This window comes from Oryza brachyantha, chromosome 1, assembly GCF_000231095.2.
Source record: "Oryza brachyantha chromosome 1, ObraRS2, whole genome shotgun sequence".
NCBI classification, from domain to species: domain Eukaryota; kingdom Viridiplantae; phylum Streptophyta; class Magnoliopsida; order Poales; family Poaceae; genus Oryza; species Oryza brachyantha.
This window is the reverse complement of record NC_023163.2, coordinates 25,000,137-25,107,101: the sequence shown is the minus strand read 5'-3', so window position 1 is coordinate 25,107,101 and position 106,965 is coordinate 25,000,137. Positions and strand designations below refer to the sequence as shown.

At 40.1% G+C, this 106,965-nt stretch overlaps 11 protein-coding genes and 1 long non-coding RNA gene across 19 annotated transcripts in view; 6 read left to right on the top strand and 6 right to left on the bottom strand.

Annotated features, from left to right (window-relative positions):
• The first annotated feature begins 22,104 nt into the window (after positions 1-22,104).
• LOC102707087 (cytokinin dehydrogenase 5) lies at positions 22,105-26,453 on the top strand. The gene is made up of 5 exons (XM_040526710.1): positions 22,105-22,842; positions 22,940-23,067; positions 23,989-24,258; positions 24,719-24,984; positions 25,733-26,453. The coding sequence occupies exons 1-5, from the start codon at positions 22,209-22,211 to the stop codon at positions 26,061-26,063; spliced, it is 1,629 nt and encodes a 542-aa protein (XP_040382644.1). The 5' UTR covers positions 22,105-22,208; the 3' UTR covers positions 26,064-26,453.
• A 2,521-nt stretch (positions 26,454-28,974) lies between these two features.
• Positions 28,975-29,902, bottom strand: LOC107304931. Of its 2 annotated transcripts, none has more exons than XR_001550981.2 (3): positions 29,595-29,902; positions 29,398-29,483; positions 28,975-29,259 (listed from the first exon to the last, which is right to left on the bottom strand). It is a non-coding gene; the product is annotated as an uncharacterized LOC107304931 (long non-coding RNA). The 2 variants fall into 2 exon arrangements; XR_001550984.2 differs by having other exon boundaries at positions 29,398-29,478; positions 29,595-29,901.
• A 5,140-nt stretch (positions 29,903-35,042) lies between these two features.
• Positions 35,043-43,758, top strand: LOC102717748 (TNF receptor-associated factor homolog 1b-like). Of its 2 annotated transcripts, XM_006644731.3 has the most exons (14): positions 35,043-35,142; positions 35,615-35,845; positions 36,186-36,306; positions 36,475-36,563; positions 36,638-36,706; positions 36,780-36,909; positions 37,454-37,612; positions 37,730-38,099; positions 38,885-38,991; positions 40,203-40,353; positions 40,444-40,647; positions 40,732-40,859; positions 40,923-41,112; positions 41,752-43,758. In XM_006644731.3, exons 2-14 carry the CDS (start codon positions 35,653-35,655, stop codon positions 43,603-43,605), a joined length of 3,765 nt encoding a protein of 1,254 aa, XP_006644794.1. In that variant the 5' UTR covers positions 35,043-35,142; positions 35,615-35,652; the 3' UTR covers positions 43,606-43,758. The 2 variants fall into 2 exon arrangements, with proteins under 2 accessions (XP_006644794.1, XP_006644793.1); XM_006644730.3 differs by having other exon boundaries at positions 36,195-36,306; positions 40,444-40,859.
• A 130-nt stretch (positions 43,759-43,888) lies between these two features.
• LOC102717474 (myosin-binding protein 1-like) lies at positions 43,889-48,565 on the bottom strand. Of its 3 annotated transcripts, none has more exons than XR_001551390.2 (7): positions 48,375-48,565; positions 46,526-47,575; positions 46,276-46,443; positions 46,100-46,186; positions 45,808-45,972; positions 44,276-45,733; positions 43,889-44,183 (listed from the first exon to the last, which is right to left on the bottom strand). XR_001551390.2 is itself a non-coding variant. In XM_015842346.2 (6 exons), exons 2-6 carry the CDS (start codon positions 47,487-47,489, stop codon positions 44,442-44,444), a joined length of 2,676 nt encoding a protein of 891 aa, XP_015697832.1. In that variant the 5' UTR covers positions 47,490-47,575; positions 48,375-48,565; the 3' UTR covers positions 43,911-44,441. The 3 variants fall into 3 exon arrangements, 1 of the variants encoding a protein (XP_015697832.1); XR_001551391.2 differs by having other exon boundaries at positions 43,889-44,180; XM_015842346.2 differs by having other exon boundaries at positions 43,911-45,733.
• A 5,819-nt stretch (positions 48,566-54,384) lies between these two features.
• LOC102716826 lies at positions 54,385-60,137 on the top strand. Its single transcript, XM_006644726.3, has 7 exons — positions 54,385-54,713; positions 55,450-55,821; positions 56,225-56,356; positions 56,424-58,383; positions 59,136-59,251; positions 59,376-59,467; positions 59,615-60,137. The coding sequence occupies exons 2-7, from the start codon at positions 55,482-55,484 to the stop codon at positions 59,720-59,722; spliced, it is 2,748 nt and encodes a 915-aa protein (XP_006644789.1). The 5' UTR covers positions 54,385-54,713; positions 55,450-55,481; the 3' UTR covers positions 59,723-60,137.
• A 517-nt stretch (positions 60,138-60,654) lies between these two features.
• On the top strand, positions 60,655-64,498 carry LOC102706808 (calmodulin calcium-dependent NAD kinase). Its single transcript, XM_040527834.1, has 8 exons — positions 60,655-60,959; positions 62,404-62,627; positions 62,724-62,782; positions 62,917-63,147; positions 63,251-63,380; positions 63,504-63,814; positions 63,907-64,048; positions 64,125-64,498. Exons 1-8 carry the CDS (start codon positions 60,863-60,865, stop codon positions 64,368-64,370), a joined length of 1,440 nt encoding a protein of 479 aa, XP_040383768.1. The 5' UTR covers positions 60,655-60,862; the 3' UTR covers positions 64,371-64,498.
• Positions 64,499-68,193: 3,695 nt separating this feature from the next.
• Positions 68,194-70,540, bottom strand: LOC102706528 (transcription factor BHLH148-like). The gene is made up of 3 exons (XM_040520099.1): positions 70,050-70,540; positions 69,662-69,955; positions 68,194-68,500 (listed from the first exon to the last, which is right to left on the bottom strand). Exons 1-3 carry the CDS (start codon positions 70,521-70,523, stop codon positions 68,360-68,362), a joined length of 909 nt encoding a protein of 302 aa, XP_040376033.1. The 5' UTR covers positions 70,524-70,540; the 3' UTR covers positions 68,194-68,359.
• Positions 70,541-74,171: 3,631 nt separating this feature from the next.
• LOC102716545 (photosystem II reaction center W protein, chloroplastic) lies at positions 74,172-74,860 on the top strand. The gene is made up of 2 exons (XM_006644725.3): positions 74,172-74,333; positions 74,422-74,860. The coding sequence occupies exons 1-2, from the start codon at positions 74,261-74,263 to the stop codon at positions 74,733-74,735; spliced, it is 387 nt and encodes a 128-aa protein (XP_006644788.1). The 5' UTR covers positions 74,172-74,260; the 3' UTR covers positions 74,736-74,860.
• A 109-nt stretch (positions 74,861-74,969) lies between these two features.
• Positions 74,970-83,954, bottom strand: LOC102706250 (alpha-mannosidase I MNS4). 3 transcript variants are annotated; one of them, XM_015834592.2, is made up of 17 exons: positions 83,725-83,954; positions 82,513-82,632; positions 82,323-82,415; positions 81,316-81,402; positions 80,673-80,763; positions 80,413-80,468; positions 79,949-80,021; positions 79,271-79,380; positions 78,845-78,895; positions 78,383-78,471; positions 77,975-78,056; positions 77,773-77,886; positions 77,457-77,536; positions 76,939-77,074; positions 76,523-76,593; positions 76,202-76,436; positions 74,970-75,793 (listed from the first exon to the last, which is right to left on the bottom strand). In XM_015834592.2, exons 1-17 carry the CDS (start codon positions 83,884-83,886, stop codon positions 75,407-75,409), a joined length of 2,037 nt encoding a protein of 678 aa, XP_015690078.2. In that variant the 5' UTR covers positions 83,887-83,954; the 3' UTR covers positions 74,970-75,406. The 3 variants fall into 3 exon arrangements, with proteins under 3 accessions (XP_015690078.2, XP_040379024.1, XP_040379031.1); XM_040523090.1 differs by having other exon boundaries at positions 75,044-75,793; positions 82,346-82,415; positions 83,725-83,904; XM_040523097.1 differs by lacking the exons at positions 82,323-82,415; positions 82,513-82,632; positions 83,725-83,954 and adding an exon at positions 81,814-81,907 and having other exon boundaries at positions 75,044-75,793.
• A 2,410-nt stretch (positions 83,955-86,364) lies between these two features.
• LOC107303807 lies at positions 86,365-89,132 on the bottom strand. Its single transcript, XM_015834586.2, has 4 exons — positions 89,111-89,132; positions 88,957-89,034; positions 88,648-88,857; positions 86,365-88,309 (listed from the first exon to the last, which is right to left on the bottom strand). The coding sequence occupies exons 1-4, from the start codon at positions 89,130-89,132 to the stop codon at positions 86,493-86,495; spliced, it is 2,127 nt and encodes a 708-aa protein (XP_015690072.1). The 3' UTR covers positions 86,365-86,492.
• Positions 89,133-100,269: 11,137 nt separating this feature from the next.
• Positions 100,270-105,534, top strand: LOC102716265. Of its 2 annotated transcripts, XM_040522414.1 has the most exons (16): positions 100,270-100,431; positions 100,572-100,649; positions 100,764-100,850; positions 100,934-101,101; positions 101,192-101,260; positions 101,369-101,495; positions 101,809-101,881; positions 101,993-102,109; positions 102,500-102,619; positions 103,131-103,149; positions 103,440-103,515; positions 103,771-104,087; positions 104,380-104,495; positions 104,578-104,671; positions 104,999-105,102; positions 105,223-105,534. In XM_040522414.1, exons 1-15 carry the CDS (start codon positions 100,297-100,299, stop codon positions 105,053-105,055), a joined length of 1,653 nt encoding a protein of 550 aa, XP_040378348.1. In that variant the 5' UTR covers positions 100,270-100,296; the 3' UTR covers positions 105,056-105,102; positions 105,223-105,534. The 2 variants fall into 2 exon arrangements, with proteins under 2 accessions (XP_040378348.1, XP_040378346.1); XM_040522412.1 differs by having other exon boundaries at positions 104,999-105,534.
• Positions 105,535-105,665: 131 nt separating this feature from the next.
• The window catches only part of LOC102705974 (dymeclin), a 6,118-nt gene continuing 4,818 nt past the window's right edge, over positions 105,666-106,965 (bottom strand). The window contains exons 15-18 of the mRNA XM_006646315.3: positions 106,922-106,965; positions 106,708-106,799; positions 106,210-106,264; positions 105,666-106,000 (exon numbers count right to left, since the gene is read on the bottom strand). The exon at positions 106,922-106,965 is cut by the window's right edge and continues 76 nt beyond it. Coding sequence (XP_006646378.3) covers positions 105,971-106,000; positions 106,210-106,264; positions 106,708-106,799; positions 106,922-106,965 — 221 coding nt within the window. The 3' untranslated portion in view covers positions 105,666-105,970. The remainder of the gene's footprint in view (positions 106,001-106,209; positions 106,265-106,707; positions 106,800-106,921) is intronic.

Genomic DNA, 106,965 nt, shown 5'->3' with positions numbered 1-106,965 from the left:
CTAGCCTGATTAGCGGTTGATTACTGAATTAAAATTTAGAGGTAAATGTAGTTCTACGTAAAAATATAATTAAAAAAATAATATTCAAATTAACAATTAAAAAATAATTATTATCAAGATATATAAAGTAATAGAAAAAGTAGCCACCACGTTCGCTCTCACGGACTACAAAATACCATGTTAATCAAAGGAAAATAAGAGAAAAAAATAAAAGCATTTTTTGGATCGGACAAGGAGATTGTTTAGATAAAAAAACGTGGATTTTGCCGTCCATTAGTCCTAAGAATATACTCCATCTGCAAACCGACGTTTCGGAGTTCGACTCCCGTATCCATTTTTTGTTGTAGCGGGATTAGCTGCAGATAGCTAGCCTGATTAGCGGCTGATTACTGAATTAAAATTTAGAGGTAAATGTAGTTCTATGTAAAAATATAATTAAAAAATAATATTCAAATTAACAATTAAAAATCAAGATATATAAAGTAACAGAAAAAAGAGTCACCACGTTCGCTCTCACGGGCTAGAAAATCCAACGTTAATCAAAGGAAAATAAGAGAAAAAATAAAAGCACTTTTTGGATCGGGCAAGGAGATTTTTTAGATAAAAAACATGGATTTTGCCGTCCGTTAGTCCTGATAATATACTCCATCTGCAAACCGGCGTTTCGGAGTTCGACTCCCCTATCTATTTTTTGTTGCAGCGGGATTAGCTGCAGATAGCTAGCCTGATTAGCGGCTGATTACTGAATTAAAATTTAGAGGTAAATGTAGTTCTATGTAAAAATATAATTAAAAAAATAATATTCAAATTAACAATTAAAAAATAATTATTATCAAGATATATAAAGTAACAGAAAAAGGAGTCCCCACGTTCGCTCTCACGGGCTAGAAAATCCGACGTTAATCAAAGAAAAATAAGAGAAAAAAATAAAAGCATTTTTGGGATCGGGCAAGGAGATTTTTTAGATAAAAAAACATGGATTTTGCCGTCCGTTAGTCCTGATAATATACTCCATCTGCAAACCGACGTTTCAGAGTTCGACTCCCGTATCTATTTTTTGTTCCAGCGGGATTAGCTGCAGATAGCTAGCCTGATTAGCGGCTGATTACTGAATTAAAATTTAGAGGTAAATGTAGTTCTATGTAAAAATATAATTAAAAAATAATATTCAAATTAACAATTAAAAAATAATTATTATCAAGATAAGTGACTCTATATAGATAATATTTATAATAATGCTAACCACGCAATATGCGCGGGCCACCGTGCTAGTTTAATATTATTATCAAGATAATGCTAGCCACGCAATAATTATTATCAAGATATTTATTATTAAGAGTATTATCAGTAGATACTCTATCTCATCTTAAAAATTGAATATGTGAGAAAAAAGTTGTTTTAGCAAATATTTCGTCTCATTCTTTAAAATAAAACATCCACCATATTAGAAATTCACATCATATCTTTACATCCAATCTTAATAGAAGAAAGTAGGTATAACATGAGAGAATGTATATATAAAATACTAATAAAAATATATACAGATGGTGTAATATGGATGTTCTGTTGGAGCGACAACTGATATGAAGAGAACCTAACGTAGCTATCTCATACATCAAGGACAAAATGGTACCCTCACTCTTTCATTTCTAGTTATACTTATAAGCCAAAATTTAAATTTTTCACCTCAAATTTTAGGTTAATTTTTTAAAAAAATCATAATAGTTTATTTTCTAGACTTTAGTTTTAGATCGTTAGGAACACATGTATAAAAAATTTATTTATAAATTATTTTTCATTTACAATATATCATTTGACTATTTTAAAAAACAAACAATCACATTGAAATGTTATTTTTCTCTATCTACATTCATTATAGTGGGCAATTGTCTTGTTGTACGAGGTAACCATATTTTAGAACGAAATGGAGCGTTACGAACTGACCACCGGCGCAGTGGGCGGTGCGGCGCCCGGCGAGCGATCGGGAGCGGCCAGCGGCCGGCAGGTCGCGTCGCGCGCGGAGGAGCTGCCACCTTAAAGCGAGCCGCTTCTGGCCAGAAACGAGATCTCCCCTGTTGCCATATCTCCCCCCATTGTGTGACCTGCGAAAAGACGGGGGCTCGACCGCTCGAGTGACCCGCGTCCACTAGAATTTAAAACTACGCGAGGGCGAAGGGGGAAACGCTAGCTTTTGGCCTTTTCTGCTGCGGACAAGAGCCATGGGAAATGCCACGTTGCCATGGCATATTGGTTGAGGATCGAGCCTCCGTCTAGGGGTGGATAACGAGTCAGCTCGGCTCAGTCTAGTTCTTTATCGTAACGAGCTAAAAAATCTAGCTCAGCTCGACTCGTTACAAAGCTTGAGCTGACTCATTAGGCTCATAGCCATGCATGAAAAGTTAACCAAAACAATTTTTTAATAGATTGTATAAGTAAATTTTGAGTTCAAACATGAAAATCATATGAAATTGTATCTAAATATTAAAGTTTGAATCAAGAAATCGCACGATAAACCTATGAAGTACTAAACACATGCATTCTGGGGTGAAATCAATGAACCCCGGCGAATCGTGTATCTTTGGTCTAGATCGTTAGGCTCGCGAGCAGCTCACGAGCCAGCTCGGGCTAACTAGTTATCTCTAACGAGCTAAAATACTAGTTCGGCTCGTTAGAAAAATAGAACGAGCCGAGCCGAGTTTGTCATGAGTTGAGCGAGCTAACGAGCCATGAGCTTTCTGTCTACCCTGCTCGGCCCGGTATCGAGTAGGAAGATCGATGGGATTAACCGTGACTGAGACCGCGTGTCTAGTGGTACGGGTTAACCCTGCCTCTCGTGTGTTGTGGGCATGTGCTTTTTTAACCGTAAAAAGAACAGGTTGGATGCTTTGCTTAAGAAACGTCAGAAAAACCCGCAAAAAAATAACTAATAAAATAAGCAAAGTGCTAGGTGCACTAAACTGGAAATTTGGCCAGCAGATAATGTATTCATCGGCAACTACTTCTCGGTGGCCCGATTTCGATCCACATGAATAATTGCATTTTTCTTTAGATAATATAGTCACATGAATCTCTCTCACACCCCCACACACACACACACACATATATATATATATATATATATATATATATATATATATATATATATATATATATATAACTCTCCGTTACTTTCTAGGGTCATAAATATTTATGTTATTGTATTTATGTCTACCATAACATTTGGTCAAACTTTTTATGTTGAAAGAGGTTTATAACATATCTTATAGACACCACGTTCGCTCTATTGGCTTCACAAATCCCACGTTAACCGAAAAGGAAGAAGAATATAATCCGATTAGAAATACAAATTTATAATTAAGATCAAATAAAAGTAAACAAGGAGTCATGTATAAATACAATGTTGAAAAATATGAAATTCAGATTATTTTCTTAAAAAAATAATGTTGAGGTCATAATCCATGTATAAATACAATTTAATAAAAATATAAAATTTTGGATTTCAAATAAAAAATAGATAGCATTGAGAGAAAAGTTTCACTTAGAAATACAAATTAGAAATATAATAAATTGATGTTAAATTAATTATTAAGAAAGAGAACAGGTATGAGTGCAATTTAGAAATATTTAAATCTATATAAAAATAAATAATATTGAGAGAAGAGTCCGTCTATTTTCTTATATTGAATAAATGCTAGTCTAGGAGCCCCACATTAATCGCACGAGATAAAAATAGCTCAAAATTCAGACGTTGATTCATAGTTCTTACAATTCACACCTATACCAAAGAAAAGAAAACAGATTGATTTTCTAATCCACATAAAAATATATTAACAGATAAGGATGGATTCTCAAACCTGTATCAATTGTGACAACGGAATTTCTAGCTGTGGTCCTAACCATGAGCAACAATAATGAAATAAAATGTAAAAGAAACTGATAATAGAAAAGTATCGGTAACGATGGATATTGTCTTATTTGAATCAAATTGTAAAATCTTACGAATAAACGATACAATATGTCATCTTTGTTAGGTCTAATAATATCACTAGAGATAGCAAGAATATGCCACTAATAACTTAAATATAAAGATGGAGGAAAGGGGAGAAACAAAAATACCATAAATTTTCGTATATTTGATTTATTATATTATTAAGAAAATAGTAAAGGATCCTAATGATTGTTTTATGTGCATATATATTACTATATTATATTAATTAGAATATTAGACATATAAGTTTAATTGGAGCTTAAGATTATGTCACCGTTTTACATATTTTTCTGCAATAAAATTTAATACATAGTATCAACAAACTATGATCTTGTGTCATTTTAATCCTAGAGGTCAATAAATATTTGTAACCGGAATTAGTGGTAGATTTTCTTAAACAAACGTCGTCGTTGTCAAGCATCTAGATGCTTCTAGCATAATGTGTACAGTTCTCAATCTCCTGGTGATCTCGTTGAAACCAAACCGACGAGCGGCCCGGCCCCCTCAAGCTCCATGCACACATGCAGCACAGCACTAGCCATATTCCCAGACATGGTGGCACTGTGGCAGCGGCCGGCAAGATGGATAGACATATATATCCTGCAGCTCAGCTCAATCCCTATCTGAAAGACTGAAACTGTACTACTACTTGTGATACGATCTACTACCCTGACGGATAAGGCTTCATCTTGAGAGCCTCCTGCAGCTTAGCTTAAAGTAAGTTCAATTGTATATCAGCTTAGCTTAGAATAAGTTCAATTGTATATCCGACTAGTAACTTCAATTTATTTATAATTAATCTAATAGCTAATTCATATAATAGTTACCTACAAACGTTAATATATGGTCCCACATGTCATACACACGTTATGTCTTAGAGCTTGTACTGTAGTTGGTTACAAATTAATAGTTCGCTTCTCCTATCTCTCTCCTCTTATGTCTTTAAAATATACTTATAGCTGACTTATAACCTGCTATTGTACCTGCTTTTAGCTAGCTATCGCTGCCGGCCGGTATAGCCACCTCTAAGGGCAAGCAGCAAGCAAGCGTGCCTGCTTGCTGATATGGTTCGTATTTGAGGCTGGATCTCGATCTCTCCAACTGGGTCGGCCATCGATCGAGTCGATCAACTCATACCTCTCGCGAGCATATATGGCCTCAGTTCGTTCAGTTTGTGGATCAAATCATGTGTCTTTTGAGATCGAAAGGATCAAGCAAGGGACCCCCAACAACGGCCGTTCCAGTGGATCGCACAGCCCCTGCTGGGTGGCTCGCACATGCACGCATGTAGACGTGTAGTTAGTGCATCAGGTAGATGAGTAGCTGAGACACACGTAGCACAAGTACATAGACTCTCTCTATCGTTATGTTACTCTGGCGTTTGGGTTTATATATCAGTAACTATAATAGCATTATTATTATTACAGAAAATATGAATCATGCATCGACTGCTGATCATCCATCTCCGGTCTCCCATCTCTGCATTGTAATGGCCATCCTGCAGACCTGCACTGTGGACGACAGTGGGACACCATCAGGCTCTATCTACATCTTTGTAATCTCTCGTAAGCTCGGCACAGCAGCAAGTACGTGCGTGTGCAGGATCGAGCAGAGCTGATCAGATCAGATCGATCTCTGCAAAGGCAAACAGGGATGCAGATGGCACTAGCGCTATAGCCCATAGCTTTGCTGAACGTGGAATGCTGGTAGACGAGGGTGCTGTAGAGGGAGGCCCAAATCTTGGACGGACAGCTCTTTTCGGGATTTGGTTCTTTGCAGCAATAGATTATGTAATGCTTTGCTTGCTTGCTAGTGGCCTGCATGGATAGATCGATCGATGGCCCCCCTGGGGCGCCACCATGCATCACCGGATAGATCGCAACAGATCGTAACGGATCGATGCAATGCAATGCATCCACTGTCAGCAGCTAATATATAGCTAGGGCTAGCTACCATGCTATAGCTCTTGGGTTCAAGCAACAATATCTCAGTACACTGCTACTGTACCATATAAAAGTAAGTACCACGTCTACACACATGCATATGCTTTTTTTTATCTGTGAAACGGGTGGTTAATGTCATCTTTAATGTAAGTTTTATGAACACGATTATCTAGAATGACATGTTATCTAAAAAATCTAAAATTAGGATAAAACACCTCTCTCTCAATGCATAGTTTTATCTATTGTTGTTTCTTGACATAAGCTGTCTAGGTAACTGTCCATGCAAGGTTTTATCTTCCTGAAACTCATTTTATCTTTCTATTTATTAATATGTTGTCACATTATCAAAAATATCTATATGACACTCTATTTATTACCTATAAAATTCTCATTGAGACTATCCTAACTATATTAATTTGGCGGTGTAATGGCGGCGTGCAGCGAGGGCGGCAAAGGTTCGCCGTTGGTGGGAGGAGGTGGCGCCTCCCTTTCAGCCTCGAGAACCGTTGACCGGAGTTGACCTCCGGTAGCCCGATCAGCAGCCTAGCCTAAACCACGTGCGGCGCGACCACGCGAGGTGGATCCGGCCAGACGCGTGGAGCTTTGACCGACGACCTGGTCGTGACAGCGAGTTATCCCTAAACTAAGCTAAACCACATTCTTTCCGTGATTCATTAGTGCTAGTTAGAGAGATTATTCTGCGTGTGCTTTTTTGGTTTTTGTGGGGATAGGACGCAGTTTGGCCGCTCCAGATAACCTTAGTGGAGCTTTTGACCAGACATACATAAGCGTGCGTGATTCCGACATGGATAAGATTTTGGCCAGGTTAATCTGAATTTGGATTGTAGCTGCTTGTTTAATTAACTTGTAGCTGCCCAGGTGATTGGACAGTAGTGTTTAGTTACAGCTAATTAATTATTAGCATGTTTATAAACATACATGTGACCGAATACAAATTAGTTAAACACGTTATTCGGCATCACCATTATCGGAAAAAGTATTTGGCGGAACAGCATATCCTATGGGTAACGCATATTATGATACTACTCCCTCCGTTTTATAATGTGAGATCCCTCCGTTTTATAATGTGAGATGTTACTTATAATGTTTAACTATTATCTTATTTAAAAAATTATAAAAATATCATTTATTTTGCTTGTGACTTATCTTATTATCAAAGGAACTTTAAGCATGACTTGTCATTTTTTTATATTTGTACTAAATTTTTAAATAAGACGAATGATTAGACGTTACAATCAAAAAAGTCAAACATCCTAACGTAAACGGAGATGTAAACGGAGGTAGCAATATATAGACACGCTAGACCCGGGACCAACGGGGACATGAAGTCATGTAATTAATTACAATCCCCTGTGAGTTGAAGTCAGGCATATGGATCCCTAAGCAATACACACATCCATAGTTCCATATGTAACCCATGAATTGACCACATTCTAATAATAACAAGTTAAATATTTAAAATATTTGAATTTTCTAGGCAAGATCCAATTAAAAACAGGGTTGTGTCCCACACAACTATGCGCATGGATAAATAAAAGTAAATTAGATTTGGTAGATAATACTTATTTTTTATTTCATTAATATAGTTGTACGTACTTCACACACGATAAATTTTATTAGTAAAATGTGTATTAGATATGTAATTTTATAATATGTTTTTGAGTAGATTTTACTTTTGGTCACCTTTTATTACCTAAGTTTACTCTGGACCATATTTAAACATATATTTTTGTTACTTTAGACAAGTAAACTGCCAAAAAAATTATGATTTGGACCACCTAAATGTATGTTCTCAGTTCTCACCATGTTTAGTTATCTTCTGATAATATAGGAATTGCATATAGATATAGAGTTCGTGGGTATATTTGTGGCAATATGTTTAAGCATGTTGTTGTGCATTAAAAATATTACTTGTAGTGGTCCAAATTGCAATAATGTCAAATTTATCTAGTCTAAAATAAAAAAATATAGGTTTAAGGGTGATACAAAGTGAAACTTGGGTAATAAAAGTTGGCTAAAAGTATAAGTTATTCTATATTTTCAAATATATAATTGTACTTTATATAATGGTTTCTTAAAGGTACTATTGAATTACATGTAGAACTCTTAATTAGCTTATATTTCAATAGTGATTGTATTTTGCATACAACCAACCCACGCTTGTAATATATTATATCACACAACCGAACTATCAATATCTATCATTGATCTTCAATTAGCATGACAATTTCTAGCCTCTAGACAAATTGACTTCTTATTGAGTGGTATTAGAATATAACAAACATAAAGGAATTTTTATGACTCTCGATAAATACCTCGAGATACAATTTGTTGTAAAAATTTGATACATCTAGGTAAGGGTCACTAAAAATTTGTTCTCGATGTACCACTTCTCAACGATGATAAAATTGCTCAGTACAAAGACACATTGACAAATATAGATAGTAAATGAACATACATGGGTAAAAAATTACATTTTGGGAGTTCCCGTGATAATATCCTCCAACTAGCGTTGTTGTTTTTGTTGTAATAAGATTTTAATTAAAAACATTATTAACTAACTATTATAATTATTCCTTTGTACATGTCATTGCTTAGTTGCTTCGTACATTTATTACTGATATATGATCTGTTGGCCTAACACTACCTTTTATTTCCATACAAAATAGAAAGTTGATGGTCGTGATTAACGTGTGGACCCTCTGGCACACACTATCATTTTTTCTTTTAAAAAAGAAGTTGGCAGTGAGGTGGTAGCTTACACTCATCGTCACTGTTCTTTTTTTTTAAGAAGTATAGATTATTCTCACAGTTCATTGGTTTTAAAAAAACATATTTACAAATAAAAAATAATTTATGAATTAAACTTTTATATGTGAATTTTTAGTGATCTAAAATAAATACCATAAATAAACTATAATAAAAAACCCAAAATTCAATTTGAGAAACGATGTTTCTTTGCACGTGCTTCTTGCATGATCCTACCTACTATACGCTAATAGTTGCATCGTGCGCGCTGTTGCTCGGTTTGGTCCATACCAATCTGCCGTTGCCAACCTTAGTGCTGGCATCACGTGACTTGGCCGGCCGGACGGCGGATGCATGATCGATGGGATCTCAGTGTCTGACTACTTGACTAGCTATTTTATCTCAGTTCCAGGGTATGCATGCTTGCTCTTGTATAGATTTGGCGGCGATACAATTTGTAGTTGTTAATTAGATTTTCGATCCATGAGAATCCATCCATCCATACAATGATACAAGTGCAAGCCTGCAGCATATCTGGTTTCTATCCAATTAGCTTTCTCCGTGAGTTGTGACCTGTGAGGCACATGATCGATGAAAAAAATAACCAATAACGGTGGCTTTAGCATCAATCGAAGTTATATAGGTTGTTTCGCTTTTTTAAAAACAGACAATTTATCTATAAATAAAAAATAATGTATAAATAAAATTGTATATATAATGCATGACCACAATAATGCAGGAGCAACCACACAAAGATCGAGAACTTGGACAATATTAAACCAAAACAAATTAGAAGGAGGATATTTGCATTAAATTGATTTATAGAAGAGGGTTATTATCTCAAACTAAGGATAACATTTCGAGAAGGTTTTGCAATTTTTCACCCCAAAATAAAGTTTTAAAATACAAATAATTTTGGCTTGTTATAAACCGTTGCAAAAGCGGAATGATCAGAGCCTTAATTGCTGTTTAGTGATGCTGATCTATTGATATGTTAGAGAGATAAAGATAATGCCTGAGATTGATCATATGGTTTTACTTGTGCTGAAGTTAATTAGTAAACGTTGTGGCTATGTTCATCTGCTCCTATCTCTCGTGGATTGGGACAATTTAAGAGGTAGAGCCATTTTATTATGTTTTGTTTGGTTCTGTGTTTCATATTCTTGCTACTTTATTATTTAATAAATATTTAGACATGTTTAAAAAAGAAATTAAAAAAATCGATAAAATCGTACCATTACTTTAATTGTGCGCACTACTTGTTCCTTGCTACTAACGCTTATACGTACACCCCTTCGAGTGCATACATATTCAAACTATACATGTGCGCGCGCATATTCATAGGTGCATATTCAGTGAAAGAGTCATCAACACCTTCAAGCCTGTACAACTAAAAGAGTTTATCGGTAATCAACAATTTTTTTGAGACATCGACGATTTCTTACAGTGGAGTTGCCAATGGCGAGACCGCTATCTGATCTGTCTGAGAACTAGCTAGCTCCACCATTGACGACAGGCAGCACATCTCTCTAGCTACTTTCTTGTAGAGTAATTAACTTGTAAGAATACAGGTTGTGGTTGGTATAACTACGCAAAACCAAGGGCAATTAAGCTATATGGATAGCTGCATCGATCACGCCGTGTTAGGTCACGCATGCAATATATGAACGATCGAGCCAAAATCACTTTTTTTTTTCATGACGTATCTTTTCAAAAATCTCGACGAAAGTGACCGAAAGTCCGAACTGTAGCTTGACGTGTATTTTTTTAGTACTCACACATATATTATATACTAGTTAATTACAATATAATTACACCATAGCTATACTATAGTTATATTTATTAAGTTCTTCCATCAGTAACTTACAAAAAAAAATAGATACTCCTCAGTTGTTAATTTGTATGGCTTGTTGCTCCAAAAATTTTATGCGCGTTTTTAAAGGAATTATGATAATATTACTTTAAGTGGTATAATTTAATTGATACATGACGTAACATAGACAGAGCATATGAAACACTTGAGCGAAACATTGGTTGGATACTTGGATAGGCTGAAGTGGGTTAAATGGGCAGCCTCCATCCGTAAATATAGGCTGAAATTACCTCAAATAATTGGACTAGGGCGAGGAACATAGTAAAAAGTATCCCATCTTTTCGTTTATTTTTATGTTTATAAGCTAAATTTTAAATCTTAAATTTAGAGTTGATTTTGAGATTTTTCACTAAAGCTTATTTTTCAACTTTAATTGTTAGATCACTGTGAATGCATATATAATTTTTTTTATTCACAGATTATTTTTCATTTATAAATATTTTATTTTCACTAAACAACCAAACAAACACCCCCAAATCATAACGAATATACAGATACGCAGTGCTTGCGTGTTCTATACGTCAATTTGACGATAGTCTTGTGCGCGCAGTGTATGCTACTGGGAGAAATCAAAGCATGGAATTCCCGTGTTGCACGCTGGCCCTCAAACTGTTTAAGAAGTGTGTTTTCATAAGACTCAACGCAATAACATAGAGTCAACAACTCAACATGCTGGTGTCAAAATGACGTACGACATTGTTGGTGGCAGCTGGGTTTGTCTTCTTCGGAAGGCCAGTGTTAAAAGATAGGCAGCTGGGTTCATCCTCTTCAGGGTTTGAGATAATTAAAAGATAAAAGATAAATATTTGATAGATATTTAATAGTATAGACAATAAAATTAATTGCTATAAAACTAAAAATCTACTCTATAAAGTAATATAATAAACTTCTTTTTTTCGTATAAAAAGAATTTATGTAAAAATAAACAGTTGAATAGTTCAGAAAATATGTGCGTATAAAATAAATCGACGAACGCAGTCAAGTTGTGGATATATACACGACGGCTCAGATCAGGTAATCTCATTTGGTCATGGAAGAAACGAAACACATCGATCCATGCGCAGCGCATACATGCATGCGTGCGTGAGTACAAGCAAACACATGGGACACCCGATGCCTATGCTATGCTATGCAACTTACGCATAAGATTTTCCATGCGCAACGGGGGCAGTCGATCGTATCCGGCATTTGGCCGTTGGGTCCACTTCACAGGGTCGATCGATCTGCGTATGGAAAAAAAAATATTCCTTCCATCTTTTTCAGAAAATAAATAACGATAAAGTTATTCCGAATCCTTATGTGTATTTTTGTATTCCGTACATATTTGTGATGTCCAGCTTGAACGAAAAGAAGCATGGACTGACAGGCATATGCATCACCATGCACTACACGAGCTGAGCATACCGCGCATGTGCGGCAACAGACGAGAGGCACGCACGGCACACACGTATGCAAAGAAACGGTACAATCCTAATTTGGATCGGTGTACGCGATTCATGTGGCAACCAACAGCTCCATCATTTACTTTTCAGCTACTATATATAAACTAGCAAAAATTAGATTTTGAAACTTAGACTTGAATTTAAGTTTTTTATCTAGTTTGTTTTAAGAAGTTGTTTCTAAATCATTGGGAACGATACATATGAGTTTTATGTCTTTTTGACCAATTAAGTAGCGGTAGACGAAATAACGAGCTAGGCTCATTTACAACTTTCTGAGATCAAGACAAAGATATCCACCCCTATAATTCCACTTATGTTTATATTTATATACCAAAATTTAATTTTCTAAAGTTAAATTTAGAGTTGATTTTTGAGTTTTTTTATTATAGTTTATTTCTCAGCCTTTGCTTTTACCTCACCAAGAACATATGTATAAAATTTTTATTCACAAATTATTCTTAGTTTACAAATATGTCGTTTGTCTTTTTCTCCGATAAAAAACTAACAAATCACCCCATCATTTATAAACATATACAATATTAACTTTGTCTCAAAATAACATCAAATTTAATAATATAAATTTAACCGTGGATTCATATAATAGTTTGCTATATATTCACACGGCAATAGTTGACTATATATTCACGACAATATTAGTATATGGCTAGCTTAGGGGTGATTGTTTGGTTTTTTTTGCATATTTACAAACGGCATATAGAAAGGCTAAACGGTATATTTATAAATAAAAATTTTATATATATGTATTCATAGTGATCTGAAAACCAATGTTAATAAACAAAATTTTGGTGAAAACCCTAAAATCAACTTCAAAATTTATGTTGAAAATTCAAATTTCGACTTATAACAATAACCTCCGTCACATTTTTTTTTACAATCCGTGTTGCCGATGTTACCGATCTGTGGCCCGCTCTTTCCTCTTTTCCTCTCTCTTCTTCGTATAAGAATTTGAGAGGTTTCATATTCTGTTCTAATGAGTTACTACCTCCGTTTCATAATATAAGATGTTTGATTTTTTTTAGTTACAACGTTTGACCATTCGTCTTATTCAAAAATTTAGTACAAATATAAAAAATGATAAGTCATGCTTAAAGTTCTTTTGATAATAAAGTAAGTCACAAGCAAAATAAATGATATTTTCATAATTTTTTAAATAAGATGAATGATCAAATATTACAATAAAAAATATTAAATATCTTACATTGTATATAAAACGGAGGGAGTAATAAGGAATGGTGGAGCCAGAACCAGCAAACCCAAACCAGACACGGGTGACATCAGAAAAGATGTTCGTGACTGTTAGCTACGTGGTCATCATGCAGCAGGACATCGATCTGGTCATCATGCAATACATCTCACGATTCGTTCGCAATTTCGCGTCCATCCATCCATCCATGTGCAGCGCAGGGGGTGACGCGAGTACGATGCGAGCGATCACGGTCGGTACGCAAAAGAACTCCTCCGAATTAAAATCAGCGGTTGGCGTCACCATATCTCCTCTGGAAATTAAAAAATTTGACTGTTGCAGGGGGAGCTGCCGTTTCCCCGGCCGTTTTCTTCCTTGTACGCGCACGCACGTACGCGTGACGCACTTTGGCGGAGCCATTCGGCAAGCTAGAGATTATCTCGATCGGGCCGTGACGGCGGCGCCGGCCGCTCCTCATCTCCGTGCAGGCCTACCAAGACAAACCCGTGCCGCGTCACGTCTTTTATCCGCGTATCTCACGGCCCCACTAAAACGTACGTCGCGTTTTGCTCTCAAGTCTCAACAAAATTAACAAGAATATACTCCCACTAAATCGTAGGTTGCGCTTTTAATTCTGGCACAAGGTTGTTGCAGCGACATATGCGCATTTACGCAGGCAGTACGTACCGACCATGTGTACCCACACTAAGTGCATGTTTGGTTCCTCTTAACTTTTTTTAAGTTTCAATGTTTAGATACTAATTAGATATATTAAATATAGATTATTAATAAAACTCATCTTACACTCTGAACTATTTCGCGAGACGAATCTATTGAGCCTAATTAGCCCATGATTAGTGAATGTGATGCTACAGTAAACATTTGCTAATCGTGAATTAATTAGGCTTAAAAAATTTATCTAATGAAATATTCTTTATTTATACAATTAATTTTATTATCAGTCTATATTTAATACTCCTAATTAACGTCCAAACATTCAACACGACAAGAAACTATAAAAATAAAAATGTCCGTGAATCCAAACAGCCGGTAATCGGATCGGTCCAAACGCGCCGGCCTATGCACGACGCGTGCCTACAGCCTCGTTGGCCGCGCCGTGGAGTGGTACCGCTGCGCTGGGCTCGATCGATCGATCGGTCGATGGACCGGCCGGCTCCCTTTCGCTGTCCCCCCGGCCGGAAGACAACCGGACCCCGAGACACCGCTCCTCAGCCTCAGCCGTCGGCCGGCCGGTTCCACCGAGGTGGACGTACGTCTTCTCGATCGATCGGCTCTCCTACTAGATATCGTCGTACGTCGCGCCATCGTTGATTCGTTGTAGTAATCAAAGATGTAAATGGGCGGTACGTGCTGCATTGATTGCTTGGCGTGACGATCTCTCCAATCGGAGCGATCGGTCGATGCAGCGGATAGTGGATAGTCGACGATGACCTTATTCTTTCCGCCTTGAGAGCGAGAGAGTGGTAGATGACGAGCTGATCGATGACAATTGACAGTGCATGGTAGTCACATTGATCACGGTATAATCAGGCATCGATCAATCAACGTCTTTTTAACATTGATTGACAAAGTTTGCTTGCCACACGGTTGTTAATTAACGACACGAATGAAGTCCCTGAACTGTTATTAATCGCGGACGACGTGTACCGAGCTAGAAAGCTAGCCAGGGCCGGCCGGGGCGCGCGAGGTGGCCGGCCGCGGGCAGGTACGTCGAATGCGCGCAGCGCAACGCCGGCCGCTTGCAGAAGCGAGACCGACCGACCGATCGACGACAAACGTGCGACTGCGAGCGATTCCACACGGGATCGGATCGCGCAGGGGATCGCGATCGGCTGATGGCGATGGGAATCGAACGCCTGCGGCCACGGGAACGTACGTGCACAGTGAATTTGCTACTCCCTCTGTTCCAAAACAGAAAAAAAACAACACGCTGACGCCATTCCGCCGTGGACTCATGGCCACGGGATGAGTTATGAAAATCATCGGGTGCATACTTAGGACGAGAGTATTTGCACCGGTGCCGGCGGCTCCTCCGCGAGTCGGCTTCTCCGTGCTCTTTCGCCGTCAGCGCTCTGCTCCATGCTCGTGTCGTCGGCGCTGCTCTCTCTCTCTCTCACGTCCACGTCTCCTCCGTTCTGCCTGGATCGCTTAGTATCAGACAATACTAATTGATATCATCTGATTTATAATTTACTTCGTTTAAACGTGATTTTGATTTTATTCTGCCGATAGAACGTGTCATAGCCGGTGGAATTCGAGCGAGGCGCGCACACATGGACCACCGTTTTGCCGGGTGGTCGTCGATCGGTGGGTCCGTCGGTCGGTTGATCAGTCGAGCGCTAGCTAGCGGCTGCTGGATCGAAGGGAATAATCTTAGGTCAGCTTCAGATCGAGACGTAGGTAAGCACGCATGCATGGGGTGTCCGTTTGCTGCTGCTGGCCCTGTTGTCTCGGTCGAATGGTCGACCGATCGATCGAGATGGTCCTATGGCTTGCAATAAGTACGTCGCCATTAGTACTTGTCCATTTTAAAGTATGAGGTATATTTTTATTTGAAAAATATAATTTAATATAATTTTACTCTATTAATATGTTATTTGTGCAAAAAAATAATATGAGAAATGCTTCGAATTCAGATATAAAAATATTAAATTTATATTATATGAATATTATATTTTAATAAAGTAATACCAGTACTATTTAGTTAAACTCTGATTATAAGACCAGTCTCAATACATAGTTTCAGCATAATTACCAAAACTGTAAACTAGATGATCAAGTCAGATGAGTTTCATGGGGATGAAACTCTCTATGAAACTTTTCTCTCATCTCATAAAACTCACCCATTTGATGACCCTCCAAGTCAACAATTTTACTGATATGATACTTTATTTAATATACATGACACTCTTATAAAATATATATTAAGACTGGCTTAATGAAACAAAATGGTCGAGCAGTACAGAGTACTAATGGAATGTGATCGATCGATTTGCCGGAACACGGGAATTTAATGCTTGCATCATGCTCTGGCAAGGCCTGTGCTTTGGTTGGCATTGACTTGATTTTTAGTCTTGCTTTCGAAATTTCCGCCCTATGTCCGCATAAAAAAAACAAATATTATACTGCTGGACTGCATTAAAAATTATCTAATATTTTATAGCTAATATTATGAATGATGTAATGAACTACAACAAAATTGAAAATCTCCTTTTAAAAAAGAGACAACTAGCTGTTATATAAAAACTTTAAATAAACACAATATCATTATTTCGAGAAACGTGTGTAAAAAACCGATGAAAATTTTGGAGATAATCTGATCAAACGAACGTAACCGTGAAAGACACTTACAACATAAGGAGACTTGAAAGTCACTTCTAGTTTGCATATCGTTTTTTCACTCGTGATGCTTACATTTATAAGCCAAAATTTAAATTCTCAACATTAAATTTGAAGTTAGTTTAGAGTTTCTATATATATATATAATTTTAAATCACTAACAACATATATATATATAATTTTATTTATAAATTATTTTTTATTCATAAATATGTCGTTTGATTTTACTGAAAAGGTGAAACAATGACCCCATGTTTCTCCGGTATATTTTCCAAAAAAAATCCTAGTAAAAGTTCAAAATAGTCCACTCAATTTTCTTCTTCTTTTCTACAAAAGTATTGCGCATTTTTATTATGTCAACAACGACCCAACATGTCTTGTATATCTCCCAACTCATCCCTCCTCTCCTCTCATGTATCCACATCCCTTGTTTGTGGATTTGCTTTAGTTAGAACGACACTCGACAGTATCGTTCGTATGGAATGACAACAACAAGCAATTAATGTGACCCACGCATTTGCAATTAATGTGAAGATTATATATAATATATATAATCTTCATTTTTTTCTTAAGAAAAGATTGAAAACATATTGTTTTGCTGTCTTTTTACTTGAATAAACTTCTTTCTCTTTTTTCAAAAATATAATTGATTCGTCGTACGTGGCAATGGGCAATAGTGATGCTAGTAATACATATATAAAGTTTTAGGGTATTTTTCATCCTAATCTATTTGTCACCCCTACCTTTGGACGCTAATAACACAGCTATAAAGTATTTGTTCTTAAATTAGTTTTTTTGTTGATTGTTTAGGAATATGACTTCGACTAATCAGTAATGTAATTTTTCTTCTTTAATTTCTAAATGTACATTCTCTGTTATTTGGCGTATGAGAGTATGTTTCACCATGCAAAAATACAACTGACCATCAATTTTTTAATACCATCTAGATTTACTATGTAAAACGTAGAAACTGATGCCACGGACTTTTTTTCATGAACATTATAGTTTATATACGGCTGTACAGTATAAAAAAAAATTGGACGATGCATGACAAAACAAGCATTTGAGCAATGACCTTGCAGCGGGCTGGTTAATTGATTACATGGAAAACTAATTGAACTTCCAAGCACGCTCTGCATATTTTGAAATAAGGCTGGAATTTAAAAGGGTGCATGATTCACTTGAATTTTGAAAATGAGATCGAGTACTAATTAAAAACAGTACACATGTGTCTGTACGTACAGACAACGCAATGTATCACAGAGGCACGTACTGTACGTGCGTCCACAAGTTGATCATCGATTAAGTTCTCCTTGCCTTGGTCCCTAGCTAGCTTGATCACGTCCTGGATCGATCAAACAGTAGAATAACTTGTAGCTCGAGGATGGCTAGTTGGTTTCTTTCCATGTACGTTTGGTACTTTGATTGGTGCAATCGTATCAAGTTGCAACTTGCAAATCTCACAACATGCTCGTGATCAATCGAGAAATGGACCACTCAATCAGTTCACACACACACACTATATCCTGCAGAGCATGCGTGTTCTAATGTGCTCGCATATATGATATATCCACATAAACACTCGGCAGTCTTTCAATATATTTCTTCTCAATGAGCGCTAGAATTTTTCCACTATTTATCTCTCTTAACCTAAATTATATCATCTCATATTTATGTTTATAAGCTAAATTTAAAAAATTAATATTAAATTTAGAGTTAATTATAGAAATTATTCATAATAGTTTATTTTTTAATATTTGCTTTTAGACCGTTAAAAACATGTGTACAAAAGTTTTTGTCATATTTTTTTTGTAAATTCGTTGTTTCAAACATCGAGGGTATCCGAACAGTACAAACGATTGAGCAGCTACCGTACTTAATTTGCAAACACTGTTCAGGCTTCAGAGCATATCTGGGAGCTTAGACGGTATATATATATATATGCGATCGTATCCAGATCGATCACTTTTACCCTCTAGAACAGATTTACCCTAGCTAGCAGCTCGCACTACCGGCACGTTGCGCACAATTTGTGGGCACTCTCCAACACGGAGGTAATTCGCGCGCGTGCGTGCACGAGACAAGTCGCTCGTATCCCCACCCGCCAACCATGTCTTGTTCCCCTCACGTGCACGAGCACATGTGAAAGAAAAAAAATAAAGAGTGAAGTGCACCAGCGGTTTCTAAATTTGTATGTATGTGTCATCTAGGTTCATAAACTCTCAAAATGCATTTTTAGGTCCCCGAACTTGTCCGGGGTATCATATAGGTCCAAACGAGCTCTAACCGGCTCCATCTGCTGATGTGGCATGGCACGGTGGCAGCTACATGTTGGTAGTGCCATGTCGATCCCACATGTCAGTTTCTCTCTCCTTCTTATTCTTTTCTCTCTCTTCTCGTAGGCGCTACCGTGGCATAACACGTTAGTGGATGGAGCTGGTTGGAGCCCGTTTGGACCTATATGACACCCTGAATAAGTTCAAAGACCCAAAAATACATTTTGAGAGTTTAGAAACTAGATAACACGTACATAACAACCGCTGATACACTTCACTCGAAAATAAACCACCTCCTCCTACGCAGCCCAGCCCCTCACGCTGGCCGCTCGGCTCGGCCGAAACGGCGAAACCATGGCTGCATTCTGGTGGGCGCGCGCGCGGCGTGGAGCGCGCACAGCTGGGGTCGCGCGTCGTCGTCGATCGATCGGGGGAGAGAGCAAGAAAAAAAAAAAGGCGCAAACGCAGCGTATCCTGCCGCGATCCTGTCCATGTGGACACAAGCGACGGAAGCTGTTCATCGATCTTTGCCGTTATAGTAGGTGCTACGCTATAAGCTGGTTGTAAATATATTTTAATGAGATAAAAAAAGAGATGAGCAATAATCTATAGATTTGTAACTAACTACAGCACGGACTTCATGTATGATAGGTAATACATAATAGTATATGTTTTATAACCAATTGTACAAATTAACTATTAGATTAGCCATATATGAATTAAAGCTAGTAGTTGGCTATACTATTGAACTTGCTCTTAAACTTGCTCTTAGAGCAGGTACAATAGCAGGCTATAAGCCAGCTATAAGCATATTTTAAAAAGATAAGAGGAGAGAAGAGAAGTGAGCTATTAATTTATAGCCAGCTGCACACGGACTCTAAGACAGAGTGTGTGTATGATATGTGAGACCATTATTAATGTTTTGTAGGTAACTATTGTATGAATTGGCTATTAGATTAATTATAAATGGATTGGAGGTTGGCTATACTATTTCACTTGCTCTTAGTTGGCGCGCGCCAAGCTAGCCAGAGCTACGGTTGGAGCTAGGCCATACACGCGAGCGCGCAGCCTAGCTACGACTACGAGATACGGAGGCCATCCACTAGTGATGTGGAGAGCGGCCATGGCGCCTTTTGTTGAACACTGAAACCGAGATATTGACCATGAGCTGCCCTGCAGCAGCTGCTGAAGATTTGGTGTAGCTCGTACTTTGGTAAAATGCCTCGCCGATCCGCAGAAAGCAGCGTCCAGAGCGGATTCGGGGTAAAGTGCGATGCTGCTGTAGATTCTCCCCATCTGCATGCCCTAACGAAAGGTTGGTTGGTCAAGATACGGGAACGGGGATGATCTTGATTTCTTTTGGTCCCTCAAAAAAGCTAGTTAGAGACCCTGAGATACGATTACATTTGGGCCTTCCCCGTAATTTACACGCCTAAAGAACTCCGCTAGAAAGTTAATCGCACATGGCAGCAGGAGGGGCCGGGAACCAGCCGATCGCCGTACGTACTTCGCCGGTTCTTGTCAGATTATTCCATAGACTATCGTAACGGTTTAAACAAGCTCCTATTCATCAGCTCCAAAAACTTCATAACTGTCTTATATATCCATATACAGCACCGCAAATACTAGAATGTTCTTGATATTTTTAAGTTATATTATAGAAGCATTATTTTGTTCTCTGCTTTATCAAACTCTGATACGATATTTACTCAAAAACATTTAAAATAAGACTTTGTGAGACCACCAATGTGAGCCAAACATAAAGTCCTTTTAGGATGAGGACAGTACGTTTATCTCAAAATAATTCAAGCTCTACCTTGATAATTGAGTTTTTTTTAAATATCCTTAAGAAAGTATCTCAAGATACCATATTTTTTAATGTAAAAAATTTAGTACCTTGAGTTATTGCACATAAATTTTTGGTGCCTCAAGATACTTTTTAAAGAGAATAAAAAACCGTTGATAATTACAAACCCTTGGTTCACAAATTTATCATTTCAATACCTGTACCTATCAATCAACCAATATTGAGTTATTATTACTGAGGGTTATTTTGGTCATTTGTCATTCTACTAATTGTTTTTTCTTTGGGAAGCTATCGCCCTCATCTTTTGGCATTTACTTTTCCTTAGGCTTATGAAGCAAAATTTAAATTTTAATCATGAATTTGGGTTTGATTTTGAGATTTTTCTCAAAGTAGTTTATTTTCTAGTTTTGGCTTATCGGTCGTTATGAACATGTATATAAAAGTGTTATTCGTAAATTATTCTTTGTTTACAAATATAACATTTGACTTTCTCTTTCGTAAGGCCAAAAAAATGACCCCTAAGAGTGGGCCTTTGTTGGAGACCGGGAGTATTTACTCCACAATTTAAAAATTACGTTTTTTTCTAAATATTTCTTCTACTGCACTATTTAAACTACTTGTTTTAAGCTATTTGTTAATTTAGTTTCTCAAAATAATCCATATAATTTAGTAGATAATATGTGACAGTAATTATTTGCTCAATTATCTGAATTAAACAGGCACGGAATTTGGAGCGACCGATCAAAATAGTAAAGGAACTAAGACGGAATGCAAGAGAAATGAGATCTCTTGTTATACCTGAACCTCTATTTGATCTATGCCATTCCTAGTCTCGCCTCTCTCTTTTTTTTCTCTTCTTTAATAGCAAGATGTGTCCGTTGCCCAAAAATCTGGTACGGTTGTCGTGTTAGAAATGTTGCCAAATAATTTGGCAAGAATGAGTAGGTTCTAGTATAATTTGTATGGATACCAGACATGTGTTACAAAGCAAACATGGATGGAATTCATCTCGTCTACGTTTTTCTATTGTTATCAAAGTACTCTCATGATGAAATCCAGGTCGTCCCCCAGATTTGCTCATCGTTTTCTTTTGTGGTTGAGAACAAATTTGGGCTTGGCAGCCTTGGCTAGCTGCCTGGCTTAGCTGTAACCTCTGAATTCCTGCACCGGCCATCATATGCTGCGTAGGAGAGGCATGAGTCGTGACGCGTAACGGGAGATTTTTTTTATTCAGGGGGGCGGCCGTTTTTATGCCTCGCCCCCTTCCACTGGGCTTTTCTTGCAGCACCACCACCACCGAGCCCCTCTCTCTCTCTCTCCTATCTTCCTTGGTTTCCTCCCCTTTCCCGCTTTGTCAGTTCGTCGCACCAGCACCGCCTCCCCCCCTCTCGCCTATAAATATTGCCACCTCCATCTCACATCGCCACCAACACTCACTCGCCTTACCATCTTCCTCCTTCTCGTTCTAGCTAGCGCAACACCGCGCGCACGGCGGATAGCTACCTGGCTCTCTCCGAGAAGGCCAAAGAAACCGATCGAGGGCGCAATGGCGCGGTGCTTGCTGTTCGTGGTGTTCCTGATCATCTACTGCCTCTACTCGACGGTCGGACTTGCGGTGGAGCCGGCCGACGAGGTGGCGATGCAGCTGGGCGGTGGCGGTGCCGGTCTGGGCGATGGGCGGCTCAGCGTGGAGCCGTCCGAGGTGATGGAGGCGTCCCTTGACTTTGGGAGGCTAACCATCGGCGAGCCGCTAGCCGTGTTCCACCCGCGCGGCGCCGGCGACGTCGCCGCGCTTGTGAAGGCCGCGTACGGCTCGGCCGGCGGCATCCGCGTCTCGGCGCGGGGGCACGGCCACTCCATCAGCGGGCAGGCACAGGCGCCCGACGGGGTGGTGGTGGACATGACCCACGGGTGGCGCGCGGAGGCGGTGGGGAGGGCCCAGCGGGCATTGCCGGTGTACTCTCCGTCGCTCGGCGGGCACTACATCGACGTGTGGGGCGGCGAGCTGTGGATCGACGTCCTCAACTGGACGCTGGCGCACGGCGGGCTCGCTCCCCGCTCCTGGACGGACTACCTCTACCTGTCCGTGGGCGGCACCCTCTCCAACGCCGGCATCAGCGGGCAGGCCTTCCACCACGGCCCCCAGATCAGCAATGTCTACGAGCTCGACGTTGTCACCGGTAAGTACCTCATCAGTCATCACCATGACCTCGGCACCGCCATGCAAGACAATTATCCTCTCGTAGATTTCCTGACGCGTGTAGTTCTTGGCTGCAGGGAAAGGAGAGGTGGTGACCTGCTCGGAGTCGAACAACCCGGACCTCTTCTTCGGCGCGCTCGGCGGGCTCGGCCAGCTCGGGATCATCACGCGCGCTCGCATCGCCCTCGAGCCTGCTCCCTCCAGGGTAAAATCCCACACCCCCAGCCCGTCACACCCCTACGCGCGCCGCTTACGCACGTAGACATGCACGCATCCACTATTTCTTTTTCACCCGCCACATACATGCATCGATATATCGTCTCTTCCTCCGATGCTCTCCTCTCCGTGCGACTTTCCCTTTCCCCGCGTCCGCCGCGGGTGTGTAACGGCGAGGCGATGCAAGCAAGCGCGGACGCGACGACGACCCCGGTTCTTTTGTGTCACCGCCCTCGCTTTCCAACTAATGACCCAATAGGGGAAACTTAGGCATCAGCAGCCATGCAAGTGGCGGGGGGGTCGCGAGAGCGATTGATGCGCGCGGCTGGTCTCTGATGGCCTTGGGATCTCTTGTTAGGTACGGCAATTTCACCACATGTCGATCGCGACTCCGCCCCACACAACACAAGGGGGGCACCGGGAAACGTGTTGCGAATTGTGGCCGTCGAGAGGAAAGTCGCGGCCCGCGACAGCTGACACGTACGATGGACTTGCGACCGGACCGAGATTGGGTTAGCGTTAACTTTTTTTTTTTTGGTTGGTCGCTGTTGGGGTCTTACGGTCTCCGAGAAAAAGCGTCTCGACATGGGATTATTTTTGTCTGTGTGCGCGCGCGTCGGGTCAGGTGGCCCGGGTTGGTTGGGAATTTGGGGCCAACCCGATGGATCGCCCAAATAGTTTGTGCTGACCAAATTGGTGGTCTGCATGCTTATATACTCTATATGGGAGCGTTTGGTTAGCTGAACGTGCGGTCACTCACAAGATTTTGTTGCCATCTGCTGCTCAATTAGCTAACTAATCCATGCTAACTAAGCGTGCGTGATCTAACGCTGATTAAGCTGTCGATCTGATCGGTACGTACGGCCGGTGGGTGCTAATTAATTTGGGCATCTCTGTTTGTGTTTGCCAGGTTCGCTGGATCCGGGCGCTCTACTCCAACTTCACCGAGTTCACCGCGGACCAGGAGCGGCTCATCTCCCTGCAGCACGGCGGCCGGCGGTTCGACTACGTGGAGGGCTTCGTCGTCGCCGCCGAGGGCCTTATCAACAACTGGAGGTCGTCTTTCTTCTCGCCGCAGAACCCGGTGAAGCTCAGCTCGCTCAAGCACCACTCCGGCGTGCTCTATTGCCTGGAGGTCACCAAGAACTACGACGACTCCACCGCCGGAACCGTCGATCAGGTCCGTATCCGTCGCACGAGGGCGGCCGGTGCCGCCTTTCCTGATTCATCAATAATTCCCTGCCGCCTTCTGACCGCCCTTTTGTTTATGACGGCATTTCTTAATTATTATTCCTACGGGAGTAGTAGTAGCACCTAGCCAATCATTGGACCATGTTTTTAGTTAGTTATGGGCGGTTTCGTCAAGGTCTAGTACTGTAATCCAAAGCCCTTGATGGTCGTATGATTGCACACACATGCTAAGCACACAGGATCGGTGGATCTTGCAACGTACTAGTACTAGCTGTCTAGACCTTAGTCCCACTGACAAAGCATACGCTATTTTATTGACCACTTAGTTAATCAAGTAATTACGCGGTACTAGCTATTACCACTAGTGTATGCAAGTGACGTAAGAAAAAGACGCAGTACATCACTCTGAATCGGTAGGCTTAATTTAAGTTTTTGGTTAATTTCATCAGGACGTGGAGGCGCTGCTGGGCGAGCTGAACTTCATCCCGGGCACGGTGTTCACGACGGACCTGCCGTACGTGGACTTCCTCGACCGCGTGCACAAGGCGGAGCTGAAGCTCCGCGACAAGGGCATGTGGGAGGTGCCTCACCCGTGGCTGAACCTCTTCGTGCCGGCGTCCCGCATCGCCGACTTCGACCACGGCGTCTTCCGCGGCGTCCTCGGCAGCCGCACCGCCGGCGGCCCCATCCTCATCTACCCCATGAACAAGCACAAGTAAGCTCATTAACCACACACCCGGACGTCAAATCCAGCTAATCTACCTGCTGTCATAGTGTCATATCATCATATCGCTCGTGCATCGCCGCCGCCCCGCCACATGCAGCACGAGCGCGCACGGCCGTCTTACTGGCTACTACTAGTACTACTCACCGGAGCCGGGCCTCTCACTCACATGCGCCGCAACACGGGGCGCGCACAGGTGGCCGGCCGCTGGCCGTGGCGTGTGGCGCGAGATAAACAAATATTACCTCCAGATGGGCAGCAAGATTGCACAGGATATAGATCGTGCCGCCACTATACTTTTTAGTTCCGAAATGCAGCCGCCGCATCTCCGGTCCGGTGACTGAATGGCCGCGGACATACCGCGCACTAGGGCGACAGGGCCCTATTCTAATCCTCTGTAGTGGTGGCGCCATGCCAATGCTAGGAACAGCTAGCCGGGCCGGGTGGGGGGCATCAGCAATCCCCTTCACCGCCTGCGCCGACCGGGTTATTCTCTAACCCGGCGCGCCGCTCCCACTCCCGTCGCCTTTCCACGGCACCAGTTTAGCTTCGCTAGTGGCCACATACATGTGTTGTCGCTTTCACTTACTTAACCTGAAAGGACGTGTCGATCAGAATCAGCTGCTAACTGCTGTTGCTTTTGTTCCTAACTCTGCTCTAACCTCTTACCCTCTCTTTCTCTCATTTTTTTTTCTTCTCTCGTGTGGGGTTTGTACTAAAACTTAATTTAACGTTGCAGGTGGGACCCGAGGAGCTCGGTGGTGACGCCGGAGGAGGACGTGTTCTACCTGGTGGCGTTCCTGCGGTCGGCGGTGCCGGGCGCGGCCGACCCGGCGAAGAGCCTGGAGGCGCTGGAGCGGCAGAACCGGGAGATCCTGGAGTTCTGCGAGGAGGCCGGCATCGGGGCCAAGCAGTACCTGCCCAACCACAAGGCGCAGGGCGAGTGGGAGGCCCATTTCGGGGCCAGGTGGGCTCGGTTCGCGCGGCTCAAGGCCGATTTCGATCCCCGGGCCATGCTCGCCACCGGCCAGGGGATCTTCGACTCGCCGCCGCTCTTGGCCGACTCCTGAGGCGAAAGACCACGAACAAGATGATTGGCTAGCTAGGGACATGTAACTATCACGAATCATATAGGGTGATTAGTTAGTCTTAATCTGACGTGTAGATTCCTCGACCAAAAAAAAAAATCTGATGTGTACACTTGAGGGGAGGGGGGGGGGATTCTGTACAGAGGGGTGTGTCAAGTTCATGCAAATGTACACAAGTTTAAGTTAAAGTCGGCATCTGCCTCCAGTTCTTTCAAGTTTCAATCTTTGTACTTACTCAAGACAAGATGTCTATCACTGATCAACAGGTTTAGGCCCTGTCTGAACAGGGTTTGGCAAGGACTAGGAACATACTTGGTGACAGAATCCGGTTCCTTGACGAGTTGTGTCGTTGGTGCAAGTAAAGTTCGAAAGGGGAAGAAAGCATTGCTACCTGATATTACACGTGTTTCTGTTAGTTAGTCCATAGTCCATACCAGTGCGGCAGTGCCTGCTCTACTGTAAACTCTCCGTTGGGGCCTCGCAAAATATTCCAAGTTGTACTACGCTCTACAATCACACTCACAGCAGTAAGGGTCGAGCTGTACTACAACCAGTACTCAAAACTCTCCAAAGTACCACCCAGCTCCGCTCTGCAAAATATCTACCAAGTACTCTTTCCTGGCTGCAAATTGATGTTTATATATGCTTTTCAGCGATCAGTCGTCACTCGGTCCAGTGCCCCGGTGCCGCGTCACGGAGCCCGTCCAGGCGTCCACTTTCGCACTACCAGACCGAAGAGTTCGCGCAGCCGATCAGGCAAGTGGCGACGCGCGGAGCCCGAGGAGAAACACCGGGTGGATGGCGGTTGCAACGTCCCCCCCGCGCCTCGGTGCGGAGACGACGCGTAAAGACGTGTATGGTAGTAGGGACGAAAAGCCGCGCGCGGCCGCAGCAACAGGGCGCCGGGCGGTGACGGGTTCGCCGGGGCATGCAGCGGCCGGAACGCGGCCAGGTTCACCGGCTCTTCCGTCGACGCGCGGTTGCGCGCCCACGCGGCGAAGCCTCTCGCCTTTGACACTGCGCCCGCCACCCGTCGCCGTTCTGATGCGCACGCGCTCGTCGCGTGTGTACTCCACCAGTCCACTGGCTGTTTGGCTCTACCAAGAGACGTCGTCCGGCCAGAAGGGAAGCAAAGGACGATGTGTCGCTCCCAGCCGGATGTGCCGAAAAGAAAAATGTTTGTGTGCTCTGCGGCAAGAACGGAGCTGCGGGATCCGGCAGGATCTGGGGAACAAAGGGCGAGAGAGGGATGCTCGGGGGATGTGATTGTACTGCGATGCTGCTACACAGTTGCTTGCGGCCGTATGATTCAATGTTGTGTGATTGGTGTCCTGATTGGTGTGATTGATTGGTGGCTCCGGAAAATCTCAACTCGAATGGTACAATAATACTACAGAGCAGTACAATAATACTAAGATCGCCCCCACTTAACGACATCGTTATCTTGTCAAGAGTAAGTTCAAGTTTAAGAGCAGGCTGGAGTAAATCCCCATTGTATGAACAAGTACAATTTGACTATCTTAATTATATATAAGAAGATCTGATCATATCACTCAACTAGAAAATTGATTGTAACGACTCCTTCAACTATTACAACTACGGAAAACAACTCAGTCGACTATTTTAAAGATTGTTTTTCTAATGTGTAAAACCACGTGGCAGCCCAATTACAAGAGGAATTAAAAATAAATGTGAGACGCATGTAAGTGATGAGCGTACATAAAACTTTGCCTTAAAAATAGTGGGCTCACCCCTCTCTCTCTTTCGCTCCTGTTTCTCCCTCCCTCTTTCTCTGAATGGGTCAGCGTCATCCTCCTATGCATCTCCGATGGAGCGAAGGGGAACCACAACCATGAGGAGAAGGGAAGATGAAAGGGCTGACATCAGCCTCGTGGGCGTCTCTGGTGGTGTTGGAATAGAATGTCGTCGATGCATGCTATTCACTGCCTTGTTGTCATGAAAGAATCAATCTCGAATCCGTTGCATTAGAGTCCTTGACATCGAGTCCCTAGCCACATTAGGCTTGTATCTTGATGTGCTCCTATGAATTCACAGATTGCTAAGGAGTCTTTGCATGGCCATGGACGTCGATAACTGCAGAGACAAAAAATTAGGGAGAGAAGTTGGGGATGATGACCATTAAGAGGTTGGGGCGACATAGGTAGCGACGAAGGTAGAGAGGTTAGGGACCACGACTATTGGATAGCTTGGGGGTGAAGGTCGTGGAAAGCTTGGGGGCACCGATGGTGGAAAGCTTATAAGCAAAACTGTCTACCCATCCAGACACGCTTGCACCGACTATCCTTATTATCTATCTTTCCACGCTCCCCTGCCACCTTGTCTGCTCTAGCCGCTTCATTGCCTTGTCAAGCCCAAACTCGGGCTCACAATCAAAATGAGAGAGATACGGGGTCAAGGAGGGAGGAAGGAGCAAGTGGAGGCGAGAGGGTCCCACAATATTTTATTTTTTTATCAATGACATATGGGTCCCATATATTTTTCGTGTTTTGGGTAATGCCTCGTAAGCACCACATCAGATGGAGACCAGGTCATATTCACCGCATAAGCGAAAACCACCTCAAAGCTAGGGAATTGCTTTCAACAGTTGGAGGAGTCATTATACTCGGTTTTGGGATCGAGAGATATGAATCAGATCCGGCCTTTGCTTGAGGGTGTCTGATTGGACTTATTCCCCACAACAGAAGTCGCAGCCCATTCTGGCGATAATTGGACCAGTATTCCCCGGGAAGAATTGGTCTCCCAAATGGGCCCTGATGGGCCTTGGCCTGCCTACCCCATCTTGAGGTTGATAACTTGATATCTCATTCTATTATTCTACTAGCATTCACGCAGGCAAAAAACAACTCTACTAGAGACAAGTATATTTTGTGGCCACTGCCCACTAGAATCATTTGAGAATCCATATACTTCGAGTTATACTATGTAGACTGTCAAACAACATCTATAAAGCAGTAGTAGTACCTGGAGTTCTAATCCAAATGACGTGAATAGGCAAAGTACAACTAGAAAACAAAACCTTCTCCATGCTTCGTGTTCTTTACGTAATCACTGAGGCCGATCGATTCTTGGATGCTTTGTGTGAAGAAACCAAGTGGAGCAAATCATCAAGTTAATCCATGGTTGTCCATATCTTGTGGGTCTTCGGTAATCATGAAATCTGTCGTTCATTACAGAACAAATCAGTATCAATCATGAAGTACAGACTAACAACGCAAGTGCAAGGTTACAGAAAGATAAATTTTAAAAAGGGAAAGGTTAAATCAAATGTGCTCTTTTTCAGAACAAAACCATATACCTTTGATTATCACTGCTACAATGTTAGGTATCATATCAAAATTAAGCCCTGTTAACTGACTGCTTTCTCAGCGATCGTCATCTGCACTGGGAACAGAATAATATTAGTTTCATAGTATGATTATCGAGCAGGACAATATCTGACTGGAATAGGCAATGAGCGAATTTTCTTGCCCAAGTGTCACGTATCCAAATAACCTTTTCAGAGCTAAAGGCATGCATGCAGCATGTCCGATGATCTATACTATGCGGATAGGATAACCATGATTCATAGGAAGTCAGGTTCATCTTCGGAAAGGATACAGATCAACCTATGGAAAAGAACCAACAGCAGAGAGAGTCGCCGCGCAACGGCGCAAGCAACAGATCGCGAGGGCGTCCGTGCTGACTGCACCGTCGCTGGTGGCCGCGTCGAGCGGCTCGCGCGCAAGACCTCCGCGCGGCCGCCCAGCGTGCATGCAGAGACTCCGACTCCCCCGGGGACACGATGCCACGAAACGGCTGGCCAAGGCCGACCCCAGGGACCGTCGGGGATAGATAAGCTCCCTGCTGCCGGCGGCGCGCACGAAAATCTCAACGATCGATCTCGCTGGAGTGGATAGCACTGGGGAGATGGGGGCGCAGTGGAGATCGCCGCCGGTGCTGGTCGCGGAGGGCGTGGGGCTTGAATGCTTGGCATTCGGGCGGCTGAATGGTGGAACGGCCGGGACATAAAAGAAATCACCGCAATTGCTTCGATCTGGGAACTGGGAATTGCTCTCTTGGCCAATCACTTGTAGCCTTCCGAGTAAGCGATAGTAAAATCTGGGTTTCCCCACTTCTATTTAGAATTTGGGGATAGATGGTACCGACATTTGTTAATATATTAAGAAACTAGAAAATATGCACGTGCGTGGCACCAGATCTAAGTTAATTTCAATGGCATAAATTAAAATAAATTACACAGCGAGTCGGGAATTGTAAAACTATGGTCAACAAGCAATGAATTTGAAAAATGCACGTTGCATCGGGAATCTTCTAATTAAAATAGTAAATTATACTCAACATCATACACTAATTAAATAAAATAGATGGTATTTTGATAACGAAGAAATATAGAGGCGCGCTATACCCTATTATGTCATCTTTAACCAACTTTTCTGAGTCATACTTCCTTTGCTTTTTATTTTTGTTATTAATTATATTTCTACTTGCGTTTCTTTTTTTAAAAAAACATGCAAACCATTGCTTGTTTTTCTTTATAAAAAAGCAGAAACAGTACCATACTGCTATTGTTATTATTATTGTTGTTATTTCTAATAATTTCTCATTTAATATTGTTCATTAGAAAAATAAAGATAAATGACTAAATGCAAAAAGGGAAAAATCATTATTACTAATTGTATTTTTTTAAAAAAGATAAATGACGAAAGGCAAAAAAAAGAGATGTTATGCAAATAAAAACAGTCCGCGCTGTAGCCCGAGACCTCTTTCTAAGACTGCCTTAGCCACTGGACTATGCATTGGCCTATTAATTAGACTGAGCGCGCGGTTTTTATATCTGAGTCTATCCATGCACGTGTACTACAGACGGCCTATAGGGCCCACTCGGGAAGCGCGGGGCCATCGGCCTGGCGTGGGGCCCACGATGGACGAAAATCTGGCAGAAACGTTACCGCTTTTTATAATAGTATAGATGAAATATCTTAACCGTTACTCTCCCTTTTTTCTTCTATTTGAAGTCATTGATTTTTAGGTTATGCTTGACCATTTGTTTTATTCAAATATTTATATAATTATTAACTATTTTGTTATGATTTGATTTCTTACTATAGAAACTTTTAGCATGACCTATAATTTTCTATATTTGGATATAATTTTCAATAAGACAAATGGTTAAACGTAGATAAAAAAATTAACGACGTCAAATATAAAAACCAAAGGGAGTATATAATACAATATATATAAATAAAGATAAGAGTTGCATATGAAATCCAAACCTTATAGGAATAGAAACTAGGTTGTATATGAAATCCAAATATACTTCTAAGGCCACGTTCGGGAGCTAGATAAGTTATCTTATCCCTCTCGTTTTTACGCGCACGCTTCCCGAACTGTTAAACGGTGTATTTTTTGCAAAAAAATTATATAGGAAAGTTGCTTTAAAAATCATATTAGTCTATTTCATATTTTTTTTAATAATTAATAATTAATTAATCATGTACTAATCTATTACTACGTTTTTCATGTCGGATAAGTTATTTTATCCATCTCACCAACGAACGGGCCTAAATATATAGTATATTAGCATCCATTGAAATAACAAGCATTTGAGAGTTTTATATTAAATCCAGCCTTCCAGCTCCATGCAGAATTGTACGGGACCATCGGACCATCCCTTAGTTATATTCATGTTCCTTCTCACCAGCTAGAAATTTTCACATTAAAATAAAAAATCTATGTAGAATTATAAATTTGGAAAAAAGTAAAAAAGTCCATGTATAAATACAATTTAAAAACATTCAAAACTTGGATTAAAATTTTTAAAAAATAATATTGAGTTAAGAGTATATTTATAAGAATATAATTTATAGACATCGAAAACCCCTGTTAAAAAATGAGGAAGATTAGGACGAAGAGTCAATGTAGAAATATAACTTAGATGGATTAAAAATCTAAAAAACATTAATATTGAGTGAAGAACCTATTTAATAATGCAATTTACAAACATCTAAAATTCTGCTTAAAAATAAGAAATATTAAGAGAAATAGTCAGCATAGAAATATAATTTAGAAGTATATAAATTTTTTGTTAAGTTATATTAATAAAGTAATAGGGATATAATCCATCATTTTCTCTCTCATGTGCTACAAAATCCCAGATTAACCAAAAAAAATACAAATATAAAATTCAATCAGAAATACAAATTCAGAAAAAAGCAAATAAAAGAGTCCATATATAAATACAATTTAGAAACATCCAAAATTCAAACTAAATATTTAAAAATAATCAATACTGAGTAAACACTCCACCTACAAATTCAATTTACAAACGTCTAGGATTCCGGGAAACCAAAAGCAACCCAAGCCAACTAATTGTCTATGAAGTCATTAAAAAATATCAGATTACATAGGGTCAGAGAGTGTAGCCTCGGCTCATACCGTCCAGCTCTTTACACTTTATCAAAGGTCACTGAGCATATAGTCGATGGGCTCTAAAGGTTCTGAGATAGTCTAGCCCTTCATATTATCCGTTGAACCTATCTGACCTTATCGGTCAATTTAGCGGTAGCTGGACAAACATTATGTTAGATTATCTAGCCTCATGCTAGATGGTTGGACTAAAGATGATTGGATTGTCTGACGTAGCGTAGATCGTCTAACTTAGGGTAAGCATACAAATCAACTTGTTCGCAGTCACCCGAACAAAGCCTAAGTTGGATTGTCTGGCTAGTTGAATTCCTTTGCCGATCAACATATGGTTATATCTGACATTGGAGTAACCGAACAATCTGACCATGTTCGGGTTGTTCGGCACATACTTGATCAACACTTGATAGTTGGAACGGACAGACTGACATCATTTAGACCATTCTGTTTGGCATTGATCACTAGCCAAACCAGTGCTAAGCCGGGCTATCCAACACCACCCAAACTATCCTACCCACTTGTCCTTAGAGCAATATATGTCTGGAGAGTTGAAGGGTTTAGCTTTTGTGGATGGTTTTATTACTTGCAATAGAGGCTAGAAACCTAATGTGCACCACACCTATACTTTAGCATGCGAGATATTTCAAGTTGCTAAAACAAACTCTCCTCTTTATGATATGGTCTTTTAAAAAGGAAACCTACAACGATTGCATTCGCTCTACTCCTTTGGATGCATTTTTATGCCATGATTCCTTTGTATCTTTTTTATTCTTTCTCATCCGTTATCAATTGGACGATCATTGGGTCATCGAAAAATGACAACCTAACCTTTCTTAGTTAAAATTAATACAAATGGTTAGTCCAATTATTAGATTATCATTAATCATTACAGAAAGAAGAACAAAGCAAAAGAGTGAACCCAAAAAAGATACCCCAATCCGTTTAACTCAGTTTTAATAGCTAGGTAGGTACTTCGTTGAAAACCATGGATGGATAGACTTAACATGGACCATCATATACAATAACATCTTATATAACCTACTTCCCCGTTTCGTAGGTTAGAATGTTTTGGATATGGATATATATACCACCGGGTATAGTTGCCCTCTTTCCATCTAAGGTGTAGAAAGATCTCTATACATGTTTCTGCTTTCACTCAACGAAAGGACATATACTTCATACATAGCTACATCATTTATTATATGATATTTAACGGTATCTATCATTATGATGGGTGAGAGCAGAAATAGTTTTATAATATATATATATATGGGGTATATATATATATATATATATATATATATATATATATATATATATATATATATATATATATATATATATATATATATATATATATAAGGATCTATATGAATCTAAAAAGTCTTATGTTGGGGAACGGAGCCAGTAAAATATATATTTGGCTTGCTAAACTAATAAAAGACTAAAAATGGATTTGGGAACGTATTCACATGAGACACCCTGTATATGAGTCATCTAATTATTACCTTCCAAATAAAATCATTTTTGATCACGCGTTCCCCTATCTATGCGCATCATATATATATATATAAAAGACACACGTGACCCCTCCTCGTCTTCATTCCACCTTTCTCCTCTTATGTTCACCCCTCACCCCCTTCGTCTTCCTACTTCAATATCCCCCACTTTCGTCATAGACGAAGCTTGAGCTCTACTAAAGGTATTTCCTACTCCTACTTAGTACTTGCTATTCCTTTTTTCCCTCTTTTAGCACCATGATAGTTGAACATTGCTATATCAAACCATTAACCATCCCCTTAACCATCCAACCAGCGCATATCATCGCAGGATCCCGCAGAGATCTACTAAATTCTATCCGGTGACCTAGGTTATCTCTGATGGAGTTGTCTAGGCGTATTGCTGGTGCGCGTTGGCGACGTTTGACGCAACGGAACCAGATTATGTGGACTCAAAACGATGACTTATACATCCGGCGAGATCCACTCGGTATGTTATCGTTTAAATTAGATTTAGATCTAGATCTACTGTATTCGTATTATGTTCTTTTCAGATCTATGCTTTCGAAAACCTGCACATACATGTATGTAACACAACTCTAGATCACATATTTATTTTGGATTTGAAGTATTTAGCTTAAATTAAAGTGGTTTAAAATTTTATATTTAATCGAAAGTAGAAAAAAACTCATTGATATGTTCTTTATGTAATATTGGATCTGAATACGTGGATTTGCGAAGTAGGAAATATCCACCTACAAGAAATTTCAGATTCAGAGCTATATCGCCGTTTCCTCGTCTCTCGCCCCTGTTCCCCGTCCATTGCTCCGATCCCATACGCGGCCCCGGCCGCACGGGTGCGCATCTCGGCGACAGATGGGGATCGGACCGTGCGGAGAAGAAACCACATCGCGCAGGCGCAAACTCGTCTGCCCCACTCGCCAGAATATAAATTCCCCAATCCAAAATATGCCCATCTCCCCTTTTTCTCTCTCCTCCCCGCCTGGCCCCCATTTTCGTCTCGCCGCCGCCGCCGCGCAGTAGAGTCAGCAGCAGCCGCCGCCGCCGCGGCTCTCTCTGCTCGCCGTCGCGTCAGGCTTACCGGGCGCCGACGCAAGGTGAGATAGTAGGCCCTCCTCCTTCCTGCCGCCACGAGATCGGGCGCCTTCCGTCCGTCCCACGGGGACGCCGCTCGGGCTGCTGGGATGTTTGCGGCGGGAGCTATTGGGGACTAGGGTTTGAGGGCTTGGTGCCGGCCTTTTTTGGTATGGCTGTTTGGGGATTTGGAGTCGCGGAGGAACTCGTCGTTGCCTCGTCGGGAGGCGTGTTGGGTTTCTCCCGCCTGCTTCTAGCTTTGCTTTATTTTTTGCAGTGATATTCGTTTGCTGTGCCCCGTAATGAAGGGCTTTTGGTTTTAGATGGATGATACTGGTATGCAGTGATCATGGATTTCTGTGGTCGAACTAGTTGTTCTGAAGCCGGTTTGCCATGAGTTTTGAGGGCTTAGCACATGTTTGATTACGCTGCCATTTCGAGACAGTAAAGCTAGCATGCTGAATTTAGAAAATATTTCCTTGTTTCTGTACACAGATCCGAAATCAGGCGCCGTGCGATTCTACGACTATTTGATGGAGCATGATATGACAGTTGAAGATTTTATTGCAACTAATGGGTTAGGGACAGGAGGCTCGATAGACACCAAGGATCGCAGTGTGCCTAGTTCCTCCCTGTATGAGTATCGATCTTGCGAGAATGTCGAGAATGGGAACCCTTCCACGGCCCCTCCCTTTTGGGACTCTGACGGTGAAGATGATGATCCAGGTATGCAAATACACCGCTTCTGTTCGCTGTGCTCATAATTACTGTAATAATTTAAAATGACTACACTAAGGTTTGAAATTTTGATAGGATTTTCTGGGGAAAAACAAACAGCCTATGAACTTATGATTAGTTTTCTAGGCTAATAATATCTGTTATTTACCAACATTTTTGTTTGACAGAAGTTATAAACCTGGGAACTTCTTGTCAGTTACAGTTCTTGACATGATAGTAATTTTAGTCAGCATCCCCAAATCAACATGTTATTTTTTCTTTAGAGACATTTCTTTTTTTAGTGTAATTGAATAATTGAGCTACATTTCATTTAGCTAAAGTCTGGCAGTTATCTCAGGGCCTAGACCTTCAGATTTATTTGGGCGGTATACTTGGAGAATTGAAAACTTTTCAAAGGAGAAGAAAAGAGAAATGAAAAGTGAACCGTTTGAAGCTGGTGGTTATAAATGGTAAAGTTCTTGATTGTAACTGACAAGAAAATTCTATCGCAGCAGTTCTCTTTTATGAACTGGGAACTCTAAAGTGCTTAGTAGTTCACTTTGCAATGCATGCTGCTTAGATGCTATATATTCCATTAATTGAAGAGTTGCTCATCAACAATTGTTTTTTTTCTGCAGGTACATTCTAGTCTACCCTCAAGGGTGTGATGTTTCCAATCACTTGTCATTATTTCTCTGTGTTGCTAATCACGACAAACTTCTTCCAGGTTGGTGTTTGTTATGTTGGCTAAACTATCCTATGTCTTTCTCAGTTATTAATCACACCATTAACACCTTCCAGGATGGAGTCATTTTGCACAGTTTACTATAGCTGTGGGCAATCATGATCCGAAAAAAATTAAATATTCAGGTGATGCAACCTGATGATTCTTCTTTTGTGAGTTAAACACTCCATTTCAGAGGTTAACTTAGTACGTTTGCAGACACCTTGCACAGGTTCTGGAAGAAAGAACATGACTGGGGATGGAAAAAGTTTATGGAGTTGTCAAAGATCCATGAAGGTTTCCTTGTTGATGATGTTCTTGAAATCATTGCTCAAGTTCAGGTTATCAGGTAGGTAGCTTACCGATTTTCACGATCACACTAAAAGTATTTTTTGGTTCAATATGGTTTGATATAATTGCACATCTACAAACATTATCTGTAAAATTTCCATATATATGCTTTAGATATGTATATTTTCCCTATGTCCCTTGAACACAAAAGATCTCTTCATTGCATTGTTCCTATGATGCATTTGAGCTAAGGTGGTTTTGGGGCGGGGTGGGGGGGGGTGGGGAGGGAGGGGGGCATTTATGGTCTCCACAATTCAATTTTTACACTTCCTGTGCGGCTTCATCTTATCGGATCCTAATTTACCCTGTTACGAGCTGTAATTGCTCATGTATGAATAAACCTTTTTTTGTTTTTGTTGCAAATTACAACATGTCATACTGCAATATGTCCAAAGTTCTTTCTTTTTGGTGAATCCCTACCTTTGCTCTAGTGTTTCATTTGTCAATGCTCAGCTATGATGTGCTCAGAAATTTGATTATGTACTTATAAATTGATTGCTGAGCTATCAGTAACTGTTCTCTTCTGTTTCTCAATATTGGAGGGAGAAAGTGGACCGCCCATTTCGTTGCCTTGACCGCCCTTATCGACGAGAACTACTCCGTGTCTATATGACGAATATAGAGCAAATTTACCGGCGCTTTGTTGAAGAGCGCAGAAGTAGACTTTGCAAGCTCATTGAGGACAAACTGAGATGGTCCAGGTTAAACAATTAAATTTTTGAACATCCTGTTATCATGTCACAATGATTGGTTAAGTATTGTGATTGGTTTTTTTGAACTTTAAATCTAATGCATACATATCTTTGTTTGCACTGCAGTTTCTGTGCCTTCTGGCTTGCAATTGACAAAAGAACAAGGCATCGCATGTCAAGAGAGAGGAGTGATGTCATACTGAAAATAATAGTGAAAGATTTCTTTGTTGAGAAAGAAGTAACTTCAACATTAGTTATGGACTCCCTTTATACAGGGTTGAAGGCCCTTGAGTACCAGAGCAAGAACAAGAGCAAGAAAGGCATAATAAACTCAGTGGATTTTGAAGAGCTGCCAGTGCCTATGGTCCATGTTGACATGGACATGTTTGTTTTGGCTGGTGATGTCATAGCTTTGCTTGACAGGGCAGCTTTAGAACCCTTGCCTTGTCAGCCTGTGTCTCCAAAGGATGACAAATGTTCCCAGAGCCGCACTAAGGTAGGTACTTTTGAATGATTTATTCATTCAGTTTACATATTATACAGTTAATATTGAGTTTCTGGCTCCCAAATGAGTTATATCATTATGCCTCTTACTGCGATCTTAATATTTCTTGTGTCATTGATATGTAATTAATTTACTTCAGCTCATATCTCTGTACTTTGTGTCCTATGTCAAGCTTATTTCCTCACCTTCCATTTCCCATCATTGTTTAACTTATTTAATCTTGGCACCTTCTTTCATGCTTTCAACTCCATATGTTGTTGGGACACAAGAATGGGTCTTACTTTTGGAATTTGTTCCCTTGAACCTTCCAGTTTTTCCAGTTTCAATGGATAAATGTGGTTAAAACTTTCACCAAACTTTAGTGACTCATTTCATTACTATCCCTTCTTATGGCAATTCAATTCAATTCAATTGGTGAGATAAGCTGCAAACAGTGCTTTTACTTTCAAAATTCCAGTCTGTTATCTTGCTATACTTTTGTCAGCAGAGTATTTATTTCTTATTTTTATGGGATCTTTCTTAAATATTCAATTTGGATAAATTGAATTTGTATGAGTAGTTTTCTCTGGTTGTCGAAGTTGTACCTTGGAGACTGAAAATCAGAACAGCGCTTATCTTCGATGAGGCCTAAGAGTTGAGATGGAGTAGAATGAGAGTGAAATTATGAACTTTCCAATTTTGCGATCTTGATACCTGAAGATTCTAAGAATTTGTATTACTAGAATGCAGTATAACTATTATCTTGCTGCTTAGCTGTTGTCATGTCATCTTTCTAGGATGGTTCTGGAGAAGTTAACAAAGTTTCGATTGAATGTGAAGAAAGGCGCCTAACTGAACTTGGTCAGATGATACTTGAAACATTTGCACTATCCCATATATTCAGGTAATATGATTCCGTTTAACCATCTTGTTACCTCCGCAAGGTTTTCTGGGTACATATCATAAATGTATAAAACCATTTGTGTACTATGTTCTTCTTTTATGTGATTTTCTTAGTACCATCTTTTGTTTAGTGGTTGATCAACCAGATGATTCATGTACCTCCAATTCATCTTCAATTTTTTGGCTTGCATCACTGGTGTAACTATAAAATGATTCAATGATTTTCTGGTGGTTAGTTTCGGAGTTAGCATGGGTGAGATACTGTATGTTTAGGTTACTGGTGTCACGCAGGTCAAGTGGTGTTAGAAGAATGATAATGGGGACAGGTGGAGAGTGGAGTAAATAGAGTGATTGGAACAGGAATTGAAGAGATAGAGGCTCAGTTTATGGCCCATGTTTGTTTCCACTTAGGATTATTGTAATCTAGATTATTAGAAATAATCTGAAACAAACAAATAGGTTGTTGTGACAAATTATTATAGTCTAGATCCCAGATTACTATAATCTGACAAGCTCCTCCAAGGGTGCTTTTTTCAGATTATTGGGTGGCTAAAGACCCACTACCCTTGGGTACTTTAAACTAATTACCCACCTTGCCATCCATTACCTACAGCTGATAACAATCCAGCTCAATAATCTAGATTACAATAATCCTAAGTGGAAACAAACAGGGCCTATTTCTTTCTTAAATTCACAAAAGACACATGACATCCTCATATGCATGGCCTTAGCCTTTATTAATGTGTCAATACACAATCTATCTTTATTCATAATCCTCACTGAATGGAATTTTACCATTGCAAATTACTAGCCCATTATCATTTTCCTAACTGGAGCCCATTGCACGGCTCCCACAGTCCCACCCAGCTGAACTTTTTTTGCCTAGCCTGCTGTAGTTGACATAGGTACCAGTGGTAGTCTTGTCCATAGTAGGTGTATGCAACAGTTTTCTTTCTGTTTTACATTGAAGAGTGTACCTTCTGAATTCTATTATTACTAAGCATGGAGCTTTTACATGAATCCTCCTGATGTTTTACATTGCAGTATGTCCCTTAAAAGTTCCATAACAAACTAATAGTTTTGTAATACAAAATTGGAACTTATCCTCAAGTTCCCTTAAAAATATACTGGTATAGTCCAATATCTCTTAAATTTGCACAAGATAACCTTTCATCCTTTTTCATTGCCCCTGACATTTTGCTTTCATATTAGTGGGATTGAGGTTGCCTATCAAGAAGCTGTTGCTTTGAAGAGGCAAGAGGAGCTTATTCGCGAGGAGGAAGAAGCTTGGCTCCTTGAAACTGAGATGAAGGCGAAGCGTGGTGGTACCACTGAAAAGGACAAACGTTCAAAGAAAAAACAGGTTAATTTTTAACATGGTCATGCCATCATCATTTACTTTGATGTTAGGTTGAACTTTGTTTTGCTCATAGTGATGAATTACCATTTTCAGGCAAAACAGAAGAAGAACAATCGTAAGGTTAAAGACAAAGACAGAGAAGAAAAATCCAATTCAAATTTTGCAGAAAGAAGTCAAGATGAAAACACAATTCATGGCAAGGAGGACTCTAAACAAGCAGGACGGATATCTACGAAAATAGATGCCTCTGAAGAAGGTGCCTCAGATGTGTCGGACAATTTAGATGAGTCCACTGAGGTACACCAAACTGACACTGGTGATAATATTTCAAAACCTGTTAATAGAATGAGTGATGTTAACAATGAGATGAAAAATGTGCAGATTTGGAAGAAACACTCTAGTATGGAGAATAAGTCATCATCATGTTCATCTGAATCTTCTACCATGAGTATTGTGCAAGACAAAAGAAACAACTCATTGGACAGTAAAGATCAGATATCACGTAATAGGTTGGTTGGTACTTTGTCTTTCTTTTGGCAACTAGGATTTGTTTTAATTGAATTCATGCACAGAGGGAAAACTCAGCGCAGCAGGAGCATAAGCAATATGAACAGTACTCAAGATGTGGATGATCTTCCATCAAGCACGACTAGCTCAGACCGGAATTCATCTGGCTGTGGCCCAGCTCCGAAGCTTGATCAGGAGACTGTTCTACTTACCTTAAAAGATAGGCTTCGGAAACTTGGCGAACGCTTACATGAGGTCAAATTATTATTTATAAAATATTTAACTTTATTTCCAGTATTTACTGGCATTTCCCTGGTTGCAAAATGGTCATCTTAAGTATACCACCATCATCATTGGTCTCATGGACTTGTAGTTTGGTTATGCCTAGTTGTGCTGTAAATTTGCTCGTTTATGTTGGAAATGAAATATGTTAGCTATTTTGATAGATTTTTTTACAATACTAAGTCTTAGGAACAAACACCAAAGCAATATGTTCTGGCTAGACTGTTAAAACTCTTCTTTACCATGTGCCGATTAACTGTACATCATTCTCCCTGTTTTTTACTGTATGGCTGATAAGCATGGACTACCTCTCAGTCCATGAATAAACAATCGAGTAATACTACTACTAGATAGCATTCTAAATGAAAACATAACTTTGCATTTATTTTTTATGTTACAATTACATATTACTTCAGCATCACGAAAGTACATGCAACATATGCTAGAGAACACAAAGTACACAACACAGGTCACAAGATGCAAAAGAGCCTTGAACAAATTCGTTTCATGTTATTTACATCAAAATTGGTGCATTGCATGGATATGTATATCTTGTGCAATTGTTTTTGTACTGCTAAAGATTGATGTATCTATATTTATGTGTGTTTACAGAAGGAAATTGAGGGCAGGAAACTACTTCAGGCTCATTTGGAAAAGAAGGCAGCAGCCGAGGCAGCAACCTGTTCATCCTCGTCACTCTCATCCAATTCTTTAGAAGAGACTCCTGAAGTTCTGAAGAGCCCAGATCAATCCTCAGTAACTACCTCTGCTGCTGATATTAATGCATCACCTCCAAAATCTCTAGCAGTAGTCACTAATGATGCCAGTAAAGTCACTCCAGCAAAACCAGCCACCATTCTAAGCACTAATTCTGTGCCTACGGTTGTTCCCACTCTGAGTAAAGCAGAGCCAGTTTTGTGTGAAGGGCATGTGTCATCTTCGGCTCCACAAATTGATACTCCAATCAACTCAAGTCCACTGCAAGTTGATAAAGCTGCTACCCTTCTTTCAGGCTTTCTGCTTGTTGATCAAGCTCTTCCAGTTCCGTCTAAATCATCTGCACCACAGGTTGATAAGGTCTCTAAAGCTGTTCCCGCTCCCCCAAAATCACCTGCTCCACAGGTTGATAAGGTCTCTATAGCTGTTCCGACTCCCCTGAAATCACCTGCTACACAGGTTGAAAAAGTTGCTAAAGCTATTCCTGTGCGCCCAAAATCACCTGCCACACAAGTGGAAAAGGTTACTAAAGCCATTCCAACACCAAAATCGCCAGCACCTCAGGTTGATAAGGTTACCCCACTTAACCCTGTATCACGGCAAATGCCTCCTGCATCTAATTCAGAAGCTCGAGAAGTTACTGTTCCCAAAAAGGCTGCAATCCCTTCTATTTCCCAAACTCCTGTAATATCGAGGCCTTCAAGTGCTCCTTTGTTCCAGGCACCAAGATCAACTTTACCGCCTACTTCAGCAGTTCAAGTTCCCTCAATGCTTTCTCGCTCATTGACTGTGGCTGGACGATCGAGGAATGAACAATCCCCTTCTATCCCAAGTTATGCAGGACAGACCTACCGAAATGCCATCGTCGGTAAGACTAATCTTGATACAAGCTCAGCAAGTCTTGATCAGTCGACTTCTTTTGGCCAAAGTGTCACACCTTCACAGCCACTATCAACTTATGCCTCAGCAGCATCTGCCATGGTACCTCCTGTTGGAAGGGATGGGCAGTTGGCAAGTAAACAATGTTTTATGTTTGGGCAGAGCAAGTCAGAAGAAAACTGGCACCCATGGAAAGGTGACAATGATGCTAACAAACACATGTGGGTAGATGATTCTCCTTACCATGAAACGACCAACAGTGATATACGTACACGAGCTTGGATGGACAACTCTTATCAGCAAGTGAGCTGCAGTAGAACAGATGAACAAAGCGAATTTGGGGGACTTCATAAGCAGTTCCAGAGGGAGGTTCCAACAAACCCTGGCCCATACCAACTGCCAGGGCCAATGGGAGAAGAATTCCCACACATTGATATCATCAATGACTTGCTTGAGGAGGAACAAAGCAGTGGGAGCATGGCAGAGTCTACCTTCCACGAATACCATTCGTTTGGCTTGCCATTTTCTTCTAGAGGAAACTTAGTGAACTCTGAAGTGACTTCCGCAGGTAGCTCTGGCCGGTTGAACTTGACTGACCACTACTATGATGAGGGTTACCCTGTGGCTTATGACAGGCTGAATGCTCTTTATAGGTTGAGAGAGGGACAATTTTCCACACTTGATGCTTATTCCAATGGAAGGATGGATTCGATTACTTCAAAACCTTGGCTACATAACTTTTCAAATCCAGCGGTGAACCTTGGGGCTAACCTGAATGGATTCTCACGGCAAATGGGAAACTACACCAATTTAGGGAGTGGGCGGATGAACGGAGAATATCTGTATCACCATGCCAACGGGCAATGGTGATGCCTGTACACAATCGATAATAATGCCTGCTATAAGTTGTCACAGACCATGGTTGCATGATCTAAGGGTCGCCATGGCCTTCATGTTGTAACTTCTAATTTAAAAGGGGGAAAGAAAGAATACATTGTGTAGAGCATTGCAGTATCCTTTAAATTTTCCGTCCGCTGCTTTTGTTGTTTTATGGTTGCTCTTTAGTTCTTTTTTGGTTGGGAGCACAAAACTGCATTTAATAATTCAGTCCAAAAGAGCATAATCGGTTTTGGAAGTTCCAGATTTTGCTTACAGCGTTATATTGTACATGCTTCTCGTTTTCTCTGACATGCATAAGAAAGCTGTAATAGAGATTGGGAAAGGAGAACGTGATTTTGCAGTGGCAGGTTGCCAGGTTGAATAGCTGGATACCAAGGTAACGGAACTGGGGCGTTCTTCCAGAGTGCAAGTAACGTGAGTACAGCAATTCAAAATTGAAGGTATCGTCGAAGTCTATCTCAACTCAACCTCAGGTTGTATACGCACATGATTCCTTCGGCCACTTCAGTGTTTTTTCACATTTTCAACTCAGCATGTTTCATTTGCTGCTATTGAGGTGAACAAATATGTCTATCAGTAATCCAATAAAAAGAATATGAGCAAACCCAAAGCTCAAAAAAAAAAAAAATGCATAACTTACAATTTGACTTGCGTATGATACAGGCCATCTCTTTGCAATTTCCCTCAAGCTAGAACAGAATACCTAGTATACGATGCACATGATGGATGGAATCTGCAATATATCTCTACAGATAGGATGTCCTAACCAAGTTGTGTAAGAAGAAACTAAAATCAACCTGTACGTCTTATTTACTATGAACAGCAGTTGCTCGCAATTCTCTCAGATTATTAGCGATTTCTTGTATGAAAATCACACCTTCTTTGCCATTCCTGAGTGAGTTTATGCTGTGCTCAATAAAATTGCAGTCTCCTTCTAATGTCTTCAATCTTTTGTTCAAGTTTAGGATTTCCTCCTGAAGCGTGCTAAGATCAGTCTCCATGCTCGCTGCTGAAGACTCGGCTTCTTTTGCCAAGAAAATGGGCTCATATTTCTCTCTTGAGCTTTCTTGGCATTGTAGTGTGTCATCATCCGCAACTTGCATTTTGTTGGAAAGGTAATCCTCTATGACATCTGAATTTGACAAGTGAATAGAAGCGCTATTGTTGGAGTAGGAGTGGAGCTTCTGCTCCAGCTTCATCAAACAATTTGCTATATATGCCCTCTCATCTTCAAAACTCAACAATGAATTTATACCACTTGGCATGGTAATAACAGGAACTTCGAGATCACTTTCATCAAGCAAAGTTTCAGCAGTATTTCCTTCTTTAAAGGAGACTTGGTTGGACTGTATCCTATAGTTATCGAGCTCAGCTTCCAATTCCTCTATTTGTTGTTCCCTCTGAGCAAGTAGCTCGTTCGCTTTAGCTAATGCATCACTATCATACTCTGCTTGTTCTTCCATCATCCGTTGGTAATGCAAAGCTTCCATCTGCATTGCAGCCTTCTCATCCTGCAACCTGGTAATCATAGCCAAAGCTTGATTTGCAGCGATTGCTGAAGCATTCCTCTCTTCTTCCAGTTCCTTGCAGAGGAGCTGTATGGATTTCCGATCAAGATCAATCTGTCGTCTCAACCGTTCAATGGCACTTTCACCTTCCATCTCACTTACAATGCTTCCCTCTAGTGACTCCAAACCCGATGCATTTCTCTCAATTGAAATTCTATTTGTGATGTTCTGCACTATTAAATCGTCGCCACGCCCATATGCACGTGGGCTAGGGCCTGGGTCAATCCACGGAGCCTCGAGCCCTCTGGAAGCTGACAGCTGTGACAGCAGTAACCTCAATTCTTCATTTACACTAGAAGAGGTGTCTTTTCCAAGAATCACATCAGTCAAGGTGGGGGATGGCAAGCTACTCTTGGCACCAATGGCAATCTTGTAGGCTTCATTCATGCTAATCTGAGTGCTTAGAGATGGTCTCCTCTCACCAATGGTTGCACTTGTTTTGGGGTGTTCCTCAATGACATTGAGACCCTGAGATACTTCACTGCTTGGTCTAATAGCATGTGGTGCTATAGGAGCTTCTTCCAGAAAACCTAACCAAAAAGGTTAAATATAATTGCCAGTTTTTAAAACACTGTTGCTTGAGGGAAGGTAGAAATTAACCAACCTTTTTCTATCAGATCTTTGGTGGCTGTATTGGGAGGATCTTCGAGTGTCGGTTCATGTGTTATTATATTACAAGACTTTTCAGTTTTCTTAGCATAATCTTCAGCTTCATCAACAACTTCATAACTAGAATTAACTTGTGAAACATAGTCATCTTGAAAATTAACTGGACGGGAAAACACAAAAGTGTTTTAGTATACTAATGCTAGGGAGATAGAAGGTCGGAATTAAGAAACCTTTCAGATATATATCTCCTGAAGCAATAAAATAAGTCCTGAGGTACACAACCTAACCTGAATCATCATCAATTAATGCGCTTCTCTGATGAAACTCGGTACTTGATGTAACAGTATTTTCTGGCCTGTGACCTTCCAGATCATCTGAAATTTCATTTTTTATTTGTGATGGGGGTTAGACGAATAGGAAGAAAATACCATTCAGTTTCTTGTAAACTATCATCAAGATATACCTTCTGTGCTATTGTGTTCTGAAACAGCAGAGTGTTGTTCTAGTGTTGTGGATTCAGATGAATATGGTTCAATGGCGCTTTCACTCGCCCCATGATATGCCTCAGTGTAACCAAGATTCCGAGGTGACTCAACACTTGATGCAACTGGAAATTCGGGAACATCGGCATCTGCATGATTATCTATGTTATTAATATTTCAACTGAAAAAGAAGTTTAGCAGGAGCCATCCCTGATTGGGGAACTAAATTACCTGTCAAACCTGACTCTTTTACAACAGGTAGGGTATCATGCTGGCATGTCTGCCTTCCTAATGAAACATCTTTTGCATCAATTTGGCCCCCACCAGTTATACTATCAGGATCATCTACAAGAACATATGGTGAGGACATATCATGGGAGTCAGCAACATTGGGTTCCATCAGAACATTCATTTCTGATGACTTGACCAACAAAGTGGAAGAAACAACTAATCTCTCGGCAGTGGCATCTTCTTGCGAGTCTTCCTCCATACAATTGGTTTCATGATGGTGTGAAATTTTGCCATCGTTAGCATATGGAGCTTCATCCTCGGAACCAGATGTCATCTGCAGCACACTGTCTCGTTCATGGGTGGAGTGATCACTCTGGTGATAAACATCTTTGGGATCTAAAGACTTATCCACTTGGTGAAGTATGGAATCATCTGTGCAAATCTTTGGTGAGAAAACAGCCTCAGCAGGTTCTAGTTCTGTGATCGCTCGAGTAAACATCGCTGGTCTCTGTTGTGTATAATGCTGTGCACAACATGAGCAAATTCTCTTAACATCGTGATGCAACACAGCACTATTTCCTTGATTACTATCCATCATTGGCTCATCTGATCTATCATCGGTGTTTGATTCCTGTGTCTCAGCAAGTGAGTCACTGCATCTCTCACACATACTCCGGGCGCCTGCAAGCTTCTGGTGGAGGCGGCAGAATGCCAAAGATGAGATCTCTGACTTGTGAGTTTTGCAGATCAATTCCCTGTAGAAGCATGGCTCCTCATTACCCAGGATGTGGTCTAGCCTTGAGCAGAAAGGGCACGGTGCCGGTAATCTGCAGAGACGGGCAAATCTAGTGACGAAGAAGCAATAAACTGCATCAATGAACAGCATCATCATCAAGATCCACTCGAGCAACACCGATGACAGTGTGGCTGACAGTCTCCGTAAGGTTGGCATTCTTGTACCCATCTTTGAACAATATACTCAATTCTTCACAGCTGTTGTCCTCAAGTTCTTTAGATTGATAAAAGTTGGCTGGTGTTGAACCAGAATTTCTACAAGGAATCAAAACAAACTTCATGAGCGAAGTGTATAATTGATCCCGCTAATGAGTAATAATATACTGTTACGATAAACATAGCAAAAGCTCATCGAAACTATAAACATCAAGGTTTGGTAGGATTAGGACGGCCGTTATCTCATTATTGAGCATTGATGTTGAAGGGAAAAATAACGATTGCGGTGTCATTGTAACGGATATGCTTGATTTTGGTGAAGTAAAGGCGAGCTTAGCTGGAGAAAAGACAGGAAAACCGAACACCAGGTTGGAAAACCACTACTGGAAAACAGAAACCGATTAACCGAAGGCATCCTGCACCAGCCATAAAGGTGGTGTTGATCAATAGACCCAGGGCCAACAGGATGTTGCAAGAATCAGGCCTAAGAAATTGTTAGAGGACGCTTCCAAGAAGTATTAGAACAGTGATGATGAACAAAAGAGCTTTCTTTAAAATCCCACAGATTCCGTTGATGAAGGAGCAGCTCAAACTGCCTCTTTCGAAAGAGGAGAAAGAAATGAACCTTTCGAAAGCTTGAAAATTCAACACCACATCAGACTAAACTCTGCCAGCAAGCCAGCCAGCGACATACCAAAATTCGATAAAAGAAAAGAGAGAAATAAGCATAAAGCTAGCACTACTATAGTCCCCTGCAAGAACAGAAGCGGCAGGCATCCCAAGAAGCTAACTAACAAGCTCGAGGTTAACCAAGAAAGCAGGTATAATCAAGAAGTGAAAATCAAAAGATAATTGGGATCCGTTCGAGGATCAATCATCCAAGCAAGCAAGAACACACCTGCCGCGCGCGCTGACTCCAAGATCCCGATCTGCGATCGCGGGCGGCAGGCAGGCAGGAGCAGACGGGCGAAAAGAGGTTCGCGAGCACAGCCACAGCAGATTGCTGAGTGCGCCGACCAACTTGCCTCCCCCGCGCTAGTATCCTATTATTGCCACCCGCCCCGCCCGCCGGAACGAGCCAAAAACGAAGGGAAGGGAGACAAACGCAAGAGGAGAGCAAGTGGAGTGGAGTGGGGGCGGCGGCGGGCGACGCCTCGCCGGGGCGGGCGGCTCACCCGAAAGTCCGCTACGCGGGCCGGCCCGGTCCCGGACAGCGACGCCACCCGGCCGAAAGGCAAGCTCGGTGGTTGGCTCTTCCTTCCTCTCTTCTCCTCTCATCGGGTTGGCCACCGGCGGTGCAAAATTTGTGTTTTTGGAACATCAGTTCATGTGACGAGCTCGTAGCATTTTAATAAGAACTCAAATGGTTTTTAATGGTTTGCTGCGATTTTTGATTGAATCCGTTGAATTTCATGGGCTCTAGTATGGACTTACGGTGTTCTAATCTGTACACACCAAATTTACGAGGAAACTGAAAATATGTCTTAATTTAATACTAGTATTTACTAACTCTTTTATAGTCAGCACATGGCTGTCCAGCAAGACCGGCCGCAGGACAATCTAAATCACTGTAGAATGCAAGCGACGGTACTTTGAGACCAGTCAAACGTTACAAACCGTGTGTTCTTTCTCGCTAAAAATGGAAGATTTTCTAATTTTTATAGTTATTTAGAAAATAAACGAAAAATTAATTGCTATAAATTTAAAAGTCTAATTTAAGAGATAAGATGGTAAACTTATATGTACTTAAAAATACTTATACGTTAAAACATCATACCCATAAAAACTCGTGCGCAAGCGATGGATTTGGTGGTACATGTAGCAAGCTATGGCAAGCCTGGAGCTAGAACAAAATAGAGAGGTAACTACTTGTTTTCTAGTGCTTTGAATTAAGTTTACACTGTTACATGTGACTAAATTTAGATCGAGAAGATGCATATATGGTGAAAATTGATAAACTATAGCTAAAAATTTTTCTGGGTGAGTTCCTAGGAACCCTTCTCGATACAAGCAGCTCTGCCCCTAGGGCTAGGGACCTCTCTTTCCTTGTCCAAAGCTGACCGGACCTTAGGGACCATACAAGTTTTATTTCTCAATATTAGTTGCACTTTCATGAGCCATGATGAATGATGTTAATTTTTTTTATTTTCCCTAGGCTAACAATATTTTGAACCTTAATATTCGTTAAAAATTCTCATATCTCACAGGTTTCATTCATCAAATAACTCTATAAATCGACCCCTGTCATATTTTCTTTACAAAACTTCTCAATCTTTTTGAATTTGGGTGAAATTTAGCAACTCAAATCATGACTTATCGATACGTCCCTTGACGGAGCACGTAGTAACTAATTGCAGTTACCACGGTTCTGCAAACCCTAGACGGGATGGCCCAACTCCTCCCAAAGGGACTCGTCTAGGTCCTGGGAGCTTGTATGCTCGTCCGCCTAGGGCCAGGATCTCATAAGATCCTCAGAGAGGACCCTCTCTTACTCTGCATTGGCAGGCGTCGAGCCAGCTTTCGAGCCGGCTTGTTCTTCGGTGGGTGAGGATGACCCGACCCCCTCCCAAAGGGATGTTGCCAAATCCTAGGAGCTTGTCTACTCGTCGCATAAGGTTCGGGGTCTCGCAAACCCTCCGAGAAGGCCATTTCCTATGGAGACACAAGGTCTTGGGAGGGGGAGACCCATCTACTCCCTATGAAAGAGATCGGCTCGACCCATTCCAAGAAAGACGAGCCTCGGTCCCCACACACCATGACCTACTAGTGTGGGAGAACATCGGTTCCTATAACACCAACAATGGTATTATAATTAATATAGTAATTTTCACATGTCCATATAAGAAAACATCATGGATCTTTGTATAATATAATGAATCAATGATACAGAAACTACATAATATATTGTTACTATTTTCCCATCTATTTTACCTTTAAGCTCTTGATGATGACATCTTCTCATTATCTTAAATGATATTATTCCACCAACTAAGAATGACATATTATATGATTTGTTCGTAATAGCTTATAATGCAATTTAGATGAGACAAAGAACCATCATCATTAACACTTTTTTTAATCAGATTCTTATATTTTATTTCATTGTTTTTGCTCAGGACTTTGAATCTAGTTAGGAACTTCATTCACGTTGGTATAGGTTGAGGATCTAGTTTTTATCTGTTAGTTGTATTTTTCATGTGGATTTGAGGGTCAAGCTATTTTGTTTTATTTGGTTAACACATGGATTACAAAAACATTTAATTAACATGAGAATTTCTAACTATTTTTACATAGGATTAATATGGTGGTTCCTAGAGGAGCGTCCAATTAATTTAGGTAAAGATATAAACTATTCTCTTAATATTAATTATTCTTTTATAAGATTTAAAATATTTCTAAACAGTTCATTCATGAACTATCTTCTCAACAATAATTGTCGGCAATAATACTATAGGGTGGCTAAAAGACGTGGAAGTCGATGGTTAGAATGAAGACGAAAGTTTACCTAGGTTCAGGCTCTCGGCTAGCGAGATAATACCCTAGTCCTGTTGAGATTATATTGTAGATATATGATTGTGCCCCCCGAGGGGTCCCTCGTACACTCTTATACAGTGAGAGGTAGAGCTTATAGATATGGTAAATTTCTAATCTGATAAGACTATGATTTATCATATGAATACGGCTGGGTCCGGTATGTGTGGCATGCAATCCGGCTATTACCAAACTCCTGGCCGATACGATATAGATATAATAACCTTCCTATTATGTACCCCACGTGTAGTCTACGGATACACATAGTACAAGTATTCCACAATAATTATTTTAGCTTGAATTTAATAAAATGCCACATCCATATTGTAGATTTTAATTTTTATCATAGATTAAATATTTTGTTTTAAATATATATTTTTATAATCAAAGAAGAATCAACGTTAATAAGTTGCTAACTATCAATTTCAAATTTAAAATAAATAAAATACTTATCAAATTGAGAGGACATAGCGTCACAGTTATTAATTCCAAAATCCATTGTTTAATGATGGAAAAGTGAAACTTAAGAGTACCACTTCGTCCATAATAACTTTACTTTTACCCATTGTACATATACTGATATAGAAGTAAAAAGACTAGTATGGTCTTCAATTTATGAAATTTTTACTGTTATCCCTACTTTATCTAGCTCTAATTCATTTTTTTACTTTTACACACTTCAATGTAATAAGTGCATGAAGGATGAAGTTATTTTGAGACAAATAAAAATTAAGATAGAGTTATTTTGAAACGGATGAAGTACAAGCCTATGTGACCCGATATAGTAAGTATATCTCTAGGGTTTATTTTTTTTTCTCTCACAAAAAATACACTTCTAGAGTACTAATTTCTCCCCATCTGCCCCTAACTGCCCTATCATCAAGTTACATTAGGTCATTTTCCTTACCTTTGAAAAAATATGCAAAATATCCCTCCTAATTGACCATGTCTGATTTGGCCCCTTTCTCTACGTGCTATATAACCTAAGACATCTATTAGTCAATGTGGTATCGAAACTTGCCATATTTTAGCCTCAGGGGAAGCGTGAGATCTAGTTAAGTCATGTTCATCCCACCAAGTGTGCATTCCCCGCATTGAATCTACCGAATAAAAAAATTATTATTAGACCCCAAAAATAACGTGGTTTTTGGATAAAAAAGAGCATGGATTATTTTAGAATCTGCATTGGAGAATGAGTTTTCTAGGAGAAAAATACGTGATTTTCTGGATAAAATTTTTGGAATGGTTGGATTTTTTTTTAATCTGGATGCGATGAGGAGAAAAACCCTGATTTTATGGATAAAAATAGAATGTGGATTTTTTTTGGAACGATTGGATTTTTTTTATCATGATCGGAAAAGGAGATAAGATCGTGATTTTTTGGATGAAATAGAACTTGATTTTTTGGATAAAAAACGTGGTTTTTTTAACCTAGATCGGACAAGGAGGTTTTTAGGAGAAAAAACGTGATTTTTTGAATAAAAAAGAAAAGATAATGATTTTTTGGGATCGAAGAAAGAAAAAAATCAGGGTTTTTTTGGGGTCAAGCCTTCAAAGGAAAATAAGAGATAAAAAAAAGATAGAGGAGAAAAAAGAATGTGATTTTGTGGATTAAAAATGATTTTTGGATTTATTTTGGAATCAAAAAAAGAAAAGATAATGACCATCTATAATTATAATTTGGAAACATCTAAAATTCCGGTTACAAAGTAAAATTAAGAGAAATAGTCTACATATAAATACAATTTAGAAGTATCTAAAATTTTAATTACAAATTAATTATTATGTATAAATAGAGAATATAGATAAATAAGGTTCCAGGGTAAAATAAATTTATAAAAAATTAACTTCCAATTAACAATTGAATTAATTATTATCAAGATAAGAGACCATGTATAATAATGCTAGCCACACATTATGTGCGGACCACCGTGCTAGTTTTATTTAATACAAACTCCCAAAACAATCTACTACATTAGGATCTGCTCCCACCATTTCTTATTATAAGCCACCTTAAGTTTGTTCTAACATATTTATGATACCAATATATACAGCACCAAATTAATCCACTGTTAAATACATATTTCTATTAAATACATATTTATAATATGTTAAAAATGTTGTTATATCAATTTTTTTATCAATTTGATCAAGCTTAAAAGATTTTTAACTTACGATGAACTTGAAAATAAATTATAATGTAAAACGAGGAGAGTACATAAGTAAACACTTGTATCTTTCAAGCTAACATGGTTCTCTTTTGGATGCTTAATTTAATATAAGCATAGATTATGTAAGCATGATCCTGGACATGGACAAATATCAAGCACTGAATATATGCATGAAAAGTGATATCAATTAGTTGAATGGTAATTTTGATGTAAAAAATATTCAAATAGGAGTTAGCTGCTCAAAGCTCAGAATTCATATTTCACTCAAACATCAGAATTCATATTTCAGACTTCAATGTAAGATAGCAATCATTATTTTTAATTATTAGCGTGTCATTGTGGGGGCCTATTTCAACATCTTATTTTAGGTGCTGACACGGACCATGATGGCACAAGTGACTATTACCGCCTCTGTTTAGCGGCTTGATTTTTATCTACTTTCGCTGGATAATATGTGAATGACATGGCGTCCGCGTGGCTCCTGCCGATAAATACCAAATCCAACAAGAAAAGAACCTCAAGAAAAAACACTGTGATAAGACAATCGGCATCCGAATGGCCTAAACGGGGGAGAAAAAACCAGCTCACTGTTACGCCCATCCCCGTCTCTCTCTACCCTACCATGACACGGACAGCTTCCCTTACAGGCGTCGGTTCAAACCTGTCGGAAACATTCCGTCTGTTTCTCATATATTACATGTTATCTAAATAATCATAAAAGAATATAAAACTATTTATATAGATAGATTAATATATGATATATCCCTACATAAACATACAAGTTAAAATATAATTTCTATAATTTATAAAAAAATAATAAATTATAGAAGTACATATTTGTGTAGTAGATATTATATATTAATCTATTTTCATAATTTAGCGTAGAAATAGAAATAAGAGGCCGTCCTCGAGAACTTAAAACCGTTTCCTTTCACTTCCCCACCGCCGCCGGCAGCCGTCGGATCTCCCCGCGCCCAATCGATCGAACACCGGCGTCGTCGTCGTCGTCGTCGTCGACGACGTCGCCGCCCGCAGCACGCAGCACGCATAGCACTACGCGGGTCCGTGAGATGCAGGAACGGAAAGGAGGCGGCCAAACAAAGGCGCGCTTGTGTCCCAGGGGGCCTCTACGTGGCTCAACCACCGCCTCGCGTTCCGCGGCGGCATGCAAGATGCATTTGCTTCCCCTTCCCGCATTGCTGCGGCTGCGAGCGACCCGGAAAACTAGTATAGCTAGCTGCTTTGCTTTGTTGGTAGGTTCCGCTTGGCGGCCGGCCAGATGCGCTCTTCTCCGGTTGTCCTTCTTCTTCTTCCCCGCCTTGCCCTGTTGCCTCCCTCCCTCCCCCGCGCTAGCTAGCTAGCTAGCTCCCGGCCTGCAGATTCGTCGCGGCTAGCTCTCTCTTGCATGGTGGCTCCTTGCTGCGCCGTCTGGTGATCCGATCGAGGAGCCGGTGGCCGGAAGCGCTGGAGGGGGATTCGGCGATGGGAGAAGGAATGCTGTGAGATGAGATGGTTGTGATGCGCTACTCCCCGAGGTGGGCTGCTGTTGCATCAGAAATTGCGTTTCTTTTTATTATTGGCACTCTCTCTCTCTTTCTCTCTCTCTTATTGATGATTTCTTTATGTTGTTTATCCTGCTTTTCTGTGAAGCTTGTTTTTTTTTTACATATCACGTAGAAAAATCACAAACTTTTTTTTTGAAAGGTTACAAAAAATACAAACTGTGGGCAGATGTATTTTTTTAGCTGAATTCCTAGTCTGATCCATCCACGGATTGGGTTGGGTCTAGCTAAGACCGAAAGGTTTCAAGAAGCTGGGAATACCTGCCTTTTTGGATAAACTCATAAAAGGGTACAAGAAGATGGAGTTTTTGCATCTAGTTCATTTAGGATAGCTCGATTCTTTGCATAAGAGTGGAAAAGAACCTATAAGAAAGGCTGGTCTTGACTATGACTCTTGTCAGTCAGATTGATGCCCAGCCTTATTATATGCAGCAGTATAAGAAAAATATACTTTTGTCACTTGTAGGGGATAAATCTATATTGTAATCTTTTTAGTTTCTACCTTGCTGTAACTAAAAAAAATGCACAGAAATTTTCGAAATTTTCTTTTGTTTATATGTTAATCTTTTCAAGGGATCATATGTGATCTGCCTCACTGAAAAAGAGAAAAACAGACTCGTGCTATATGTCCTGCAAATAATCATCTTATCTTTTAGCTAAAAAAATCTCTTATCTTAATAGTCTACTGAAGGCATATGGTGGCATTCAGGTGCAGGTGTAAATGCAGTCATAATATTCGGCATGAGATCTGTCTCTGAGCTGGTGTGGTCTCCAGATGAGGGTCTGAGCATTAAAATTGCAGCGTCCAGCTTAAGCACAAGGAAAGCTTCTCTTCGTTGGAATGCAGATACGTTGAGCATAGTAATATCTTCACCTCAACAGAGTGGTGGTGGTGGTGGTGGTGGTGGTGGGGAGAGTGGTGATAACATAGATGCTACAGTAGAAGACGCAGAAAAGATGCCATCCCAATTACGAGCTCTCAGTGACAGTTCAGTGAGAGTATTCATGCCTAGCCCATCTAGAATAAGAAATATTGATGCTCAACAATGTACTTCTGTAAGATCACATGGGCAAGATTCAAGTAAGTTTAAAAGGCATGAAGGTTTTGAGTAGTTCAAAGGCAGTTTGTATAGAAGTGATGCTTGATTTTATTGGCCTAGCATTTATCAGTTGCTATTGGTCTAGCTAGAAGCACAACTTTCTCAGACAATCTAAGTAATCTAATCCAAGAAACATAGGTAGTACCGAATTAGTTTTTTCAAAAAAAAAAAACTGTGACAGATAAATTAACTTTTTGGGATATAATAGGGACTGCTGAAATTAGCATAATCAGCAAATTGCAATCTCTGAAATAATTTAGAGCATCTCTCCTGATTGTTTGCTAGGAAATTTATTCTATTATCCAAATAGAATAAAAATCTTATGGATTTTTTTTTTCACCAGATGGTCATTTCCTCACTTAATGCCTAGCTTAATACTTGTAGAATGCTGTGGTGGGATGGATGTGATGAATGAAGGGAAAGAATCATCTGACAACTTCTGTGTGGATAAGCTGGAGGAGGATGAAGTGGGTAGCTGTCCCTCAAGATGCTGCAAGGATACTTCTCAAAGTCTAGGTAATCTGTTAAGAACCCTGTTCTTTTCAGTTCCTAACAGTAAAGAACTTATCATAACATTTGACAGGTTCAGGTTTCAGAAAAGAGGTCATTCCTACTATTGCAGAAAAACAAGCTCTCTGTGTAAGCACTGTCCATGATGAACGATCTTGGGCAGCTAATGCTTGGCGCGCTCGATTAGTAAAGGCAATTAGCCAGAAAGACTCTGTTTTTCCGAATAACGCAGACAATATACAATCAACTTCCGCCCTTGGGAACATTGGTGATGCAGCAACCTTGCCAGGTGAATTGACAGGTATACTAGGTAATAGAAATGACAGTGGCCAAGATCAGTCTTTGCAGGACAACCATAAGGATGGGCTTGTTGCTAGATGTGAGACTGCATCCGCTGTAAATCCTGTTGCTAGATGTGAGTTAATATCTAGTGTTAATCCTTTTGCAAGATACGACTCACTACCTGCTTGTAATCCTAGAAAGCTTGAGAAGGGAAAAGAAAAGATTATCTATGATAATAGCAATTGTGTTAGCAACACAAATGAAGGTGATGACAGCAATGAGAGTATAGAGAGCTGCCCAAGTACAAAAGCTCCAAAGAGGAAGCATGGCCAATTTTCTGCAGCTCAGATGATGTTTGGAAATAAAAGATATAAAAGGGAAGACAATGAGAGTTCTTGTTCAGGATTGTTCCACAAAAATGACAGCTCTTTCTTTAATTGGATGTCAACTCTCACTAATGGAGTAAAGGTGTTTGATGAAACTACTGTTCCAGTTAGTCAGAAATTTTCAGCAGCTACAGGAGAGGAATTTCCTGCAAACCCTTTGCCACTCCAAAACAACAATGGTGTTCCACTGCAGTCTGTTGGATTTAATTCTCTTTTTGAATCTCTTTATGGTCACAATGTTATGGTAACTTCAAGAAATACCTGTCACCAATCAGAAAGCAGTTACACTGCCAACAGGCTAACACTGGGTTTCAATAGTAGCAGACCAATCAGTATGGGCAGAGAAACTCTTGATGTAGCTACTGGGACTGTACCTGCAGGTAGAATTCAAATGGATTCTGATGGTGATAGAGGGGCATTTCAAAATCAAATTGGAATATTCCCTTTAAGAGCAGGAAGAAATCTGAAATTGCTCAACTCGGGTAAGTCATGCTATAGATCTCTAGAGGAAAAACAAAATGGATTCCATGGAAGCTCTTCAAATGCTGCAACAGGAGATAAACGTGATTTCTCAGAAAGCTTATGGGTAAGTAGACTTTTGCCAAAAACGTCCATGAAATTGATGGATGCAATGGACTGTGATGAAGAAAGTGATTTTGGTGCTGCCAACCCAAAAGGTTTAGGTGATAGTTCATCACCGAAGGATTCTAATGTGGAGAAAGAATTAAACAATGCACAATTCTTCACTGGCAAAGGAAGTGACAACGAAACTACAAGTAGCAAATGTGCAGCACCCCAAGATGACAATAAGCCATCTGAAACAATGGCATCAATTTTTGCTAAAAGATTGGATGCACTTAGACATGCAACAACATCAGCAGTACATCTGGCAATCACATGTGACCATGGAATGTCCAAAGGGCGTAATCACAGATCAAGCTCTTTTGTTGTTAGTTACAATAGTCATGATGAGCATGAATCTGTTCAAAAAACTCACAAGTCTTCTGGTGGAGAAGGAAGAATAGTTTTATGGATAGGTGATAAAGGTAAGGAACAATTATCTCCTGGCAATGACAAAGAATTAGGAGAAAACGTTTTGTCTGGGCATGAATATCAGAATTGTGGAGGGAACTCAGATGAAAATGTGGTACCTCCTAAATGTAATTTAGAAACAAACACATATAATGAAGATATTGATAGGAAGAGACTACAAAGCAAAGAAGGGGCATCACATTCCATTGAGAATCAGCCAGATGACAAACAAATGGTACCTTATGGTATTGTGCCCAATGATGTTTGTGATGAATCAACTGTAGTTTTTGGAACCTTGCAGAGGCTCCGTTTGTCTCGCTCAGATATAATAAGGTAATCTAAAGGATTTTAGCATCATCTTTGAATTCTGTTGCTTAATCATTTCTACCTTCTATTTAAATCATATGAATGCTTGCATTTGGGGATTCCATAACATCTTTTATATCTAAAAAGGGGAACATAGAAAGAATGGCATTAAGGAATATTTCATTGGACAATTGTTATGCTCATATAGCTTTATATGGTAGTCTGCTGTTTTTCAGTTATCAAGTATTTCATAGGGTCGATTGCACCATAAAAGATAACTCGGAAAAGTCACTGAGCTAATGAGCACATAAAAAAAAGTTGTGTTCTGTGAAAAACGACATTTATTTCTTCTACTGTAGAGTATAATACATCTATTAAAGTGACTATTACTTATGAGGTAATTAATTATGACTTGTAATAAATGATATGCATGCCTTCCATACTCCTAGGAAACAAAAGGCGCCTTATAATTATAATAGCTTCCAGAAATATTATTGAAATAGTATGTGTTTGTAGCATTAACGGGCATTTTCTCTAGTTTAATACTAATATCAGTGTACTGATTGGCTGTAGCTTTTTAAAACTAAAGGCCAGAATGAAAATCTAATATCACTGTGTTCTGGAGCTATGTTCATTGATTAAATTGACGTACATAGGGCATCCCTCTCTGTGTAAGGTGCTCTTCAAATTAGGGAAAATCATGAGAACCGGATATTTATTTCGTGTGTTTGTATCCCTCTCTGTGTAAATGTAATGTGTGGCGTAATATTTGTTGACAGATGGATGAGGTCACCAGTTATGCACACCACCTTAGATGGCTTTTTCTTGCGTCTACGGTTTGGTAAATGGGAGGAAGCATTGGGTGGTACTGGATACCATGTTGCCAGAATAAATGGTAAATTGCTAAACTATTGTGTATAATATGGCGATAAGCAACAATAATGCTGGTTACAGAATATTTTGTTTTCCTTTTTTTCAAAAAAAAAAAGGAAACGGAAGTGATATGCCTTATCTTACAGGAGTACTGGATAGGAATCGCCTTTCTGTGACCATCAGGAATTCAACTTGCCAAGTAGATTCTCGCTTTGTATCCAACTACGACTTCCACCAGGTAATGCATGAAAAGATAGTACTGTGGTCCTTGTTGTTATGGACAACGGAATGACACTAAACAATTCCTGGTCAATCTTTTTTGTTGGAGGGAAATTCATTGCTTGTAATTCAAAGTTTAATCTGAATAAATTTCTGTATTTTCTAGGATGAGCTGAAGGCATGGTGGTCAGCTGCCAAGAAGAGTGGATGGAAACTACCTTCAAAAGAAGAACTCAATACGAAGCTACGAGAAAGAGAGCTGCTTCGTTTCTGAAACGGAACAGGCGCCCCAGCGCCAGATGACAGTACCAGCTTCAATTGCTGCGGTTTCTCTCTTGCTTGCCCTCTGGTCTGAAAACGCCAGCGGCGATGCAAGCAAAGCATCAGTAAGACAGTAATTAAATCCACTACTGGTCAGGCTAAGTTCTGCAATGCGCTGTACTTGTATATTGAGAGAAATCAGGCTGCATGCCGTTAACCTGCCGTGGCGTCAGCTTGTGGCGTTGTATTACTACAGTACTACACGATTTGATTTTCACGACGGGATGAGTTGCTGTACCTTGTGCGAGCTGTTATTGTTGCTCGTCCTATCTGCTGTAAATAGGAAGCCGCTAAGTTGCTAACAGAGCAGTGTAACTGTACTTCCAATGCATAAAAAATATACACACACTAAATATTTCCTGGAAGAATAAAAAGTTCCGTATTTGCAGGCCTGGAGTTATGCATTCATTCCACCCATTGAGAGCTAACCGACCACCTCCACTAGAATAATAAAAATAAGAGCAATTTTACGGTTCTTGAGAAAATAATGTGCTAAAATTTTAACGTAAAATTTGGTACCTCCCAGTATATAGGTACTATCTTCTCAAGGGGCTATAAAATTACTCTAAAAATAAACCATCTGCCGCGCGTCTGTTTCAGCTCGAGAAAAACCATGGAAAACTCGACGCGATCCAGCGTGCGGGCGCGGCGATCTTTAGCCACATTGCCCCTTTGCCTCCGGCGCGGAGACGCGGGACGCCCGCCCATGCATCCACGAGCACGTACGATGCGTTCCTTTTCCGCGCATCCCTCCCTCCCCCTCCACCACCCACCCACCCACCACCGCACGCTTTGGAACCCTCTCCGCGCTCCTGGCCTCTCGGTTCTCGGAGAGCAACACGCACGCCGCCACCCACCCCCCCCCCCCCCCCCCAAATTAAGCCGCGCGCGGTTCGGGCGAAACGCGTCGGCCCGTCGACGCACGCCGTGTGATCGATCGATGCATGGGCGGCGCTGGTGCTGTGCATGCACTGTTCGATCGGCTCCGATCGTCGCGCGCGGTGTGGGCGGCTGAATTTTCTGCGTCGACGCGCGCGCTGCCTGCGGCCGGACGGTGTCGTCGTGGTGGCCGTCGTAGGAGGAGGAGGAGGAGATGAAGGACGGCGGCGGCGTGGCGACGGTGGTGCCGAGGCTGGCGGTGTACGGCGGAGGGCGGGTGCACGAGATCGAGAGGTTCTCGCACTACGTCGGTACGTAGTTACGTACGGTCCTCGGAATCGCCTTTTAATTTTACGCACGTTGCTGTTTGGTTGATTATTAAAGCCAACGTTGCTCACGTTGTTAGCCAGTGCGCTGCGTTTTTTTTTCTTTTTTGCTTATGAGTGAATTCTTAATTCCACGGCGTGCTCCGAATTCCTATAATAATTTTGTCGATCTGCTTCGCGTTCGTGGCACGACATGAATAGACAAAGATTAGAAAAAAAAAAGAAAAATATTACATCGCATTGGATTTGATGTAGGGAGTTCTGTATCTCAACATTTTTGATCCAATTGACCAACATTTTCTTCTCAACATCTCATAAACAGAATAGTCTATGGTACTTCCAACAGTAGGGAGCGTATCATATGCAAATATGGCTTTTCGTTCATACAACGCACTTCGTAAAACATCAACTAAATATTACCAAATTTTTTTAGAAAAAAATATTTACATGTAAATTTAATAGGATTACATGCACATATGTTTAAAGTATCACCTTCAAATTCATCATAGATACACAATAGAAAAAAATGTTAAAAATTCAGACATATTTATACTCTTAAAAATACAATTTTTTTTATTTTTTGTTATGACTAAAATATAATGAATAGTAATTTGCAGACTATGCTACCTTTTATTTTCTAAGTTTCACGTTGGACCATGTTGTTTTTGTGGTTTGGACCACCCAACTCTAATTTTTAGCCACGTTTAGCCTTCTTTATGGTAAATATATACTGTATGAGTTTGATGGTGCACCAGAGCCCATGTATTTAAGATCATTGATATATGTTGAAAAAATGTTTTAAGTGTTCTAAGTTGCAATGATGGCAAACTTGCTCAGTCCAAAGTGAAAAAATAGGTTTAGAGCGATCCAAAGTAAAAGTTGGATTTTTTTTCTCGGCTTTTGCACGTACGTTTTTCAAACTCCTAAATGATGCATTTTTTAATAAAAATTTTAAAGTTTATCATCTTACCTTTTTAAAATAGAATTTTAACTTTGTAGAAGTTAATTACATCGTTTACACCATTAAATAACTATAAAAAATCAGATAATTTTTTATCTAAAAGTTGAAAAAACACACGGCCAAAATGTCGAACTGTAATTTACTCTATAATAAATTCGAATATGACTTTATAAATACGTATAGTGATTGGAAGTATGTGTACAGCATTTCTAGAATTTTTGTAACATTTATTAGTTGATGTGCACAAAGTGTACACATTAAGCTTACGTGCACATGATATGTTCAGGTACTTACCTGTGCCGTATACCGTTTTTAGTAACATCTCCAGGTTTTATATTGCATAGTGTTTTTTCCTGTAGCCGCATCTATTTCACCTTGCTATTTAAATTGTTCACCGTGGGTAATCGATACAAGTATCCCGAGTAGAACGCAAGGTCATAATCAGTCCAATGTTTTTCTTGTTTTCAGCTAAGCAGATAGGGTTTGAGGATGGGAATGAGTGTCCGCACCTTTGTACACTCGCTTACGATTATCTGAAGAAGAGCCAGGGTTATGAACAAAACCTATTGGCATTCTTCCATAACAAAATAAACTCGGACGCTCTGCTCGTGCTATTGATCGAGGAGCTAGACAAATGTATACTCGGGTACTTCTCCTTCCATTGGAAATGTGCCACTCAAGTAATCACACAGGTAGGAAAGATTTGCAAACACACGTTCTGCGTAACCAATCAACTGTTCAGTCTTTCAGATGTTCTGAATACTGAAACGTTGGAATCACTTGCTTAGGTTCTAACAGCAGAGCAGCCCAGAAGAAAGCTGAAAAGCATGGTACTAGAGGCCACTAGGTAATTATGCTTCATTGGTCTGGGAATAATCTGTGAATGAATAGCCAGAATTGATTGTTTTTGGGTACAACTGTAATCAAGAAATAATGAAATCTGGTGGTGGTGGTTATTTTTCTTCTTGTTTTGGGCAAAAGAAAGATGAGGTTTGAGAGGGTGACAAGGGAGCTGAAGGTGACAAGGCTGTTCTCCACGCTGGTGGAGGAGCTGAAGGTCATCGGGGTCTGCTGCAACGACGGCCAGCTACGCAACGCCGGCGCCGACGTGATGGTCCCGGCGGCTCACCAAGACCGCAGCCCGGTCCTGCTCCTGATGGGCGGCGGCATGGGCGCCGGCAAGAGCACCGTGCTCAAGCAGATCTTGAAGGGGTGAGTGAATCGTCCGATCGCATGCTGTCCTGGCTATATGAAGCATGCGGCGGTGGCGGTTGAGCTGACCAGTGACCGGTGATCGCCACCGTGCAAAATGCAGGGCGTTCTGGTCCGGCGCGGCGGCGCACGCCGTCGTGGTGGAGGCCGACGCGTTCAAGGAGTCGGACGTCATCTACCAGGCCATCAGCTCGCGCGGCCACCACAACGACATGCTGCAGACCGCCGAGCTGGTACGTAAGCTTCGCTTCTGTCCTGATTCCTGAACATGCTCGTCAGCTCGATCTGTCGGTGTCTGGGTCTGGATGTCTGACACGCACGCACGTACGGCGGCGCCGCGCGACTCGTACGTGCAGGTGCACCAGTCGTCGACCGACGCGGCGGCATCGCTGCTGGTGACGGCGCTGAACGAGGGGCGCGACGTGATCATGGACGGCACGCTGTCGTGGGAGCCGTTCGTGCAGCAGACGATCGCCATGGCGCGGTCCGTGCACCGGCAGCGGTACCGCATGGGCGTCGGCTACAAGGTCGCCGCCGACGGCACCACCACCGAGCAGTACTGGGAGCCGGTCGACGGCGCCCCCGAGCCGAGCGGGCGGAGGCCCTACCGCATCGAGCTCGTCGGCATCATCTGCGACGCCTACCTCGCCGTCGTCAGGGGGATCAGGTACGCAGCCAACAAAGCAGCACACGCACGAACACGAACACGAACACGCACGAGCCTGACACGGTTGAATCGATCGATCTACCGTACGCCAGGCGAGCTATCATATCGGGGCGAGCCGTGCGGGTGAACTCGCAGCTCAAGTCGCACAAGCGGTTCGCCGGCGCGTTCCGGGAGTACTGCGACCTCGTCGACAGCGCCAGCCTCTACAGCACCAACACCATCGCCGGCGCAAAGGTCTTACCAACACCGGCCGACCAGTTCATCTCCATTGAATCCTCCTGCCTCATACGTGCGTGCGTGTGCTGTGCAGTTGATAGGGTGGAAGGACTCGGAGAGCAGGCTGCTGGTGGACGAGGAGGAGATCGTGCTACTGGACAGGGTGAGCAGGATCAACGAGGAGGCCAACGGCGTGCACGAGCTGTACCCGGACGGCCAGCCGACGGACGGCGCCGGGTCGGTGTGGGAGGAGCTGGTGGCGTCGCCGGCGAGGGCCGCCATACAGCGGGAGCTCAGGGAGGCCATCCTCGACAGCGAGGCGTGCTTCCCGTCGCCGTAGCACACACACAAAAAACAACAACATGCATGATGCTTGTGTACGTATATATATCTTCGTGTGGCACGATCTTACGTGTCGTGGTGACGTAGTAGGCTAGGCTGATCTCTTTGTTTCACTGCACCAAACAACTCTAAACTGTTCGATGGATCGACGTTGACTGGTCGATCGAGTGACACGCGATCTCTTTGATTCAAATGCTCGTATAAGCGAATCTTAGATTATATTAATTAAATAGTTAAGTTTCAAATATAAAATGAATATGAATATAGAGTAAAAAAATACCCTCTCAAACAAAAATCTGGCATGCGCTGATGGGCCATAGCTACTAGTAGCTAGCTGGATCAGCTTACGGGCAGGGGGAGCACTGGATGCTGGGCCAATCTTCCTGTCAAAGGGCACATATCTGCAGTTCTTTTTCCAATGGATCGGGCTTCGCTGGACTGGACAACGGGATCTCGGTCGCTTGGGCTTTATATATGGGGGCCTGAAAACAGCCTGAGTACAACGCGGCAAGAATTTCAGTCTTTGTTTCCCTGTTCGAAATGTATCATTTGTATATGCTCAGGGAAAAATACACCGATGTTATACTGTATCTCACACGTTCCCTTCCTAATCTCTGCATAATTCACCTTTTGTAACAATGCACCCTGGTCGTATAGTATTAGGGGGGACATTTTTAGAGAAACAGTAAAGGAGGCATAGGAACAAATAGCTAAGAGAATGTCCGGTTACGCGGTCAATTCAGGGCCCGTTCAGTTCCCAAAATTTTGTAGAACCATTGATAGGAGACCTACATACAGGTCTTACACTGATTGTATATTTAATAAAGATCATTCCTAGCATTAGGGGGAGGAAAGTACCTACAGAAGGTCAAATGCCAAGAAATTGAATGAAAAACTAAAAATCTTCTACATTTAGATCCACGTACTAAGAAATATGAACATGAAGTTCAGACCATAATTGATTTGCAAAGATATGAAAATAATCTGCCATAAGCATTCACTAACCCAAAAGGGATCATGAAATCTCATATACTCACTGTGAATGCAATGAAAATAGTATAAATACCTTATGACGCAGGGGAACCGGTTTTCAAATTAATTTCTACATCTACTCTACCTTCTAGGAAGAGAGAGACCACTAGTTGTAAACACCCAAACTAAAGCTTTTACTGCCTCTGTCACAAAGTAAGTTCATTTTTCGATTTCTATGCCCAAAGTTTGACCATTTGTCTTATTTGAAAAATTTGTAGAAAAACTTAAAAAATTAATCATGCGTAAAGTACTATTCATGTTTTATCATCTAGTAAAAATAGAAATATTAATCAAAAAAATTTCAAATAAGACGAAGAATCAAACATTGTATTTCAAAAACTGTAAATGAACTTATTTTGGGACAGAGGTAGCAGGAGACATCCTATGAAACAAAAGATTAGACATAATTCAACAGTACCAGAGAATAGTGAAGGAGATTAACCAGGTAGATGAGCCACCTGCAGTGATATGCCTAAATGCATTTGTTAACCTTCGAGCAAGGTTCAGTTTAGCTCCTACCAAATGGCACTGGAATGATGTTAAGCAGATCTTCCATTATTTACGGGGCACTAGATCTTGGATTGTTCTTTAGAATAATAAATCAAGATTTAACCATGGCGAGATATAGGGATGCTGGATATCTACCAGACCCCCATAAAGCATTGTCCAAAACTGGGTATGTGTTTCTGTGTGGTGGCACAACCATCTCATGGAAGTCGACGAAGAAGACGATGGTCGCAACATCAACAAACCACTTAGAGATTATAGTGTTATTTGTATGTGGTTGATAAGGGTGATAAAACATGTTCATATTGCATGTGGACTAAATATCATGCCAACTCCAACTATCATTTATGAAGATAATTTAGCTTATGTTGCATAGATATAAACATGTTATGTAAAGACGAGTCTTACGAAACATATATCATCTAAATTCTTTTGTATGCATGAACTACAAAATAAAAAAGAAATTATGGTGACTCTCAAACTAGTAAAAATCTTGCAGATGTATTTACTAAATCTTTGCCGACTAGTATTTTTTAAAAAATTTGTGCATGACATTGGTACGAAGAGGACGAGAAATGTGCACAAATCAATGGGAGCACTTCCCTAAATGTTTCCCGTTAGTATTGATCATGAAGATCAGTACATCATTCTTGAAGAATGATAGGGTTATCCAGAAGATTAGCTTGTAGTTTTCCCTTAGTGAGTTTTATTTGAAGTTTCTTACATCTAATTTTTAATGAGACAACGGTGCAGCATAATTAGCATGTACTGTGTACTCTTTCTCCTATTCCTTTTTCTCCCACTAGTTTTTGGAAGGAGCTTTAACGAGCTATATGTATAGTGCGGTATTTGCTCAAATGAGAGTGTTATGAAACCAATCTCTCAAAGGACTCGGACTTTGGTAACCGTGATCGTAAGGGTCACGTATTCCCCTCCTATTCTTTGGGGATAAAGTGGGCCTATACCAGATATATCGGTATGTATCCTTACAAGACTCTATCATATCATGGACAGTAGAGGTGTTAAAGAAAAATAAAGCTCGTAACAGAGAAAAGACAACAATAAAGTTGATCGTCTCTCAACTTTTATGTTTAGGCCTTATTCGATTGATAGGATTGCAAAATAGGAATAGAAAAAGGCAAAGGATCAGGGTATCATGACAACTCCAATGAAACGAAAATTTTTTATGAGGTCTCACCTCATGGTAATAATTATTTAGAATTAACTCACCACAATACAATTCTAAGGAATTGACTAGGGTCCATTCCTACGAAACGAATGGTATTTACGTAAAACAAATCCGGAGGTTTCAATTCCTACAAAAATTTCTTTAAATATCCTTTAAACGGAATAACCATAGTGTCTTGTTGCGCGTTCGTTGACATCGTAAATACAGTAGTTTCTACGGGAGAGCAAGAGCTGGGCACGGGCCCACGGCGAAGCTCCAGGCGGCTGGGGTCTCTACCCGGTTGCTGGCCTCCTGCAGATAAATGGCGAAACCATGAGACCGACAGCCTTTGCGCGTTTCGTCGTACTGTCGGTAGCGAGACGGCTCGCGGTTAGACGCAACCAATAGCTGAAGATTTGACGTTCTACTGCGACCTCGTTTACTCGTTTTGGTCTCGGCAATTTCTATCGGGGTGGGCGTACATCTAGCGGCAAGTAGAAGCGTGTCACGCGCAACGCACATGCGACGAACGAGGGGACCCGGATTTCACATCAACTCGATCACAGTGTGAGAACATTCGGGGCTTGTTTAGTTCCCAAATTTTTTTTCTAAAAACATCATATCGAATTTTTATATACCTAAATAAAGTATTAAATATAGATGAAAAAAACTAATTGCACAGTTATAAAAGAAATCTTAAGACGAATCTTTTGAGCCTAATTAGTCCATGATCAGTCATAAGTGCTACAGTAACCAATATGTGTTAATGACGGATTAATTAGGCTCAAAAGATTCGTCTCACGGTTTCTATGCTAGCAGTGAAATTCGTTTTTTCATTCATGTCCGAAAAACCCTTCCGACATTCGGTCAAACATTAGACGTGACATTTCTCCCAAAAAATTTTTCAATCTAAACACCACCTCGTCATACTGGTCAATGCAGGCCATGACGCCATGTAGTATCAAAATGTCAGCATGCCACTCATCAAGTAAGACAATTACAGTTTTGTGGCGTCAACTCTCACGTTTCACTTGACAAACACGTGAAACTAATTCTTTTCGGCATTTATAGAAACAATAACATGAGGTACCACTATTTTCTACGTTAAATTTTATATAGAAAATAGTGATATCTTTTTTACCTTCTTAAGAATGATATATTTGCTCATGTCTAAGTATATTAACATTCGTGTAAGTATAGTGTGAAACGAAATGAACAAATGACTTTCACAGGTGAGGGATCAGCTATAGGTATCATAATTTATTCTTTATCAACTGTAATCAGCTCGTTAGTAGTACACCACTTTCAACTTGACAACTAAAGCTCGTCTTACTGCCGATTTGCAAGCAGGATCCGGGTCCGATCTCCTGAAGCTCCCTCAAGGCATTTCTTATTGCTTTGTCCACCTCACGCGAAGATATCTTTGCGTACGGGATAATTAAATGGAAAATTTAGTTAGTAAGTAGTGTAGGGAAATTAAGAAAAACAATATACTCCTCCGTTTTGTAGGGTTTACGTTTTACCATTTATCTTCTTCAAAAAATTATATAATTATTATTTATTTTGTTATCATTTAATTTATTAAAAAATTAAGCATGGCTTATAATTTTGTATATTTATACAATAATTCAAAATAAAGAACTATTAAATATAGACATAAAAATTAATAGTGCCAAATAAAAAACACATATGGGGCATATACTTGTTATAAATCCACACCAAACTAAAATTCACTGGCAAAATTGGGACTAGAGAGGCATGCATGGTTGACGGAGATCAATGCTAGGCTACCATATACTGTCAATCTGTCTTTTCAAGTATTAAAAAAAGTTTGATTGAATATATATGTGTGTGTTTTTCGATTGGGATGTGAACATATGGCAAATTGGGTCAACTATGTGAACTCATTCAGGCATAAAAGCAATATAGGATGATCCAACTGACACTACCAGTAGTAAATAAACAAACAAGTTCAGCTATACATTTGGGGTTTGTACTTGACTTTTGCACTTGCGATATAATTAAACAACGAGCTATATATATAGTTTGATTTGGTCCGTTTACATGACTCAATGTGAAGTCATGCACGTCAACAATCAGCTCATCCTTTTGTCTTACATGGCTAGAAACTGTTGGGTGATTATTTGTTTTTTTATAAAAAGAATCAAATGACATAATTTTAATAGAAAATAATTTTTGAATAAAACTTTTATATGCGTATTCTTAACGATCTAGAAGTAAATGTTAAAAAAAAATCTGAAAATCAACTATATATTCTAATTTTAAAATTTTATATTTTAACTTATAAACATAAACATAAGAAAAAAGATGGTAGCTGGTGTTAATTGTTAACTCGTTTGATTTCTTAATGAGAGTAATTTTACTGTCCTTGAGTAGGTAGTAAGAGATACCAAAATTTTAGTGCAAATTTTAGTATCTCTTAATACCTAAAATTGCTCTCTTAATGATGTTAACTCGTTCTTTACCATTTCAACCATCGATCAGTGGCAGGTAGAGTTGATTAATTAATAATTCGAAGCAGTTTTTCAATGTGCGGCTAATGTAAGAAGACGGCAATGTACCTTGGACTCCACCGCGACATCCATCCACATCCCGCCGTCGCATAAGCAGGACTGGATCGCCGTCACCTGCAGCTCCTCCATGGCCTTGAGCCGCCGGAGCACCGCCTCGAACACGTCCACCATCGGGCCAAGCTCGCTCTCGGCGCGCACCTTCACCACCATGACGGCACCGGGCCTCGCCGGCGGCGGCGGCGCTAGCCCCAGCTCCTCGTTCCGCGCGCGGAGCCACTCCTTCTTCCCCTCCAGGTGCCGGATGTAGTTGGCCGCCGCGCCGACGATGAAGTTCTTGCCACCCTAATTAAGTACGTACAATGGCGGCGCGATGAGCCGGCGGGATGGCCGATCGATCGTAAAGAAGGAACCTAGTGCATATATGAAATTACTTTACTTTCTTCGATGCGCCGCCGGGGAGGACGGCTTCGAGGTCGGCGTAGCCCTGGCTGAGGCGCTCCCGCCGCACCCGCTCTCGCATGATGTGCCGGAACCGCGCGCTGCCCCCGCCGCCGCCAGGCGCCGCCTGCTGCTGGACGGCAGGTTCGCCGGCCACCGCCTGCGGCATTTCCGCGGCTGCCCGCGCGCCACGGGCGTCGTCATCGATGCTCCTGAGGTACTCGTGCATCCTCCGGTGGAGGTTTCCCGGTGCGGAGCGGTACCGCCGTCTCAGAGACTCCGCCGACGACGACGCCGACGCCGCCGCACTCTGGTACGCCGAGAAGGCGCTCTCCTGAACAGCCTGCTGCACTGCCTCCGCCTCCGGCGCCGGCGGCGGGAGGAGGAAGCTGAGGCTCATCAGTAACTCCTCGTCGACGGTGTCGTCCTGGACGGCGAAGTAGAATGGGTGGCACACGTCGTCGTCGTCCATGGTGCGCCGTGCATGCATACCGTTGTAGCGCCGGCCCCCACCACCACGCGTGTCCCCGCGCTTATATACCAACGGATCAACCTGCGACGCTGCTAGCTAGCTATCACAACTACTCTGCACGTACGAGTAGATAACGACGCATACAAAGCTAGCGCACGACGACCGGTCGTTACGCGCGCGCGCGCGCGCGCACGGCTAGTTTGACCGGTAAGCCACGCGGCCACGTTGAAGGCATGTGGGCCCCCGGACTTGGAGAATGCCAGGTCCGGCTCGGAAGAAAACCGCCTCGGTTCAAGAGGGCGACCCGTAGAAACCACTTATTATTTTCAATACAGTTAATATTTAAAAATTTTAATTAATAATTAAACTAACAATAATATATGTTTTTGTTATGCGTGTAATAATTCTTTTATATAACACTAATTTTATAGTTGTTAATAATATATTATATAAAAGATAGTCAAAAAATCTTCCCTGTTTCATATTATAAGATTTTCTAGATTTATCTAAATTCATACTTGCATCAATATATATGTGTCTAGATTCGTTACCATACGTATGAATTTAAGTAATGACAGAAAATCTTATAACATGGAATAAAAATAATACTAATTGTAGAAAGCTATATATACTATCTCTATTTTAAAATCTAAGCATTTATATGTTGTTTAGCAGAGATTAATGCTAAGTAAAAAATATTGTATTACTTTTTAATAAGAGCATTTTTTCCATCCTCGAGGAGGTACCACTGTTATATCCTCGAGGAGGTACCACTGTTATTTAAGGTACTAAGAGATACCAAATTTTATATAAAATAATGATATCTCTTGATAAATAGTGATACCTTAAGGATGATAAAATTGCTTCTTTAATAAATAATGAATAAATATGCGTAAGTGTGTACGTAGCTATGGATAAAATAAGAAGAATAAATGAAAAATAGTTGACGTGATAAGTAGTAATATCAGAAATGTTTATACCGTGGTATAAGATATAAAATCTAAAAGTGACTATATTTTTAAACGAACGTAGTAACGCCGATTGATCGATCGAATGTGCTGTTCCCAAAAACGCACGTAACGCACACAAGATGACGCGTGAGCGGCATGTGACCTTGTCGTCGAGCGCGCGAGGCACAGAGTCAGATTAGCTACCGGAATTAATTAATTAACCAGTACGTACTAGTACTGGAATGGTTAATTCAGCTTATAAAATGGTAGTGATCGGTCAAACACGACTGAAGTTAACGTCGGGTTTGTACGTGTCATCGTGAGATGGATACAGCGGCCGGCTGGCTGCTGATCGAGATTTGAAACTGTCTCGCCTCCTTCCGTTCCCACGTGTGACGTTGTAGGCGTGTTACGTCGTTGGTCGATCTGCTTCAGCTGCTTGATGCTGATGCCGGTTTAAAATTGTTGCAGAAACGTGCATATATGCATGGCGAGGTCTAGATTCTAGAATCAGGGGTGATGCAGAATTGAAGATACGCGCGGTAGTTGTGTGTGTGTGTGTTCGATTGGCGCATACGGTACTTTCGTTCCATGAGATGCGAAATGCTAATACGATTCCATTGTTACCCCGTAGAAGAGTTAGAAGAGGGGAACAAGATGGGGTTCTCCTGTACAGAGATCAAAGAACCAGGATAAAAAGAACAAGCTTCTTAGGCACACCTTGGATTCAAACTAGCGTGGTCGTGCATGGAAAAGAGATTAGACAGTGGCATCAAACATACTAGTATTGTCTTACAGAAAGAACAATGGCTTCGGGAAGGAAGGAGGTGGTAACACGTACACTAGGTCAACACCGCCGGCCGGGGGGACAAAGACACTGCCATAGGAAACACCCGCGCCGTCGCTGCCATGGCTAGGTACAAGAACAACAGATTTGTGGCTAAGATTTGGCAAACATATGGGCGGATCCAGCGATCACTCGATGAATCCATACTTAATTCTGCGGAGATTTGTCATCGATGCTAACACCAATCCCACATGCATGAGCCGGGGCCGAGATGGCAATGCTACGATGGTTTTCACAGCGGTGACAAGGAACAGGAGTAGGGGTAGGCATTCGGTTAGACCAAACATTTTGATCTCGATCTTTGGTCTCTAGTGAAATTTCGGTTGTTAAAAAGTTAAGACCGATTGGTTCTCGACGAAATGAAAGACCAAGCACTTTAGTCTTCGGTTATTTTGGCTCGATCTTAGTCGTGACTAAAGTTTCACTATATCAAAAAAAATCACATAAAGTGGTGTTCGCCTAGCACGGTTCTAGAGCGCAGGGTTGGCATCGGCGTCGGGGTGAGCCTGAACCGCATGGTGAGGTGAAGCGTGGTGTCCCGCTAGACACGTCGTAGCGGTCAAGCACGGTAGAGACGGATGCTATGAGTCCATCCTAGAGAGGATGGCATCGATGACGAAGAGGATAGCTCGGTTGACTAGCAGTAGGAGCCCCTGGAGGATGGCCACCAGCTAGGCGACGTCCCCCAATAGTACACACTACACAGTGGAGTCGATGGGGGGTCGGCGAAATGGATTCCCATGAGTAGGAATAAGGTTTGGGTTGGTTTGCTTTCTGAATGAGGTATTGGCCTATTGGGCTAGTTAGGACGTCACATATGTTATTAGACCATTGATATATTTCGGTCAATTGGTTAACCAAGGCCTAAGATCTAAATGACAGAACTAAATTTGGTTAGTTGAAAGCAATGACCAAACTTTTTAGTTTTGGTTAGATCAGTTTCAATCTTACTCAGTTCGGTCTGGCTTATTTTGCCCACCCCTTGATAGGAGAAAGTGAGGCAATGACCCATGGTAGGAGAAGCCAGGATGGTGATCGCTGATGGTGACATTGGCGACGAGACAAACTCTTTGAATATAGAAAAAGCCATGGCGCCGTGTGCCACGAAGGAACGTGAAGAGAGGTAGATCAAGATCTCTTCCAACATGTAGTGAAGGACTTGCATCTCACCATTAGCGACGGTGGTGTTGTCATAGATTATGGCTCACTCATTGGTTTGGTCTAGAAGAAAGAAAGAGAATAAGGTGAGGTAGGGGTACTATGGTGTTCCCCTTTTCTATTAAGAGGTTTGTTTTGTAAATGCATTCAAAAACAAATAATAAAAGTATTCAAGGACGATGAAAATTAGAGCAGCTAAAATAAAATGTTGTATGTGACCCACTTGGAGCGATGATATATTAGGATTTTTTTTAATCTCTGTGACATCACTTTTATCTTAGACCATATCTTAAAACCACCATGCATTGCCGATACCATTACGTAGAGGAAACTCCGTGCACAACTGCACGCTGCACAGCAGATGGATGACTCGAGCACTTGACTGGTAGAGGAAAGAGAGAGTAGAGGAGAGTGCGCAATTGGGCTGAACTCATAGAACTGGCCAAAAATTACTACTCCTAGGTACGGTCCGTGGACTGGACGCTGCTCAGCCCAACCGAATCCGCTGGCGCAGGCGTCCTGTCCACTCGTTCGTTTCCGCTGTGGCATCGACGTGTCCATGTGGCGAGCGTCCATTGGTGACGGGTGGATAGCCACCCCCGCGCCTCACCCAATCCTAGTGGCGTGAGGCGATTCGCGGACCACGCCGATCGATCGCCCGATAATTTGGCCTATACCCGCCTTAAAAGGGTAGCGCCGGCTACTGGCACACGCGAGCCAGGGCCAACACCACCACCACTCCACCAGCGGCAAGCAGCTAGCGAGAGGTCGACGCGACCGCCATGGCCACCGTCAGCGCCGCCGCGGCGACCACCGTCGTCGCCCGCGCCGTCCTCGCCAGGCCGAACGCCCTAGGTATGTGTACATGTACTCCATTTTGCACGAGTCGTCGTCGTGGTGAGTGTCTGAGCATGGTGAGCGTGTTTTATATGTGCGTGTGCAGGGCTGCCGCAGATGAGGGCGAGGAGGAGCGAGAGGGTGAGGTGCAGCTACTCCAAGGACGGCAAGGAGGCCTCGTCGCCGGCGGCCGTCAAGGGAGCCGGCGCGTCGCTGCTCGCCATGGCGGCCACGGCGGCGCCCGCGATGGCGCTCGTCGACGAGAGGATGTCGACGGAGGGCACCGGGCTCAGCCTCGGGCTGAGCAACAACCTGCTGGGGTGGATCCTGCTCGGGGTGTTCGGCCTCATCTGGTCGCTCTACACCATCTACACCTCCGACCTCGAGGAGGACGAGGAGTCCGGCGGCCTCTCGCTCTAGAGATCCTAGGACCTCGTCGTCGTCGCTGTGATCGAACTGCATGTAGACATGTGTAATTCGGGGAGGAAGTACATGGCTGTGCTGTATCTAAACTGTTTCGATTATGAAAAGATGTTTTAGCATAAGTATTTTGCGTCCATGGATTCGTGGGAATTGTGCATGTGCCTGGCAACTTAACAAGAGAGATTTGCACAGATTGGAGCTTGGACACAGTAAATTCTCGTGTGTTTTGTATGCCCCATGTATGAGTCGTTTCGCCGTACAGATCGTTGATTGCTCTAGTGTACAGAACTTTACACCCGCTATTTGATAGGGAAATATATATATCCATTCAATACAAAGTTACAAACAAAATGAATTAAGGAATGCACGCTTAAAGCTAGTTTGTCAGAAAGAACAGAGCTGATGCCTGTAGGTGAATCTGCATGCTTGTATCGGAACCGCAGATTGGTTAACCCAAGGATAATCCCGTTGCCACACAGCCACTGGGCCACACTGTAGATCTTTCATCTTCCGCTAAATAAACTGTGGTCAGATACACTGATCTATGGACCTAGGGTCCTTGTTGGTTCGTATATAACCGATACGCTGATTTGTAATATGGGAAGCCACTGAAATGACGGTATCCAGTTTGAGTGATTTTTTTTCTTTTGTTCCTACATGGTCTCTGGTCAGCTATCTTCCTTCGGTTGATGGTCCTGAGAAGCAATCTCTTCGTTATTGTTCTCTCTCTGTTCAGAGACGCTCCCAGTGTCCTCAGGAAGATCCTCGGGGTATACTCGGGACGAGGCACCAGCAGTATCAGCCCTTACAGAGTCAGTAGTTGCCACCATGTTTGCATTGTACTCACTTCTGCTTGTCGCAAGCTCCTCAGTTTGGCTTGAGGCTGGATGAGATATCAATATAACAGAACTTGATTGAGCTTGGACACTGGATTTGATCACATGTGATTCATCAGAGTTCCCACGACTTTCAGAATTCTGGTCCATGAAGTTATCCTCCTCGGCAGAGTATGATATGCCAAGTTTCTGTGCATGAGTTAATCCGGGACAAACTCCCTAAACCAAAAAACATTGTTGTTAGAAAAGAAATAAAGCTACTAAAAAATGCATCATCTCACTTCTGCTCATGTATGCAGTCAATAAAACTTCTACTCATGTATTACATGATCGAAGTGTAACATTCATATGCCAGGCCTCTTAGCAAACCAAGCATCTGCAAGAGGTACTATATAGTACAGAAAATTAGGCCTTCTAAATATATAACGAGCAATAGCTTGACAAAGTTAGCATGCAGTACTCCTGCTTATAGTTCCTGTTGATAACTTGATGTTAACAACTCCAACCTTCATGTTTCACATATGTGTCACTTGGACAATATAATCCTCATTGTTCCATTTTTCTTTCAATAATGCTTACAGATGTGCTGAATAGAAAACTATAAATCAGATAAGCAACAGACAATACCTTGATGTATCCTCTTGTTGTAGACAAAATACTGGACAAATATTGACCAGAAGGTGTTCGACTATCATCAAACGGAACGGAGTTTGCATTTTGATGGTTACTAGAACTATCACTGGTACCATATCCATGGCCTGCACTACCATTGCAGAATGCTCCAGCATACAAGCAATGCTCATCTAACAAGGCTATCTGAGGAGTAGCAGGTAACAAATGACCTTCTGTACTAAATATATATCTGCAGGAGTCAATGTTTCACAGTAAGCAGGAATGTTATGTCTGAGTAAACAATCGAACTTACAGAATCTATGGCCGGATACTTACTTATATGGCCCATTTTCAACAATGTTATCAGGACCTGCAGCTAGATCAAAAAGAAGCCAGAGATATTTGACCTGGAATGTGCTAATAATTAGATTTAACTAGTAGAGGATAGCTCAAGGGAAATAGCATGCATATAAAAGTTAATAAATATGGAATAAATTGATGCATTTCTGATTAGTTAGGCAAAGATCTAAATATATTCACAAATTTCAGTTTCATTGTGTTTTTGATGCTAATAACTTCCTAAACCAGGTGTAAATGTTTAGATCTGGTTTTACTAGTAGTTTGTAGTTATGCCAATGCATGCTAGTAAATGTCATTATGCTTCAAAATAAATCCCGAGTTGCTGGCTATATCTATAATGTCCATGAGAGCAATCATGGGTATATCCACATTATATTAGAAAATAAACTCACTGTTTCTGCAAGGAAAAAACTCTCCATGTGGTCATCCTGCTGGTGAGATTCAACATCTGAGATATGACAGTAGCCACATGGACATTTAGCACTGTATTGAAGGCTTGCCAATATATCCCTTCCAGCGTCAAGGTACCTGCATTTAGTATTAGAGCTAAAACAATAAATCCAGGGCACAAAAGTATTATATAACAAGGGAAAAAATAATTAACTGAAATTACTGTGAAAAAAACTAAGAGTAGTATTAGAGTTTACTTGTCAGTTAAAAAGTATATGTATTTGTCGATGATAACTAAGTTATAGTTTTGTGTTTACAACTGAAGTTATATGGCCCAACCATAAATTTCATTTGTCCACATCAGCAATTCAGCATGACATAAAAAAATAATACATGACCATATGCAGAACTTCTCTCGAATCTTGTTTTCTTTTCGCCGGTGATAAAATTGCATCTAAATACCTAATAGCATTATAACAAAAGAATAACTTATATCTTCACCTTGTAGATAAAGACACACCTATGATCTCTAGTAGCCTTGAACAGCCAATATGTGCTTTCGATCAACTCAGGTCGTAGTGGGTAGCTCCTTTGTCCATTCTGTGAAATATACCAAATGGTGGGATTAAAGCAAGTACTTTGTACTTCAGTATTCTGGCGCCTCAAAATTTTATAATTAACCCTTCAAACAAAAGCTCAAGTCTTCATCATTCTGTTTGGAACTTCTTGAAACGAAAGGTTCCATTTGTAGCTCACGGCTTATAGTAAATCCTAACAAAAGGTTTTGAAGAAAAATATGTATTTACTCATACGAGGAACAAACATTGTGTAACTACCTGAACAGTGGATGTAGCCAGATTAAACCCTTCTGGAGTAAAACCATATTTTTTCCATACGCTCAAGAAGGCAGCATGAGTTCGAATGGCAGGATCAACATCTCCAGCTAACACCTTAAATCTAAGTAACATAAGAAATCATCTAGAATATGCGCTGAAGCACGCATCATTTTTTTTCTTCTCATATATGAGTACTCCAAACCTGAAGTCCTGGCCAGAATGCCTGTAGACTATTGAATAGTGGCCAAACAGTAGCACCAGAATTCATATTGACCTCCACATACCTGGAATTAAATTTCTAGAGTTTCATTTGAAACCTGACAAGAATGCTACTCAAGAACCTCTAGTGTAGCATGTACACTTAAACCATCCTATCATTGCCCACAGCTAAAATACTTTCTCCGTCCTAAAATAAGTTCATCGTTCTAGTTCAATTTTGGAAGGAGGGAGTAAATACTTATGCCTTTAAAGTTTCATATCAAAGACATTAATACAGAAGGGTTAAACCCATTAATTTGTTTGCTAAGAACTACTAGCTAAATATCCTCAAACAATGACATGCCACCTGTACTTTTTATTTCATTCAACAATACATTAACAAAAAATTTACCAGGGATCGTGATGGAGATAATGCATGGCGGCCTTGTAAGCCTCCTGAAATATATATAAATATTCTTCATCTCCAAACAATAAGTATGCCTGTTGAGTATTAACACACAAACCTGTTAAAATACATAAAACAAAGGAAATGGACTAGTTTTGTTCACATAAGAAAAGAACATGCAAGCATAATTTGAAAAAAAAAAATCAATTGTGGGATGCTCACTTTATCACATTAACAGTGTAACCATAGCTTCAACACAATTGCTAACTAGCTGCAATGGAATACAGCACAACACTGCTATAGTGCATGCACTGCTGTGCTATAATTCTTTGAAGATGTGGGATCTGAGAGGTAATTATGATTTATATGGGATGGGTATATAGACAAACCCCTTGTTTATAACCGTAGAGGTTTACAGTTCTAAAATAATGTACAGAAACTATTGTCATAATGCAGTGGATTCCTTACCTTCAGAAGATATTCATAGAATGAGTCAATGCTTGTGCCTATTCCTGCATCCTGCAATTAGGGACAGTTTCACTGAGGAAACTTCATGATGATCAATAATATCATAAACTAAATATTGCAAACAAAGATGAATTGGAAGTACATATTTCCAAGCCAGACTCACTGATGACAGTTATATTAGTAAATTGTTAAGAGTAATAACTCAAAAACCAAAATGAGGCCTCTTTGGTACATGGCAAAATGACTACCTTTCCACTCAACTGAACCTATCAGTCATATATCAATTAATAAACACCTGATAGTATGTTGCATGTCTACACAAATGATATGAGTAGTTTAGCCTACGACAAGGAGTTAGTGTACCAGCAACAAAATGTAAGCAATATACAAGTAATAAACTATCGCTGAGAGAAAGAAGGTTAATACCTTCTGTGTCCATTCACCAGTAAAGACATTTATATGGGCACCAACAAGATCAAGTTTCGACCTGCGTGCCCATATTCCACGCACAGAGTTTTTTGTAACTTGTTCATAAACTGTGTTGAGAGAAAGCAGTAAGTTTAACAAAAGAGTACAGACAAGGGATAAGAACTAAAAATTAGTGTTCAGAAGGATTCCCTTCTTTTGGATGATAAACAACCAAAACTAATGAAGCATGAGACAATAGCAAGTAAAAATAAACAAAATATGTATGGGGCTAGGGAAGTAAGCATAGTAAGTCCAACTAAATGAGTTTGTGATCAAAGATATGAATAGCTTTATCCTCATCTAATAAAGAACAATGGACACAGATATTGATGTGCAGTTCTGAATCTTCTGATACAACATCATAACTCAGCACCTTAAAAAAATTGCTGGGTAGTGATACATAAAAACTATTAAGATTTTAAAACACAAACTACCAAAAAAGTGCTACCTCCATCCCAAATTATAAGGGTTTTGGCAATGCAAATGCATAGCCAAAATCCATTATATTTTAGGACAGGGGTAGTAGCGTTATCTTCCTAGCACATGGTAGGCATCATTGTTGTGTAATAATGTAGAATGCATGATATAGATGTCTTTGACAAAACAATGCAACAAAGATGTATTGCCAATACTAACCACTATTATTAGTCAAACGACTCAAGACACCGAATTCTAGTGTCAAAGTGCCACCACCAGCTGTTGAAGTTATCTGTAATGTAACATCCAGGTTATCAGTAATTTATCTCAAGAGTTTTTTTGCCCATCTAATAGCCAGGTAAAATTTTCTAGTTTCAAAATTTGAACTGATGACCCCAAGCATAAATATGGCAAACCAGGCATGGCTGATGGGATAGTACTTAGTATTTAAGTTCTAAATGAGCAGAAGAAAATTGATAAGTCCGATAAATGTATGTATATACCTTGTATATTATTTTCGTGGTTACAGATAAGAGTAGAATATTACAAGTAAAACCATGCCAAAGTTACCTAAGCAACAAACTCTAGACACATGTTAATTATGGTCGATATGGATATTAGCATAGTTCCCAAATCCCTAATGTCCATGCTAACAACAAAAAAGGAGAGCAAAAGAAGCTTGCCTTGCTTTCATTTTCATCAACACCATACAATAAATTGACTGATCCAAATGGAATACCTGCAATAGAAACTGCACACATTAAGCAGAACATAGGAAATAGAGAACAACAAATCATGATGCTAAAAAAGGAAAAGACTCTTCTTCTTCTTCTACTTGTTTGCAGTTTGACTATCTCGCAGATTCCATAGAAGAGAAATGTTCAAATGACGCCATTTTATAGTGTGAATCCGCAAAGTAATTAGTAGACAAAGTAGTAAAAACCTGTTGGAGTGTCAAATGCAGGCAGCAATCTCTGAGCTAAGTCAACTGCTAAATGAAGCAACTGATCATCGTAAGATTGAATTTTCATACCCTGTCAATAAGAAGTTAAAATAAATATTGGAACAAGTCACTGAGTAAATTTAAAGAATGGAACGTAGATGCTTAGATAAGATTGAGGCATCTTATTACGCACTTTCTTGTGGGATCATGAATGTAAGTTGTAACTGAACATGTTGATCTGGCCATATTTAAGATATGAGTCATATGACCAATCATATGTGATATTAAAGAATTACCTAACCAGACGCATTCTCAATAAACTTATGGCCAATTTGTTGAACAGGCAGAAAGACACCATTCTAGCACACCACACCTCGATTAATACAACAGTTTTGATGTCAATTAAACTTACACTCTATGAATATGGTCTTTCTGAAATGATTTGGTTTTGCAGCACAGCTATTGCTTTACTTCAGTCATATTCTCATGTCCCACTTTAGTATTTTGTTCACACGTACTTTTCAAGTTGTACTTAAATTTTATGTACAATATTAACAGAAATTCAAGCAGATATCATCAGGAAATAAACAAGAAAGTGGTAAACAACACTGGCAAGAAAAAAAGATGGGTCAGAAAGACATACGGTTGCATAATCACTGGCAATCAGGTGAGCTGATAGCAGACCTCCAAGAATACGTATGTTGGTCTCAAAAACTGAGACAGTTTTGTTCTGCATATAAAGCAAAGAAACATAATTAGCAGAATCATGGAGGTAGAACTTTTTTGGTAGTTTTGAGAAGAAGTACATGAAAAAATTAAAAGGGGGGAGGGTTGTGATTGACTGATTGAGAAGAGAATGGTAGAGAAGTTGCTATATTTTGAGAAAAAATTTGAATGCTAGAGGTTGTCTTATTTTGAAACATAGGGAGGCCTTGTTTGGCTGATCGTTAACTTACCCCAGCTTCCCTCGTTTTTCGTGCGCACACTTCCCGAACTATTAAACGATGTATTTTTTAGGAAAATTTTCCATAGGAAAGTTGTTTTTAAAAAAACATATTAATATATTTTACATTTTTTATAATTAATAATAAATTAATCATGTACTAATCTATTACTATGTTTTCCGTGCCGGATAACTAACCCCCATTCAAACTCCTCCCGAACACAGCCGGAGTAATATTTATTCCTTAGTGCATTATATCGCTATCACCAATCATAATAGGTTGTGAATCGAGTTGTAAGAAGCATCATATGATAACATTAACCTGCCAGAGAGACAATATTGACATTTCTAAGAACTGCCATGCAACAGAACTAATCATCAATATTGACCTATGTTACAGATAAGAATCCTTCTAAACTGTCTATCATTATGTTTCCTCATTCTGAATTAATGAATCGGGTATGCCAGTGAAAACCACCCAATGTGATGTATTATTTGCTTCAATATTCACGTAATCTATTAATGATAAATTGTAAAATTCTTCAATCTATAGGATAAATTTAAATACAAGCAAAAGAAGTACTATAATCTTATTATATCCATTAATGGTTGCATGGTTAATTGGTTATGGTGTCACCGTGGTGCGTATTTATTAAGATATGCAATCAGTAAAACAAAATTTGCTAATGTCATGTATGCTTACTTACAATATCAAAGCGGACATTCTTACCAACCCACTCCACAGCAGCATCAAATCTGTCCTTATCCCCTAGTAAAGCCAAGGTATCCAAGGAGTCAATCTGTTCAATCAATAAACATTTCATGGATGATGATAATCCATGAAGGCAAAAAAATGATAGGAGATGTGCAGAGGAAAGCAGTTTCTTAGTTGCTTACAAGAGTAAGTGCATAGCCGCCAAGTGAATCTTCTCCTTGGCAACTTAAAGGACGCAATTCATCGAGTGGAAAAGCATGTTGCATGTACCCATCAAACGCATGATAGAACATATCTTTGACCTGTATGAAAGACATTTCTGTTTGAACACTAGATTCCGTACATGTTTAATTGTAAACAAATGTCTTGCTGAAATGAAAAGTGTGTTGTAGAAGACATTTCAGCTGCACCTCATAGACATTAAGCTATAGTTTCTCTTAACTTCATGATCTAGCCTATCCTTATAACTCTCATCAGCATGTTCTTTGGATAAGATGCCGAAAATCAGAGTCTTACCTGAGAATGCTCCACAATATTAGTTAAAACATCAAAATATTTTTAAAGAATTTTTACCACTTTCTCAAACATTTACAAATGCAAAAAAGACTATGAATCAGTCTTTGTAAATTTATATAGTGGGACTCAAATTTGAGCCTCAGATATTGTTTTAACAAGTTACACCTGAAAAATTACTCAATTTGATCTTATCTTATCTAATATAGCTTGACAGCGTATGCTTGTCAAAATGCCTTTGCTGGCCTCTGGAGAACATTTGATGATGACTAGCACCCCTCAGGGGATTAGCACCTCAGTATCAGCAAGAAAAAAAAACACCGTTGAACCAGCATTTAGCCATTTACTCTGTCATGGTGACCTAATATAACCACTAATTTCAATCAATGTCGCTTTGACGTACGAAATCCAAAACTGACTTGTGGCAAGTTTTCTGCTAACAAACTACAATACAGTATGTTTCACTGTGACACAAACCACATTCAAATCAAACTAGCAATGAACTTTAGTCAGAAAAGTTATCAAACAAATGTGCACTAACAGAAAATACCAGAGTTGCCATATGATCATCTCACATAAGACAAACTGTGTGAATGCCCAACTAATTGAGTTCCTTGAGTAACTGTATAACGAGAAATATCCAAGCATACACAATCAAAACCACAAATGTGATAATCTAACCAAGCATACTGACTAAGCCTATCGAATCGCCGAGTGCCTGAGTCCACCGCCAGATTGCAAAACCAGCCCAAATCGGTTCGTGTAGAATTTGCACAACGAATTAGCGTCAGCTCGCACCAGCCCAGTCGAACCATACGAAACTAGCTACAGCAAACTGGAGCTCGGAGAGGTGGATCTGAGGAGCGGGGGGGCCGCCATACCTCGTCGCGGAGCCGTCGGGCCTCGGAGGGCGTGACGCCATCGGCGACAGCGGCTCCAGGGAGCAGGGCGGCGGCGAGGAAGGCGGCGGAGAGGCAGGCGAAGGGGAGGAAGCCCTGGCGCCGCCGCGCCGGCTGCATCGCGTCCGGGCCCGAGGTGCGCATGGCCGCATGGGGGTGATGGGGAAGCAGCTCGCAGCACGCCTTCGGTAGAATCGTGCTGCGGATGTTGGGAATTTGACTCCCAAGAATGCAAGATGCAAATACCATTGGGTACCCAATACCATTCCAGGATAATGGGCCGACTGTCCTTCAAGAAATTTGTGTCTTAACAGAAGCCCGGTATATATGGTCCAATACTAATGTAAAAATTTTGGGCCTACATGTATATGTTCCGAGATAGAGCGCAGTATTAATTTCTTCATCGTTCATGTCAGCAATATTAAGCGGATATATAGAGATAGAGTCATGTATAATTTTTATTATTATTAAAAAATATTACTATTCTTTTCTTTGAATCTACCTTATACAACAAAATTTTCTTAAATAAATACTCAGAGTTGACTCTAAGTCATTGTCATCCATAACCAATTTTCTCTTTCTTACTTCTCTTTGGCCCGTCAATCATATTACTTACGTGGTGAGGGAGAGAATCAGCTAATAATAATCTGGGTATACATGCCCTAATTTTTGTACGAACTGGGCTAAATTTGTTCTTAGATGGGTCAGAACACAGGCCCGTTTCTGGCTCGCTCTGCCACGAGCTCGGCTGCGCAGACAGGCTCGTCGCAGAACGGCGCTCTCTCCGGCCGCCGCGGCGCCACTGCTGCCACGACCTTGCTCCGCTCCCCGCAGCCGCCCCACCACCGCAGCGCCCACGCTCTGGTCTCCATTGCCGTGGACGGCTGCGCCTCCGCGCTGTCTCCCTGCCACGTATCTCTGCTTCGACACCGGCAGTCGGCATCGATCCTCGCCGCCACCGCCCGACCGCCGGGCCGGCCTTGCTCCTGCTACGCGCTGCCGCCACCAAGCCGGCCTCAATCCGCACCGACGCCTACCGTTTTCCTATCGGCTATTTGTATAGGCGGCACCACCGCCGTCGTCGTCTTCACCTCGATCCGTGCCCGTTAGGCCGTTATCATGTCTGGCCTTAACTTGCGTCGGAATGGGGGATGCCATCATCCCGAGCCTCGATCCACTCCGAAACGACGAGTCAATCAATTACGCAATCAAGCTCTTGAGGCCTAGGAAACAATGAACTCTCCAGTACAACGAGTTCACCGGGAAGCTTGCGGCTAGAGGGTAAATTGGCTCGTACGACCACGATCTGGAAAGATAAGCTGTGTGGATTTAGGCTATTGATTCATTTTCTGGTATTCAGTTTATTAATATTATTGTGTTGAGCATCTAAAATCTTCAATTTGGTTCTTTTAGCTGTTATGATCTATAAGCGCATTTATTGTAGTGGAGATTTGAGATGCTTAATGTCACACTATTGAAAATTAGTGTGAAGTGATTCAGTTCATGATTCACTTTAACAATGTCTTGATTTTCCAAGAAATTATTCATATTGTGATTTTGCATCTGGCGGCTGCACTTACATGTTCAGATTAACTTCTTTCAAGAGAGACCAATATTACATGATGGTTCCAAGAAATAGTTCCAGGAACGGAGCAGCTAATGTTCCAGCTGAAATTGTGTGCATTTCTTGCTTGATCTGTGCGCATCTGCCTGATGGTTTATCAGCTCATGATGTTACATGATGCATCTCTGTTTAACCTCAACTTTTGCGATGACAGGGGAAAGAAATTTAGCCATTTACCCTAACAGTATTGTAAGGAAAATAACTTCCGGTTGTATAGAAACTTTTTTTTGGTGACACACAATTACAGGTGTTAAAATATTCATAGATGGTGAAAAAAATAATACTTATATAACTCATTCCAATTTATTTTATACCTTTCGGATTTTCTATCAAATACTATCAAATGAATACCTCTGCTATCTTAAGTGTCTACCCTCTGTTACTCACTGCTGGAGAATCAATTTAGTGCGAAAATTTTAGGTACAAGATGTGACATTTTGGGAAATTTGGGGAATGAACAGTTACCCAATTGATTTTGGTCCTAAAGGGCAATATATGTGTACAAGAGAAATATAAAATGACCAAAACACCCTTAAATACTCTTAACACAAGATGTCAAGATGTTGATATCTTATTGGTTTTATATTTTGAGAAAATAAAAGGAGTAACAAAAAACGGTTTTACCAAACCAGGCAAACTGCAGAAGGAACAATAGGAAAGAGAAGATATATGAAGCAAACTAGCTTGGAAACACCGAACATGACTCAAGGTTCCCAAAAGTGGCTTCGGGTGCTTGCAGTTGCAGGTGAGAGTAAATATCATTGTTCTCCTTATCTCTTGATATTCATCCTTGCTATGGTTATAGAAGAACTATTGAGGCCATGAAATGCGAAAATTATTGCAGCATAAAAATTCTCTGTATGTAATTTGACAACCTTTACAACACTGGTTTCATGAAAGGTGATATGAAATTCATGGCATTCATGCTTTTCATTGGTATTGAATACATCTGTATCAAAGACATTTGTACAAACGTCCAAGCAGATATAAGTTGTGGTATCTGAAAAATTCCCAAAAACTGCACATTGCTCTTCTGTAAACCACTCAAACAATGCATTTTTATGACAAAGTAATCAACGAGTTATAGAAAAACCGACTATAATAGGAAAACATTTTGAGGCATACATCAGTTTGTAGCTGTGGCGCAACACATGCAACTGGCAAAAAGGGAAGATCTTGGCTTCTGCTTTCCTTTGCTTCTAGGGGAACTAACCATGGTACTGTTATTTGGAACTGGTTCCTGTTCCTTCAATGGAGACCTCATACCAGCACTTTCCCCTGTCATTAAGCTTTGAAGTGGTTTCTTGTTTCTTCCAGAATGGTTAGGTACTATGAAATCCACTCCTTCCTGTTCCCTAGGGCTTAGCAGTAGACTCTTCTCATGCTCTTCATCAGCATCATCTTTAACTTGCATCAGAGAGATGCTAGTCATGGAGATGCACTCGACTACTTTGCTGTGCTGTTCATTAGAGAAGCTGAAAGAACTCTCTTCACTGGCATCTTTCTTTTGAGCTGGTGTCTGTAGCATATATCCTTCCCGACTATCCTTGTCAGTATTTGCAATTATTTTCTTTTGGTTGGATTCAGCAGGAAGGTCTACCTTCACCATGATTTTCTCCAGATTGGGTTCAGAAGTAAATCCGACGTCTGTAGTGGATGTGTACTCTTTCTCCTGTTTGGAGCCATGAGGAAAGAATACATTTGTCTTTGAACTGTTCTCCACTAATTGCATGCAACTGCTAAGAATGCCACTATTCTCAAATCTCACAGCTTCAGGTTCTTCAAGCAGAATCAGTTGAGGCTTCTCAAATTGTGACGTAGCCAGAGCATCATGTATAGCTGTAGTCTTTACTTCATATGTGGAGATGATGGTCTCTTCATTATTGTATGGACTATCAAGCTTTAGATGTCTCTTGTGAAAACCGTCTATCAATTGGAGAGGATATGATGGTCTAAATAATCCTTCTGTTACTTCTGTCTGCCCCTTTTCTTCATTCACAATAGCGAGATGATAGGATAGAGATGAGTCTAAGCCTGTAAAATCTTTTCCATTGACGTCAACAAGACTAACTACATCTTGGGTGCCGTCAGACTCCTCTTCATTGGAATTATCTGCCAGATCCTTCACTACAGCAGCTTTGGCACCTTGCTCTTGCTCTGTGTGTGTTCTTTCAATAACATTATGCTCCTCTGTTCCAGTTAGAGAATCAGATATCTCTTCTGGTACGTCATCTCCCCTCTTATCTAGCTGGTGTTTCTCCGGTTCGATGACATCTGTTGCAATTGTATCTGATTGGAACATTGAAACAATTTCACCGATATTAAGAGTACCACATGTATCTTCACCCTGGTTTTTCAATTCATGTATCTTCTCATCATTTATTACTTCATGGCTTCCAATCCCAGTTTCTACTGTTTCTCTTTGGCTTATTTCAGAGATATCTTCTTTCTCTTCTGGTATACAGGCTCTGTCATACTTAGATGTTAGATTGGTGGTGTCATCTGCTGGTTTCACATATGATGAATTGCATCTACCTATAGGCTCATCTTCTATGACAACCTCCTTTATATCAGAATCATCAGCATCAAGATAATCAGTGGTAATTGTTTCTGTTGATGATGTAGATCCTCCTTGCTTTGGCATCAATGGATTATCTACTGTTGACACCCCAGTATGTCCTTGATCTAGTTTGTCAGCTGTATCTTCTCCAATTAGATCATGACCCATCCCTGATGCCTCATCTTCTAGTGGCCCTTCCATATTTTCCTTTAACAATGATTGGGAATTACCTATGTTAGTTTCTTCGCATCTCTCTGTTGTCTCATCTAAGAGTTTGATTTTTTTAACAAATGCTGAACTGTCCATGTTGCTTATCATATCTTCAATTGTGGTGCTGAAAGGGGCAGTTGTATCTGTTTCACTTTCCTTGTTCAACAGTTCATCTGTGCCAGATTTCTTGAATTTGTTACTATAATAATTCTATAGGGAAAATGGACAAAATACAGAGCACTGCTTACATGTTTCTAGTGATCTATTTTAGATTGTAAAGTGTGACATAATTTTTGTAAGTGGTAGCATCTATGGTCCATATATGTACCAAGCTTACACTCTTACTGATAGCAACTACCTGCCCCTTTGTTATATTCCATGCTAGAACCAGTACTTCTGATGTTATCTCAATAAATCGTGCTTCTTAAATGGCTAAGCTAATTGGGTATAGGATGATACTAAGGTAATAAAACAAACTAGCTAGAAAAACGAATCTGATAACTGAGCTTACCTCGAATTGATGGCAAATGGCTACTCTGATCATCATCTTGTGTCAATGAGTGATCCTGAAGTGAACCCAAGTTCTTATCATCTAAATCTTTGTTCTTAATGGATGAATCCCTTATAATTGAGACCATTTGCTCATTTTCACCATTTGGTATGGCAGGGTCCTTTAAGAGCTTTGACTTGTCTAGATCCTTGGTGCCATCATTCCCCTTGTCTTATAAAAATACAGATTGTGACCAGAGACTCAAAGTGGTGATTCATCATCTCCAAAATTAACTTTTATGGGTTTTAGTTAGATTAATATGCTTCTTACCATTTGTGTTGTTTAGGCTAGGTGAGCCGATCAAAGTGTCAATGGTTCTGTCGAAACCCTGAGCTTCCTCTTCTGATACTGATCATAGCAAAAGAAGCTAATTAGTCCTACATTTCAAGTCATTTCTGATAGAAAACAAAATTTAGCATAGTGCATACCTTGTTGACCGGTGACATTATTGTTGCCCATCTCATTACTCATCACACTTTCAGCTCAAGCTCTGAAGTTCTAAGAGGTAAGAACAATCAAAACAGTCCTTTAGTTAGACCAAGCTTGTTCTGGAACAGAGGCTATTAAAACGTAAGGTAAACACCAGTGAGCACTACATACCATGATGGTGGCAGACACTTCAAGGTTAGCTAAAGAGAGTGCAATAGGACAGCACACTTCCCCTGTGAGCCTCCTTGTATTTGTACTGCAGGGAGCACATTAGGAAAAACAAATTTTGTGGGTCACCATTTCCTCTATATCATAGAAAGTTGAGGATACTAAAGTCAGAGATCTGATGAGATGGCTGAACAATTTTTGAATTATATGTCATCAATGACTAAATTTGTTTAGGGTACTGTTTAGTGCGTTGTAGTAGGAAAGCTGAGCTCTCTTTTGTTCAAAAACCATAAAGGCTTGTTCGTATTGGGTGCATGATTTAGCATAGTGGCTTTATGCTTTTTAACTGACACATAATTAATCGCTTGCAGTTCTCATATAGATGGCTGTATGATTTCACTGCTATGCTAATTCTTGTGAATCGTATTCATAGAAAATGGAAGCAGTGGATTAATCAACTAAAGAGACATGAACATGGACCATTATGCAGAAAGAGGAGTTCATTTACTTTCTGTAAACTATGTTGATGAGTTCCCACAATACCTTCACCAAATTGGATAACAGAAATCCTGTAACTTCTGTGAACAAAATGGTGATCTGCACGTCCTGTCAATTAATTTTTTGCGCTGAATATCCATAGGGTGAAACATAGTATGTAGAGTATTGGTGCTTTTCTTGGCTAGATAATTTGTAGAGCATTTATTGTACATCATTTCCCTCCCTTCTCTGTACATGAAAACTCTTATTTGTCTAATGTATACAGTGTAGGGGGCCTCCTGTTTTCATCACAGAAGATGTGATGAGCCAGAGCTGTATTTCTTTCAACCAATCAAGCTTTCGGCGCAAGTTCCATGGTTTAAGTATGCCAACAGACCCATTTGATTCGTCTTGAGTCATGCTCCCTGTCTCACGGTCTTCTTTCTGAAGCATCACCTCAAGATTTCTTTGGCTCTAAAAGTTTGGATCCAGTTGAGTTGGAGGGGGACATGAAGCTTTGGTGCTGTTAAGTTTTTGGTGTAATCATGGCCTACACTCCTTTTTTTGCTGCCACCCTGACTTCCACAGGGCCCTCCTTGTGCTGCTCCCTTAACACAGGTTGAAAGTGGTTCTCCACCTAACACTTTTCCTTAGAAAATATGTGTATGATTGCCATCACCAGTTGTCAATCTTGTATGCAGTTGTTGACTGGTTGTAACTTCTGAACTCAATGCTCCTTGCTGTATACTTTGCTCACTCAGCTCCAAGTTAAAAGTTGATATGAATAGGATTTGAATTGTTCCCATGAGTTGATTAACGGGGAAGGTTGTCGTCTCATCTACTGCTTGGAGTTATTTGCAGTTCTGGCACACCTATTTTCATGTTTTGTAGTCAGTCCCAATAGAATGGCTACATATTGTCTGCCAATCAACCAATAATATTTGCCTACTTGGCTGTTGGCAATGGAATTGCTGAATATTTTCTCCGTCCCAAAATAATGTTCCTAAAAGACTGCACTTATGGGACGGAGATATTATATTGTCAGTGCCATTAGGCTATGGTCCTATTTGGCTTAGTAATTACTAAACTAATTGGAGTTGATATTTGGTCTTAATTGTGGCATCTAAAGTTGAAGATTGGAATGCATTGTAAAGTAGTCAACACCAAGCTATTCAGTTTGGCATTCGGTCATGACCGAACTAACTGAGATATATGGGCGGTGGTGGTGCCGTGGTGACAACTGATGGAACAGAGCAGCAGTGGCGGCAGTTGAAACAAAGAAGTGTTGGTGAGTGATGGCTTGGTGGGTGGTAGAACCTGAACATAGTGACAACGTTGAGCGACAGTATCAGTGGGTGGTGAGAGGTGAAGGATGGAGCCATGGAAGGGGTAGGGCAAGGGATGCTAGAGGCGGAGTGCAGGTGGCGGCCACGGCGTCATGCAGTCCATGGGTGAATGTACGGGGGAAGGAGGAAGAGAGTAACTTATGATGTGTTTGGTTTGTGAACTAGGTTGGATGTGTTAGAGCCAATCTATGATCATGGAATGGATCGTGGATGAAGTGGGATAGAGTCATCTGGTCATTTTTTGCAGATCGTCTCATCCCGGATCCGAAAGGATATTTTTTACCTGAGCCCATCTCATCATATCTTATCGACGAACCAAACACTCGTAAAAACATAATGGCTTTGGACCCAATCCATTAAACTTTACAACAAACAAATTCTTAGCCAACGGTTAGGGTATAGGTTGATGTTTGGCTTTGAGTGATATTTTGGTTTACTTGGTTACTTCAGTTAAGGTTAAGGAGATAGTTGCTAAACTAACCGTACTAAATTAGTGAGTAAAGGTTGATGCTCATATTTATGGTTGAACCTTTCATCTTAGTTAGGTCAGTTTATATTTTTAGTTGGTTTGGTTCGGTTAATTATGCTCGTGCTAACCACAACATAAAAATAACAGTGATAATAGAAAAAGTAGATTCATTTTATCCGAAGATACATATGTTGGCAATTGAGAGGGACAATGTCCTATGGAAAGGCTAGTAGGCAACTCATATACACGTGAGAGGGTGAACTATAGAGATGGCTACTAAAGGATACCTAATAAAAGATCAATGATAGCATCCTTGAAGTAGATGGCGGAGGTTGGCCTACCTGCTCATATGAGTGGTTGGCCTTGTGTCCACTGCTAGATCTAGTAACAGTAGGACAAGAAAATGTCCTATCAGTGATGGAGCATGCTAAATTTGCACTCTTTCCTCTCTCTCCTGAGAGGCCCTTGTGAGGTGGAGAGCTCAGCTCTACGAGGCTCTTGTATATTGATGGTTACTTAGTATGTTCAAACAAATATGGAGGATGATTACGTTGTTATTAGTGATCATATTGTTGGCGTGATTTTATGTGATTAGGCTTGACAAGTAAGAGATGGTTGATTTTTGTCAGAACAATCTTAATGTCAAAGTTTATAAGTACCTGAGTGTTGCAACTGTTTTTTTCTTTTTGCACAAGATTGATAAAGTAAGGTTGAAGCAACCAGGGTCAACTTTTGGCTTTGGCTTTGGTTATAACCTAAAATTTAAATTTTTAACCTTAAATTTGGAGTTGAATTTAAGATTTTTTTCTGAAGTTTATTTTTTAGTTTGACTTTTAGATCGCTATAAACACATATATAAAAGTTTTATTCGTAAATTATTTTTTATTTGCAAATATATTGTTTGCCTTTTTTTAACCCCTAAAGATGATCATGAACGACTTAAAAGAAGATGTGAAGCTCACTATTCTAGTTTTCTTCCTTGTTTCATTTGGCTGTGTATAGATATCGGATTTCTATCTATTATCACTTCTTTCTATGAAGTTCATACAAGAAAGTTCATACCCACTAAGCGTAGTTAATGATAATTTTCCCTTCTTTCATGAAGCCATGTCACTTTAATTGTTTTAGCTTTAGGATGATACATCAAGGACGTATCTCTTCACATCACTTTAATCGTTTTTAGCTCTTAGATGATTTATCAAGAGTGTAAATTGTTTTCCTTTCCTCAAAAGACACACCATACAACTCAATCATTTATAACTTATGGATAATTGATAAAGACACAAAAATATATAAACACATGAAAGAAATAATATAGTAGATAGGAAAAAATTTTAAACTCATCTACTATATATTATCTCATGATGCTCTCGCATCAAGGAGCAAGTTATCATATAGTTTTTAACAAAATGTCACTGGGTAGGATGTACTGAGTGTATACGGAGTACGACGATACGCATGTGCTGGTCGGTTAATGGTCGGTCGCTCGATCTTTCTCCCTCGTCGAGTCGTCGTCTGTTTGACCGGCCTCACGCCATACCAACCTTGCGGATGCGGAGTTTCGCAAGTATTAACAAAGCGTATAAAAGCATTCTAACGGATACTCTAAATTTGATCAAATATCTTTATTTGAATGATCATATAAAACAGTTTTAGCTCTTTTTACTTAGCAGATTATACATGACATCCTCAATATTTTTTAAGAGGATGGGGAGAGAACATTTAAATAGAGAGTTTCTCTCTAAATATAGATGTATAAGAATAAGATAAATATTCTGCTGGAGTACAATCTTTATCTTTTTATTCTCTATTTTTATATTTATAGAGAATGGAACATATGAACGGTTGGGATTGCTCTCACCCCATTGCTTTCCGGTGCTCCATCACGCATGCATGCGTGCGTGGGTGGTCGCCGTACCGGCGTGCGTGCCGCTACAATGTGCATCGTGGCGGCGTCACACGTGGTGGTCCAGGACCACGGCCAAATTCCGAAGGAATACCGGCCCAATTAAAGCCGAACGGCGCGCATGCGAAGCCTATCGGACCACATCGATCTATCCAATCCATGGTCTATATATGAACCCAACCAGTGTGCATGCATGCCATATGCCATCACATTGGAGTTTGTTAATTAGTACTATTTTTTTCTTAATTTGTTTATTTCTGGTCCCGGTTCGTTTCTCTTTCTCGAGCTGCCCATCCAGCCGCTCTGTTATTCCGTACTTGGCTTGGCTTGATTGCTAGTGATTCGTCTGGTATATTTGGTTAATGAAACTATCTAATTACTTTCCTCTCAGAAAAACAGTCGTACGTGATCGAAATTTTTCACGTGTATCGATTATCGACCTGCCATTCCCGGTGCTCTATGTGCGTACAGGAGCTAACGAAAATACAAACGAATAGCTAGTCCATCAATCAATTTGGCAATACATATATTGTTCAATGAGACAGGGAAGAGCGACTGATCTTCTCGATCGAAGAAAAACAGCAGTACAGCATATTTTTACCGGCTGTTCTGCCCTTTTTCATTTTTATTTGACGTGTAGCAGCTGATCTAGCTATACGCTAGTACTATACACGGTTCGAATTGTATAACCATACTCTTATAAAATAAAGTGATAGACCTGGTAGTGGTAGATGGGATAAATCTACCGCTCACCCCACCACAGGGGTGAAGCTAGCTAAAAATATCGTTCGTTTGGGTCATCCGATTGCAACAGAGGGAAACAAGAGCTAAACATTGGAAAGTTCTGGGCTTCTGGCATGCAGATGGAAGAACAAACCTTTTTTTTAGATAATACTCTCTCCTTTTACCTGACATTGTGTTAATTAATTTTTAATCTACTTTTGATCGTTCGTCTTATTTAAAAATTTTCTATAATTATTTTTTATTATGATTTGATTTATTATTAAAGAAACTTTAAGTATAACTTATAACTTTATAATTTGTATAAAAATTTAAATATATCGAATGGTCAAACATAGATTTATAAATAGTTGAGAAAACAAACCGAACCGAAGAACTTCTGAAGATCTCAGTTTGCCCAGCTGGTTGAATTTTCTGTTGGGCCTTGGCAGAACTTTCACTGAATTAACAGATTTTCAGTCCTCTCTATCTAGCTATAGCTACAACGACTCTCTAAATGTCAAAAAAAAAAAAGGACATGCATGTGCCAGTTGTTACCTATGCATGATCTTCCTGATGTGTCATCCATCACATACAAGCAGCGAATCGAGATGAGCTCTCGCAAGATTACAAGATCAAGTAGGAGTAACTGACTCCACATGGGTGCATTGCAATATATCGTGCATTTGCATGGTCCCGTATAGGTCTAGCCTTGCTGCAATGCAACAGGCAGCTAGCCCCCAACTTGCTCGCCGTATGCACCGCAATTGCACACCCCCGCCGGCCAAGAGCATTCCCAACCCAATGACTAGGGTGGTGTCTATAACATTAATTAAGTTATCACATAGAATGAAAGATGACGTGGCAAGTGAATAAATGAGGAAAGAGAATGAAATCATGTCTTGCCTGAGATATGGTTTCTACACAACATTCAAGATATCATGTGAGATAAGTAACACTAAATTGAAGTATAGAATAGTGGTGTTTACATTAGAAGAGTAGTGTCTAGTACTAGTTTCTTAATGATGTGAAGTTTATAAAAACTACATATAGTGTTATGGGTTGGGAATATCCTCATAGCACAAAAGGTGTCCTGGTGCAGATATATACTATTGCACAATCTCTAGCATAAGCAAACGCATGCAAAGACAAGAGCTGGTTTTTCAATAATATTCCTCTGCATGCTCATAGGACCACACCTTAGCTAGCTAGTAGCTTTGTAGCACATTTTAAATCCTGCGAAATTTTAGCTCCTCCCGTTTCAAATGAACTGTAGTATCTCTCGGAGATGGATTTCCATCCGTCGTCGGTTAGACATATTTTATTGCATCTTATCTAAATAGTCATAAAAAATAGAAAAAAATGATAATGTAGATTATTATAAGATATATACTCCACGAACGTGCAAGTTTAAATTCAATTTCTATGTTCATGGTTAAATTTGTTATTTTTGTTATTTATAAAAGTTGAATTTGAAATTATATACTTGTGAAGTGATATGTCTCATATTAATCTATCTTATCATTCTTTAAAAAAGTAAACAATTGTTACATGTAAGAATGTAAGAAAGGAGTGAATATCTAACCGAATGATAAAAATATTTTCCGATATCTCTCTAGCTACGTACTCCATCCGTCCTAAAAAAACCAACTTTTCGGTTTTTGTGTCGAACATTTGACCATCCGTCTTATTTTAAAAAAAATAATCACACATAAAGTATTATTCATGTTTTATCATCTAATAAAAATAAAATTATTAATCGTAAAATTTTTTGAATAAGACAAAGAGTTAAATATTATATCTAAAAACTAAAAAGTTGATTTATTTTTGGGACGGAGGGGTATGTTCTTGCCATAGCTTAAGTCTGCCTGTACACTGCTCTATAAATGAGCTTCCATGCCCTAGCCCCTCTCTTCACACTCTTCACCGGCCTTCTCGTTTTGGCCTGTGATATATGTGTGCACCTTGAGCAGCTGAAGCTGCCAGCATGATCTGATCTTTGCTTCTTTCGTTTTTGCTTATGACCCCCTGAATAAGTGGTTGGGAAATATTTGTGGGCTCCTAGCTGATTAAGATTCAGATCGTGCTGCGCAGTTTCATCTGCTAATCGCTGCACTACTATCAATTTCTTTATATCGCATGCCACTAGATCTCTTCAGTCTTCACCTCTCTGATCTGAAGAGAAGACAGAAAAAGCGGAATACATGAAGAGGAGATCTATGCAGAGGTCAACTCAGATCTTGCATGCAAAAACCCTAGCGAAGCAGGGTCGAGATAGAACCAAGAAAGGTACATACATGCATGCATATATATGATTTATGATCCGGTCTTTTGCTCATGGCCTCAACTCGATCGATCTAGTGCATGCGTGCGTTACTGCTTAAGTGCTTATTGCTGCAGCTAGAATAGGAAAAAATCTGACATGTCTGTGGATGAATTATGATCTCTTTTTTTCTTCTAAGTATATATTTATTTTGTTTAAACGTTAGTTGCATATATATGGATCCACGGTCATAATTCGTATGTTATGATTTTAGCAAAATTTTAAGAAAATATCTCGAAGTATCAAATTTTTGGTGTAAAATTTTGAAACATCTATTTACCGAAGTTTTACATATACTTTTATCTTAGCGGAGCCGGTACTTTCTGAAGGACGGTAGACTTGTCATGTATTTTTATCTTAAAAATCATGCTTTTACTATTTTGGATGTTTCTCGGTAGATCTGTTTGTTTCCCACATAAGCGCATCTTCAGTATTTTGGGTACGTATAGCCTATCTGATTCTGATATATGCATATTTCTTTCTTCGTTTTTACATAATCGATCTGGTCTGAAACATATATACACATACTAACATATATACTCAATTAATGTGCACATGCTCAATTTTTACTAGTTATAGCGCTAGCTGATCCATTGCTCGTGGTTCAATCACATAAATTAATCAAAATGTAAGGCTTCAAGCTAGGAAACTCTATTAATTAATATATTTTTCTAAGGTAGTTGAAGAAAATATGCACATATATGCTCTTGTGCAAATTAAGTGTGCACACATATGCTCTTGTGCAAATTAAGGGACCTTCTTTATCTAAAAGATATACTCCTCCGTCCCAAAACAAATCAACTTTTCAGTTTTTAGATACAATATTTAACTCTTCGTCTTATTCAAAAAATTTTATGATTAATAATTTTATTTTTATTAGATGATAAAAATATGAATATTACTTTATGTGTGACTATTTTGTTTAAAATTTTTTGAATTTTTTTCAAATAAGACGGATGGTCAAATGCTCGACAAAAAACCGAAAAATTGGTTTTTTGGGGGACGGAGGGATTACATGCATGTTACAGAAGATGTTGGAAAAACTCTACATATATATTGGAATATGGTTAAACATTATACCGGGTTTATTCGTAATATTTGTCTAATAATTTGAACAAACTTCTATTGGCCTTAAGTTGTGTGTAGATGCTAGCTAAATATTTGAGGAATTATATTTGAAATGATGACACAATGATTAGAAAATGATATAATTAATGATAAACTATAATATTATTCCCTCCGGTCAAAAATATTTTCCATTTATGACAAGATTTGATCAAATTTCTAAAATTCTAACAAAAGAATTTGTGTTAAAATAAATTTATAAAACCTGATTAGTTTATTATATTAGGATAGCACTTTATGAGAAGATATATGTATATCATTTGTCTTGTATTCAAACAAAATATTTAAAAATAGTTGATGATCTAAATTTTAAAATTTTGATCAATTTTTTCCTAAACAATAAATATTTTTGATCGGAGGAATTACTATATACGCATGTACATGCCTGTTGAACTACCTTCAAATTTCTCCAGTTTATGTAACTTTGCTCTTCCTCATATTTAACCATTAACCATTGAAGATATATGAAGACACACATACGATAAGTTCGGATCATAAGACCTTTTATATCAATGTCCTTAGTAATTTAAAAAGACAATGCTGAAAACTAAACCACGATGAAAAAATCTTAAAATCAATTTTGTAATATTTTAAATTCAAATTTTGGATGTGGCCGATATGCCGATGAGCAAATCATGAGAGTAGAAGTCCCGTTGCATGTGTCTACAAGGCAAAATCCTGTCCGATTAATGTGTTGGCAAGTGAGAGCTCAGCATCGTAACTATAAACTATACGACATCCAATTGTAAATTTCAAGTAGGATGGATCACACAAGTTGTATTCGTCTGACTGGAGCCCTATCAAATACGTTCGTATTTTATAAATGCTGACATGTAAATACAACGTTAGATTCCCTACAAAATCACTTTTGTATAAATAAAGAAAAAATAGATGTATCGACACACGTTCTAAACATGTAGACCTCGCTCTTTCTTTTACTAAAGTGGCATGCGGTACCAACCATAGTTTTGAGCATATGCATAGTGTCCATATTGTGTAACTTTGATCGTGTGTACTGTCCATTATGTATATATATGTGCGTGCATATACTATCTTATTTAATTTTTTAGATTTGTACAAAGATTTTGAATAAAGACGAGGTAGTCATTAGTTTTGAAAGTTGATTAATCTGAAGGCCACCCATAATTTTAAAACTTTGACTAATAATAATCTATAAATTATTTAGTTTACAGATAAAGATATTTGGAAGACAGTTTCCTTGTCCAAAATAAAAGAATTACCAAACCGAATGATGAATCGCACAAGTTGATGGTTGGAAAAGAAAATATTAAAAAAAGTGTTAGGTGAGAAATTAACTAGTACATGACTACATGAGTTGATGAATATGGAACAAGTTACTATCGTGAAAACATATAATTCCTTATATATTTGGGCAAAAAAAAACCTCTTACATAGAGGGAAAGGAATGCTGCGGCGGTGGTAATAGTAAATATGTCACTCCACTACTTCTTTTTTAACATTTTTTTTATAAATTTGTCCCTTATATTTCCTAATACTATGGAATACTCCTATATATTTGTTTGAAACCAGTGAATACCCTATATTTAAATGGTAAAATAATATATACCGGCATATTTAATTAAAAAATCCTACAATATATTATTTGCTTTTATCCATCGTAAAGTATAAACATTGTACATTTGTGCTAGTGTTCCCATAAACCAGGTACTCCCTCTAGTTTTAGAATACAGGGGGTCCTGGTAAAATGCGCTGGACTTGAACCCACGAGCTCAGCAATTCAGACATGTTGTGCCAGCCAGTCAACTGAATGGAGGTTGCTATGTGGTAGTAGTTCCAAGATATGTTTAGTATGGGTAAAGATGGAAAACTAAGATCGGATTAATGACTCCTTGGTATGATAAACTTTGTCCTAAACGTCCTGTTTTACCGAACCGGAGGGAATACACAAGTAATTAATTACGAGCAATCATCTACCGCTCTTGAATATTCTTTAAGAAATGGAAGTGCGAACGGGAAGGATGACACGAAACCTAATATAATGTTCGTGTTACTGTAAAGGATCATTATGATATTGAACCTCATGCCTTAGCGAATACCTTATTCTATTATAAAGTCGGTTTGTTCTGTTGCACCAAATGCCACTGATTAGGATTTCAACAAATAAAATTAAATATTTACAATTAAAAACACTAACAAAATGGGTTTGTAAGCTCTATGAAAGGGGTTTTATTACTCCCTCTATTTTTTTTTATTTTACACCATTCACCATTAGATCTACATTTAACCGTTTGTCTCTTATTTAACATTTTTTTTGCAAATATGTTTAATTATAAGACATTATACAAGTCATTACTAAAGTACATAACAAAATAATTAATAATTATATATATTTAATAATATAAATAATCAAACTTACATGTCTAAAATTAACATGTAAAATTTTTAAAAAAACAGATGGGGCTATTTGACAAGCCTTTCTCTCAAAAGAATTTTGAAATCTCCTCGTTTCAAACCCGAGCTCAGAGGATGGGCTGACCCTAATTCCAGGCCCTAGAAGTCCAAAGATCAGGCCCATTTGTACGTCACCTGAGACGACTAGCCCACTCGAGTACTTGCAGGCTGCGAGCCTAGTGCTTCTTCGTCGTGGTGGGAGACGGCGGAAGCGATGCGAGCGGAGGAGCACGACGCCGGCGAGTTCGTGGGCGCGCGGCTGGACGCCGGCCTCCGTGCCGCGCGCTTCGAGTCGCCGCCGTCCGCCGAGGAGTTCGCGGCCTCCATCGAGCCCAGGAACGCCCCCGCGGTAGAGCCTATGCCGCCGCCTCGAATCCTCTCGAAGCTCCCCGCCCCCCCCCCCCCCCCCCTCGCTTTTCTGGTCCCATCGGTTGTTGACGGCCTGACGCCCTCTCCTTTCGCGCGGGCGGATGGTTGATCAATCTGTAGGTGTTCCGTGGCGTGGTTAAGGATTGGGCTGCCTCCTCCCGCTGGGATCCTCTCAATGGCGGCCTCGACTACTTGCTGGTTTGGATCAATCCCTATCTATAGCTCACACGAAGAGACATTGGAATTTTTTTTTTGTTTGCAAGTAAATTTCTACTTTGCATAGTACAATATCAAGTATAGTATTTGCTTCAGGAAAAGGTTGGACCCGATGTTGATGTGGAAGCGATGATGTCGAGCACTGGGCATGTGTTCTATGGGGACCTTAGAAGCCATGAGAGGGTAGATTTTTCACATTTTATTCTGAACGAAGTGGCCATTTAGCACGAGGGCCTAACACCGGCTATCTTGTTCCTCGATTTCAGGTTCTTGTTCCGTTCTCCAAATTCATCCAATCGTGCAAATATTACCTGAGGTATCCGAGTGGTGCTAGTGAGTCATCCAAAGCGCAGGAAATCCTCAAGGAGCCTACTTCTTCAGAGGAGGGGTGCTCGAGCAGCTTAGAGAGTTGTGACCAAGTCTATTTAGCACAAGTGAGCTCACCTCTTTCACAGCAGTTATGATTTAATTGTATATTTTTATGCACTTGTTATTTATGGCGAAATGAGTTTTGCTGTAAGCAGGTTTCAATTCTGAACGCTGAGAACAAAGAGAGATGCTCGCTGGAAATTTTGAAAGACGACATTCAGGAGGTCTGACATAACTGTGTTTTCTTGGACAAATTTTCCCCATTCATGACTATGAAGTTTCATGAACAAGTTGTTCTTTACTTCTGCTCATTTGTATCTTCTATATTACAGCCTACATTCGTAAAAGGAAAACCATTTTCATCAATAAACATTTGGATGAATAGAGCTCACTTGAGATCGAGTACCCATTATGATCCTCACCATAACCTTCTCTGTGTAGTGGCTGGCTGCAAAAAAGGTGTGTTAATGTTTTAAGTAGGCTAGAGTTTTATGCTCTTTTTGGCTGTTAGCATGACACATATAGTTCTTCCAAATTCTTTGTCAGCTGGTGTATTTGGCTGAACATATGAAATTAGGTCCTACTGCAATTACAAATGTCATACTTCTGCTTTCTGATTGCTGTTTGCTTCTTTTGAAACTTGATTTCACAATCTACTCTTAAAGGATTCCTATCCTTCAGCTATTTAAATATAAATTATGTATACAACCCATGATAATTTCTAATGGAACACTTGTGATAATTGTTTCTTTCTCTTGAAATTTTCATACAGTAACTTTGTGGCCTCCCTCAGTATCCCCATATTTGTATCCAATGCCTGTGTATGGAGAGGCCTCCAACCATAGGTAAAACTATTTCCACACAGGAATTGTTTTCATCTAGTCAGTTGTCTTGGACAAATTGAAATCTTTCAGCTCTGAGATGCCTTCCTCTGATCTCCAAATATTATTTGGCAGCTCTGTCAGCATTGAGGAACCAGATTATTCAAGTTACTCAAGAGCAAGATACATGAAATCATATTCTGAGAGAGTAACTCTAAATAGTGGCGATGCTCTTTTCATACCAGAAGGATGGTACATCTGTATTTTATTTTTGGGCCATTTTGTTGCTGAACCTTTTCTTTTTCAGCTATCATTTGGTAACAGCTCATTATGACTTATCGGTTGTTAGCCTCTCAGTTCAAATACATCTATTGATGCTACAGAATATAGCAATCCATCTGTAGTTTTTGTTTATGAACTGAAATTTGCTAGGTTTTTGTATCACCAATGTAAATTGTTTTAAATATGTAAAGTTATGTTCCAATTCAATTTACATTCTCCCCAAAAGTTTTGGATAATGTAATATATCATATATTGGTCATGTGGGTAGCTTGTTACTTAGTATTTTCTTCTATCAATTGTCATCTGGAAAAATAAATAGTAGGAAAGCAAGTAGTAACACCTTGAGAGTTCATTTAACAGGTATCATCAAGTTGACAGTGATGATTTGACAATAGCAATTAACTTTTGGTGGAAGTCAAGAATAATGGCTGAAATGTTAGAACATATGGATGCCTACTATCTACGACGTATCCTGAGCAGGTACAGTATTCCCTTCAGTTGTATTTGTTTTCTTCAATATGCACTACACTTCCACCAAAGTAAACGTCTATATTGTAATTCAGTGTAGAAGCATACTCTATTTTGTATTGTTGTTCAGTTCGCCACTCCTAGTTGTTGGCATGTAACCATTATTATATTACAGATGTGTACTTAATGTAGTAGGTAGGACCGTAGGAGTAGTAACATTGTGATACAATAATGTTCTTACACTACAGTTAATATGACTACATTAGAAGGATTTATCTAAATTGATATTTGACAAAAATATGTGGCTGGTGGTAGTATCATTTTACGCGGTGCCAGTTGCCGTTTTTTAAATAGCAACAGGTATGTAGTTCTTCAACTGAAGGATATAGAGAATCATTCATTCCAATGCCTAGCCAGTTTGGATGTGTATTTCACAGTACCTGTTTTTATTCCAACTCTGACTGATTTCCCGTTGTTTTGGCATCTCGCTGGTGTCTACATCTAAACATGATTTGTAGTGAAGATTGGTGGATAAGGAGATGGTACGCCCCATTTCCCTCTTATCTTGTGTGTTGACACAAGAGTTTTTTATCATTTTAATTTTTTTATGCTACTGGTTTGAAATAGCCATCTGGTCCATTTGTATCCTTTGCCTGCACTGGCTGTTTTAACTATAAATGTTTTATCATCTTTGCAACAGTATTAGATGTTTGCCCTATGCAATATTTTTCTTTGCATTCTTGATTCTCTATTCCTATTTTATATACATCTTTCACAATTCATCGGGGTGAGTATTTTGTGTGGTAGTAACTTTGTTCCTCTCATGAGGCAGAACAAAATGGTGCAGGAGAGCTCCCTTCATCGTTCAGACGTTAGCACTGTTTGTCAGCCTACGGATGAAGCATCAGGTCATTACGTTTCCTACTTAAGCTTTCCTCCTATATTTGTTTCGATTAAGTTCACACTTACTGCTGTAGTGCTTCCAAAATTTCTATTGGCAGCAGCTGAATGGTAGTGTTATTCAAAGTTTAATGGGGCATTGAAATTTTCCTCTCTGTTGTCATTTAGGAAGAGAACTACATCCTTCATGTTGCTTTTATATTTTTCATTCAATTCTGTTGTGATTTTCACACAGATAAGAAATTCTCTTGATCATTTAACAGGTTCCGAGCAATTGACTTTGCACAACCAGATTACAAATTCTAATTTACCTGACAAAAAGGATTCACCACTGCAAACTCTGGAACCATCCACCCTCCAAGCACTTTATGAACTTATGTCACTGGTTCACAACAGTGTTGAAATGGTTAGCCAAAATGAAATAGCAGAACCGCCATGCCAGGATGCATCTTGCAACCCAAGCAATGAAAGAAAGAGGATTGCTGCAGATGGTTCATCTTTATTGGAGAAAGATGCTGTTGCAAAAATAATTTTGCCACTTGAGCCGCTTGAATTGCAGAGCATGCTGCTTGTTATGGTGGTATGTATTATTAATTAAAAATTTTAATTGTTGATACTATATCATTTTGTTTTATTTCATCTATTTTTGTGCTTTTGGCCTTCTATTTTGGTCTTAAGAGTTATATGAGCAAAGAAGTTATTCTTGTTTCTTACCATGTACAATATGCAAACCTTGAGTGATGTGCATGGAGCATCATCACTCATGCTACAACTGTTTATATAGTTTGTTCAGCATCTGAACTATTCAAACAGTTAAACAAGATTTTCTTTTGCTATTTAACTTAGTACTCCTAAACATCCATGCTTTTCAGCATACTTTCCCAAGGACTCTAGAAGCTCTTGTCCTCAACATGCTTGGACCAATAGGAGCAGAGATACTGACAAGGAAGTTTGATGAGATGGACCAACAAGCCACAAAAGAGCAGCAGTTAGTACTTTGTACCCTCTTCTGTAATTTTCTTAATGCATACCATGTTGGTGCTTCTAAAGTGTTGAATGGCATGATACAGGAGTGAGTTTTACAAGACATTCTACAGCGTATTTGATGACCAATATGCTGCCATGGATGCACTTCTTAATGGGAAAGAATTATTTTCTTTTCAGGTGCTTCAAGTTTCTTGAATGCATTTCAATACACCATCATCAATGCACTTCACTTGAACCAAAATAGAATGGCGATCTGATCTCTACGTAGAGTCAACTTATATATATTAAAAACATATCATTCGGTCACATTTTTTAACCTACCAGGAGTTGAGGAATTATCTTACCTTACTAGTGTTCTGCTGAATTCCTGATACAGAAATATCTTCTAAGTTGATAGCTAGCTTTACATAAAATTATCATCTTTCACTAGCTCTAAATCAAAATTATATGCTTTGTTTTTGCTAGCACCAACTTATCATGCCTTATATGTGTCTTCTAATGCAGGTATTCCAGAGTGTACTGGACCAATATATTGGGGTTCATGTTAACCGACCAAAGTAATACACTAGTACAGGTCAATTTATGGATCATGTAGCATGTAACCCTAGGTTTGTCTTAACTAGAAAATTTTCTCCTGTGTTTTGTTGAATCAATGCTAGATAGCCTCGTGGTCGTTACAAAAGGGTCATAGTGAACAAACCTCCCCTCTGAATGATTTCTTTACTCAGGTAGATCCTTGTTCTTTGAACTTAGCAATTCTGAAGAGCAGCGGTTTTCGCTCGGGTGGCGGGTTCACCCTTCCTTCTAGGACATGTTTCGGTGTTGGTCCATTCAAACAAGGCATGCCTTCAAACAAATATCAACGATTTAGCAGTGTACATTTCAATTGTTTATATTTCATCAAAATGAATGTACCTGTCTACTTTTTGGACACAAAAATACATACATCTTTTACTCGTTAGGCATCACCATGACCGTTTGCAGTGATACTTTCATTCTTTGGCAGCCAGAAAGAGAATAAAATGGAGCTAGCACTTCTAATTAATGGAGCTATTGATTCCTTCGTGCACTGCCCCTGTGCACTCTCTCACGCTTTCCTTTTTCCGCTCTTCAGTTAGTTATCTTCAAACATGAGGCACCATTAATGCAAGGGAACTGTCAGATCTCTTTGACAGGAAAATCGACTGACGTTATGGTAGACAGGTTGAGACACCCAGAATGGCCTTATGAGTTAAAGGAGAACAAAAATAAAAAGAATACAAAGATTAACTTATGAAAGAACTGTTCGTTGTACCCTACATACCGCCCTCCCCTCTCGCTGACCTTTGGTATTACATTATGAGGAAACGAAAATATACACAAACGAATAAGAATACATGTCGATCGTCTGGTATATGCCTCCTATGTACAATATCTATTTGCCTCTCTGGATGGAACATGTCATCCTGCTGTAGTCAGAGTTCAACACTCGTAATCTTAGACCTTTTGTTCACCGGATGGTTCATCCTGGAGAGGAATTCATTTTGGAAGAAAGAAAATGTCATTACAAATGCAACAAATTAAACAAAGGTAAAGTGATGATTCCACTGGCAATTCCTAAGGACAAACTGAACCAAAGGATTTATATCATTTCAGGTGTGTGAAATCTCTTTTCATTAGTGAGGAAAGAGAATGACGGTGTCTTGTAACAAGTGAGGCCAAAGGGAGTAACTCACATCAACATGAATCTCCACAGGGAATAGATTTATTGCACCAGGATTGAAAGAGAATCTGGTAAATGCAGAGAACAGGGTCAGGTAAAAATGGCAAATCAGTGGAGATTGAAATTTAAAACATCAAATTAAAATGATGGCATGCAACATAGAACCGTGCCACGAACTAAGACATACTTTTCTGGAAATGAGAAAAAAAGGGCAAGTGATAAAGATAGCAAATCTAGCTGACCATAAAAAGCTGAAGAAAATTCAACCACCCTGTCTTAAGTGATGGGTTAATTTCAGCCTACACAAGGAAATTGCATAGAACATGTGGAAACTATGACAAGCTTGCAGGCTAAGGTGCCATAATAAAAAAACAATGCATTGGATCAAGAATATTTTAGCCGTTTTTCAATCATGGCTAGCTCCTAAGACCAAACTGCTTCTATTATTTGCACTTTCTAATGTTTGCAGCATCTTATACATGACAAGCCTAAGGCAACAGGAAAGCATTACCCTCGTGATAGGGCAACACGCCATGCATATGGGATAAAGAACTCCTCAGGGTGACTTTCTTGCTCATATGTAAACCGTAACTGGGTAAACATCTGAAAAATAGATCATTTATATATGTCAAGCCAATAAATCTGAACACCAGAAATACTTTCAAGCGCTCAAAGAACAAGAATGTGTAAAATATCAAAGAAATGCCAAGTATTATAACCATCACCTTCATTCCTTCTCCACGCCATGAACGGCAGTTTTTGTTAATAA

What these genes read in the sequence shown, in the direction of transcription:
- LOC102707087 (XM_040526710.1), top strand. Translation starts at nt 22,209, where the DNA reads ATGGCGCGGTGCTTGCTGTTCGTGGTGTTCCTGATCATCTACTGCCTC. An exon ending in TCGAGCCTGCTCCCTCCAGG is followed by an intron (nt 23,068 to 23,988) that starts GTAAAATCCCAC and finishes TGTGTTTGCCAG; the next exon opens with GTTCGCTGGATCCGGGCGCT. An exon ending in TACCCCATGAACAAGCACAA is followed by an intron (nt 24,985 to 25,732) that starts GTAAGCTCATTA and finishes TTAACGTTGCAG; the next exon opens with GTGGGACCCGAGGAGCTCGG.
- LOC102717748 (XM_006644730.3), top strand. Translation starts at nt 35,653, where the DNA reads ATGGAGCATGATATGACAGTTGAAGATTTTATTGCAACTAATGGGTTA. An exon ending in GAAGCTGGTGGTTATAAATG is followed by an intron (nt 36,307 to 36,474) that starts GTAAAGTTCTTG and finishes TTTTTTCTGCAG; the next exon opens with GTACATTCTAGTCTACCCTC. An exon ending in GTTCCCAGAGCCGCACTAAG is followed by an intron (nt 38,100 to 38,884) that starts GTAGGTACTTTT and finishes TCATCTTTCTAG; the next exon opens with GATGGTTCTGGAGAAGTTAA.
- LOC102717474 (XM_015842346.2), bottom strand. Translation starts at nt 47,489, where the DNA reads ATGGGTACAAGAATGCCAACCTTACGGAGACTGTCAGCCACACTGTCA. An exon ending in AGAACACAATAGCACAGAAG is followed by an intron (nt 46,187 to 46,275) that starts GTATATCTTGAT and finishes ATGAAATTTCAG; the next exon opens with ATGATCTGGAAGGTCACAGG. An exon ending in ATTAATTGATGATGATTCAG is followed by an intron (nt 45,973 to 46,099) that starts GTTAGGTTGTGT and finishes TTTCCCGTCCAG; the next exon opens with TTAATTTTCAAGATGACTAT.
- LOC102716826 (XM_006644726.3), top strand. Translation starts at nt 55,482, where the DNA reads ATGAGATCTGTCTCTGAGCTGGTGTGGTCTCCAGATGAGGGTCTGAGC. An exon ending in ATCACATGGGCAAGATTCAA is followed by an intron (nt 55,822 to 56,224) that starts GTAAGTTTAAAA and finishes TAATACTTGTAG; the next exon opens with AATGCTGTGGTGGGATGGAT. An exon ending in GGATACTTCTCAAAGTCTAG is followed by an intron (nt 56,357 to 56,423) that starts GTAATCTGTTAA and finishes AACATTTGACAG; the next exon opens with GTTCAGGTTTCAGAAAAGAG.
- LOC102706808 (XM_040527834.1), top strand. Translation starts at nt 60,863, where the DNA reads ATGAAGGACGGCGGCGGCGTGGCGACGGTGGTGCCGAGGCTGGCGGTG. An exon ending in ATGGTACTAGAGGCCACTAG is followed by an intron (nt 62,783 to 62,916) that starts GTAATTATGCTT and finishes TTTGGGCAAAAG; the next exon opens with AAAGATGAGGTTTGAGAGGG. An exon ending in TGCTGCAGACCGCCGAGCTG is followed by an intron (nt 63,381 to 63,503) that starts GTACGTAAGCTT and finishes TCGTACGTGCAG; the next exon opens with GTGCACCAGTCGTCGACCGA.
- LOC102706528 (XM_040520099.1), bottom strand. Translation starts at nt 70,523, where the DNA reads ATGGACGACGACGACGTGTGCCACCCATTCTACTTCGCCGTCCAGGAC. An exon ending in CCGGCGGCGCATCGAAGAAA is followed by an intron (nt 69,956 to 70,049) that starts GTAAAGTAATTT and finishes GTACTTAATTAG; the next exon opens with GGTGGCAAGAACTTCATCGT. An exon ending in ATGTCGCGGTGGAGTCCAAG is followed by an intron (nt 68,501 to 69,661) that starts GTACATTGCCGT and finishes CCGTACGCAAAG; the next exon opens with ATATCTTCGCGTGAGGTGGA.
- LOC102716545 (XM_006644725.3), top strand. Translation starts at nt 74,261, where the DNA reads ATGGCCACCGTCAGCGCCGCCGCGGCGACCACCGTCGTCGCCCGCGCC. An exon ending in CGCCAGGCCGAACGCCCTAG is followed by an intron (nt 74,334 to 74,421) that starts GTATGTGTACAT and finishes GTGCGTGTGCAG; the next exon opens with GGCTGCCGCAGATGAGGGCG.
- LOC102706250 (XM_015834592.2), bottom strand. Translation starts at nt 83,886, where the DNA reads ATGCGCACCTCGGGCCCGGACGCGATGCAGCCGGCGCGGCGGCGCCAG. An exon ending in GTTTTTTCCTTGCAGAAACA is followed by an intron (nt 76,594 to 76,938) that starts GTGAGTTTATTT and finishes AGCACATTCCAG; the next exon opens with GTCAAATATCTCTGGCTTCT. An exon ending in CAACAAGAGGATACATCAAG is followed by an intron (nt 75,794 to 76,201) that starts GTATTGTCTGTT and finishes TTTTTGGTTTAG; the next exon opens with GGAGTTTGTCCCGGATTAAC.
- LOC107303807 (XM_015834586.2), bottom strand. Translation starts at nt 89,132, where the DNA reads ATGTCACCGGTCAACAAGGTAT. An exon ending in TAGCCTAAACAACACAAATG is followed by an intron (nt 88,858 to 88,956) that starts GTAAGAAGCATA and finishes TATTTTTATAAG; the next exon opens with ACAAGGGGAATGATGGCACC. An exon ending in CCATTTGCCATCAATTCGAG is followed by an intron (nt 88,310 to 88,647) that starts GTAAGCTCAGTT and finishes AATCTGGCACAG; the next exon opens with ATGAACTGTTGAACAAGGAA.
- LOC102716265 (XM_040522414.1), top strand. Translation starts at nt 100,297, where the DNA reads ATGCGAGCGGAGGAGCACGACGCCGGCGAGTTCGTGGGCGCGCGGCTG. An exon ending in AGCCCAGGAACGCCCCCGCG is followed by an intron (nt 100,432 to 100,571) that starts GTAGAGCCTATG and finishes ATCAATCTGTAG; the next exon opens with GTGTTCCGTGGCGTGGTTAA. An exon ending in AGTGGCTGGCTGCAAAAAAG is followed by an intron (nt 101,496 to 101,808) that starts GTGTGTTAATGT and finishes ATTTTCATACAG; the next exon opens with TAACTTTGTGGCCTCCCTCA.